This window comes from Doryrhamphus excisus, linkage group LG3 (genome assembly GCF_037039965.1).
Source record: "Doryrhamphus excisus strain RoL-2023G ecotype Guam linkage group LG3, RoL_Dexc_Guam_v1.1, whole genome shotgun sequence".
NCBI classification, from domain to species: domain Eukaryota; kingdom Metazoa; phylum Chordata; class Actinopteri; order Syngnathiformes; family Syngnathidae; genus Doryrhamphus; species Doryrhamphus excisus.
In genome coordinates, this window is record NC_136359.1 from 10670413 (window position 1) to 10814591 (window position 144179).

The 144179-nt window shown below is 42.3% G+C and overlaps 7 protein-coding genes across 13 annotated transcripts; 4 read left to right on the forward strand and 3 right to left on the reverse strand.

Annotated features, from left to right (window-relative positions):
* The first annotated feature begins 10079 nt into the window (after positions 1-10079).
* LOC131128161 (homeobox protein orthopedia-like) lies at positions 10080-13751 on the forward strand. 2 transcript variants are annotated; one of them, XM_058070758.2, is made up of 3 exons: positions 10080-10267; positions 10486-10889; positions 12528-13751. In XM_058070758.2, the coding sequence occupies exons 1-3, from the start codon at positions 10192-10194 to the stop codon at positions 13026-13028; spliced, it is 981 nt and encodes a 326-aa protein (XP_057926741.1). In that variant the 5' UTR covers positions 10080-10191; the 3' UTR covers positions 13029-13751. The 2 variants fall into 2 exon arrangements, with proteins under 2 accessions (XP_057926741.1, XP_057926742.1); XM_058070759.2 differs by having other exon boundaries at positions 10080-10228.
* Positions 13752-27919: 14168 nt separating this feature from the next.
* LOC131128211 (corticotropin-releasing factor-binding protein) lies at positions 27920-31779 on the forward strand. Its single transcript, XM_058070849.2, has 7 exons — positions 27920-28056; positions 28135-28222; positions 28450-28607; positions 28773-28983; positions 30060-30214; positions 30507-30627; positions 31206-31779. The coding sequence occupies exons 1-7, from the start codon at positions 27976-27978 to the stop codon at positions 31358-31360; spliced, it is 969 nt and encodes a 322-aa protein (XP_057926832.2). The 5' UTR covers positions 27920-27975; the 3' UTR covers positions 31361-31779.
* Positions 31780-34327: 2548 nt separating this feature from the next.
* On the reverse strand, positions 34328-73449 carry LOC131128256 (ras-specific guanine nucleotide-releasing factor 2). Of its 3 annotated transcripts, none has more exons than XM_058070932.2 (29): positions 72869-73447; positions 60689-60795; positions 59449-59596; positions 54973-55062; positions 54764-54900; positions 54189-54305; positions 54022-54101; positions 51955-52148; positions 51587-51696; positions 51389-51507; positions 50844-51004; positions 50701-50767; positions 50340-50476; positions 50037-50119; positions 49038-49286; positions 45608-45700; positions 42918-43408; positions 41562-41687; positions 40580-40669; positions 40399-40505; positions 39506-39618; positions 39311-39371; positions 39135-39238; positions 37475-37559; positions 37208-37405; positions 36266-36345; positions 36066-36183; positions 35931-35999; positions 34328-35729 (listed from the first exon to the last, which is right to left on the reverse strand). In XM_058070932.2, exons 1-29 carry the CDS (start codon positions 73142-73144, stop codon positions 35637-35639), a joined length of 3903 nt encoding a protein of 1300 aa, XP_057926915.2. In that variant the 5' UTR covers positions 73145-73447; the 3' UTR covers positions 34328-35636. The 3 variants fall into 3 exon arrangements, with proteins under 3 accessions (XP_057926915.2, XP_057926916.2, XP_078645761.1); XM_078789635.1 differs by having other exon boundaries at positions 35638-35777; positions 72869-73449; XM_058070933.2 differs by lacking the exon at positions 45608-45700 and having other exon boundaries at positions 72869-73446.
* Positions 73450-76706: 3257 nt separating this feature from the next.
* On the reverse strand, positions 76707-122680 carry msh3 (mutS homolog 3 (E. coli)). Of its 3 annotated transcripts, XM_058070970.2 has the most exons (24): positions 122478-122680; positions 122290-122404; positions 121824-122035; positions 117499-117717; positions 117322-117438; positions 116785-116902; positions 116539-116678; positions 115235-115401; positions 112406-112515; positions 111427-111541; positions 110996-111080; positions 106047-106156; positions 104609-104741; positions 102947-103134; positions 101983-102151; positions 101816-101880; positions 97816-97932; positions 97524-97631; positions 95895-96009; positions 95446-95603; positions 87882-88068; positions 79616-79748; positions 79089-79257; positions 76707-78090 (listed from the first exon to the last, which is right to left on the reverse strand). In XM_058070970.2, exons 1-24 carry the CDS (start codon positions 122595-122597, stop codon positions 78009-78011), a joined length of 3252 nt encoding a protein of 1083 aa, XP_057926953.2. In that variant the 5' UTR covers positions 122598-122680; the 3' UTR covers positions 76707-78008. The 3 variants fall into 3 exon arrangements, with proteins under 3 accessions (XP_057926953.2, XP_057926956.2, XP_057926954.2); XM_058070973.2 differs by lacking the exons at positions 76707-78090; positions 79089-79257; positions 87882-88068; XM_058070971.2 differs by lacking the exons at positions 76707-78090; positions 79089-79257; positions 79616-79748; positions 87882-88068 and adding an exon at positions 92862-92982.
* Positions 122681-124195: 1515 nt separating this feature from the next.
* On the reverse strand, positions 124196-141152 carry LOC131127867 (myogenesis-regulating glycosidase-like). 2 transcript variants are annotated; one of them, XM_078789638.1, is made up of 7 exons: positions 140713-141152; positions 140615-140643; positions 131347-131755; positions 130289-130820; positions 127307-128111; positions 126477-126595; positions 124196-125650 (listed from the first exon to the last, which is right to left on the reverse strand). In XM_078789638.1, exons 3-7 carry the CDS (start codon positions 131622-131624, stop codon positions 125303-125305), a joined length of 2082 nt encoding a protein of 693 aa, XP_078645764.1. In that variant the 5' UTR covers positions 131625-131755; positions 140615-140643; positions 140713-141152; the 3' UTR covers positions 124196-125302. The 2 variants fall into 2 exon arrangements, with proteins under 2 accessions (XP_078645764.1, XP_057926145.2); XM_058070162.2 differs by lacking the exons at positions 140615-140643; positions 140713-141152 and adding an exon at positions 132131-132209.
* Positions 126650-137991, forward strand: izumo1 (izumo sperm-oocyte fusion 1). Its single transcript, XM_078789639.1, has 10 exons — positions 126650-126830; positions 132956-133165; positions 133329-133403; positions 134688-134771; positions 134862-134882; positions 134981-135070; positions 135227-135354; positions 136690-136840; positions 137372-137540; positions 137677-137991. The coding sequence occupies exons 2-10, from the start codon at positions 132961-132963 to the stop codon at positions 137735-137737; spliced, it is 984 nt and encodes a 327-aa protein (XP_078645765.1). The 5' UTR covers positions 126650-126830; positions 132956-132960; the 3' UTR covers positions 137738-137991.
* Positions 140270-143656, forward strand: dusp2 (dual specificity phosphatase 2). The gene is made up of 4 exons (XM_058070169.2): positions 140270-140988; positions 141085-141200; positions 141276-141495; positions 142644-143656. Exons 1-4 carry the CDS (start codon positions 140625-140627, stop codon positions 142859-142861), a joined length of 918 nt encoding a protein of 305 aa, XP_057926152.2. The 5' UTR covers positions 140270-140624; the 3' UTR covers positions 142862-143656.
* The last annotated feature ends 523 nt before the right edge of the window (positions 143657-144179 follow it).

Sequence of the window (144179 nt, forward strand, 5' to 3'; positions counted from 1 at the left end):
ATATCTTTGTGATGTGGGTGCTACAGTACATGTCAATATGTAACATACCAATATTATGTAAAAGGTCCAGTTTCATCCTACTTTTGAAACTTGACACATTTCATACCTGATTATTTATAAGACCATTATTTAATTTAGGCATGTCTGGATCCTGTGTGAAATGATAATATTCCAAAATGATATCCTAAATGGTCCATAACTTGTGACTGATGCATAAACTAATTTATATTCCAATCTATATCATTTCATGCCTGTTAGTGCATTTGGGTCCTGGGTGTTTACTAAGGGTCACCGTGTGAAATTATTCAATTATAACTGCCTTCCATACAACAGCAGAGGCGCTGATTGGCTTTTTCCAGATAAGATGACCTCCACTATTTATCCTGGTTGTGGTGAATATACAGTGTGGCTCACCCCCCCACCCCCCAGCAAGCCCCGCACCATCTCTGTGCACCGACAGACAGGACGCCCAATTAAAAGTGGCCATCGATTATAGATAGCTGCCTGCTGGCATACGAGGGAAGACGATGTTGGATGCTGTGCCACTGCCAATACTGGCCGCCGCATAGCCATGCGCTAACCAAAGCTGACACCAGCATATTAGATGTGGACCGGGTTAATTCACCTGCACTTGGCCCCTGTGTTGGCTCCACGGCACGATGCTTTATCTGCCCACTCTAAATGCTGATCATTAATTTGCTTCCAGCAGCCTCCACTATTGCAGGGCTTCTTATCATTGATTTAAAATTACAATTGTTTCATTGATCACACTAAAGATGACTGAGGGTTAAAGATCCCCCGCCCTACAGACAAAAATAAAATGTGCAAGGCTCACAAAAAAGTTCCAAATGTACCTTAATCCAGCCCAAGAGGAATGGTTTATGTAATCTCGAGATAACGGATTCATTCATGACTTTTTTTCAAGTTGATTTACAGAAAGAGTGGCATAGATGGATAGATTACATGAGCCTTTATGCGAAAATTATTACAAATAATAAAGCCTGGTTGTTTTGGATTCAGTCAATTAAAAGGGACGTTAAATACAGATTTTAGTACACACGATACATTCATTCATTCATTTTCTATACCGCTTATCTTCACCAGGGTCGCCGGCATGCTGGAGCCTATCCCAGCTGTCTTCGGGCAAGAGACAGTGTACACCCTGGACTGGTCGCCAGCCAATCACAGGGCACATATAGACAAACAACCATTCACACTCACATTCATACCTATGGACAATTTGGAGTCGCCAATTAACCTAGCATGTTTTTGGAATGTGGGAGGAAACCGGAGTACGGGGAGAGAACATACAAACACAGAGATGGCTGAGCGGGGACAGCTAGAGAGCATAAAACCGTTTCACATACATAATTGATCCATTTTGTATTCAGCAAAGGTCGAGTGGTTAGCACGCATGCCACACAGCAAGGAGAGCCAACTTCGATTCCACCCTCGGCCATCTCTGTGTGGAGTTTGCATGTTCTCCCCGTGCATGCGTGGGTTTTCTTCTGGTACTCTGGTTTCCTCCCACATTCCAAAAACATGCTAGGTTAATTGGTGACTCCAAATTATCCATAGGTATGAATGTGAGTGTGAATGGGAATCAGAGGATAACTTTTTTGTCACATTTGGATAGGCCATGGCTGACTCCATGCAGTGTGAATGTAATGTTGTATCATATGTATATCATCACTGTAACATCATTGATGGCAAGTGACCAGAATACTACATGAAACGTGTCTTTCAATATTTTTGGACTACTAATAGTCCAGGGCTGCACGACGGACGAGTGGGTAGCACGCAGACCTCACAGCTCGGAGACCGGAGTTCAATCCCACACTCGGACATCTCTGTGTGGAGTTTGCATGTTCTCCCTGTGCATGCGTGGGTTTTCTCCGGGTACTCCGGTTTCCTCCCACATTCCAAAAACATGCTAGGTTAATTGGCGACTCCAAATTGTCCATAGGTATGAATGTGAGTGTGAATGGTTGTTTGTCTATATGTGCCCTGTGATTGGCTGGCGACCAGTCCAGGGTGTACCCCGCCTCTCGCCCAAAGACAGCTGGGATAGGCTCCAGCACCCCGACGACCTGTGTGAGGATAATGTATTCAACAAAGTATATTTAGCTCAGTTGGTGAAAAAAATTTAAAAGTAATTGAAAAAACACACATTTTTTTCAAACTGCTGCACCTAGAGAGGGAGGTTTTTCTATTCTCATACAATTTCAAATCCAAAGTGTGTCATTCTGCAACAAATCATGGACAGAATAAAAATACATCCATCACAAGTCGTTAATAATGTGACAGAGTGAGAGAATGACAGTGCTAATTTGTACGTCTACGTGCAAATACTCCTCACAGCTATCACCTGTCATTGTGTACGGAAGCCCCCCCCCCCCCCCAACCTATTTCTAATTTTCTCCCTCCTATTTTCCACAAAGCTGCTTTTCCATTAGCGCTGGGAAAACATGATGGCAGGTCCATTTAAAAAGCCGATGCTCCACCCTTCCCATAAGGGCCTCGGCTCGTGAAAATAAGAAATTAAGAGCGCCCGCTGTCTCTCCCAAACTCCTCCACGGGCGCTCCCAGAAGGCGGGACGAGGGAGCTTTACCTTAGCATATGTTAACTATTACAAGATGCCTTGATGGAACACAACAAAATGACTGGTAATTGACATAAAATATGACAAAGCGTCAGAGTCTTTGTGAGGAAAGCGTGGCGCATTACGGCGTATCAGCTCCGTAATGTGACTGATTAATGAAAGATCAACCTCGCACTCACTCAGCTGATTCTGTGAAAAATGAGTTTTGTGTTGTCATTCCGACAAGCCGGCAACCGCCGCCGGAAAGGACTATTAGCCGGAATCATTATCAATAGCCATATTTTCAAACTCTATTACGGCAATCAGGCTGGAATTTATTCAATAGATTTAGTTCATTTGCTTGTAATTGATAAATAATCAAAATTTATCAATGTACTTGCACACATTTCACTAACAATCAGGGAAAACTGCCCCATTTACCAGCTGACTTGGTCCAAATTAGAGCTAAATTGATGATCAATTAATCTTGGGAGGGGTAGTGCAGCCTGTTTAGCAGAGGAGCAGCAGAAAAGTGGGAGGGAGAGAGAGAGAGGGGAGGAGACAAGGAAAGGATGATAAAGAAGAATGGATGTGTGAATAGAGAGACGACAGAGGCAATGGCGTTCCGATTATGTCACAAATAGTTACAAAATTGTGTGTGTGTGTGTGTGTGTGTCTTCCACTGAGAAGTATCAGAGGTAGATCAAGTTGGCAAAGTGGCAGTGAGCAAGGTCAGAGAGAGTGATCCCATTTCTTTCCTTCGTTTGCTGAGGCATTAAATTGCATGACGTGGCTTTGCTGCAGTTTGATAATTGCCAGCACATGTTTCTAATTTCAAGCCACTCAGAGACACTGCTGACCCAAGTCCTCCCCTTATCTCTGTGTGTTATGTTCGCCCACTACAACAAACACGTTGTCACCAGCGGCAACAAACTCATGCAGGGTCTGTGTCATATACTGCAGTGGTGATGTCATTTTCCGACATGAAAATAAATAAAGTTTTACCTTGAGAGCAAACTTTTTTACTGCAAGCACAACTACAAATATTTTCCTTCGCTATACCTTTGCTTACCACCACAGCAGATAACACTGGTCTACAAATTTTTGCTACGGAGATGAAAGCAAGAAATATGTTAAGACATCAGATGATTAAATATCTTATGAAAAACAAGCTAAACTATCACTTAAAAAAATAAGTTCCCTTGATTCAGTATCCATCTCTGTGTGGAGTTTGCATGTTCTCCCCGTGCATGCGTGGGTTTTCTCCGGGTACTCCGGTTTCCTCCCACATTCCAAAAACATGCTAGGTTAATTGGTGACTCCAAATTGTCCATAGGTATGAATGTGAGTGTGAATGGTTGTTTGTCTATATGTGCCCTGTGATTTTGGTTTTTGGAATGTGGGAGGAAACCGGAGTACCCGGAGAAAACCCACGCATGCACAGGGAGAACATGCAAACTCCACACAGAGATGGCCGAGGGTGGAATTGAACCCTGGTCTCCTAGCTGTGAGGTCTGCGTGCTAACAACTAGACCACCATATTTCAGCCAAAGGCTTTGTAGGACTTGAGGTTTTCCACTAGCTGCTTATAATTATCTGCCTTGTTGTTTCCATGTAACTCAAAAGTCAATTTCTGCTGCCATTCAATGAAATAATCTACATGCATGCATTGTGTCCGCTTCCAAGAGAGAGATTTTAGCAAATAAAAACAAAACATTTTATGTCAAAAGTCTCGGGTTGTATTGGAATGTGCAGACAGGCTTTCAGATAGAACTGGTTGCTTGTAGACACACTAGTTTCTGATAAACATTCTAGCATAAATGTCCTATTTTGACCCAATATTGTATCTTGGGAACTATAGCCAATCTTCACTTCTGACTTACTTTTTCTTGGTTAGTGACTTAAACCAAGAAAAATTCACTACTTTTGTTCTGGAAGCGTTTTGCCCAGTGTAATGAAATGTAAAAAAGTGCTTGCTTTAGGTATATGTTCTTTACTCTACAGGCTATGGTCGCATGACAAAATACTAGACTTGTGAATGATAATCCAATGCAACCGGATATCCGGTTCTGGTGTGCTGTATTGATAAGTATCAGCCATAAATCTTTAGATGAATACATTTTGGTGACATGCACCGGGTATTATGAAAGAAGCAATCGGTTAACAGAATGTATTTTAAACATGACAGTCTAGACTGCCGGCGAAAGGATTGCAGCTTGACATGCCAAATAGCAGACACACTAGCTAGATAGCACAAGTGATACATTTTTGACAAAAAATCATCAGCAAAAAAAATCCCTAAAGTTTGAGACCTCTTCGGATTGTAACAGAAGCGCCCTTTTACTTTGTAACTGGTTTACTTTGAAATGTCCCACCCTTGTTACTCACCTGGAGTTTTAAGTCTGAAATGTAGGACGCAGTCGTTATTATTGAACAATCAAGCACGTATTTTTTACCATTGTGTTACCAAGAGAAAACAAGTTAGTATGAGCTAGCTGACAATGCACGTCATGGGAGGTATCTACAGTATTTTGGCGCTAAATTAACGTGATGCCTCGGTAGCCGCTCGTCTCAGGCGTCACTTGCAGATGGAAGAGTGGATACCTAGTTCTCAATTTGGCTACGAAAACTGAACAATATGCTCGTTTGCTGTCAGCATTTTTTACTAGAGAACTGTAGCACAAGTGCTGGAAGATACAGCCATTGCCAGTGTTAAAATATGGCAAGATACTGTAAGTATTACATGTTATTATCAATATACTTGTTAATGCATGATCACAGCATGTATATCAAATAATGCAATGTTGTTTGAGTTTTTTTAGAAGGCTTACGTTAGTTAAAATGGGTACCTCCCAATGACGAACATTGTTAGCTATTTCATAACTGTTTTCTTTTGTTAGAATGTTTGTTGAATGTTGTTCATGTTTCACATAACAATTGTGGATGATGGACACCTTTTTTTTTTAAAAGTGCACTTTTCCTTTAAGGGACTTTGCACTATTTATTTATTGTGTGTTGTTGATTAGGCTTCTGTTTTTTCATTATATTTGATATAGATAGATGTTTATTATCATTGCACGTGGTATACAAGGAATTTTGGTGGCTCCACTTCCATTTCTACCAACATTGAAATGCGTTTAAACTTCAATGTTCCAAATAAAACAGGTATGAAAATATAGACATAAAATATAGAATATAAAATATGATCCCATCTACCAAAAAGAGGTACGGGCATAGTCATGTGATGTCAAACTCCTGTTTGACCATGAAAATGCTATGTTTTTTTTCATTGGGTGCTTTACATTAAGGAATATTAGCTTTAAAATTCATTGAATATACCCAGATCTTAATTAAACGACCTTCACTAATAGCAGCCCTCTAATTACAGAAGAGAATTAAGAAAAGAAATTCTGTTGATGATACCAGGCATTATAATATAATCCACTCATGAAAGGAACACATTCAATCCTCATAGTTAATCCTATGACCCCCGTTCACTTCAATATATTCAAATGATGGGTGTCATGAAATGATTTGGTTTTGTTTATGGATACAAATATGTAAAGAAGACAAAGCGCTCGTGCAGCAGGATGAGGAGGAATCAGGAATGTATCACAAAGCTCCAGTGGATGCTTGCCACTAATAAGCTGTCAAAACACATTTGGGGTTGCTTTGCTGTTGGCCTTTTAAGCCTTAATACTACCAAAATGTGTACTTTTCCAACAGAGAAACTGATTCTAAATTTATTGCCTTCTTTTAAATGTTTTTTTAATATAAAATTTGTGGAGGTGTTTGGGGGGAGGGGGGTGGGGCATTTCTTGTTAAATGAAGTAAATGTGACATTTAGACCTTTGGTGCCTTCTAAACCTAATAATAAATGCATCTTATGTCGTGATAAATAAATGCAGTTGCCTGTTATTTAGATGATCCCAGACTGCAGAGCTGACACATAGTCAAATGGGAAATCAGGTGTTGATTCCTTTTGTGGAATTTCTGGCTATGAATATTTATGCATTAGCTTACATTGTCACCAATGTGCTTATTTTTTTTTTGGGGGGGGGGGGGGGGTTAGCCATACTGCATTCATAATGCGGCATGTATTCAATTGGTCAAAGAAATATATGTTGTTTTATTTTAAGTTTAGCATGTTCCTGGCTGAAATAAAATAAAAATGTTATGTGTTTTCATTCCAGCACTCGCTTAAGATGTGTATTAGTGTGATTAGTTAGCTTTTTTGGCTACAGATTTGGTTGCTCAGCGACATGTCAAAAGTAGTAAGAGCTACACAATAATGTGAATGTTCTTAAATTCCTGAACATCTGCGTTAATTTTTGTTGATTTGTTGATCAAATCCTGCACTTATTCTGTCAACTATTCCAGAGTTGAGTTACTGCAAACTCCATGAATTAAACTCCATTATTTATCATGCGTGTTAAACACTGGAGGTGCTATTTTTCGGACAAGTGTAAACATATGATGTTCTTGAATGTAACTTTGTTAAGCATGGTGGAATTAAACTCAGCCGTAATGATCACTTAAAAGGGTATTTCGTAGATGTACCTAATGTTGTGGCCTAATCACTGAACAATGACACCTTCTGCTGTGGCTATTTTAATAACCTGCACACACACACACACACACACACACACACACACACACACCTACGCACCCATGCAATCCCACCACCGCCGCCACCATCACCCTCTGCGTGACACACTCTTCCTCTTCATCATTAAGGAAATGGCCCTTCTTTGCTGATTATTTTATTTGGGAGCTGTGATTACCGCCATGTGCAATAGATCACGCAGTACCGGGGAGCAGACGGAGGGCTACCGACCTAATTGGGGCTGGGGATGCACGCCGTGGTGCAGCCGAGCTGGGTGGCCGGAGAGGGAAGCCTGTTGTGGGGGTTGTGTGTTGCACATCTCGGGCTTGGGACACGCACTTATTGGACTGTCATTTAATCACCTATCATACGGACACATGGCGGTTTGCGCCATTTCTGATAATGGAACATCGATTGTGCGCCCTTAACTGAGTGAATGCATGCGCCTAAAAAGTCACAGGCCTGATAGAGTCTAAATACTGTGTCTGTTAGGTGGCTTTTTGTGTTGTGTCGTGCACAAACCCCTTAAAGCAATGGTTTTTACCACAGTGTGACGATTTTAAAAAAAAAATCTCCATCTTTCAAATTGCATTTGTTTAGTGGGTTTCCCATTCAAAGTGTCTCATGGCGTGTAAACAGCCCTCTTGCACTCAGATGCGCTGCATTAACCCGCGTGGATTGCGTGTGAGTGTTTCCACTGCAAAGGGGAGAAAGATTGATGTGGTCCAGTTAGGGAGGCTGAGTGAGACATAAAGCCTGCACAAGTGTCTCTCTCTTATTACGCCAATAAAGCTAGAGTCGCAGGCGGGAACATCTGGTGAGATTGCTGATGTTCTGCTTCCTTTTCCCGCCCTTGCATCAGTCAGCAGCGTCAGTATAAGTACTATATGTCGTATTTATAAATGTAAATGTTGGACTTTAGCATTAAACTTGAATTATTATTTTCCTGTACTTTTTTGAGCAAGGCTTGGGACTGTTTGGAGGCCCACGTGTAACCACGTGTTTCGTCTCAGCCAATCATCAATGAAAATATTAAAAATAATATATCATTATGATAGTATATCATTATAGTATATAGTAAATAAAGTCAATTTAAAACAATTTCTGGGGTTGAAATGGATCATTTACAAAATAATTGTACGAATTGTAAACATGTAATGTATGTTTACATAATTTAAATATATTCGATGTGATTTATTGTCTTATAAATTATAAGACAGAATATGCATTTGCTCTAGCCTATGTCCTTATCCTTAATGAGGCTGCAATTGTGACGTATGATTACATTATAATAGTTTCAGGCACTTAATGATAATAAATATGCAATTGTTGATATTTTTATTTATTTTGGTTGAAATTAATGTTGGTTATATGAGTGCTTTAAGTTGCTGTGAAATATCTCACATTTTGTATTTTAGTAATATGCTGGTATCATGAATATTTCATGAGAAACTTTTATTTTGCATCAGCTATAAGCAAAAAGCCAATTTCCTATAGAATAAAAACGTGATACATGTCAATAATCACAGTCTTTGTTAAAAAATAAACAACAACATAATTGCTCACATTATTTGGAAAAAATGCTGTTAAATAACAAATATAAGAATCATATCTAATCGTACCATCTTTTAGATGTACTTTAGTCTTCAGGTTGACAGGAACCACATCCAAACCTCGTCCAGAACCTTCTAAAAAAAAAAAAAAAGACAAACTTGGCCTATAAGCACTGGCATCAAATAGAGCCCCTTTCATGTATCCTCCACTCTCTTCCACTGAGTCACTGACTCTGTGATGGTCATGATGATGATGAAGTTCGGGATGCCTCCTCATCACATGTACCGGTCCATTTCCTTTGTTTTTCACGCTGCAGCTCCCTCTTTCTCTGCATCCTGAGTGGCATAAAGGAGGACCATGTGGAGGGAGTGAGATAGAGAGATAGAGTGTGGGGGAGTCCTCGCTCGGACGCCTCCTTTGTGAAGTTCCGAGGTTGCTCCATGCATTCACCGCGGCCTCACCCGAACATCTGCCCCACAAAAAATATCCCCCCTTTGCATGCAGCAGCAGAGTGTGTGGAGAGAAGTGTTGCAGATCGATGTTTGTCCTCTTTTTTTATATTGTGTAACAGTCCTACTTATGGGCCCCCCTCTCTGCAAGACGAGGGCATGCACCGTGCTCCGTTTAGGGGGTCCTGCACGTCTGATTTAGTTCGAAGCAAAGCGGGCCTAATGGCTCTAATTGCCAACGCCTTGATGAAAAGTCGATGGGAGTTAAAGCGGCCCCGATCACTAACTAGATCCTGCAATCCATCTGTAGCCGTTTATTTATTTATTTCCTCCATTTGTCTCCACAAATCACCCGCCAATCGGGAGCGGGACGCATATTTGTTTTGTTTTTGTGCATGCTGCAATAACATTGTATTCCTTTTCTAACTGTATCATGCATTTTATCGTGCTTGTTTATTTCTACAGGTGCGCACGCAACATTTGTCATATGTGATTTATTTCCTCCTTCCTTAATTCCACATTAGCTCTTGTCATTTTTTTGTTTGTTTGTCTTAGCGCGGACATTTCACGCGTGTGTTCATCTCTCAAGCATGTGTGAGATTAAACAAACACATTAAGATGTTTTAACGTGGAATAATTTGAGCATGAAAAGCTAATAAATCAGAGGATGGTATGGCAGAATTGAATTGTAGGGTTTTTTTTAACGCGCACGCGTACGTCTCTGCGTGTGCATGTGTAGGGTAGGTGGGGGTGCGTGGGGGTGTTGTTTGGGGTCCGATCCCTGCCTCTGATTGGTTCTTATTTGAGGAAGCTGACTGCTTCTGTCCACTAATAAGCGCCTCCCAGCCGTTCTTAGGGCCATTATAATGCAAGGGACCTCCTTTTTTAAGCACAAAGCGAATTTTCCTTCATTTAGACCCATCTATGCCCCTTAAATTGCCCCCAAAGTTTGTATAGGAGATTTTCCCCCGGACCTCTTTTCGCCCTGGAGCGGTACGCGATGCTATCTCACGCCGACCTCCTGGATGCTCGGCTCGGTGAGTTCTCAGCTCTAAACCCCGGAGCTAAACTCCACTGTAAGAGTCCAACTTCTTCCTTTTAACCTTCTGTTTATCTAGGCGTCAATGGACTGTGTATTTAATTATGTGTACAGTTAAGTGTTTTTGTGTGGAATTAAGAATGATTTGACAGCATAAATGTGATTAAACCCCAGGTTAAATTAAGTTAATTTATTATTTTTGGCATGTTTTTTTTTTTTTGGAAGTGTGTATTTACCTTGTCATCATCCTCTCAGGGATGAAGGATGCTGCGGAGCTACTCGGACACAGAGAAGCCCTCAAGTGTCGGCTGGGTGGCGGTGTGCCAGACCAGGGACATCCAGGAGACATGGCCCCCGGTTCTGAGTCCGTGGAGGGAGCCACTCTCCTGCCCGGGGAAGACATCACCACCGTGGGATCCAACTCGGCAGGCATGACGGTGAACGGCAAAGAACCAGAGAAGCAGCAACAGCAGCAGCAGCAACCCCAGCAGAGTTCCGGTCAGCCGGCCAGTCAGCAGAAACAGAAACGGCACCGAACCCGTTTCACGCCAGCCCAGCTCAACGAACTGGAGCGTAGCTTCGCCAAAACCCATTACCCGGACATCTTCATGAGGGAGGAACTGGCCCTCAGGATCGGTCTCACGGAGTCCAGAGTCCAGGTAAGCTTTTCACACTTCTTCGAGCCCATGCAGTCCTGCAGGGAAGGGAATTTGAAAATATGAGAAACTGATCAAGGTTGTAGAATACATTTTTAAATTAAATTATTAAATTACATTACTATCACGTGATATTATCTTAAAAAATACAAATAGTCACCCATCTAGTTGTGCCGACTTAATATTCAGTATGTAATCGGGTTCTCGAGTCGCTGTCCAAGGTGCTGAACCTCACCTGCGAAAATGTTAAGCAGAATACAAAATAACATTACAATATTAAAGCCACGCGAGATATAACCCGTAATAAATTTTAATTTAAAAGGAAATAGAATGAATTGATTTCATTGTTACAAAAATGATCAATGATAGGTGGCATTTATTAATTTAATATTTTTCTTTACCTTAATTCTGTTTTGTTCAGGAAGGAAAAAAATATGACGCAATTAATTCAGGGGACCGATATATTCTCTAGAATTTAAACCATTTATACCGAAAATTATCCATCATATCACATGTTTGATTCTTCATATTTTTAAAAGAAAGCATACACATGCACCACAACAACAAAGTAATTTTCAATCAGTTCTCAATCAATTTTTGTTATAATTTATGATAAACGGCAATGGATTATTAAGAGGGGGTGTGTAATCCATGCCAAGCATCCCAGTGAAGCAATAAAATCAGTAGAATCATTAGTCACCTTAGCAATAACTCATTTAAATACGATCGGGATTATTGAGAGATCACGTGGTTGTCTTCCTCTTCCTTTGAAAAAAAATATTCCATCAGAAACCTCTTAATAGAACCCAGGAATACAGTACATTTTTTAACAGAATGAGAAATTGCTTTGTGTTTCTCTCTCGTCGAGTAATAACCTCGGCTGATGCTTCACGGGTGGCTGCGTGGAATGAGGGGGAGTTAATCACAGTCCGGTGTGATGAAATCTTTATGAAAGCGTTTTTCTTTCTATTTCTGTCATCATTTGCACAAAATACAGGCATTTTTCTTGCAATTGTTTATTTTGTTGTAATAGCGAATTATAATAAAGTCACCTCCGGGTAGATATGATGATAATACGTCATGGTATTTAAATAGGAATAATGCAGTAATTAAAAAAAATACCTCTGTAATATATTTTATTTACATGTTCATTCAAAGCATTCAAGGTCACATCGCAAGGCAACAAACTGATTTTATTTTTTGTTGGATATAAAAATGAATATTAATAATATTATAGTGGCTGCTAGGCGTATTTATTTCTATGGAGTGCGAAATTAGGAATAAAACTGAACGTTATGACTTATATTTGTATATGATTAATTATTATTATAGTGTATTTCATGCCTTTTTGTGTCAATAGTAGATATGGACAATTGTATTTCTTAATATAACATAATTCCACATTCCTAATCAGTGATTGTGTGTTTTACGCATGTCTATATTTTCTATTTCAGAAGAGGATATGTAAATAAGAATAAGTAAATAAGAGTAAACAATACACACAAATAATAAAAGAAAACAAAAACAGTTGTACAGTATTTATGATACAATATGCAGACATACTGCGTATTATTGTGTATTTGAAGCAGTTTTATGTTGGACGTTAAAGACTGACTGGTCCGTATACGTTTGGTTCTCCAGGTCTGGTTCCAGAACCGGCGCGCCAAGTGGAAGAAGAGGAAGAAGACCACCAATGTGTTCCGCGCCCCCGGCACGCTGCTCCCCACGCCTGGTCTGCCTCAGTTCTCGGCGGCCGCCATGGAGAACAGTCTGTGCTCGTTCCACGCCAACGACTCCCGCTGGGCCACCGGCATGCCGGGCGTGTCCCAGCTGCAGCTGCCGCCCGCTCTGGGCCGCCAGCCCTCCATGGCTCAGTCTCTGTCGCAGTGCAGCCTGGGCCACGGTCCGCCCCCCAACTCCATGGGCCTCTCCAACGGCCTCTCGTCCAACGGCTCCGGCCTGCAGTCGCACCTGTATCAGTCGCCTTTCCCCGGCATGTCGGCGTCTCTCTCCGGCCCCACGAACGTATCGGGCTCCCCACAGCTGTGTAGCTCCCCGGACAGTGACATGTGGAGAGGGACCAGCATCGCCTCTCTGCGGCGCAAGGCGCTGGAGCACACAGTGTCCATGAGCTTCACTTAGTGACTTGTAAATAATAGTAAAAAAAAAAACAACAAAAACAACAAAAAAAAAAAAACGCCACTCACTCCCACGCCGAGGCTCCATTCCCTCGCCACTTAGAAAACCTTGAAGGTGTGTGTGGATGCTGTGAGATGATGGAAGAATCGGAAAGGAACCACACTAATGGACACGGAAGACACGCGTGGCTTAATTAAGATGTTCATTTAAAAGAAAAAAACGGATTTGCAAATAAATCCCATTGTAATAATCTCTAGAAGACTGTGGACCTTGAATTAAGGAGGGCCTAACAATTGTCGTTTTTAATCGAGTGCCTCTTGCAGCGCTCATGTTGTTGTGTTCAGGTGAACTTGTGTTATGTCCAACGGTAATTTATTAAATATACATTCTTTTTGTTTATTTTACTAACAGCCTGTGCGTGGGCCCGTTGGAGCTGCAGGCATTCACCGTGCATGGAGGTTTTACATGACTGCAGGTGCCCACACACACTTACACACTTACACACACACGCACACACACACACACACACACACTCTAAAGTGATCTTTCAGTCTATAAACCTAAACTCTGCTTTAGGGTGTTTTTGTGTAGATAATACATTCTTGTGTGACATGTTTTAACTTATTGTATGTGCTATATTACTTGACACATTTCTTAAATGTTTGACCTTACATCGAAATGCATCACACTGACAGGTTTGTACCAAATAAAAAAAAAGAGCAAGAAATAAAAGTACTTTTAAATCATTGTCTCTAGTCCATGTGATTAGTTTCGTGTCGTCATTTTAGGATTGTGGTGAATAAATGATCAAGTGTTTCAATCCAATAAAACAGTGAATAAAACAATCAAACAAAATACAGTGTTAATTAACACTAATATGTTTACTAATGTTATTGTAGTTTTCAATGGTGCACTACGGCACCGCAAATATACCTGGGAGCGCTTTCTCAAGTTGCCCCACTCATGTAAGTGCAGACTACAAACACAATAATAAACAGTCAATTTGATAGTGACAATCCAAAATAATTGTTTTTAAGGTAGATGGTGCAGATGAAACTAATGTTTCATTACCTACACTCGTCTATATACACTTGTTCATCTCAAATGATGCAGTTTATTTGACAAGGTATGGTAAACATGCTTTTGGTAAACACAATATTAGCACAATATAGTATTATTTAGTAATTCTTTAGCTTTTACCGCCGCACACAACTTTACGTTATATGCCCATAAGTGTACAATGTTATTTTGTGTGTGTGTGGGGGGGGGGAGGGGGTAACAAAACACTGATATTTAGATTAAATATCATATTAGCAAACATTTGTTTCCCATTTTTACCCACACAATTGTCCTTCTTTTGGAAGATTTTGCAAGACTTTAACGATATAGTAACTGTTCAAATCATAACTATGGCTGTTTGTTTACGTAAACTGCAAAATGTGAGAAGTTATTGCGAGTACTGTGACTCGCAATAACAACACAGCACTAATAGAACCAATGTTGTCATAGCGCAAAGTTGAAAACTGCCTAACTGGCATTAATACCGCTGAAGAGTTCATTGTAAACAAGAATACAGTTATTGGAACACCAATAGCTTTGACATATATAAATACATCAGGAGGTTGCCTACAGCCACAGCTCTTACTGCCACTGTTTTTCACCTGGGCCCAGTTTTTCGAGATGTTTAATCTGTGACAGCGGTGCAGAGCTTCAGTGATTAATTCCATGATTTGTTCCTAGTAGTTTTGTTTCCTTATCTAGCTACATGATTGAGTCATACTATTAGAAATACCCTTCTGCAGTAAGGGTGTCAAAAGGTGATGAGATTTCTCGTTGAGCGAAAACGGTCTCACGATAATAAATGAAGAAATGAACCACAAATGATAATGTTTTGCTTGCCTCCATATAACGTGTGCATGTGCATGTGTGCCTGCTTTCTTCATGCCTCGTCTCTGAACAGACAGGAAAGAGTTCACTTCACGCGTTGGTTCAGCACCTTTATGCTAGACACAAGCACTGGCGTTCAAAAGGAGTGAGACCTCTTGTCAGTCACACAGTCGCTTTGTAGGGGGGAGAGGCGGGGCCGCTAGCATGCACAGAGCAAAAACCTGGACCTTCATGAGGATCAATGCAAGGTAATTGGGAGGGGAAAATGTGCAGCTCTCATGTTGAAATGAGCAAGGAACCAGTATGCCCAATTTGTTTGAAAGTGGTGGCAACATAAAAGGCAGCAAAACAAACTTGCCCACCACAAGCTCATCCAACGGACCAAGTTTTCCTATTTGGAAAAAAGGCTATCCACCAACAGTCAACATTCACTGAGGCTTTTGATCGGCAAATTCATTATAAATGGAACAGCACAAGTAGTTTAATTCATTGCAAAATATATACTGTTCTTTAATACAGTTGAAAAGCCAGCATTTCAAGAAATGCTGCAAACGTTTAACAGACAGTACAACTTGCCAAGAGAGAAAATACATGTCACAAATGGCAATTCCACAACTTTACAGAGTGAAAGATGACCAATTGAAGGAAATTCTGCATTATTATTATATATTCGGGCTGCACGGCGGTGAGTGGTTAACATGCAGGCCTCACAGCTAGGAGACTGAGTTCAATTCCACCCTCGGCCATCTCTGTGTGGAGTTTGCATGTTCTCCCCGTGCAAGCATGGGTTATTTCCGGGGACTTCCTCCCACATTCCAAAAACATGCTAGGTTAATTGGCCACTCCAAATTGTCCATAGATATGAATGTGAGCCCTGTGATTGGCTGGCAACCAGTCCAGGGTGTACCCCGCCTCTCGCCCAAAAACAGCTGGATTAGGCTCCAGCAGCCCCCGCGACCCTCGTGAGGATAAGTAGTAGAAAATGAATTAATGATTATTACGTATTCTTGTATTATTATGGGCCTTCCAGCTTATACTACTATTTATTATACACTATCATAACATTTATTTTTTCTCACAAAATGTTGACAATAATATAATATATTAGCAATTTGTTGGAAAAAAACAGAGCCAATCTCATGTAGTGTTTTGTTTCATGAAGTGTATGTAGTTGTGCATTGTTTGTGTTATTTCATCACAAGTCATGTTGGGATGATGCCCCCTTCCCCCCATGTTGCCTTTACAGTGTATGTGTTGCATCATTTCCTCTGCAGTCTCTCTTTCTCTCTCTCTCATCAGTGCATGAGAAATCACCTAATGAGGAATGGGTCGCACATTTCCACAAACTCATTAACCCGCGAACGAGTGAGACTAATTGCAGCGTTTGGCTAATGTGATTCCACATCTGTTAGTGCAGCCCATAGGCAGGCGGGCAGGACCCGTGCACAGGCTTGAATGCGGTGGGCCGGGCCCGTGAAGAGCACACACTGCAAGGAGATTTAGCATAACATCACACTCATGTGACACTGCTTCATAAGAGCGCAGGAGGTGTCGCTGTGTTTATTACATTTGTTCAACCATTGTTGTGCGGTGTCCTATCATCATATTCCTGTGCGGGAGGGTGAGATCCAGAGTTAATTCTTGCGTAAACAAAGCGGTTTATTCTTAGCATTTCAGCATTTATTTTTGGCATCTTACTTCTTCACCACTTTGTATGCACTTTTCTTAATGTAAATTTATGAACAAATGATACTCATTTAACTGGAATGGATGTTTCTGTGCTGAACTGTGCCGGCAGCACTCGTGCAGCCACGGACCATGCTGCAGCCACCACGCTTGACTGTAGGCAAGGCACAATAATCTTGGTACTCACTTGCGTTGCCAGCTATTTAGACCATAATGAATACTTTTCGCATTATTTTCAGTGCATAGTAAACCTGCCGGGTATCTAAAGTCTCTATAGTCTGACCTAGCCACTTTGCGATTCGAATTTTGCAGCTTCACTCTTGCACACTTTTCCAAAAATAAAATATTTTATCACTGTTTTGTTGTTAACTGTGGCCTATTAGTCAAAAATTACTTTACTATCAGTTTCCTGCCTAAATTAAGTATTTCCAAGTATAAAATGGCAAAATAAATGAAAATGGAATAAATCAAATGGCTAATAGTATTCCACCCTGGTCACTTGGTGTCATATTGCATTAAAGCCTCTGCAGGAGGCCTAATATTACGTCTAATATGTCTTTTTTTATTATTATGTCTACTATATGAGGCAATACAAGTGACTATAGGGGTGTTATGTAATGTCTAAAGGGCTCAAATACTGTTAAAAAAACATAATTAGAAAAGCGTAAACAGGTTTTCTAAGCTCTAATTATAAAATAATTCCATTCCATACTTACTTATGTTGGGTCTGGAACCAGTTAACTAAATAAAGAAATGATTACTGTATATATTGTACGGTATACGTTTTATTTTGTTAGATAGTCCCATAGAGGCCTCTTCTGGGACATTGCTAGATAGTGTAGTGTGACCAACTAATGTCTAATTGCTGTATCTGTATCACTTGATGTTGGCCTTGCATCTTTCTCTTATCGCACTCCTGGAGAAGACGTGTCCTCCCAGCTGTGGATCCTTCTTGTTGGTATATTGATCTATTCAAATTGAGCAATTTTTTTTTGGAAACATTAAGGATAATGAACCAAAAGCAACAAAACTTTCATCCATCCATCAGTTTGTTAAAAAAATATAATATATAACATAATAATATTCATTAATTTTCTACCGTTTTTCCTCACAAGTCGGAGTCGCCAATTAACCTAGCATGTTTTTGGAATGTGGGAGGAAACCGGAGTACCCGGAGAAAACCCACGTATGCACGGGGAGAACATGCAAACTCCACACAGAGATGGCCAAGGGTGGAATTAAACCCTGGTCTCCTAGCTGTGAGGTCTGCGCGCTAACCACTTGAACACCATGCAGCCCACATAATAATATAATAATAACATTTCATTATATGTATTTACATTATATAATAATAGTCAAATGCATGGACAGTGTTATAATTTCATGAGACAATTATACATACATATATTCATACACGGTATATATTAGTTTGATACCCTTGGTCTAAATAATCATGCAGCTCGTTAAATTGTCTTGGTGTACCTAATTTTGCGGCCATGAAGTCCCTTTGAAATGTCTCGTTAGGAATTTACTATGCTTATTTTAAGTGCGAGTGCGAGGTTGAGTGTACAGCTGAATAGACAGACAGCCTGGGTCAAAAGCTCTGTCAGCACAATGCAGGCGACAACAAAAGGACTAATTAGCAATCAATTAGCCACATGTTTCTGTCCTGCACCTTTTATCTGTTTAAAATGTGGAGCAGGTTACCACTCAGCATGGCCCATTTACAGACAACACCTGCTGCCTGTGTCCCTATGTATATGCTGGGATGTATGCTGTAACCGGGTGAAAACATTACATGAAGGGGCTTTTTAAGGCCATGCCACAGCATCTCAATAGGATTCAGGTCAGGACTAGGCCACTCCAAAGTCTTCATTTGGTTTTTATTCAGCCATTCAGAGGCGGACTTGCTGGTGTGTTTTGGATCATTGTCCCAAATTGGTTTCAGCTTGAGGTCACCAACAGATGGTCGGATTTTCTCCTTCAGGATTCATGGTTTCAGTTATCACAGGAAGTCTTCCAGATCCCATTGCATAAAAACAGCCTCACACCATCACACTACCACCACCATATTTTACTGTTGTTTACTTCCCAAACATCTTAGGGATCATCACATCAAGATGTTTTCTGGCAAAATTGAGCCGAGCCTTAATGTTGTTTTTGATCAGAAGTGGTTTTCGTATTGGAACTCTGCCATGCGGCAGCACACAGGACTAGTCACATGTAATTCTCATTCATTTTTTTTATTCCGTTGTGTTGTCATCCACTCATATTTCATTTAGTTTGATGAGTAAAATTGCACAAAAAGTTAAAACCCAGCATGGCATTTTTTCTCTAATACTGATGCTTACTGTGTATGTGTGTGTGAGAGTGACTCTCTATTCATATATATATATATGAATAGAGAGACAGATGTATTACAGAACAAACAAACCACCACCTATGAGTGTGTGCAAATTGACACATGGATATTTGACACAACAAACAAAAGTAGTTCCAAAAATCCTTTCAAGTCAAACACTGCCATTTACATTATATACATGCATGTGTGTGTGTGTGTGTGTATGTGTACAGAAAGACAGATGCGTGACGTGACAAACTCACATATGTAAAAACTAAACCCACTTTGTTTTGTCGCATTGTTCCTCTTAATTTCAAACCGTTTGATGTAGCTGCTTTCTATTTTCAAGGTACATTTCTTACATATCAAATCAGACAAATAGGCTAAATAACACGAATACACACACTTTGGCACATCAGGGACTATGAGGAGGCTGCTCATGCTAACAACGCTGCATCTCAACAAGCCACATCCATCATCATCAACGCTAGCATCTGCTCACAGCCTCAGCCTTAAATCTCTCTCCTCCACCCTTCCTCCAACCCTCTTCCTTTCTCCCTTCTCCTCCCTTCACCTCTCGTCCACTTTTGCAACTCACCCAAACCCTGAATCTGCATTGATGACTTGGAAATGTGCAGTGTATGTGTGTGTGTGTGTGTTTGTGTCTCTCCGCCCTGCTTAGAATCAATATTTAATGATGATGTTATCAGTGTTTTTATGTGTAATTTAGCCTGTGTCAGTATGAATGAGACACTGTCATCTTTATGGCGGTGAGCATTTATTTTCTGTTAATGGCTACGCCTGGCACGCACCAAGCAAAGCCCAGTGGATGTGCAGGACTGCATATCCCCCATCATAGTTACATTCCAATAGCCTCCAAATTATAGTGCCCTAAAAGTCATACAATCTGTACTTTAACCAATTTTTAATGGAAATAAAATAACAATACTTCACTCGCATGTTTGGACTTTTTGTGTTGTTTTTTTTCTTTATCAAGTTACCAGTTATGGCAAAGTGGAAAAGCATGATGATAAACATAGGTGACACTCACTCTATGCGAACCTCCATTCTACTCATTTAGGTGTCTTCATAGGGTGAGTAGTTTTACTTTACTTTTGTTTTATTATAGTGATTAACTCTCTCTATACAACTCTATAGGAGTTATTCATTCATTTTTAAGCACTTATCCTCACGAGGGTCGCAGGGTGTGCTGGAGCCTATCCCAGCTGGGACAGCGGCGGGGTACACCCTGGACTGATCACCAGCCAATCACAGGGCACATATAAACAAACAACCATTCACACTCACATTCATACCTATGGACAATTTGGAGTCACCAATTAACCTAGCATGTTTTTGGAATGTGGGAGGAAATCGGAGTACCCGGAGAAAACCCACGCATGCACAGGGAGAACATGCAAACTCCACACTCAGATGGACAAGTGGAAAATCGAACATGTCATATGTGGAATCAAACTATGGAACAGACTGATTAAGGAACTTAAACAATCCACAAGGATGAAGACAAGTCTTGAAAGGATCATATTATCTCTATCCTAATTCTGTTACGTATTCCGGATGGAAGGCGGCCGAGTGGTTGGCGCACAGCCCTCACAGCAAGGAGACCCGAGTTCAATTCCATCCTCGGCCATCTCTGTGTGGAGTTTGCATGTAATCCCCATGCATGTGTGGGTTTTCTCCGGGTACTCCGGTTTCCTCTCACATTCCAAAAACATGCTAGGTTAATTGGCGACTCCAAATTGTCCATAGGTATGAATGTGAGTGTGAATGGTTGTTTGTCTATATGTGCCCTGTGATTGGCTGGCGACCAGTCCAGGGTGTACCCCGCCTCTCGCCTGAAAACAGCTGGGATCGGAGGATAGGATAAGCGGTAGAAAATGAATGAATGAATGAAAACAGGTATAGATATACGTAGGTAGGGAGTTTGTCCGTAAAAAGACATCTGAACAAGACACTTCGTCTTATATTCGGGGTCTAGAAATTTTCACCTGCAACTGGTAGTCCAAGTAAGTGAGAGCTTTTTTTCCTGTCACTCACACACACCAGCAACATGTAGGGATTCATAAATCCGCTTAGGAAAAGCTTAACAGAGGAAGAGTTATGATGCAAATTTGATGCTAATAGTCAACAATCAAGCAGTCCAGCGGCTTCGGAAAAAAAAAACAAAGAGGTCATAATATTTTGTTTTTGCTTCTGTCTTTCATGAACCAAACTCACTTGTTCTTTGCAAAGACAATCCATCCACCATACAGGTGTGACATATCAAGATTAGATTGTGTATGCCTGAGCCTGGCCACAATAAAAGGCCACTCCAAAATGTACAGTTTTACTGTATTGGGAAATATAATTCATTTGGAAACAATGTTGCAATGACAACAATTTAGAAGTCAACCATACTCGGAACAAGCTGTGTTGAACTTTTGTGGTTCTGCTGCAAACCAAAAGCAAATAAGACTTTGATGTGACATTTCTTTGAGCAGCAAACCTCCAATTGATTGCATCATGAAACCACAATCCATCACCATCAACCGTTTGCGTCCAAACAAGCTGATTTTGACATTTCGCAAAGGCCTTCAAGAGCGCGTGAGAGGCCATAATTATGACGGCATATTCTCAGTCATTTTTCTCCCAATAACAAGTCATTTTTAATCCAATTAGGGCCGCTAACGTGAGAGGCATAATACCACGGCCCCTGGGACACATGAGAGAATATGCAGGACATTTATCCCGACAGTCAATATTGAATTTCTCAGCAAGCAGCTGTGCCTGCTCTCGCTGACATTCTCCACCTCTGCACAGTGATCCGTCCTGATTAAAGCGGCTTTTCTACTTCATCAACATTCATTATATGAGCCAGCCATGCATGGCCACGTAAGGGGGCAGCAGTAAACTTACACGCTTTCCTACTGTACTTTTGGGGGGGAAAGGTGATATGTCACATTGCTTGTCTCGGAGGCTGCTTAGCTGTGATGGCATATTCCCCAAAAACTTTCCTACAACATAGACCTTGACAAGGATGGGTGTCTTACATGTTGGATCATGATTATATATAATATATCACAATATATATGTATATTATATATGATATTGTGCAGCTGTTGATACATTTAACATGTTTTCATACAATCAACAACACATTTACACAGTTCAGCCATGATAAAAATATAAATCATGTGAGCTTTAATGCCACCGTGACTCGACATCGCCATCTTCTGGTGATTCCTGAAAATGACAGCGCTCTGAAAAATAGAACTGCATTTACATATTAAAAAAAATTGAAGACACATGATCAATACTCTTGATGGCATTCCTATATGGATAAATGAAATATGTTAGGTCTACAGAGAGTATTAAGAATATATAAATATAGAAGCGGCTATTTTGAGCTGATTGTAAGTCAATAACATGTATGCATGCGCTCTGAATCATTGTCATTGAGTGAATTGATCTTGTGCTCTAATCAATGTTTATTAGGTCGGATAAGATGGGTCAGAGTAGAGAAGAGGCAGAATGATGGAGGGACAAATTTACTGAGAATCACCTGATATATCGTACATTGGGTACACCTGCACACTGTCATTTTATGCATTGATCTCATTTCTACCAAGGCTTCACACATTGTTAACATACAAACACTGTACAGTCACAATGAGTGCATTATTCACTCATAAATAAAGGAAAATTATATTAAAATGTCAACAAAATTGGTGACAAAGGCTTTGTTCATCATTGGCTTACTCCATTCATGCCGTTGTGTGCCAAGTGTGCCAAGGGGGTGAAACCAATGCACGTTGTGAAATGACGTCAGCCACCTCTGGTCTCTGGTGGGCAGAGTCGGCATTGAAGCACCCAGGTAGCAGTAACCAATGGAATGCTTTGTATTGGTACTTGCCTTGTATGTTTCTTAGCTAGCTTTTGAGTGTTAAGTCGCTGTGTGATGAATTTAGTGTTCTTTGTAAAATGAGAATCTGTGAGTTAGACTGTTTTTATGTATAATGACCTCCTGTGATTTCCAGTGGGTATTTAAACATGCATGGTATTTCAATGATTACTAGCAAGTAAAAGAGATGTCATGAGATTAGAACGTAGCCACAAATAAGACATTTTGAGCCTGCAATAAAAACCTGTTGTTCCTGCAATCAAATGTAGTGCTTCTGTGTCTCACAGGACATATTTACACATTTACATATACACACAACATATACGCACAATACACATTTGTATTTTATTTCATTTAGCCATTTTGATGATGGAAAATGCTTAATGTAGAAAACAAATACATCACATTTGCTTAAAATATGCCCTTTTCTGACCATTAAAAGGCTGTTTTCAGCCATATAACAATAGGATTTTGAAGCACCAAGTGGTAACGGAGGGCTGTACTTTTTGTGTTGCTTTTTTGCGTAACCCTGAATGTCTTCCAGTGGAAAATGGGACAGTCTCAAAACTGTGCCTGCAGTACGAGAATTTCACTCTAATTTCAAGTCAAAGGTCCTGGTTCAACATAGTGGTAACTGCCTAAATATGCAGAAATCCCTTTTAAGTGCACATATTAGGTAACAAACTTTCACTGGACCTAACTGCCTGAATAAAACTTTACCAAATTAAACTCTAACATAAGAAAAAAAAAACTCGAGGCTTCAGCCAAAAACAAATAATTTGATTGGCACCAGGAGACCTCCCCTGAAGTTGTGTCCAAGGAAGTAATTAACAGAAGGTGTTATCCATCGCTCTTCATTTATACACCTGAAACTAAACACTTTCAGAGGGGATGAGAAAGGGATTCAGAGGAGATGCAGGCTTTGCAGTAATCTCTCTCTGTCTAAACAGGGAGGGTCTGCTCATTAGGACCCCCCCATAGGAGATGAATGGGTCAGGTCGGCCTGCAAGAGTAAAGTGAAAGGCCTATAAATGTTCTCTTTCTGTCAGGGAGCAGGTGGGCTCAGACAGCTTGCATGCTGAGATGCAAAAACAGATGTGCAAAGTCAACAATCAGCCCAATTTTACTTTGATCACATGGCACCATGTGTGGACCTCTCATCTGACCTGCTGAAGCAATTATTACACACAGTGGACTCTGTAAACTAGCCTTTTTTTCATCCTGATCGACCTACGTCTTTAAAACCTGGGTGCCAATGGAGTTCACACTGTTGGCCACTAGAGGGCAGTGTTGCTTGAAGACTGCGGTGGGTAACTTCTATTTGACTTTTTCGTAGAGGTGGAAAGACTACTAAAAAATAGTATAATTGAATGAAATATTTAACATTATTTTGACGAAAGTACAATTAATAAATGAATAAAAGTTACATACAAAATGGTAAAATCTTGTAAAATACAGTAACTTTATCTTTAAAATACGGACATTTTTAAATAGATGGCAAATTCAAAATATCTTAATAACTGTATTACGGCTTGCTGCAAATTACTGTATGTTTAGACACTTCCCAAACATAGTTTAAATTGACGGTTGCATTTTATTTTTTCACTTTTTAATGAGGGTCATGCTAAAAAGTAAAATGGGGACTGTAGTCAACGGTGTAGTAAGAAACATGACAAAACGAAAAGACAGTACTTACAGAGGCAGTGATTTTCAACCATTGTGCTAGTGTACTGCGTGAAATCGTCGAATTATCCAATATCATTTTTAATTAACATCTATCAATCATTTCCTCCGAATATTATGTCGCTGTCGAGTGTCCGTGGAGTAAAGACTGACAGAGCAAGGTAATATTCGTCCGTGTGGCAACACGTAGCTGATTGCCTGGTTCCTACAATAGACTTGAGGTGGATTTTTTTCCAACGTAAAAAACGTGCTGTTGCTCAAAAAAGGTTGAAAAACAAGGCACCAGGGCACGAAATTAGAGCTGCAAAGATGAATCGATCACACAGTTAATCGACAACTATTTAATCATTTTAAAACATTTATAAATATGTAACTATTCTCTGAATATTTTTTTCATTTCCTGAGTCATCCATAAAAGTAAACCTATTATCTTTGTGTTTTAGCCAAAACAATATCTTCGCACAGCTTTTTTTTGCCTCTTTTCAATCTCTACACTGCACAATGAATTGTACTTACGTACAGTCTACGAATCTATCTATCTATCTATCTATCTATCTATCTATCTATCTATCTATCTATCTATCCATCCATCCATCCATCCATCCATCCATCCATCCATCCATCCATCCATCCATCCATCCATCCATCCATCCATCCATCCATCCATCCATCCATCCATCCATCCATCCATCCATCCATCCATCCATCCATCCATCCATCCATCCATCCATCCATCCATCCATCCATCCATCCATCCATCCATCCATCCATCCATCCATCCATCCATCCATCCATCCATCCATCCATCCATCCATCCATCCATCCATCCATCCATCCATCCATCCATCCATCCATCCATCCATCCATCCATCCATCCATCCATCCATCCATCCATCCATCCATCCATCCATCCATCCATCCATCCATCCATCCATCCATCCATCCATCCATCCATCCATCCATCCATCCATCCATCCATCCATCCATCCATCCATCCATCCATCCATCCATCCATCCATCCATCCATCCATCCATCCATCCATCCATCCATCCATCCATCCATCCATCCATCCATCCATCCATCCATCCATCCATCCATCCATCCATCCATCCATCCATCTATCTATCTATCCGTCCGTCCGTCCGTCCGTCCGTCCGTCCGTCCTTCCTTCCTTCCTTCCTTCCTTTCCATCCATCCATCATCCGTCCATCCGTCCGTCCGTCCGTCCGTCCTTCCTTCCTTCCTTCCTTTCCATCCATCCATCCATCCATCCATCCATCCATCCATCATCCATCCATCATCCATCCATGCATACACCCACCCACCCACCCACCTATCCATCCATCCATCCATCCATCCATCCACCTACCTATCCATCCCTCCCTCCCTCCCTCCCTCCCTCCCTCCCTCCCTATTTGCATCTTTCATAAACGGCAGTGCAGTTATTGTCTTCTACCATCACTGATATTAACAATGTGCAAGGAAGAGACATGCAGAAGCAGAAGCTTTAAAAAGACTCCTAATGAATGGAAGTTGACCCCCTGGCGTTGAAATGAAGGTAATACACCTCGAATAGGTCATGGTTGCTAATCTACATCGTAGCAGTGGATTGTGTTTCTTCTTTGGGAGACAAGTGTGTGGCGACACAGGCCTTCAAAATGTCAACAGTCATTAGCTGGGGGTAGAACGGGTAATTAGACTTTTTAGGGGGTAGGGGTATGACGTTCACGTGGTATTTTTGTATTTGATGAATGGGAGCGAGCATGAGGCGTGGCTGTCACAAAGGCTCAGCTCGTCGTCGACATTGACCTTTCACAATGGCAGCATGGTGCCTACAATTAGCCTCATCTAGGAGAGGAATGAGATCACAGCATGCTTTGTTTTCATCACCATTAGACACAAATGTATGAATTATTGCTATGATCTGATTGACACGCTATCACCGAGTCCAATTTCCCACAATTGAGTCCTCACAGCAACGTTCAAAAGGAGGGGATCTCAAAATGTGGTTGGTCAGCCACTGGTGGTCCGTGACGTAACCCATAAAGAGCTCCTTTATGCCGTCCTTAAAATGCATCAACCAACGGTGCTAACTTTGTTGGAACCTCACTCCATTCACCTTCCAACAGAATGTTAATGGATCATTATGGTTTATTTCAAACATACATACAGTTTACATTGAAATGTTTCACGTTACAATTCCCAATTGCACATGTCTGAAAAGGAGCGCAAAGACCCTCCCACTCTCTTTGTTTCAGATCAATTTGTTCACTTCCTGTATTCAACATGCACTAATTCACTATTTACATTATTCTGATAAATAAAAACAATCTGCATTAGAATAATTTATAACTTTATAAATGTACTAACTTTTTATTTTTTTTTTAAATGTATTATATGTTTCTATGTAGTATAGAATTTGTCAAAAATATTATTAATATTTTATTTTAATTTGTACTTGGAATGGTTTTAATGAATTGATCTCTGGCAAAGTATACATTAAGCATCTTTCAATTAAAAAAATAAAAGTAAAAAAAATAGTTGTATATATTGTGTGTTTTGAAAGTGTATTTTTATGGCATATTAGAAATGGGTATTAAATTTAGCAACTTGTACAAATGTAGTATAAAGTATTAAAATCCAGTATACATTTACTCACTAAAATAGCATAAATTATTATTATTATTATTAAGTAATTATTAATTATTATATAATTATTATGATATTGCATAATTATTATTAAAATAATAATAATAATTATTATTAAGTAATTGGCCTCTGATTTGTTAAGGAAAATGTGTATTTAATATAGTAATTATTATTATTATTAAGTAATTATTAATTATTATACAATTATAATAATATTGTATAATAATTATTAAAATAATAATTATTATTATTAAGTAATTGGCCTCTGATTTGTTAAGGAAAATGTGTATTTAATATAGTAATTATTATTATTATTAAGTAATTATTAATTATTATACAATTATAATAATATTGTATAATAATTATTATAATAATTATTATTATTAAGTAATTGGCCTCTGATTTGTTAAGGAAAATGTCTATTTTGGCTTAGTTTTGTTTGAATCATTTTCATCATTCTTTCATTGTATCATCACATTCATTCTACTAGAATTGAAATGTACATAAAAGTGGGGAGAATTATTTTTGTTGTTATCAGATCATTTTTTTAAAGTAGTTTTAATTGTAAACTAAAAGAAAAAGCATAAAAACAAAAAAAACAATCATAATGATGCTGGTATGATTGCTCATACTTGAATTGGAGTCCTGCCTACTCCGCTCCCATGCGGTGTCATCTGTGTCCACATGACTGAAACGAGAGGAAGTCCTGCTGGATGCTTGACTGAGCTTGCAGCTGCTCTATAAAAGCATCCACAGCGCAGACGCAGCTGTTCTTTCTCCTTTCCCAGACTTCACCGTCAGCATGTCTGCGTCGGTGCGCACACAACTGCTCTTCCTCCTCCTTTCGCTGTCATCCCGGATGATGCTGAGCCGCTACATCCAGGTAAACCATCACCTTTCTAATATTTAAATGATGACTCCATTCATCCCATGAGCTGACATCTGTTTCCTCTCCATTCAGGATGAAGACAACTTTGATGGATTATATTCTCTTCTCAGTTTGGACCAGAAGAGAGAGACAGAGGATTTTATTTTCAGACGGCCTCTCGGTGAGTCACTCATGCACAGAAATTGTGTATACACCTTCATTACGGTCACTTATTTATTGTTGTTTGTCCACATTCTTTGACTACAGCTGCATCTGTGTCTAAAATTCTGCCTCTTGAAAAAAAAAATCCTTGTAGACCACCATAAAATACCCCACCGGGCATTGTCCAACTGTTTAAGACACTACATACTAGTTATGAATGTCTTTTTGGGTTCTCCACATTGTTAGGGTGTTTGGACATGGTGGCCACAGAAGGTCATTTCACCTTTGTGGCGTCGCGACAGCAGCTCGCCTGTGCCGCCTTCGTCATCGGCGAGCCCAGTGAGGTCATCAGCCTGGAACTGTCCGACGTCAACATCGACTGCAACGCCGGCGACTTCATCAAGGTCCCACCATAATGCTGCTTTTATTGTCCTTTCATTGGAACTGGATTAAATTATACTCTATTTTCTATTGGAAAAAAAACACAATAAAAATCATATTCTTAAATAAATACGTTTTTGATGCCGGTCTTGCATTAGATGCTTTTACACAATATAATGTGTTTGTAGATGTTTGACGGCTGGGTTCTAAAGGGAGAGAAGTTTCCCAGCAGTGAGGACCACCCCCTGCCGATGCACCAGCGCTACACAGACTTCTGCTCCCCGACGGCACCGAGCCACACCAGTCGTTCTTCCCAGAACGTTGCCATGATCTTCTTCCGCATCCACAACCCCGACCGTGGCTTCACTCTTGTAGTGAAAAAGCCGCACAACCCTTTTCGTAAGTGAAAACTGTTGGTTTTAGTAAAGTCCTATTCGACATCGTGTCAATCATGTGTAACAGTGATGGTGGGTGAGGGTCAAAATAGCATATGTATAAAAAGAATGGCAGATATTGGTAAGCAACATAAATCACAGGTCAATGCTGTCAAAACAACATATCTTCATACTGTACCACACCACTTCTTGATTCACTCTTTCCAAATAAAATAACACTTTTTCCCCTTTGTTGCCAAAAAGGTGCTCAATAAAGTGTAAAAATAAAAAAAAAAGTTTCTCAGCTAAATTTACATCACTTATCCTCACTAGGGCATATTTCAGACATACGTAGTTGCTCGTGGTGATTAATCGTGATTAATTATTTTAAAAACTGTGATTAATCTGATTATAATTTTTTGTCATTTGACAAGCCTAATTATAATACATCCGGGTTACTGTAGTGTATATCAACAAATATGTGGTTATAATAGAAGTCAATGGGATTCATGCAATATTTGCAATAGAGGTCGCAACATTTAAATTAAAAAAACAACCAATAATATATTTAGTTGCTGGAGCCTATCCCAGCTGTTTTCGGGCAAGAAGCGGGGTACACGCTGGACTAGTCGCCAGCCAATCACAGGGCACATATAGACAAACAACCATTCTCACTCACATTCATACCTATGGACAATTTGGAGTCGCCAATTAACCTAGCATGTTTTTGGAATGTGGGAGGAAACCGGAGTACCCGGAGAAATCCCACGCATGCACGGGGAGAACATGCAAACTCCACACAGAGATGGAATTGGACCTGGGTCTCCGTGCTAACCACTCAAACACCGTGCAGCCTTACATTTAGTTATATTCATTCATTCATTCATTCATTTTCTAACGCTTTTTCCTCACGAGGGTCGCGGGGGGTGCTGGAGCCTATCCCAGCTGTCTTCGGGCGAGAGGCGGGGTCATTTAGTTATATATTAATTTCTATTCAGCTACCAAAGTTGCCTTCTAACAAGGTGTGAAGTTACCAAATATGATTCCATTTGACATTTCAAAGCTGTCCTCCTGTGTGTGTTTGTGTGTTGTTATGTCAAGCTTGTAACATCATGTCTCAGAGTCCAGAGGGCAGCTTCACCATGGTGATGGCGCACCAGCACAGGAACTGCAGCTTCTCCATCATCTACCCAGTGGAGATCCAGCTGACACAACTGAGCCTGGAGCAGGCCAAAAGTAATGAGATCAGCCCCAAGGTGAGACACACATAATATGGACATATGGCGGGACTGTATGGAGATGTTCTTTTTATCCTTAGCACGGTTTGGTTGACTTGAGATAAAATAGGTACAGTAGAACGTTAGCTTCACTCACTGGTGCCTCTGCAGGACTGGAGTGGTGTTACAAGACATGATGGACAAACTTGTTCAACCTTTTGCTGTTATCTTATTATTACAATACATTCCCAAAAATCAACACTGGGAGTACATTCTATGAGATAAGTTCATATTTCTACAATATAGTAAGTACATATTTGTTTCTGTGAAGGTGAGGCTTTGGTCCGGCTGTTCGGATTCTGGTGACTATGTGGAGCTGCTGGGGGGAAACGGAGTGGACACATCTCGCATGTTCCCCGTGGCTGATCTCTGCTTTCCACTCAGCGGTCTTGGTAAGTCGTTTTTTCTAGAATCAAACTTCGAAATTACCTTATTCAAATACAATAGATTATTCAGTGAAGGCGCCGTATGAAAGCTATAAGGCTGTAAAACCTGTCACCATTCCACTTTATACACTTCTCAGACAGGAATTTGCATTTTCTCATATTTCTTTCTTGTTTAAATACTCTCACTTTTCAAATTTAGTTTGAAGTTTAATTTTCAACTTACTAGGTTGGACTTGTTCTGGCATCTTTCGACTGTAGCGTTTTTATATCCTCGTCAAAACAAATGACTCCTCTTACTTCTCCTCTTTGTTGTCCATGAAGTGAAGATTATTTTACAGTATTCCATAATGACACGTACCTTCTGCCTTTATTCAGCATGTCCAGAAGTCCAACTTTTAATGTGATGGCTGGATTCCCCTGCTTTTTGGGTGCAGAACGTTTCATTGACAAATATTAAGATTCACGCTATTGTTGTATGATTGTATGATTTCTTATCCAAGTCTTGCATTGGAAGAAGATGCTAAGCTCTGTAACCCTTAGAGTAGCGTTTGGACCTGACTGTGGTTCCCTTTGTGGTTCCTCAGCCCAGATGAAGATCGGCTGTGATAACTCTGTGGTGAGACTGGTCTCCAGTGGCAACTACATCAACCGAGTGTCTTTCCAGTACCGACTACTGGAACGCAACCAGCTGACCAAAGCCCATGAGAACAGCCTGGACAATTTCTGCACAGTGGAATGAAGACGTGAACAACACTACTTGTAAATACGTACATTGTTTATACCGATCCATAAGTCTTTTTCTTGTTATGAGTAGAAATTTAATTCACGTTTCCAATTATATTAACTTTTATTTCATAAGTAAAGGTTAATTCATGGGTCATTGTCTTTTAGAGTAATATACCTTATGTTTGTACGCATTTCTCAGTCACTCTTGTTTGTATCACCATGACATTTTGAAAATAAAAAAAATACCATAATGCATGACAAAGCAGATTTGGAATGGTCTGTTTTCAAACAAGAACTACAAGAACATTTTGGATTTGTTGTTTTTTTTTTATGTCATGCATACATCAAAAAATAGCCTGCATTTTTTTTTTTTTTTTGCTGCAGGGTTGAATGGTTCAAAGAAATTGCTCATGCTCACTAATTCAAATCTCCATAAACAAACTGTGGAATTTTAGAACAAACAGCGTGTATGTTTATCTTCCCATTAAAAACACTTCATTAGCACTCGGCGTCACAATGTGGTGCATCTATTTTAATTTCTCCTAATCCGATATGTTCCACAGGCAAACTATGCGCTAGCTTTCATGGCGACATATTGAAAAAGGCTTATATACAAAATTAACATGCGTGTTCTAATACTCGACGAAGGTTCAGTTTGTTGACCTCCGTCGCCTTCAACTGCACATTATGCACGAATGTGCAGCTGCTAATGGGATTATCCCACATGCTCTTACTCCCCTCGACATTCCCGGCTAGCTGCCTCGCTGTTTAAGCAGGATTAATCTCAAACCTGCTCAACGGTGATGATTCAATTAAAACGCCGGATATCGCTTTTTTTGCTTGAATTGCTGCAATTGTCACTTTTCATTCTGAAGCAGATGGAAACACACTTTGGAAGCTATCGAGGAAGTGGGAAATGACACACTTTCTTTGTTGTACAGGGTTAAAAAGTATTGACCCCGAATATAAGATGACTCTTAAAATTAGCTTCGGAACTCCTCTGTTGTTTGTTAAATTGCTCGCTGGTGCGTGTATGTGTGTGTGACAGGAAAAAAAGCTCACCTGGGAGGGGAAAGCCGTTTGGCATCACCTATTAGTTTTTATATAAATATAAGACGACTTTTTCTCAGGTCAATTCAATAACAACAGGATGATCCGGCGACTCTTTAAACAGACTTGCAGTGAGTTCTGAACCCCCTGTGACCGAGTCCTTCTCAGAACATCCAATTTTAACGTCCATTAGTTAAATCCCACCCCTGGTGATGAATGGGATAACAGCCATATTCATTCATGACCATCACACTCTGATGCAGCGTTAATACGTCATTAATCTGCAGCCTGAAAAAGGATGAGGATTTAAAAGGAGCATTCACCCAAATAATCCCAGTAGTAATTTGTCATGGCAGGATGCTTTTATTTATGAAGTCTAATCCTCATTTCTCCAAGATGAGTGTAAACAACATGAACATACGTAACTACAGTGTTTATCCTGCTGGCTGCTTTTCAGGCCTTAGCAGAGACACATATATTGATGCTGCTTAATGAAACACCAATGGAGGACTCACCTTCCAATAAGCAGTAGAGTAGGGTTACCTTGTGTGATACTTTGGGTTGTCATTATGGGTGGGGTTAAAATTAGGTTAAGGTTAGGGTTTCCCTTCAGGTTTCTGGTTTTAAGGTCTGAAATGGTGGATTCCTGATTAGTTTTCAAATTAGGGTTAATGTTTAGTGTCAGGGTTTCCATTTAGAGTTCCAGATTATGAGCATGGTTTCCAAATTAGGTATAAAATTGGGGTTTCCAGTGTTGATTTCAAATTAGGGTTTTTAATTGGGGTTTCAAGTATGGGTTATCCAATTGTTAAGGTTTGCAAATTGGGATTAGGGTTTCCTTTCGGGGTTTCCAGTTGGTGTTTCAAACGAGGGTTAGGTTTAGGGTTTCCAACTAAAGTTTCAAATTAGGGTTAGAGTGTCCCTTTAGGGGTCTCAGTTCAGGCTTCAAATTAGGGTTATGGTTTTCAGTTAGGGTCTCAAAATAGGGTAAGGTTTTTCCTTTAGGATTTCCAGTTTTAGAATTAGGATTAGGATTAGAATTAGGATTAAGAATTCCAGTTTGGGTTTCAAACTGGGATTAGGCGTTCTCTGTAGGGTTTTCAGTTCAGGTTTCAAATTAAGATTAGGGTTACTCTGTAGGGTTTCCAATTCAGGTTTCAAATTAGTATTAGGGTTTCCCTTTAGGGTTTCCAGTTTGAGTTTCAAATTAGGGTTAGGGTTTCCAAACAGAATACTCAATACATTTTACATTACATCCATTTACATTACAAGGATGAAATTTGGGTTTTCAGTTAGGGTTCAAATTAGGATTTGAAATTAGGGTTTCTAATTAGGGTTACTGTTTCTTTTAAGGACAGTTCAGATTTCAAATTAAGATTAGGGTTTAGGGATTAGGGTCAGATGCAAAGAAGGGTTTCCAAGTTCAAATCAGGGTTTGCAATTAGGCTTCCAAATTAGAGATAGGGTTTGCCTTTGGGGTTTCCAGTTTGAAATTAGGGTTTGAATTAGGATTAGGTTTCAGTTACAGTTTAAATTTAGGGTTAGAAAATAGGGTTAGGGTAACAGTTAGGATGAGGATTTTAAATTAAGCGTTTACAATTACAATTAGGTTTTGAGGTGATGCTGTCAAGCCAGAATTAAGGATAACCTGTTAGGTTTAGGTTTAGGTTAGGTTTAGGTTAGGTTTGGGCTTCCAATTGAGGGTTCACATGGGTATTAGGGTTAGAATTAGGTTGGTAGGGTGTTGGTTTTCATTGTGGTTGGGGTTAGGGTTTGCTTCATTAAGGTTTGGTCTGTTTCACATAGTCAATGATGGCTAGTGATGATAGATATTGCTCCAGAAAGACATTTTTTTGTTGAAAGAATGACTCCATCATCCTGTGTCTTGTCAATAATAGTCACCTTGATATGGACTTGGAACACCATCACATAAGGCATGTTGATTTATTTTTTTCCCCCGTCAGTGAAAAATGCAGACAAATACAGTATTAACAAACACAAAAACAAACAAACACATTATTTTTAACGATACAAAACACAGCATCAATTGGTCCCGAGCCAGTGTACAACCGGCACCTCAAATGAAAAAAAAAAAGCAAAGCACAGCTTCAAGAAGACGGCTCACACAGCTGACCTGGTGACTAACAAACACCTTCTGACAGCTACACACACAGACCATAATCATCTAAGAAGCAAGAGGGGCTGGTCAGACATGCACAACATGCAGCTGTTGTGTGCATGCAAGACAACTATGTTCATCAATTTGGAATATGCAAATGCTACATTTAAAAAAAAAACATTCAATTTTTTTTACCCCCCCATTTCGTCTTCAGAATAAAACAGAATTTTCTTGCCACACAAACAAGAGCCTGGCCTGCAATACACGATGGAGGTGACATTTTCCCTTGTGTTGAATCACCTTATATGCAAGGAATTAACGTGTCACTCAAGCAAAGCTACATGTCAGAGAGTGCAAAAACAGGCTGTCAAACAGGAATGGGTTCAAATGCACAGGAACTGCAGAAGCTTTGAGGGCAGTAGTTACAGAGTGTGACCACTAGAGGAAGCTATTGGCTTGTACAAACATGCGGAGGCCAACAAACGTTAAGAATCTATTATAATAATATTTATCAGCGTTATCAGAAGGCACCGAAAAGGTTTTCTTTAATTGTTTACCATTCATTTGTTAAAATAGTAAGGTGTCCATTCTCATATGTAGAAAATCTATGTGATTCATAAAGGGCATTTTAGCCATCTTTATCAAAATATTTGACTTTTTTTCCCCAAAATGTGTGCTGCAGTTCTACAATTGAAGGGTTTAAGGCTTGTCGCTGTAGCCAGCCACCCACAGGGAATGCATAGTGCTAAGCGGTAGGGGTCAGAGGTCAAGCTGAAAGCCATTCAGACATACACACACACACACCCCAAGCTGAAATCATGCAAGACTGGAGAAAGCATTTTTGGGAGGCTCAAAAGGTGGACAAAGGCGCAACACAGACGACAACACAGAGACATTAGCTCAGGTATCTTGCTGCCACACCTTCTCTATATGCTACATTTCTATAAATCCACTCCGTCCATCGAGCGGCACCACAGTCACCACTGAAAAAACCTCCCTTAGGCTCTCCTGGAGGACCATCGGTTCATGCATTAGTCTCTCTATTGCCAGCTTCCTCTTCATCGAGATAACATGGTATAGCATAGCTTGTGGCAGAAAACGCTATCAATCAATCAATCAATCAGGCAGGAAGCCTGGGCTCAATCTTCAGTGAGAGGTCATAGAGTGTGTCTTCATCCATGATCAGAGTCTTGTCCAGAAGGTACTGGGTCACCTGAGGCAGGGAGGGGGCTTATGTTATGTTCACTGACTTGCAATGTGCCTGCAAAAGTCCAAATCAATATTCATGCATGTTTGAAAGATGTCATTAAGATAGGTCATGTAATGTTGTGAAAAAAATATGTCAAAGGGATTTGTCATCATTCTTGTCTATTTCGCTTTGAATGAGTTTCTTTTCCACATAATAATAACGTACCTTAACTTGATGTTCTATCCTGTAGGGGGTCTGCTGGAACTGCCGTATCTCTCTGATGATGTGTGAAATCTATACAAACGTAGATGTCAAGCCACCTGGAAGCAGGGAAGTAGAATAGTCCCCGAAGGACCATACCATTCTCATTTTGGAGAAGTTGACGAGTCCCTCCTCTGTGAAGTTGGGCGTTCCCTCTTCGATGAAGGCCAAGTCTGTCAGGTACATTCCCAGGTAGGGGACACATGGGGGGTTGCAGCTGAGGGGGACACACATGGAGATCTTTGTGGTGCCCCCAAAGGCATCTTGTACGGTACAGAAGAAGGTTGAAGGCATCTCACTTTTTCAGGGTCTCCCTCAGGTTCTTAAACCTTCCCTCTGAGGATACAGTCTTCTGGAGTTTGTCCATCAAGGCTTTTGTCTGTCACCAGCAAAAAAACAGGCTGGTCAAATGATTAAAAATTGTAATCAGATTAATCATGATTTTCAAATTAATTAATCATGATTAATTCATTCACTACCAAATATGTACTTATATGTTTTTTTCAACCTAATCACATTTATTATTGTTATCATTATTATTATTAGTAGTAGTAGTAGTAGTATTATATTTATGTGAGAAGCACAAAGAGGTGATGATGCAACTCCAAAATAGAAGATACATTTTTACTTATCTATGCTGGCTGCATGGCGACCGAGTGGTTAGCATGCAGGCCTCACAGCTAGGAGACCCGAGTTCAATTCCACCCTTGGCCATCTCTGTGTGGAGTTTGCATGTTCTCCCTGTGCATGCGTGCGTTTTCTCCGGGTACTCCGGTTTCCTCCCAAAAACATGCTAGGTTAATTGGTGACTCCAAATTGTCTATAGGTATGAATGTGAGTGTGAATGGTTGTTTGTCTATATGTGCCCTGTGATTGGCTGGTGACCAGTCCAGCGTGTACCCCGCCTCTCACCCAAAGACAGCTGGAATAGGCTCCAGCACCCCACGCAATTCTTGTGAGGATAAGCGTTAGAAAATGAATGAATGAATGAATCTGTGCTATGACTGACAGTGTGTCTGTGTGTGTGTCAGTAGTGTTTGCTTTTCATTAATTTAATGTTCATTAGAGTTAGTCTAGAAGCCAATGTTGAAACATGGCAGCTAATTGGCTTTCTGCATCTTTTCTAATCACATCCATTCTCCCCGCCGGGTGTCCTACACATGCTTGTTCCGAGTAATCCCTACAAAGGTTAATGTATTGTTTGTGATCCATCAGCAGATGAGAGTGATGTCCGACTATACCTGCTTGCTGACTTTAGCCCAGGTCTTCTTCAAACGATAGATGGCGCTACGGTTGAGCGCCGACGTGATCTCCAGGACGCCGTTGTAGTTGTTGAGGCAGCGGCAGATATCGGCAACGGCCACCCACTTCTCGATGGAGCTGGCCCTGGAGCCCACATCTGTGTGGGTCATAATCTGCGACGCCACTAGGTTACTCATCTGGTAATTCATGAAACATATTATTGCGTTAATACTTCGCTGACTGTGTGTTTCTGACAAACAACTCACATCGTTGAAGTGTTGACTGGTTTTCATGATGAATGGCGTCCTTTCTGTCTTATCAAACTTCATCCAGCCTTGGCCCAGGAACTCTCTTGATGAGGGAAGATGAAGATATTCTAATGACACTTCAGGACATATACAGCAAGCAGGAAATTCACTCTCAGGAGTCTTTGAACTCGGCGTTGTGGAAAATGGAGACGCCGCAGTCACACAAACGCTTCCTTTCAACTCACTTCAAAAGTACGGACTTGAAACCGCCTACGAGTTTTTAAATGGTGATAATGGCGCAATTAAAATCAGATTCATCATAACTGTGATTTTATCAGTGTCGTCCCATATTTTCTCATCAACACTTTCAGCGCTTAGGTAAACACGTAATGAAACGTACGGGTGTATAAAAGAGCTGCATGAACATCCGCTTGGTTGCCGAGGGAGAGGGGAAAATGTGGACCAACAGTGCCATCAAGTGGCCAAATAAGTGTAAACACTCACATCATGGCTTTGAAAGGCCAACACATTATTATGATAATTATTTGACAACATTTACCTTAGTCGTTATTATGAATTACAGTGTTCCCTCGCTCCATCATGGTTCACTTTTCTCTTGCTGAATTTATTTTGTGCAATTTTAATCTTCTTTCTCTTTGAGCTTTTCCCATCAGGGGTCGCCACAGCAAATCAATCTCCTCCATCCAACCCTATCTTCCGCATCTGTCACACAAAACTCTATCACACCAACTACCCTCATGTCCTCCTTCACTACGTCCATAAACCTCTTCTTTGGTCTTCCTCTGCACCTCCTACCTGGCAGCATCCTTCTACCAATATATTTACTATCTCTCCTCTGGACATGTCTGAACCATCTCAGTCTGACCTCTCTGACTTTATCTCCAAGGGCTCTAACATTTAATGTCCCTCTGATGTACTCGTTCCTGATCCTATCTATCCTGGTCACTCCCACTGAGAACCTCAGCATCCTAATTTCTGCTACCCCCAGTTCTGCTTCCTGTGTTTTCCTCAGTGGAACTGTCTCTAGACATCAACATCGCTGGTCACACAATTTCACATCTTAAGAACGCTCTAACAGGCTGAGTCTGGCCCTTTAAGAAGAACTGCATTGTTGGAAGTTGAGTGGTGTAGTCTTCTGCATCATGATTGGCTGTAGACCTTCTTCCTGTTGTGGTAGCTAGCAAACTAGCTGACAGTGTCAGCTGTTGCTCGCCGCCATTACAGTAATGTAAACAATGGACAACCATGCGACTCTGAACCCTGCACTGCTGCAAGCAACACTGTGCACCCAAATGGCATAAGAAGCCCGCCGTACCCCCGGATAAACCACGTAGGTGGAACTCAGGAATAAACCCAACGGCAGGTGCAACACCCTCCAACAAGGACACAAAAACACCACAGCCAATTGGCAGAGACCCAAGATCATGAATCAATAATTTCTCGTGTCCAACCAACCAAGTAGGTTGTTCATTAAAATGCAAACAAAATTAGCAGCCTCAAAACACATATAATGATTATAAACAAATATATTGCATGTCACTTATTGTGGGCTATTTTGGGAATCTATCCCCGGCAATAAACAAGGGAGGACTGCACACCATAGAGTACACTACTAGAGCACAAAGCACAGTGTGGGTGCAATGACAAGAGGACTGACTCGTAAGGAATGCTCCTGAAGACGATGTGATCCAGCAGAGTGATCTGCTCGGCTAGCTCCATCGCAGAAAGAGACTCAAAACACTCCGCCTTGGGACAGTCTGCCTGAACACACACACACGCAGATATAAAACATAACTACTGTATTAAATGCAACCTGTGTGTATGTTTTCTCACCATCTGTAAGATGTCTTCTATCCTCAGCTGGGCGTCATCTTGCTCATCTTGTGAAAGAGCACTAAGAAATGCAAAAATGCAGGATGGAGGTTTGCTTAAATGGCAAAAGTAATATAAAAAAATGTTGCCTTTACAAAGATAATGATGCTGATGTTATTTAAATATAGCTTGCAGTGTGTGTGTGTGTCCGAGAACCTGAGTATATTGGCAGTGGCTTTCCTCTCCTGAGGAAGAAGGTCTGGATCTCTGAGAACTTCCTCCAGGAGACAGATGACTGACATCTTTAGCTCTCCGTTCATTTCAAAGTCCTCATTGCACAAAGAAGAAGAAGACAGTCAATGAGTCTTATTGTCATTTTAAAGTAAAACGTTTATTTTTTTAAATATACATAATTTATAGTTAAGTTTAATTGTAAAATATTTAGGATTCATTTTAAATGCTTTAAAAAAAATTTCATCATTTTATTCTGTATTAATTTTAAAGTTTATTTAATGTTTTTATATATATTTTGAATTACTTATATTGTTTATTTTATTTTATTTTATTTTAATTTTATATATTTATTTTCTATTCTTTCAAATCTTTGTTTTTATTTTTGAATTCCTTTAAAAAATTGAGGATTTGTTTTTATTTAAAAAAAAAATGTATTTATTGGATTTTTATGTTCTTGTCACTGCCACTGTTCATGAACAACATCTGTTGTCCTGATTGATCATCAGCTGCTATTCAATCTTGTACGTCTTGTCATCATCACTTCCTTCTTCTCTTTCATCACGCCTTCCTAAAGGTCACCTCTAACAAGCAGCTTTGGCCTTTGAGCAAGAGGAGATGTGTGTTGGTAATAGGACGTAACATAACGCTGGCCCTTTTTATAAGATTGAGGAAAAGACATAAAGCAGGTCGATGCAGTTGGACTGGAGAGCCGTGATGTTCAATTCATTAGGGGAAGCGCTGATCCAATTGACTGCCAGTGAGGATGGTGCTAGCAGTCTGTTTGTGCGCGTGGGTGAGGGCAGCAGAGACAAACAGCAGCAGTTTTAAATTCACACTTCAACAGATGAGGGAAACAGTTACAAGCACACACACACCTGGGAGTGTTTGGAGACCCAATGTCGCAGGACGTTCAGAACTCTGTTGGTCGCAGCCCGACGGATGATGAACTCTTTATCACAGGTTCTCTCAGAGTTGGTGAACACTAATGATGGAAGAGTGGATTAACACACTGATCTGTCCATGTGTGTGTGTGTGTGTGTGTGTGTGTGTGTGTACCTGGTGGAGTACTGTGCCCTGCTGCTGCGGTAGCAATAGCAAAAGCTGAAGCGGGGGAAACTGTGCAGCGTGAATTCTCTCCTGACTGGACTGTAGGAAGATTAAATGTTCAACAAAACATTACAATGAGACACAAAAACACCACTACTTATATATAATAATAATATTAGTAACAATATTAGGCATGTCTGTATTTAGTGATGTTGGTCTGGTTCAGCCCTGTGATTGGCTGGCGACCAGTCCGGGGTGTAGTGCGCCTCTCGCCCAAAGACAGCTGGGATAGGCTCCAGCACCCCCCGCGACACTCGTGAGGAAAAGCGGTAGAAAATGAATGAATGAATGAATCGTCTGGTTGAGGAACTCTTCAGCGCCGCCCTTGTGCTTCACACAAAGAATGCAAAGGAAAATGAATGGATGCGCTTGATGGCACATAGAGAGGGTACATCAGATTTGTTTCATTCATTCATTCATTCATTTTCTACCGCTTATCCTCACGAGGGTCGCGGGGGTGCTGGAGCCTATCCCAGCTGTCTTCGGGCGAGAGGCGGGGGACACAATGACTGGTCGCCAGCCAATCACAGGGCACATATAGACAAACAACCATTCACACTCACATTCATGCATACCCTTGCATTATTAATCATTGTAAACCAGAAAAAATATTTTATTGTATTTAATTGAAACTTTAAATGAATGAAATATTTACCCCCTTTCATTGATTTGCTGGGATAAATCACATGGATCATATTTTCATTGCCTTGTGAAGGCAACACATACTCCCTATGTTCCCTAAGAATGATTTTACTATTATTACTATCAAAAACATTTAAATCCCCCCTTATTAACTAAATGGCAATTTTCCAAATATGCACTTTTCAATTTTATATTCAACACAATCTGGAAAATACATTGAAAAGTACTATGGTGCATGTAATAAGTACATACTAAATACAACCAATAAGAAGCAGGGTGGTGGTAGTACCTCCAGGCGGCCTGTATCGCAGGTGTCGTGGTGTGGAGGGCGAGCGACATGGGGACATGTCTCCTGCCTCGCTGCCTTGAGGAGACTCAGGAATGATTTTCTCCAGGGACACCGACTCCAGGACAGCTAGCAGAGAAAATGATGAAAAATGATGAAAAATGATAGTTATCCTTGCTAGGTTTGTGGGTATGCTGGAGCCTATTCCAGCTGTCTGTGAGCAGGAACAGCTGAGACATGGAGAAGTTATGAGTTCTATTTTTCCTACTCATTTTCATGTTAATTGTTGAGCTATACACGTGTAACCATGTACTGTAACTCAATGCAACTTGTTAAACATCTCCAAATGTTCCAATGTTATCTGACCATTCTCATTTAAGATGGTGAAACAATGTTATAGTTGCGCTCTGTGTGCAAAAACCACCAGCAGAATAACAAATGACAACCGTCCTAACCAAATATAAACAGTCAAGAGTTGCACAGCAGTGCAAGTGACACTATCTTGCTAATTGCTCCCATTCAGCATGGTGTACTCTGAAAACACGCTTGGGCACACACTTGATGTACTGCACGTGTGTTGTTTGTGTGTTGCAACCATGCTAACGAGAGTCTGAAGCTATCCAGACATGTTGCCCGCTCGGTCCGAGAGCGATGTTTAGTGCCACGATTAGAGGAAATTAGTGTGTGAGGGTAGATGTCTTCTTTAGCGGACCTGAGCACTTAAAATAAAGGTTGTAATGATTTCACGGCAAGTCAGACGTCACAATTCCAGAATATGACAGAATTTAGTCGTCGAGGTTGATGCAAAAAACTGAATTTGATGTGCAACATAAAGTAATAAAGTAATTAAGTACAACCGTCCTTCGCCTCATTGTGACTTCAATTTGGTATATTAATTAATAAATCACACTGTTTTGTGGTTGAGCATGACCAACTAGTAAAAAAACACAAATTTCTCATACTTTTTAGCTACATTGAGCATTTTCAAGCATAAAAATGTCAGAATTAACTAAAGTACAAAGAATTAAGAATACAAATCATTAATTTAGTAATCTACGTTGGTCACTAGGTGACAACCAGAACAACAGCCTTTTATTGTAGGTTTAAATGATCAATTATACAACATTGTAATGATAATAATCAACATATTACAATAAAAACACGGACTTACTGCCGTGGCCGTAATCCAGCTGAAACTCAACCCTAGACTGGAACAAATTGACATCTGATCATCTCTGATGATATCTACTGTGTTGGGTCATATGACTATTAAGGCCGCTATAGGGGTGTTGACAATGTAGTGCTTCCCAACACTCACATAGAAATGTGTGAAAAGTCCTGTATGAAAAGATAGCTGACCTCTGCGTATACTGCGCCTCAGTTTTCCGATGAAAGGGTCAATCTTTGGCGCCTCGTCCCCGTCTGTGCTCCCAACAGGACTCTGGTCAGGAGATGAGGGAATAGGGGGCGCTTGATCCTGCAGCAGCTTGGAAGAGCTAGGTGGAGGGGAGGTGGAGGAGACAGGAGGGGGCGGGGAGGTGGTGGTTGGCGTTGGCGTCTGAGGCGTTGGAGTCTGTGGGGTGTGCGCCGACGTGGGGCTACTGGTGTCGGACTGGGACGAGTGATGGTGGTTCATGCCGGAAAGAGGACTGGTTAGGTCAAGTCCCCCCACCCTGGCGCTGATGGGAGAGTGGAGGGAGAGCTTCCTGGTCCTGACTGGTGAGGAGGTGCGGGATGAGATGGAGAGGGGAGGCGGGGAGGAAAATTTGCGACATAGCCGAGGGGATTTGTCGTTGATGTGCTCGCTGCCTCTGTTGTTCTGGTTGGTAGCGAAGAACAGCTCCAAAGACCTGAGAGGAGAACACAAAGCAATAACTTTGAGTGGAAAGCGTTATAAAGTCATGTTACCAAGTGTCAATGCAGTACATATTTTCTATCATATACTTTTTCATTACTGTTACGTTAGACATCAATGTGTTATGTTAGTTATATGGACAAACTATTTGGATACCTGACCTTTGCATCAACGTAATATGATGTACCATGTAGGTACTACAGAAGTTTTACGGAAGTTTGTAGGGTCAGAGATCACTGACATTAGGCCCAAGTGAGGGCCATCTCTGTTCCAGTTCATACCAAAGGTGACTCATGGGGTTTAGGTCAGGGTTAAAGTCCAGCACTTCTCTACGTCTTCCCCCATTTTGTTGTAAACACACAACAACAAAATATGGGTGAGATGAAGGGCTGATTTAATATACTGTATATATATATATATATATATATATATATATATTAGGGTGCATCAAAAAACAAAATTATTGAATTTTGATATGGCTGGGTACTAAAAGTGTTCCAATATATGTAGAAACAACACATACAAAATATTTTTCCATACCATACATCTGTTTTTGTGGAATAAAGTGGTCAACAGTTCAATGGTCGCCATGGAGATTTGAGGTCAGCAAAGACAAGCACTCTGAGGTGATCTTTATGTTTTTGTTGGTATTTATACTCCTATTACATATTACTAGCAAATTTGTGGTTTTGTCTTTGTAATTTGAATGATTTGTAGTCATATTTATAGGTATTTAGTGCTCATTGCCTCTACTGTAGCTAACATTAGCTAGCTACAGTTTGCTAATGATAGTTAGCTAATAGCTGAGCAAGCATAACATCAACAACAGTAATATAGAGTAGACAGTATTGCTGATGCCTCATATTTATTGAGAGTGGTACTGTAGTCCTACATAATCTGATATACACTTGTTCATTTATTATTTAGGCACTGTGCAGCACAACCCACCAGAGGTGGTCTCAGAGGGTAGCTCTAAGATGCTGCCCTCAACAACTAGTTCCTTTCAGACTAGCAGTCGCAGCTTGGTCTTTGGTCTGGGCCCCCTTTGATAACCCTATGGAAAATCATGATGTATAGAAGTTCATTGTACTCAACATTTCCAGGTCAACTTTTTGGCAATTAGACTAGAAATTGCACATTTTCCGAAATTTTACAAAAGTTTGTGTGAGGTGGCACCCCTAAATCTCAATGGATTTCCTCAAAACTTTGCAAAAGACATTTTTATGTTCATTAGAAAAAAATGGAATGCCAGCCAAATTGATATTATGAATTTAAAATTTCCCATTCAAATTTGATGCACCCTAATATATATATATATATACTGTATACTTTTAAAATATTATTTTGTAAAACTCAAACATATAAACTTTAATAACTTTAAAAATTGTTATAAATCCATTTATCTTTTGTTCATAAAATACAGTAAAATAAATGGGCATATTTCACACATTGTTGCAAATGGTGAATAATCATGATTAATTACTTAGAAAACTAATTCATTTGATTAATATTTGTAATCATGTGACAGCATCAATTTAAATATAATATCATGAATGTAAGGATTTGTATTAAGATAAAATTAAGATATTGTTTTATGTCTGTATATGTGCAATATTTTATTAATATATGTTTTAGAAATATTGATATCATTACAGTATACGTACTTTCAGTATTTTTTATTTAGTATTTTTTACACCTAAAACATAATGAATACATTATTTTGTATTTCTTTAGCAATTCACAGATTAATACATATCACCATACTTTTTTCATGCTTCAGTGTATTATCTTATTTTCTTCTTATTCTACACATCCTGGCAAAGACAATGACATTCTCTGGACAGGATTTGTCTTTCAACAAAAAGTGACAGCAATCAAAAATAAACACAGTCATTGAGAAACACAAGCAGGAATGGCGTTGCAGATGTTGAATGTGGGTAAAATAAATGAGAAGAAGAAGGCTACTGTATATTGCAGGCAGAAGAGAAGACTAAATTGAATTCAGTTTGGATGCAGATATTTTCATCAGCGAACATGCGGCACAAAAACATTCCATCTTAAATCAAGCTGCAATGTTTCCAGCTAGGATGTGGTGTCCATTCATAATAAACTCATAAAAAGTCATGCACCAAATGACCAAGACTAAAAGAGGAGGAAGAGACTTGAAAAGAAAGGACAAAGAGAAGGTGGTTACTTGGACTGATCCATGGTTATCTTCTTGATCTTCAGACTGTAGTCAGGACAGATGGATGAAATGGACAGACGGTCAAATGAGTGGTACTGCGCCCTGCAGTTTGGACGGAGCATGAAGAGATACACACATCCGTGGAGGACAAGGAAACAGCAGTTAATGGATGGAGGGGATGTGTGGAACAATGAAGAGAGAAGTGTTGTGTTTGAGGTGATCACACCACAAAAGCACAAAAAATTTAAGTAAGGTTAACTGTCTCTGGTAAATAAGACTACCAGTATCTGGTGCTACTTTATTTGGTTCACCTGCACAATGTAATAATAACATTCAACACATGGCCACTCCAGCATATGTGTGGTAAACAACCGCAACATATCCAAGCTGGCATCCACCAGTTTTTGTTTTTCATTAATTCATTAATTCATTAATTCATTAATTCATTAATTCATTAATTCATTCATTCATTCATTCATTCATTCATTCATTCATTCATTCATTCATTCATTCATTTTCTACCGCTTATCCTCACAAAGGGTTGCTGGAGCCTATCCCAGCTGTCTTCAGGCGAGAAGCGGGGTACACCCTGGATTGGTCGCCAGCCAATCACAGGGCACATATAGACAAACAACCATTCACACTCACCCGGAGAAAACCCACGCATGCACAAGGACAACATGCAAACTCCACACAGAGATGGCCGAGGGGGGAAGTGAACTCTTAGCTGTGAGGCCTGCGCACTAAATGCTCAGCCGCCGTGCAGCCTGTTTTACATACCAAAGCTGAGGTTCGTTTAGACCTTTATTCTGACCTGAACAATCAACCTGAATCAACAGCAGTCCAATTCCAACATCATGCATATATGTATTATATGTATATATACGTACGTACGTGTGTATATACATATATATATATATATATATATATATACATACATATATATCGCCAACTACAAACAAAACACATCTCTAGTCCTCCTCAGAATGACACTTCCTCATGAGATGGCCACGAGATACATGGACACTCCAAAAATCACAATAATATCTTAATTATGTGTGGGCTAAATACAATTTGATGCATTTAAGTAGGCTCGGAAACCCCAGAAAATACATCTACGCTCAAAGCGTGATCTTCACAGGAGATATGTCATGTTACACATATCGGTATCAGTATCGGCTGATGTCAGAAATTGAGAGTTGGACAATATCGGCATATCGGTTTGTGGACATCCATAATAATAATAATAATAATAATATTTTTCAATGTAGTGCTTTCCAACACTCTTAAAAGATGCAAATACATACCATTAACTATTCGTAGCATTTTAGTTGCTTTATGAAAACTAAATCTAATGTCATTTAATGCCCGCATTAGGGTGCATCAAATTTGAATGGGAAATTTTTAATTCATAATATCAATTTGGCTGGCATTCCATTTTTTCTAATGAACATAAAAATGTCTATTGCAAAGTTTTGAGGAAATCCATTGAGATTTAGGGGTGCCATCTCACACATAAACTTTTGTAAAATTTCGGAAAATGTGCAATTTCTAGTCTAATTGCCAAAAAGTTGACCTGGAAATGTTGAGTACAATGAACTTCTATACAGCATGATTTTCTATAGGGTTATCAAAGGGGGCCCAGACCAAAGACCAAGCTGCGACTGCTAGTCTGAAAGGAACTAGTTGTTGAGGGCAGCATCTTAGAGCTGCCCTCTGAGACCACCTCTGGTGGGTTGTGCTGCACAGTGCCTAAATAATAAATGAACAAGTGTATATCAGATTATGTAGGACTACAGTACCACTCTCAATAAATATGAGGCATCAGCAATACTGTCTACTCTATATTACTGTTGTTGATGTTATGCTTGCTCAGCTATTAGCTAACTGACATTAGCAAACTGTAGCTAGCTAATGTTAGCTACAGTCGAGGGAATGAGCACTAAATACCTATAAATATGACTACAAATCATTCAAATTTCAAAGACAAAACCACAAATTTGCTAGTAATATGTAATAGGAGTATAAATACCAACAAAAACAAAGATCACCTGAGAGTTCTTGAGCTGCAGTCTTTGCTGACCTCAAATCTCCATGGTGACCATTGAACTGTTCACCACTTTATTCCACAAAAACAGATGTATGGTGGCACCCCTAAATAATCATGTATTGGAAAAATATTTTGTATGTGTTGTTTCTACATATATTGGAACACTTTTAGTACCCAGCCATATCAAAATTCAATAATTGTGTTTTTTGATGCACCCTAGCCCGCATATTTCACTTATCTAACTCAGGCAAATTGTTATCATCCATCTAACGGCACATGATCTTCCCCATTTTAGCAGTTAGTAAATATATAGTTGCACATTGCGATGTACACCACACAAGTTTTACTACTCTGCTGACAGCTGTTCCCTTCCAACATGACCAGGAAGCCACAAGCGTCATTGAACTAGACCTTCGAACCAGAGTTCACACACATGAAAATACTTTTTCCTATTGAAAATCCCATTAAATCCAAGAAGGAAATATAAACACGGAAATCTGATGCCGCCAGAATCCTAACAGGGCAACTGGAGCATGAAGAGAAGGAGAGAGTGAGAGAAACTCTTCATTCATATATTCCTAGATAGATGCCAAAACGCTGGTAAATCACTGCGATTATTGGGATGTATGTACAAATGTGAAACATATGGCTTTAAAGCACCACTATGCTTTTCATTGCTCTTAAAATTAGAAACATATGGTCATAGACTACCACAATATGAACATTACAAATGTCAGAAATTTGTCACAATTGAAGTTGACATCTCAACGAGTGCTACTCAAATACTACATTTGAAAATAAAACTGCAACCTTTTTTGCCCCAAATTTTAAAGCATTGCAGTTAATATACAGTTATTTCAATGCTCCAATTAACTCCTCTGATCAATTAACAACATTCGATAAAATCAAATAACCGCATTGGCATTAACAACTGTGGCCCCTGACGTATAAAAAAAAAAAACTGCAAAAACAATATATTAAAAAAAACTGCATATGGTGATACAGCAGCTACTGTACATTTGAAGAATCATGAGTGGCAGCTTCTTCTGCCTCTACATGTGCTTCAAAATGCTGGCTGTTGGTGTGAAACTCATGTGTGTTAGATTGTTACTTAGAATGAAATCATCTCAGGCGGTCTGAGGCCGCTGTGTTGTGCAATACACTTGTTTGTAAATGATCATGTGGTCAAAGAGAGCTACATTTTCCTCTACACTTTATCATGCACTCCAAATCATTATTCATGTTGAAATGTAAAAGTTGTTACATACAGTAAAATTAATTTGTCTCACTCCAATGATCACCTACGTCCATTTAACACCCCAGTTGTCGTTAAAGCATGAAAAAAAAGATGTCATGAATGTGAGATAAAGTTAATATTTGGGGGTTGACCTGATGGGAATTGAAGAGAAAGGCTTCTTGTAGATGTCAGCCAGTTTGTCCATGACAACCGTGGCAGTGGTGAAGATCCTGTATGTGTGCAGGAAGGTGTTGAGGAAGTCGATAGAGAGGAAGCGCAGGTCGGTCAGCCTCTCCAGCAGACGCTCCACGCTGGCGTAGCGGATCTGCGGGACCTTGCAGGAGTTGAGCGTCTTGCTGAAGCAAATGTCAACATCATCTTTATGGAGACGCGCATCGGATCTGATGGGTACACGTGTACACACATACACACACAACACACACAAGCATGGGTGACTTGTTGGATTGCTAAGTAAGGTTATGAGAAGAGCTGGATCAAAAATGGTTTTAAAATCATATACTGTACAGTGGAACCTCAAAAGTCAGCATCAAAGGATCCTTGAGTTTTGCTTTTAATATGTTTTTTTTATTGCTTTCTAAAGGTCTCTAAAGTCTCTAGGATGGAGGATACATAGATTGAATCTTGCACCAGGCTGCCAGACAGTAACTGTCCTATCTAGTCTGACCTGTGTGTGTCCCACCTCGTCTTTGAGCATGGACTGATCTTCTAAGACAACCTGAACAGCTCAGTTGCAATCGATTGAATGCCCTGACAATACAATGATCTGGATGAATGAGAATATTCACAGGCTTATTTTTACATTGTATTAATAAAAACATTGATTGTACAGTTATAATGGGGTCAGTTTAACCCTGGAGCAGACTATTTCTATTTCCAGTGAATGTAAAAACCATGCATACAAAGCCAGACTGCTGAATATGCAGTATACAGAACTGTGTTCAACATAAGAGGTTCCACTGTATTGCAAAGAAAAAATGAATAGCAAACTGTCCAAAAATAATCAAGAAAGGAAACACAATACCAAAGAAAAGGTACCATTTGTGTTAAAGCATCATCACCCACTTTATGCTTTATGTTCTGCAGCATGAAGAGATGGGGGCTCCTCTTCACACACACATTTCCACACTTACTTGATCATGTGAGGCACGGTCACTTTGGAGTTCTCTTCGAAGACGCTGGTCATCAGGCCATTGCAACGGATGTTATCAATGCACTGGAGGGGGAGGGAAAAAAAGGGGGACAAATGAGGCTTGAAATAAGTTTTTTGTCTTGTAGGAATACTAGCAAGAAGTCGCTGTGTTTACAAAGCTCACCTCGAGGGAGCTGCACCCATGTCTGTGTTTTTGTATCACTAAGCCTCCACAAAGCCCAGTGGATACATGCTCCCGCTATTTGGAGGTTCTTGTTATTCAGTGGGTGTGTGTGTGTATCACCTGGCTAATATCGCTTGTCCACGCAGCCTTCTCTTGTCGTGAGGGCGCCAGCAGAACCACAGTGAATGAAGCCGAGTCAGACGGCTCCACCACCAGCTTAAAGTCCAGCTGACCAAATACTTGGCCTCCGGCTTTAGCTGAACAATAATGGAGAAGGAAGTTAACTAAGTGGAGCGTCTATCTCCATGTCTAGGTGTGTTTCTACATCCTGAGACGCAAGCAAATTAATGGACTGTTAATGTCAAAAGACCCTACCCTGACTTTTAAAGGGGTGAGCTGCTGATATTTAAAGGGAACTCATTTCTGTTCGCTTAGCACCTGACAGCCACTTAACCTTAAATGCGTGTGTGTGAAAGCTTACACTCTTCATCCCCAGCATCCGGCTCCTCGATCAGCGTGCAGTCAATAAGGGATAAGACGCCGCCTTGCTGCAGGAGTTGAGCAAAATTGCGGTCAAATGCGATAATTAAATAAAATATATGAAGAAAAGCGTGGTGGAGTCACCTTGAGGAGGTGCAATTTCCCTCCGGAGCTGCGTGTGCACACCAGGAAGTGTTTTGTGAAAAGGAAGCACTGCCTCTCCCCTTCTTTCTTCAGGGAGAGCGAGCCCAGTCGGACCTTACTGAGTTTGCCTCGCTCCACCGACGGCAGCTGGATGAGAGAGCCTGGAGCGAGCAGGTTTAGTTCAATGCAAATTTCTAATGCACATGTTGTTAAATATTCGGAGTGATGTTACCCCCTCAAAGGATGCACTATAACTACTACAAACATGATGGATGGTGATAAGAATCAATTAATTGATTGTGGAATTAATTGTTGATTAATGTATCTCATCTTGAAGTGACTGGCTTCAAACCAGCAGAGTTGCTGTTGTTTCAGTCTGAGCTAGTTGTCTAAAGAAGCTTAACGTTTTTCTTCTTATCTATCCCCTCCTGCTCCGGTCCGGTTGCTCCCATGTATATTCAATGAGGGCCCTGCATGCTGACGGCTGTGATTGTAATTAAACATGAACTATGTATGAAAAAGAAGTGGAAGTGATGAAGACTCACCCTGCCTGACGAAGGTCTGGCTAGTGTCCAGCAAGATGTCGCAACCCTCCACAATCATCCTCTCGATGGCCAGGTTTTTGCGAATATTCTCAGTGTCACTCACCTCATCGTGCATTACTCTGACCAAGCAAACACAAATCAGCTGATAATGTTAAAACAAAACAAGAGGTGAACATTTCGAAAAGAAGTTATATTTACCTGGACAGTTCCTCTAACTTGGACTTTGCAAACTCCAGACTCTTGCGCTCCACATGCTCGTGTGGAGTGTGCGCCAATAACTCATGCAGGGTGATGATATACCGAGGAATCTGACACAAGAAAAGGATATTATGAAAAATATGGTGTATTCACACAGTATCTCCCACATTTCAGCAGCCATTTTTATTATATTGTCTCATTTGACAATGCTATAGAAACTGGGATATACTTTAGAGTAGACTCAACACTTGTTGAGGAATGTTTAAGCTCGTTGAAGTATGAAAAGATGTACACCCTTTCAGAAGATACTGACTCTATTTCATTCATAAAAACCTATTTCAACAAAATTCTCCATAACTTTTCCAAACCTGGAACATGGGGTAGGTGAGGAAGGTCTCAAGCATCCTGCCCTCACAGGCAGCATTGGACTCGTACTGTTTGAGCAGCTTGTCAAAGTCTCTATTCTGCTTACAGTTGGCTAGAACCTGCAGACTGTACTGATGGTTTCTCACAAACTCCTGGTAGATGTTCAGCATGGGCAGCAGGATGTCAAAAAGGTCAGCTGGAAAGAGAACAACCAAAGGATGATTTTTGATTAATATTTACAGTAAATGTAGTGGTTTGACGGTAATACATGACAGTGTTCACTTTGTCTATGGAGATGTTATGTTATGTTATGGTTCAGGGAGGTGGGTGTGAACCAGTACCACTTACATAATCAGTGAAGTGCTTACCACTTGTTTCAAAAACAAGATCAGTGAGTCATTATGATGGAATACATTACAAAACCTTGAACACTGACTTGGCCCATCATGTGACCTCATATGGACCTACTAATCAATTACATTAGGAACATATTCTTACCTTCCTTTTGTACAGCCGCATTCCAAAAATGGAATTATTTAATTTGGGGGCTTAAGAGTCTATCCATCCATCCGTTTTCAATACCGCTTATCCTCAATAGGGTCGCGGGGGTGCTGGAGCCTATCCCAGCTGTCTTTGAGCGAGAGGCGGGGTACACCCTGGACTGGTTGCCAGCCAATCAGAGGGCACATATACAAACAAGTTGCCAATTAACCTAGCATGTTTTTGGAATGTGGGAGGAAACCGGAGTCCTCGGAGAAAACCCATGCATGCATGGGAGAACATGCAAACTCTACACAGAGATGGCCAAGGGTGGAATTGATCTCGGGTCTTCTAGCTGTGTGAACCACTCATCCAACTTACAAGTCTTCACATACGTAATAATGTGAAAACACTAAACACTAAAGACTAAACATGCAATGCACATGAGTACATTTTTTTACATGACATGTAAAAATGGCTGTCTATATGTGCCCTGTGATTGGCTGGCGACCAGTCCAGGGTGTACCCCACCTCTTGCCAGAAGACAGCTGGGATAGGCTCCAGCACCCCTGCGGCCCTCATGAGGATAAGCGGTAGAAAATGAATGACTGAATGAATGACATGTAAATGATTGGATGCAATAAAAGATTCTGGTGTATCCCAGGGGTTGCGCTCAAAATGCTTTGGAACAGAGATTCACAACTAGTGTGTTGCGACCCACTTTTTGGTCTTTGCCCCCCAAAAACTGTAATGACCCCAATGTCTGTGAACACATATTTATGGGCAACTTGGCCACGCGTATGCGAAGAACATCGAGTGTGGACTGCTATCCATCCGATACACAGTACGATATGGACATATCTATTGGAGAGGACTAAAGCAAAGCACAAAGCAGAAGCTCACACACTTGAAGCTGGAAGGGGACGGGATATTATGCTTGCAAAGTGTTCAAAAGTTAGCACCATCATTTAGCAGCCATTTTTCACCAATCATGTTCAAAATTATCAGACATGTGCTTGTTCGTCCATTAAAGGTATGTACCAAATTTGATGATGATTTGGCTAAACACTAAAGTTACAATGTTTTTTTTTGTTGAGCACATTGAGCTGTGTAAGTCAATCACACTTATGGGGAATAAATACAATTTAATAGAAATCTAGGTCAGTGCTTCTGATAATTTTTATAGGCCAGCTGATGATTAAATCCTAATAATAATCTGATTATATATGAAAGTACATACAGTCTATCTCCTCTTGACAGACTGCTGAAGTCTGTCTCCTTGGCGATGTTAATCTGTGCAGGGCCTTCTGTTTTAAGAGGTGAAAAACACAGAGATGCCTTCTAGCCTTGCTGCTTATTGTCTGCCGGCACAATGCATGTTCGTGTTGGTTAGACAGAGATAGGGAAATTAGTGTTTGCATGTATGTGTGTGTGGGTGTGTGTGTGCAGCATTAAGACGTCATGGCTGATGTTTGAAGAAGTCAAGCGGGATGGAGAGAAACTGTGACCTTGACGTCACAAAGCGACTGCAGACAATTCATAGTGTGTGTGTGTGTGTGTGTGTATCAGGGGTCAAGCAAACAGCTTACCCAGCACCAGAGTGGGCCAGTTGGCAATCCTGGCCTTCAGGCCTTGGTGGAAGATCTCATGTAGGAACATGATGGTCTCACTGCAACACAACACAACACAGCATTTACATAATTAACATGTCTGCTTTTTGATTTGAAGCAAATCTGGGCCATTTGTCCCTGCGCACCTGTTGAGGAAGATGCTGCTGACGTCGTCGTGGCTGATGGGGGGCTTCTTGGAGCTGGCAGCCATTCTTAGGGGCCTGAGGAAGCAGTTGACCAAGATGTAGAGCTGGTGGACGTACCTGTCGTAAATAGAGACATACTTAATGCAAGCTTGTTTGTTTGCCACATGGCTGCTGACAGAATTCATGTTTTAACATCATAATCAAATAGTCATATACTAACACTGCACCAGCATCAAAACAACATGCGGTCCACCAATACATATATTATAGATCACAACAGTGGGTGATGCTAGGTTGTCGTGGTAATGCCACAGATGCTTTTATACCTAAGCCAATGTAACATAGTATTTGACAGTTTGGTTCTGAGTTGGACTCTCAACTGACTCATTGTGGTGACACCCCCAAAAGCATTTTACAGCATAAAGCACCACTTCTTATGTTAAACTCCAACTGAAAACTTCACCTTTACAGGTGCCCTAACTCAGCTGGTGATGAGTCAATTAAAGCAGAGGCCGCTATTTGAGGTAACATGATACACAAAGCTTCATGTGAAAGGCCTGTGCCAACGGACGTACTCTGTCTCTGCTTCCACCATGTTGAAGACAATCTGGTTCCTCTTCCTCATGCTCTCAGCGTGAGGAGAGCAGATGTAGTCCTGCACGATGATCTTCCACTTCCTTCGACAGAGCCAGCCCCGCATGAAGCTCTGTACCTGAGGTGAGACACGCACATTGCCTTGTAGCAAGAGTATTATTTGGTTTAGCCCCCTAATGATGTGCGTTACCTTCTTGATTTTTTTAATGTCGGGATCTTCTGTTTCATGGTTGACGTGGTAAGGTCGCATACGCTCCTTTGTTTTGTTCAAAGCTACAATCTGCAAAAGACAAAATATTGTATTACTATAACAGGAATATGATACAATGTTTAAAAAAAGTATCTTTGAGATTGGCATCTATCATTCTGGTGAAGGTTGTAAAGCCATTTCTAAAGCTCAACTCACAGTTCATTTATTCATTCATTTTCTACCGCTTTTTCCTCACAAGGGTCGCGGGGGTGTTGGAGCATATCCCAGCTGTCTTTGGGCGAGAGGCGGGGTCGCCAATTAACCTAGCATGTTTTTGGAATGTGGGAGGAAACCGGAGTACCCGGAGAAAACCCACGCATGCACGGGGAGAACATGCAAATTCCACACAGAGATGGCCGAGGGTGGAATTGAACCCTGGTCTCCTAGCTGTGAGGTCTGCGCGCTAACCACTTGACCGCCGTGCCACCGAAGTCACAGTTAAGTTACCAATTATTTTAATATTTTGAGGCTACCAAAATATTCTACAGCACAGTACTAAATACAGTGTAGCTCATGCAGGTAAACCTAATGTTGTGGACAGTGAGTGTATTAATGATAAGTGTTTGTAATTATTTTTCCTGGATATTTTGGACAGTGTTAAGTGCACCCAAACTCAAATATGAGACCAGGTCGTTTATTATCCTATACCAGAGGTAGGGAACCTATGGCTCGGGAGCCTGGTAGGGCTCTTTTGATGACTGTATCTGGCTCTCAAGCATTTCTTACCACAATAAAAATGTATTTTTGCTAACATTTTAAAGTAAACATCACAGAAATAATATTAAAAATCAACAACTTTTTTATGCATTTTAATTCGTCCATCTATTTTCTACTGCAATACGGCCAACCATATCCATCTTTCTTGAAGATATTTTCCAGGTCAAACACCAAAACTCGATTCAGTAGTCTACCTCGGTCATTGAGATGTCAACATGTAAATGTAGACTTTCCTCCTTTAGTCAAATAGTCACCTAGCTAAAGCTGCAGAACCAAGCCTTCTGGCAAAGATGGCCAAAAGAATGAAATATACTGAGTATGGTGCAAAATTATGCAGCAGCAGAAGTTGTATTAATGGCAACAAGTATTTGATTTATTATTAGACACTGCGCTGCTCACAAAAGTGTGCTGGCCACACCCCATTGGCGTGGGGTAGTGTGCCTGGTCTTCGTAATTAGAGCCCATTATATCTAAAACTGTTGGTCTTACATAAAAATGCACACATTTTATTGCATTCAATGTTTAAAAAAATGTATATGGCTCTCACAGATACACATTTTAAAATATCTGGCCTTTATGGCTCTCTTAGCCAAAAAGGTTCCCGACCCCTGTCCTATACCGTTCTGAGCACTTGGGAGTGTGACTGACCACAACGAAGTGGGCGTGCCTGGAGGCGGGCCGTGGGGGAGAAGAAATGAAAACAGACCGTTTTTTGTGGGAAGCACAAAATCCAAAGAAATATAGCTGAATAGGTGCAGGTTGTGAAAAATCTAGAAAGCTTTCTGTGTTGGTTATTGTGTGTAGTTGCTCTATAGGAGTCCATTACTCAAAAATGAGCAAACGGTCCCCTTTAAGCAAAGAACAGGTTTTTGAAGAAAGATACTGGATGGGAAAACATCATTTATTTCTCTGTCTGCCCGTTTTTTGGGCAGAGAGAATGACTTTTAAAGACCCCTGCTAAGACACATTCTGTCAGTGTCAGCTCCTTCATAAGCGTTACATCAGCCACAAGTCAGATCAGCATTTAAAAACAAGAAACACTGCTATAGTGCCCCCTTTTTCTTTGGATTTGCACATAAGGAAAAAAATAAGAGCTTTTAAGGGTAATTGCACATAATGACTATTAAAACACAATGCTGCAAGCATGGCCGTTAAAAGCAGCACCTGCTTCTGTGAGCTGTAACATTAGTTGTTTTACCTTTCAGCCTTTTTGCATGAAACACCAACTAAAAAGCCATTTTACACACTGGCAGCAAATAGGAGGCTGCCAACTGTTGAGTTACAGTTGCTAGCTGTTTTAATTATTCATAAACACTGGGCAACACACACACACACACACACACACAAAGCAAGCGGGTGTTTTTAGTGAGAAGAATTGCCAGCTGCACAATGGCTCTCCAATTGTAATCTCTTTTCATGAGCGGCCCCATTACGCTGGCAGATGTTCCTTACCAAAAAAAAAAGTTGTTTGTTAGCAATTTGATCTGCGGGGATTCATAGGATGCGAAGACATCATGGAAAGAAAAGAATCCAAACCAAACATAAACATTTATAAGAGCCATTACTGAGTCACAACATAATACATAGCAGTGGAGATGTGATTTATGGCATTGATAGCTGCTGGTCCGCTAGGGGCCGATGGCGGCTTAGGGCAGGACTAGCACCACCACACACTGGCAATAACAGCATTTCACAACCACTTCATTAAAACACAGCAACTTTGCACCGTTATCTTTCACCTGGACAAGAATCATGAATCATAAAACTGATCAAACTGCCGGATTTACCTGAATGCACCTTTTGTAAAATGTAAAAATGAAAATCCCTAAAATACAGGAGCAATAGTCATTAAACATTTCATCAAAATTGCTAATTCAATGTAAATTGTCAATGTCAAATGTCAATTTCTCTTTTAAAACACATTAAAATACATAAAAAATATTAATTATAGTACAGTAAATAGGGCTGCACGGCGCTTGTGTGGTTAGCGCGCAGACCTCACAGCTAGGAGACCAGGGTTCAATTCCACCCTCGGCCATCTCTGTGTGGAGTTTGCATGTTCTCCTCGTGAATGCATGGGTTTTCTCCGGGTTCTCCGGTTTCCTCCCACATTCCAAAAACATGCTAGGTTAATTGGTGACTCCAAATTGTCCATAGGTATGAATGTGAGTGTGAATGGTTGTTTGTCTATATGTGCCCTGTGATTGGCTGGCGACCAGTCCAGGGTGTACCCCGCCTCTCGCCCGAAGACAGCTGGGATAGGCTCCAGCATCCCCCGCGACCCTCGTGAGGAAAAAGCAGTAGACAATGAATGAATAAATGAGTACAGTAAATATTATTTTATCACAAAACGGTAACTATTACTTAGAAATCCCACAGTTCTTGAATGTTTAATGTGAGCTGTGATTTTTCCTACCTTTTTTTTGTGATTGAACGCACCATCTACTGTTCTCCAATGCGTGATGTATGGATGTATTTGTATGTATTTTGGCCCTTTTTTCTGAACATTAACACGTTAACTTTGACAGCTCTGGTATATAATATTTACCAATTATTTTAAGTGATTCTTGTATCAAATTATAATGCAAAAGGTTTTCATCATCTTTAGTGTGTGTGTCCTATTCCTGCAGACTCTCCCTGTCCCTTCTGTGCTGCTTTTTCCATGGAAGCAGTTTTTGAGAATGAACAGTATTTTTATTTTTTTTCCGGTTAATTATGATTGTGAGCAAGATCGAGGAGGGGAGAAAAGTGTGTTTGTTAGTGTGCGTGATTGTGTTCAAAGACAAGCATATAGGCACACGCAGTGTTAGGTATAACAGTTGCTTGTAAGAATGCGATGGTTGGTCTTTATTCTACTCCTACGCTTGGACTACTGATCAATCCCTACATACCCATAACACATGCCTACAGGGACATGACTATACACTGTCGATATATAGCCTACGCATGTTTGTAGACGGTGTAATCACGGAGATGTGTGTAAGTGTGAGGAGAAGCATTACAAACAACCTTTTTTATATTATGCATGCAGTTTTTAGTGGGTGTGTATTTGGAATAGCATAAGGGAAACGCCATTACTGAATGCAAATATATCTCTTGAGAATGACCACATGTTTAAAATTGGATGTGTGTTTAGACTCACTGATCACAGGATCAGGCATACATGTACTTACCCCGTCGAATACAAGCCTTTATAAAGATAATAATGCTCAGTTTTTAATTAAAACCATCAGGCATGTATTAATTTAATGAGTTTACGATTGTAATTGCATCGTGGGAAATTGTGTTTTCCACATTTGGTGTACTGTCAGGGCTTCTACATCAAAACATCAAATTTCATCGATTCCAAGCATTTCTCAGGAGCACAGGCTCTCACAAAGGGCTGCCAGAAACAAAAAGTATTGGTTTGCTAGGCTATGCTAGGGAAAAAAAGCCAGAGCGAAGAAGAAATACAGAAGAGGTTCATGTATGTTTTATTCCTATTCCACTGAGCAAATAAGTCTTATGAAATCAAACTGTTGATGTAAATTGTTTTATACTATGATTACTACCGGTAATTATACAGTATTCTACAGTATGTACTATGATGCTGTGTGGTTATCATTTGCCTTTAACATCATCTGTATGCAGTTCTTGTATTGTAGCTCATTATGCAGGCATAGTATATACTGGAGTGTCTTATGTGCATTTACATCGTACCTCTGCTTTAAGCCTCTCGATCTCAGTGTCCTGGTCCTCTAATTGCGTGCGCAGCTGATTGGCCGCCACCTTCTCAGTCTCCACAATCTGTACCAGGTGGATGTATTTCTGCATGAGCACCTCTCGCTCGATGATGATGTCAGAATAACTGAAGAAGGGGAGAAAAGAAAGTATAAGGCATGGTATTTCGCTTATTAAACTGTGCTCATAGAAAGCTTTGGGGTCGAACTTCCCAGCATATCCCTCCTTTGTTTGGTCCTCCCTTCTCATGAACTTGATATTGCTTCTAACGTGTCTTTGTATGAAAGGAGAGGGACTCCCCAGGCAACCCCAAGCCTGACCACCGACATACGACCGCCCGCAAGGCCCCACTACCCCATGGAAGCCCAGGTGAACTATTTTGGTATTATTATGACTATATGCATGGGCAGGTATCACATTGTAATGGTATGATAACCTTGGGCAAAATTTGACTGTTGAACAGACATTTTGAAGCAATATGGAACATGACGAGGATGACGAGAGTGGCAGTACCAGTGACGGCACTTAATACTGCTACGTATTAGCGTATTTTATCATTTACTATACATTTTAAGCTACAATGTGGAGTGTCAATACGTGTTTGTTTACAATACAAGTGACTAAACGATGACATGTGCGACATTTTAGGTTGAAATACACACTAAATCCACACGCTACAGAATGCAAAACTCTACCAGGGCGCACGTCTTGTCATACCAGCGCTGCTTGATGGTAACGAGGCAGCTGACGTCGCGACTAGCTATATTGCAACATGTTGTCGACATTTTTCCAACACATCTCACTCCTGTGGTTTCAGCACCTCAAAGCCCAGCTCTGATGTGTAAAGTGTAAAAGTGACTATAGGGGTGTTATTTCATATTTAGAGGGCTCTAATCATGGTAACTACAAAAAATTTACATTTCTTAATATTGAATCCTACTTTGCAGAAATGTACACAACGTGGCCTGGTCTGGAACCAAATAGCAGTAATCATCGAGGGACGACTGTACTGCTCTTCTTTCCATTTTGACTATTTTTGGGGGTTTTCTTGTTTGTCAGACTTTTAGAATGTGTGGCGGGCACACCTGGATCACTCGATTAATCAAAGCAACAAGTTTCAGATTAATCAACAAAAAAAAACAATTGGTATAGTTGAAGAACACTATATGGACCTTTACCGAGGCCGCTGAATGCTGATAGGTCGGTTTATCTTGTGTACCTGGCCTGCTGAATGACTTCCACCCACTCGTCACACTGCCCCTCCTCCTCTGTCCGCAGCTCCAGAGGCTTCTGTCCATCATGGCCGAACACAACAAGGAAATAGTGCTGCAGACAGAGAAGAAATGAATCAATGTCACAAAAAAAAAATGACTCCCAAACTGTACCGCATTAGCAAACCAACATGTTTTGGTTGCTCATCTGAGTCACAGCAAAGGGGCACATATGGTGCAGACATACGGAGATGCTGCCTTCCTCGTCATTTGCTATTAACGCTCTTTCACTGTAACCGGAGACGTGAAATTGCCCGTTATTGGTATGAATGTGGCAGCACGACGGGCCGCGTGGTTAGCGCGCAGGTGTTACAGCTAAGCGACCCAAGTTCGATTCCACCCTCGGCCATCCCTGTGTGGACTTTGCATGTTCTGCCCGTGCATGCGTGGGTTTTCTCCAGCTCCTCCGGTTTCTTCCCACATTCCAAAAACCTGCTAGGTTAATTGGCGACTCCAAATTGTCCATAGGTATGAATGTGAGTGTGAATGGTTGTTTGTCTATATGTGCCCTGTGATTGGCTGGCAGCCAGTCCAGGGTGTACCCCACCTCTCGCCCTCCAGCACGAAAATGAATGAATGAATGCAGGAGTAAAAAAAAAATGTTATTATATGCAATACATTGTATACATTAATGCAGCATCACCTAAGCAATAACTTACTGCTGTATGCAAGAAGTCACAAAACAATGTGGCTACATTTTATAACTTTGCACGGTGAACATTTTTCCACAAATTTAAACATTCATTCATTTTCTACTACTTATACTCACGAGGGTCGAGGGGGTGCTGGAGCCTATCCCAGCTGTCTTCGGGCGAGAGGCGGGGTACACCCTGTACTGGTCGCCAGCCAATCACAGGGCACATATAGACAAACAACCATTCACACTCACATTCATACCTATGGACAATTTGGAGTCACCAATTAACCTAGCATGTTTTTTTTTAAATGTGGGAGGAAAGCGGAGTACCTGGAGAAAAGCCACGCATGCACGGGGAGTACATGCAAACTCCACACAGAGATGGCCGAGTGTGGAATTGAACTCGGGTCTCCTAGCTGTGAGGTCTGTGCGCTAACCACTAAAACGCTGAGGAGCACTAATTTAAACAAAAAAACACTATTTATAAAAGTTAAAATAATGCCGGCAGTTGGAGCTGCTACTGGTAATCATTTATGTTGATGTGAAGTTATGTAAATACACATGTAGAACAGATTGAAGTAGGTCATATTTATGTTTACAGTAAACGATGATGCTTAGAGTGATGCACAAGGAAGTAAACTTCCGAAATAGACTATCACATTGTACTTTGTACATCGTGTTTTGATTTGACAAAACTTAAGTGACATTACACATTACAACATGCCACATGTTGTGAAACACTGAGTGCAGGTTGGATTGCAATGTTTATAGTGTGCGCAAGCATTTAATGTGCGGTTCCAATCCTGCTTCATGCACTGCCACTCCCATATTATGTGGATTATTATTCATGGTAGTGATACCATAATACACGGTCTCTGCTGCACAAGACAGCTTTTGTCCAATTATCCTCACGTTTTAAGGTTTAGCTGTATGTGCCGTGAACATGTATGTGAATACCAAAAGGCTTGAGTGAACACAAATTGTACAAAAGCATAGACATGTTTTCATGTTTCACATGTTTTGGGGGGGGGGCATGAGGTACATACAGTCCCTGTAAATACTGATACACGATAAATGATATCGGACACTGTGGTTCTCAGCTTTCAGCTTTTGATATACCCTTTAAACATCATATGTTTGTATTGTTTCTTGAACTGACTCATCGTACGCCATTGTTTGATTTCCTAGTGTAGGAGAAAGGACAAAGAAAGTGGCTTATTTTTTTGTCTTTTTCTGTCAGCTTATTCGTTCGAATTCCTTCTCATGTGAACTGATGCATAATAGTACAATTAGACAGGCAGACTGGACCATTTTCATTCTAAGATGGGGGTAATGGTTCTATAACTTCATGTACATCTTGTCAGGAGACACATGCCAAAACATGCAAAGACCTTCTTTGGAGCATATTCAGCAACGTTGTGTGAAGTATAGAAGCTTTTATTCCAATGCTTGTGTCCTGGGGCAATGGGTTAGCACAAGAGCTGCTATTCTTAGACGAGCAAAGACTCTGAGCTCTGAGTGGACTTTGGCTCTTCACCTATCATCCCACTTTGCCTCCTCTCTAAACCCACTCCTCCTCCTCCTCCTCCTCCCATCTCAGCATCCTCATGCTTCCATGCTTTTCTTTTGTGTCTCAGTGAGGATTCAGTGAAGCAAACAATCTAGAGGAGACACACATTTGCCCCCCCAATAGCTTGGACATGCTACTGGTTGGGGTTATTGGGACAAAAACATCCACATCTCCATCCTCCTATCTTGTCTTCTTCTTTTTTTTTTTTTAAATGTACCTGTCACTTTGATTCAGTGGTTGCGGGAACATTATTAAATCCACGCTAATCAGCGCTGTAACAGTCTTTGACAGAGAAGCACAGAGGCATCCAGAGAAGAGAGAGAGTTACATAATATTTAAGCGCTTACATCTTTCTAAATTGTGTCAGCAGCAACTAACAGGATAGCATCTCCATGGCAACGTGATATCCGACTTTGCCTGCTTCCTACCGCAGCCTCCATGGCTCTTTGCATTTTGAACTTGCATTGATCCATCGCACAAGTTAAGGCAATGTAGGAAAAGGGGCGGAATATGAAAAAAAAGAGTAAATTCTGAAATGAAATACACAGCGTGTATAATTTAACAGCTGCACAGTAAATACGTAGAGCAAACCTTTTTATAGAAAATAGATTTGGCAGAAAAAAATCAGCAAAAATATGAATCCATATTTTTTCAGTATTAAGCTCCATATTAAGTATAATATATGTCATAATCAATTAATGATATATGTAAATATTTTTTTTAATTCAAATATTAATACTACTATACCATAACTGTATGTGGCCTCAGTTGGTATCTTTTTCCAGTACAACCTCACACAGGTGATTGTACAGTTATTATATATATATTTGTTTTTTTAACCATAGAGCACTAATGCCAGTAACTCATTTATTTCATTAATTGGTTTTTCAGCGCATATGCATGCATTCATGCCTCTCTGTTATGACGACCGGAACAGAAACGGATGTTAAAACCCTCCACCTCTTTAAAATATCCCAAGTAACTTTAAGTATGTACATTTTTCTACTTGCATGACAGACATGTTTATTATTGTGGTTCTATCTGGCACTGCACAACTTAAGCTGTGACTAATACTTGGTACTTAGCTAAATAGAGTATTCATTACATATTAGAGGTCTACAGCTTAGTAACTCCCCCTGTCATCTTCCCAACGCAATCATTTCACTCTCTTGCTCACTCTACCTTCAAAGGGTCACCAAGGTAGCCCCCTCATCCTTGGCGTCTTTCACTGTAGTGTCGGAAATTCCATTAAGACAAATAAAGACACGGGCCCTTTTCCTTTGAGAAGTAAAGAGGCACAGAAGACCTATTTTGAGTCTTTCACTCGCTCACCTGAAACCTCATCTGAAGAGGAAAATGAGGGAATTTAGTGTGTAGAAGTGGTGCACAATGAGGGGGCGCTAATTGTATATGGGTCATTAAGGTCCACCAGCTGGGAGAGGAGCAGGGAGTTTTTTTGGAAACATAACACACACACACAAACGGTAGCATCACATAACTAAATGCATCTCCAGGTGCAACACCCATTTTCTGATTAAAGATCAGATAGGAAATTGGACTGTAAGTAATATATTCATTAGGCAAATGATGACCAAGAGAGATGTAGATAGATTCATCTGCCATGAATATTAAAAAGGAAAAATGACAGCATCTCTCCCCTGACGAGCATGAGTGACTGGAATAGACAGCGATGATGCAAGCATGCCGTCTGTTTTGTGAGCTGCACTCATTGATGGACACATTTCTGGTGCGGAATACTACACAAGAACTTAAGAGATGACAACACTGGTCTGTACATCACAACAAATCAATACAAATGACAACTGATGCCATGGAAATGCCACAAAGGCTGTAATCTCAAGTCTCCTAGTCTCCTACAGTCTATGGGTGTGTGGTAACAGAAATAACCACTGGGGTCTCTAATTAGCAAGCAAAAAAATATCAATGTACACAGCTATGGCTGTAGGCAGCCTCCTGGTGTAACTTAACTCCACAAGATGGCAGCAGCTGTATTTGTAGTATCATGAGTAGTGGGCATTCAGTAGTTCTGTCGACTGTACCTCCGCATGCACTTTAAAATGTTGTGTCCGTTACTTAACTTCAGTTAACTCATCTGCAGTATTCACGCTGGCTAAGCAGTTGGCATCTTACCGCTATTACAACATTGGTTCTGTTGCTGTTGTGTTGTGCTATATACTTGTTAAGAGAGTTAAGTTTTCCATTCTACTTTATCTTGTACTCCAAATCAGTACAGCTAAAAAAAAGTTGTACAATTAAGTTTTTTTCCAGCCATTCAGAGGTGGACTTGCTGGTGTGTTTTGGATCATTGTCTTGCTGCAGAACCCAAGTTGGTTTCAGCTTGAGGTCACAAACAAATGGTCAGGCATTCTCCTTCAGGATTTTTTGGTAGACAGTAGAATTCCTGGTTCCATTTATCACAGCAAGTCTTCCAGGTACTGAAGCAGCAAGACAGCCCCAGACCATCACACTACCACCACCATATTTTACTGTTGGTATGATGTTCTTCACTAGATGTAATGGGTCACACACCTTCCAAAAAGTTCAACTTTTGTCTAAAATGTTTTCTGGCAAAATTGAGACGAGGCTGAATCTTTTTGTGGTTTTTGTTTTGGAACTCTGCCACGCAGGCCACTTTTGCCCAGTGTCTTTCTTATTGAGGAGTCATGAACACTGACCTTAACTGAGGCAAGTGAGGCCTGCAGCTCTTTGGATGTTGTTGTGGGGCCTTGTGTGACATTTTGAATGAGTTGTCAATGTGGTCATTTTAGTTGGCCGGCCACACCTGGGTAGGTTTACCACTGTTCAATGTTTTCGCCATATGTGGATAATGGCTCTCACTGTGATTTGCTGGAGTCCCAAAGCTTAAGAAATGGCTTTATGACCTTTCCCAGACTGACAGATCTCAATTACTTTCTTTCTAGGGGGCAACAGGGTCGCAATCGCTTTTGCAAACAGGGCCATATAGGTATGGATTTTTTTTCCTTTCTTACTAATAAAATATTTCATTTAAAAATTGCATTTTGTGTTCAGTTGTGTTGATTAATTTAAATGTTTTGCATAGAAGCGTGGAAATGCTGGCTGAAGGTAACAACAATTTGTTGACAATATGAACCAGGCTAAAGGCTAGACTGCGAATCCGATTCCATCTGTTTATTCATGTCATGCACTAATGGGGAGTACCTTTACATTTGATTATTTAAAATGTGTTTCATAAATGTGTCAGGCATATTTACGTCTTACATACATAACGTATTTTTTTTTATCGGTGTGGGTAATCTTTGAATGTAACCCATAAAAACAGCAGGGTTCATTCATTCATTTACTACCGCTTTTCCTCCAGAGGGTCGCGGGGGTGCTGGAGCCTATCCCAGCTGTCTTCGGGTGAGAGGCGGGGTACACCCTAGACTGGTCGCCAGCCAATCACAGGGCACATATAGACAAACAACCATTCACACTCACATTCATAAAACAGCAGGGTTCTACTCTAAAATTTCATTTAATTATTTCAAATATTAGACAACTTCAAAATGTTTAAAAAATCTAATGAATGTAAAAAAAATCTTCATAATGTACTACAATAATTTAAAAAATACTTTCTCTCTGCAAATAAATAACATATAAAGAATAATGCCTAAAAGCATGAATAAAATCAGGCAGCTGGTAGAAAAAATACAAATAATCAAGCAGCACCGATTTGTCGTACATGCTAAATCCTGACATGACAAGACAGTAAAATCATAATCATCCATTTGGTTGTTACATCAGAAACAATACAAGTTTGCAATAAAAAACAAACAAACATTCGACTCGTCAAATGAGTGGGCTCACCCTCACCTCCCCCAACCCACCCACCAGTCTTCTGGCTCAGACTTCTATCTCTCCTCGGTCCCTGCTGGGCTTGCACAAGGCCAACAAAGTCTATTTTTTTTAACATGCTGCAGGGACATGATGAACAAAACCAATCAATGTTGCATCCCAAAATTTAGGAACAGCTACAGTGCAGTTCCACTCTAGTATAAAATAAATGTTCAGACTGTAAACACAGAATAGTTTTTATAATTTTTATCATGCCATATAACCTTTATCATCATCATTGAATGCACATATTAAGCCTATTATTCCTTCATTTTCTATTTTACACTGGCTGTGTTTGTACATTGCCAGGAGCATTATAAGCATCTTCCACTATGGGTCCATAAATGTCACATAAAGGATTTTGTTCTTCCAGTGCAACAGCAGTGCTGCCTAAATCCAGTAAATCTGCTTTACTGTGTGTTGTCTTCTTCATATGAGCTTGTAAGACACATGAAGTCCTCACAGGGTGTGCCACCTCTCCGCTCTGTGTGGCTATAATAAATACAAGCAGCTCCAGCGATAACATTAACATCACACTAGCAGAGACTCCATGCCCCCCAGAGCGTTATCATCCACTGGGTCCCTACTACTGTCATACTGTTTATGTATGAAGATCATATATACACTGGTATGAAAGGGCATACTATATGAGTACCATGCAACAAGAGATCAGAGACATTACCAGAGATAATGATGTTCATTTTCAAGGACACTGGTACTGTATTAAGCAATACAATCATTCAATGTATGCTTTTTTTGTGTAAGATAGCTTACGCGAGGGTGATTATTTGTCAAAACATGCACCTTTTGTCTGTCCAATTATTCACAGAAAGAATGAACCACACGGTGGCGCTGTTATTAAACGTTTTATTGACTTGATATTTCTTACACGGTACTGTAACTTTCAGGTGCTTGGTCAAAATTTGGTACACACATTTAGGGGACTGACAAGCCCATGTATGCCAAATTTGAGCAAGACTGATTGTATAACGGGGCGGCACGGCGGTCAAGTGGTTAGCGCACAGACCTCACAGCTAGGAGACCAGGGTTCAATTCCACCCTCGGCCATCTCTGTGTGGAGTTTGCATGTTCTCCCCATGGATGCGTGGGTTTTCTCCAGGTACTCCGGTTTCCTCCCACATTCCAAAAACATGCTAGGTTAATTGGCCACTCCAAATTGTCCATAGGTATGAATGTGAGTGTGAATGGTTGTTTGTCTATATGTGCCCTGTGATTGGCTGGCGACCAGTCCAGGGTGTACCCCGCCTCTCGCCCGAAGACAGCTCGTGAGGAAAAAGCGGTAGAAAATGAATGAATGAATGATTGTATAACATCATGGCTACCATTAAGCAAAACATGGGACACAGGTGACACTTGGCCAATGATTGCACATAAGTCATTTATCATTTGGTTAATGATAATGAAAATTCAAGGATATCTGTATTAAATGTATGCGACCCAGTCTTCCAAAGTAATACATATGAGCACACATAGGGGGCGCCACAGATGGACACAGTCTTTAAAAATTGGAGGCAACATTCATTCATTCATTCATTCATTTTCAATCGCTTATCCTCACGAGGGTCATGGATGGTGCTGGAGCCTATCCCCGCTGCCTTCCTGCGAGAAGCGGGGTACACCCTGAACTGGTGGCCAGCCAATCACTGGGCACATATAAACAAACAACCATTCACACTCACATTCATACCTATGGACAATTTGGAGTCGCCATTTAAACCTAGCATGTTTTTGGAATGTGGGAGGAAACCGGAGTACCCGGAGAAAACCCACGCATGCACGGGGAGAACATGCAAACTCCACACAGAGATGGCCAAGGGTGGAATTGAACTCGGGTCTCCTAGCTGTGAGGCCTGCGTGCTAACCACTCGGTTGCCCAACATGCAACATAGTTTTGAAAACTTATACCATGCAGTGCAGTTCAACTACAATATTACTGAAATTGAATATTTTTGTAGTTAGAGCATAGAAAATCTGTTTATGACTTTCTAAATGTTTTTTAAACATTATTACAGCCTTCTTGACATTAATTAGCACCCAATATAGTAGACATGCAATAGAAAAGAAGTCATAAATACGATTAGCATTGACAACTTAGAGACCTGTGTAGAATACTACTCTACTGCTGCTGTTTGTGGTTAAGAGACTCACACTGCACTTCAATCACTTACTTAACTCACACAGTCAACATTCAGACAGGAGCTGCCACTCTACACTGCTAACCTGCTAACAATCAACTGTACTAACTGATGTCACGCACCTCACTTCCCAGGCCCTGCTTCTTAAAGGCTCACACAAGTCACAGATTTTTGTTCATATTTGTTCATTTCTAGGCTTCAAAATGTCAAATTTGGGCAATAAATATGTACAATTTGTTTAAATATGCATTTGTAATAGTAATAATAGACCACATTCAACCCCAAAACAACAATGTTCCAACTGCAATGTAGCGAGGGCCGACCTGACTGTGTTAATGAAAACTCAGCATTATTATTTCTGGAAAGGATACATTTTGAATGCAATTCTTGCTTTGGACATTTTTTGGTGTGTCCCAAAATTGACATAATTCCCATGACTGGGATAAAGCATTCTCAACATCCAAACCTCATGTAACTACCATCTATTGGCAAAAAGGTCCTGTGTATTTAAAAACCATGTTGTAGCTGGTGAGAATGCACACCCCAAATTTGGTAGTGTCATCCCACCTCCTCCTGCACCAACTCACACCCACCCACTGTATTAACCCACTGAAATCACCTCGTTGTCTAAGAATAAAACCGCTTTAGATCAATCTATATCAGACATGAAAACATAAGGACAATCCCATAGTGTGCTCATTTTTTTCACAACATTTGTGGCGCCCCCTAAGGGTTGTAGTCAAAATTGCTGTGATTTTTTGCTGTGCAATTGCCTATTGCGGTGATCAATAATCAATGCAACCATAGGAAAAAGGTGGAGTTTGTGTTTGTGTGAGTACACAAAGCACAACTGGGAGCGCACTGGTGATCGAATAGCTGTTCCACGGTCGCTGTGGAAACCATTCAGACCAGTGTGAATGCACTCCAAATTATTTGAAGGGTTTATATCTTTGTCAGAGTGCAGGGAAGGCGGTAGGCTGTGTGCATTGCATCGTGGCTCACTGTGGGGGTGTTATGCTGCAGGATGCACACTAAAACAATCCCTAAAAGTTGGCAATCATCCTTTTTATAGGTATATAAAGGAAACATCATCGTAATTAGTTGCTTTATGATTTCTGAGTGCAAGGCTATGTACTGTACGTGTGGCAGCACACATGCTTTCAGCTTAAGGCAGATTGAAAATAACCCTAATTAAGCGTCACAGCTGTAGTGCAAAAGCGAGGCAGGATGGGGGAGAGCTTGCTCATATCGGAGTACTAATACTGTTATTTTTTTTAAAAAAAGCACATTATTGAAAATATCCTTGAATTTCGAAATTGAAGTTCGTAAAAACACAGTGTTGCAAGGCGATGAGAGGTGATGCTGAATTTCCCTCACTGACCATATTAGTTAAGCTAATCAATGGTATTTTCAGAGATAACAGTGCTCACTCTCTGCACTTCTTCACTGGAACTATTCATTCATTCATTTTCTACCGTTTATCCTCACAAGGGTTGCAGGGGTGCTGGAGCCTATCCCAGCTGTCTTGGGGCGAGAGGCGGGGTACACCCTGGACTGGTCGCCAGCCAATCACAGGGCACATATAGACAAACAACCATTCACACTCACATTCATACCTATGGACAATTTGGAGTCGCCAATTAACCTAGCATGTTTTTGGAATGTGGGAGGAAACCGGAGTACCCGGAGAAAACCCACGCATGCACGGGGAGAACATGCAAACTCCACACACACAGAGATGGCCGAGAGTGGAATTGAACTCGGGTCTCCTAGCTGTGAGGTCTGCGCCCTAAACAGTCGTCCGCCGTGCAGCCCTCACTGGAGCTACATCTCTCAGTATGATGCAGCCACATTTATAAACATGCAGTATTAGTTCATGCTTGTCATGTTTGGTTTGGTTAAAAGCAACTCTGGTGTGTTTTCTTTGCTAGTTCTGTGTGCTTGGTCAAGTGCGAATACAATCACCCGCGGACCATGCGGACCAAGACCATTTGAGGGATGGGTGTTGGTCCACTTGCAAGTGAACTCTGGTGCAGTTTGGTTGATTTGAGCCCAAATGAGTACGCTACATGGAGCAAAAACATGGATTAGTGTTACAATGACAGCAACACCCATGAAGAAATGACAAATATGTAAGACAAAATGTCACGTCTGAGCTTTTGGATAGTGGCTTGACCCTGAGGATGCAGAGAGCAGGACCCAAAAGCAGGTGAAAAAAAAGGTATATTTAATAGTATATGCAATGCGGCAGGAGAACAAAAGTCACTGGCACGCACGAAGCATGCACACACAAAACGACAATGATCCAACAAAAGGGTACCGTGCACACCAGAACTAAATAGGCATAATTAGAAACAGGTTTGGGTGATAATCTCAAAGCAGGAAGTGAATACAAAAATAACAGCATCCTAACAGAAACTAAACCTCGAAAAGGGAACATGAACAACCTGCCACGCCGGAACCGACAAAGCCTGTGACAGAAAATGCAGTAAATCCAAGTACCGTGAAGTGAGTAGTTTGTGAGGGCTAAAAACACTCGGTTTCAAAAGGCGTGGTAATATTGCTCCTTTGTGATGTCACAGAGGGGCAGACTTCCTTATATGGTTCATAGTTAGGAAGCATTTTGGGCGTGTGACCAATCACACTACAGTGGGCATGCCCGGAGGCAGGGCGATGGATGGAAAAAATTAAAACAGACAGTTTTGGCAGGAAGCACAAAGAATAAAAGAAAATACAGCTGGAATAGGTGCAGATTCTGGAAGATCTAAAATGTTTTCTGTGTGGGTTATTGTGTGTAGCTGCTCTATAGGAGCCCACAACTCTATTCAAAGGGTCAGCTTGGCAGGATATTCAGGAAGTCTGCATCAATACTAAGTTAAAGTTAAAACTGCTCATTTTGGAGTGGCATTTTACTGTGGCCAATCTAAGGCACACCTGTACATCTTTGAGTTCACAAGTAAAATCAACTGTTTTTGCTGAGTGTGCATTTTTAAGTATATTCCTTGTTTTTTTTCCTACTGACAATTAATTTTGTTTAGACATTCACTCTTTAGTCACTAAAAAACCTGCCCAATAGATTCCCCTCAATAATGCTGACAAAGCGCACCAGCGATGGATATAAGCCCTAGCAACAACAACAATGCAGAGGAGGCAGCATCCAAGACATTAAAATCCTCGCCTATGACTGCTTTAATCATGCAGCACACACTTTAGCATGACGCTTTGTTTAGCAGTTGGAAATTAAACTCAAAGAGCCACAAAAAACAAATATGAAGGAGTTGATGTGATCTTCTAGTCCGTATTCAGCACTAAATCTACTTGTTGCTTGCTGCCTTGAGCAGCTGTCAGTGTGCCACAGTCTTCACCTTCAGCTGTGCAGTTACAAGCAAATTCAGCGTCTATACTGCAACACAGAGGAACACCAATGCTTGCCCTTGGAGGAGGATCACCTGCAGGGAGGAGTTGTTTGACACTGCAGGGATGATATCAAATTGTGCTACTGCGGGATTCTGCAACTTTATATGGCCGTAAGGAGGCAAAATGAAGCATGTAGACATTAGGCACACCCACACAAGCTAATGAGTCAACACCACACATATTCTGGCTAATGATAATAAAGCTCACTTTTGGGATAAAACTATGTTTCTTATAAAGGGTACTACATCACACTGAGAGCTGTTTGATATAAAAAGAGTAGCATGATGCAGTGAATTGTTACACCATTGCAAACTACAACCATTCAAATATAGTAGATTATTGTCCTGATGTTTTATGCGTTTGTGCCATACAATACTTTTACACATTGGATTAAATTGAAGGGAACTGAGTTAGAGATTTGCATACTTTTGGTGTTTATGGATGAAGCGTGTCTTCTGATAAAATGTCCCACCTGTTTCTCCAAGGCTTCTTTCCCAGTGGTGGACATTTTGGGTGCCGGTGTGCGCTCGCAGGTGCACCCTTCCAACAGGTAAATCCCAGCTGGGCGGGCGCTCTGCTCGTTGTCGAAGTAGAAGAGAACATTCTGGTAGAGGGCGAAGAACTTGTCGTGCCAGCGGCTGTTCTCGGCCGTCTTCTTACTCAGGTAGCCGCGCTTGGTGCCCTCTTTACGCGCCACGGCAGACAGAAAAAGCGCATGGCCTTCGTTGTAACGCACGCTCTTCTGCATTTTGACCACTCCGAAGATCTGCTTCTTCTTCTTCGTTTTCACCGCTTGGCCATGTTCGTGTCAAAGTTTTTTTTCTCCACCGGACTCAGAAGGGCAGAGCCGCGCGTAAAAGTTGTCCAGCCGGCGGAAGCGCTGCGTCCGCGGAGATCCTCATGTGGAGAGACGCTTGAGGGGAATCCATGGTGCTCATTCAGAACTTAAATGGTGTGGGAGAAAACGCGCGACTGCGTGTGTGTGTGTGTGCGTGTGTGAGGAGAAGCCTCAAGAGGACGAGGATAGAATGACAGCGGAGATAAGCGCTAATCGGCTTTGACCATAGTCAACTCTCTCATGCACAAACACGCACATACACATTCTCACAAGCACCGCCCTCTCTGTCGGTTCTCCTCAGCAAATGACGCTCACACTCATACTAAAAAGAGAAGTTACAGGAGTGTGTGTGTTTATATATTATTAACGACCTCGTTAGTCATTTTAGCTATAAATCCTCCAAAGTAACTAGAGGGGATGCTGTCCCTAAAATAAAAAAAAAATAAAAAAATCCAATGGGACTTCTGATAGGAATGCTACCGACATAATTTGTAATGTGGCCAAACTTTGCAAGTGTAAACATTCATTCATTCATTCATTTTCTACCGCTTATCCTCACCAGGGTTGCGGGGGTGCTGGAGCCTATCCCAGCTGTCTTTGGGCGAGAGGCGGGGTACACCCTGGACTGGTCACCAGCCAATCACAGGGCACATATAGACAAACAACCATTCACACTCACATTCATACCTATGGACAATTTGGAGTGGCCAATTAACCTAGCATGTTTTTGGAATGTGGGAGGAAACCGGAGTACCCGGAGAAAACCCACGCATGCACGGGTTAGAACATGCAAACTCCACACAGAAATGGCCAAGGGTAGAATTGAACTAGGGTCTCCTAGCGCTAACCACTCGTCCGCCGTGTAGCCCCAGTGTAAACATTGATTCATTCATTAATTTTCTACCGCTTTTCCTCACCAGGGGTCGCGGGCAGGTCCTGGAGCCTATCCCAGCTGTCTTTGGGCAAGAGGCGGGGTACACGCTGGACTGGTCACCAGCCAATCACAGGGCACATATAGACAAACAACCATTCACACTCACATTCATATCTATGGACAATTTGGAGTTGCCAATTAACCTAGCATGTTTTTGGAATGTGGGAAGAAACCGGAGTACCCGGAGAAAACTCACACATTCACAGGGACAAACTCCACACAGAAATGGCCAAGGGTGAAATTGAACTTGGGTGTCCTAGCGCTACCCACTCGGCCGCCGTGTAGCGCAGTGTAAACATATGCATCATTATTTATATATGGTATTTAATGAAATACATTATCTCACAACCAGTCCAGAGTGGACACCGCCTCTCGCCCGAAGACAGCTGGGATAGGCTCCAGCATACCCGTAACCCTAGTGCGGATAAGCGCAATAGAAAATGGGTGGATGGATGGCATTATCTCAAAAGTAACAATCATATATCAACAACCATTTTTATTCAAGAATAAGCTGTACTTTAGAGTAGCCAGTGTATAGTTTGTAAAGCAGTATAGATGTACTATCTACTGAAAATGAGTCAACACACAACCATTATTGTTCAAATAGCTGGCAGCATATAGTCAAGCATGTGGGTCATGGCAGCATCATGATCTGGGGTGTAACGATATGAATACCTCTCTTCGGTACCCCCCCAAAATTCGGATATAAATACATGTACCGTTACACTCCAATGCATGAGTTTTGCCATCACTGGGGAGCTGCGGTTTCTTGATGAAAACACAAACTGTGACATTGTGAAGCACAGCATGACCCCCTCCCTCGGGATATTGGGCGGCATGGCAGTTTTGAAACATGATAATGAGCTCATGCACACCTCCAAGATTACAGGTTTCAGACCTGAACCCAACCGAGCACCTGTGGACCAGACTACAGGGACTACTCTAAAGTATATTCAAGTTTAATTAGTAGTAATAGTAATATAGTATAACAGTAGTATAGAAGTAATACAATTGTTGGTGGAATGTGAGGGATGTGCTCACTTTTGTGACATACTGCATATGGTACATCAAGACATACAGTATAGCAATCCACCAGATACTATGCAAATGAACAATTATGAGTGCTAGCATGGATGAGTAGAAATATGATTAGATGTGTCAAAACACCATAACCAATATCATTGTTTTTTTGTCTATGATCAGAGAAAGTCCAATATATTTTGGCACAGACAAAAAAAAATTAATAACATCTCACCTGTTCTGAGCCAAGCCACAAATTTAGTACGCCGTTGTCTCTGCAATCCATTGAGAGATATACTGCTGCACTGGAAAACTGTGAAGCGGAAAAACAATAATAATAAGAACAATAATCCCGGACGAGCCACACATTTTGTTTTTCGCTTCTGTTGAGCAATAAAATAAAGAGAGGAGGAATAATAACTAGAAACTAGAAATTGCAACATGCTCAAATATTGTGTGAGAATGCTGAGACATGCAAGAAAAGTTCAGTAAGTGTTTTTGTCTGAGGAAAAACAAAAGAGAACCTGTCGCGAACCACAACTTTTACTCTGTGATTGCATGACATCCCTTGAGTGTTGAGGCTCCGACTACGTGTGAAGTGGAAGATAAGGATGCTGTAATACTAGGAGGTAAATGTTTTGCATTTCAAAGCATCCATTCATCCATTGTCTATGCCGCTTATACTCACAAGGGTCCTAGGGGTATGCTGGAGCCTATCCCAGCTGACTTTGAGTGAGGGGTGGGGTACACAATCGACTGGTTGCCAGCCAATAGCAGGGCGATTATAGACAAACAACCAGTGATTGCTTGCTGTTCTTGCAGCATTCATTTTTGTAATTATGGAACCTATAAGCAAATCACACAATAAACAAACACACATGCTCATGTTAGCTTACCATGTTGCTGTGTCATCCTTCTGGACGCTGTTGTATTATAGGCCACAGTGTCCACTTGGCTGCAGCGGTTCATTTTCTTGCTGCCCTTTGTTTCCTCTTGGATAAAACCATACCAAGCCGCGTAGGGATGGCATTGCACACGAAAAAAGTTGCATTACCTCAGCACCCTAAAGCATTGTTGTCCAAAGTGCAGCTCATGGGTCATTTGCAGCCTGCAGTATTTTCCAAAAAATGACACTGAACAAGAAAATTACAAAAAAAGTAAAGAAAAAAAGGGTGATATATTGATACTAATTATAATACGCTTAGTTGGCATGCAGGCTGCCAGCCTAAAATAAACTCATATTTGAATCAGTGCTGACTGCAATTGAAGTGTAAAAGTCATTGTGGAGTCCAAAGTTTGGCTCCAGGGCCATTTACAACCTGCCGTACATTTTTTTAAATTGGGTACATTTACCAATTACAAAAAAAACATAAAAGGCTAAAAACGTTGATAAGTTGATGTTAATAACGCTAATAAATAATGCTAAGTGTCATGAGCGCATGCGCATCATGTCAAGCCACATCTCTCTGCTATGACGACAGACAGAGCCACACCAGCGTCCCCGCAGAGTCTGCCCTTCTTTAATAAAAGCATTCTGACCTGAACACAGCAACAGCAGAGCAATTCCAACATCATATTCAATATGTATCACAAACACTACTCTAGTCAGCTCTTGCTAGGAACGAAACTTCCTCACGCGACAGTGAGGTGCATTCACTGACACTCCGAAAATCACAATGCCTTTATTATGTGTGTATGTGTCGTTTAAATAAATAAAAAGACGAAGAAAAACAGTACGGTACGTGTATATTTTCATCTTTCACCAATGTAACTCTTAATTGTGGAAGTACAATTTGTTGCATTTAAGTATGCTTGGAAATCCCAGAAAATACATCCACACTCAAAACTGTGAGTTTAACTTATGTGGTTGTCAGGACTTCGGAGGTCAGAGGTCAGATCCCAGGACGCAGTAGGCTCAGGTAAGGTCTAGTAGATTTAATAGTCCAGATGAGTGAGACACAATTAACTAAAGGCGACGGAGCACAAAAGAGGGGGCTCCGTGACCGAGTGCACGCAGGCACAACACAAATTACCAGGAGAAACAGTGAGCAGTCTTGGAGGCCAGCGGGCTAACCGGACGGGTAGGAGGGTGCGTGGCTGAGGCGTGAGCAGCGCTGGAGGGGCACAGGAGCAGGGCAACAGCTAGGAGCTGCAAATAACAACAAAACCAGGAGTACCCCCAAACAGAAACACAAGGTAAAAGCACATGTCACAGCGCAGCGTGACAGTGGTGTTTTTGAATGCAACTCACATTGCTCCAAAGTGTGATTCAAAAGTTATGTTTTTACTGAGGAGACTAGCCTAGGCAAATACATGGATGGCATATTTTAACTTGATTTAAATGTTCAGTTCATTTGGAGCTGTTAATACATACAAATTACATACAAACGTTCTGTTTATAAAATACAGCAGAAATTGGCATCTTTCCCGCATCGTGGGACATGGTAATCAATTATGATTAATTTGATTAAAATTTGTAATCATTTGACAGCCATAAATAATTTCGTATAACAGATGCATTCTGTTTTTAAATTTAACATGTTAGCAATTCCTCATTGGCTAGAACACTTTCAAATATCAAAATGGGCTCCATGCGCCCTTTGATGCGGCCATCGTGGAAAAAGTTTGGACATCTATGCCCTAGAGCTCCAAGAATCATCTGGTATTTGAAGGATTTCAAGAAAATGCCACTATCCTTTGTGCACGTTTACAATATTTGTTTACTTGAAGACAACATCATATTAATGCTACAGAAAAAAAACACACTTTTGCTTCTGAATAATGTGCAAATCTATGTCCTGATGGTGTATTTAGTCGGTGTCAGGAGTTAGACTGTAGCCACTCTGTGAGAGAGGATTTATCAGTGATGCTCCAAAGCTCTGACAGTAACTTCTTGTTCTTCCTAGAGAGACAAAAACAACACAGGGCATTAAGCTTACACTCACTTTCACATACAGTATGAACAGCAGCTAAAGGCGCTCTGTGTCATGTATTCCCAGTTTCAAGTACAAACATTTCATATAGGAGGGATTACTGATGAAGAGGCATGTCAGGGTGTGTGTGTGTGTGTGTGTTGGATGGACATTTCATATAGCGAGGATTAAGTGATGTGAACACTCACACAGACACAAGTGTCTTAGGAGGGGGGAAAAGGTAGGAAGCTGACATTTGATGTCATCAACCAATGATATTTTCGTTAGAAGAAAGTGCCTGTTAGTTCGCTTCTTCTCTTAAAGTACTTTTAGTAAACCCTAAATGGGAACATGCCGTTGTGTGTGTATGTAGCTTTAAAAGTACATTCTGAATAATGACGGAAATAAACAAAGCTTTCAGGACACAAACACAAAGGCATTCCAGGAATATTATGCATGATTTCTGGTTCAGAATGGTGGGCACGACGATTAAATCTGGTTCATTTCAGTGTTAAACCTTACATAAATACTAGATTTAGCGTCACTGGGGCTGCTGTGAATTCATCCTCAGGACACTCAGATGTCAGAATGACTTAGTAAGAAGACTTGGTGGGTTTGGAATATTGACCATGATGAAAGACAATTGGATCCTGCACCCACCTTAATGCAAGCTAGCAATCGTCTTTCATGCCCATCACGTAACTCACTGAGACACCGAAGAAGATGCACTCAATTGAATGACACAAGTTTTTGGTGTTTTGATGATGATTTTTTTTCTATTAAAATAAACATACTGGCCTTTAAAGGGCCTTTAAAAGGTTAAAAATTGCAACTTAATATAAATTTTCATCAACTGGGACAAAGAAGGGAGTCTAATTAAGGGTGATAAGAATTTAAGCTTTGATTAACTGCATCATCACATTTTAATTTAATGTTTCCATTGGAAGGACTTTCCTTTAAGGAACAATGGCTGTGTGTGTGTGCTGACCTTCGCCGGTAGACCGTGTCCTCCATCTCTCGGGCTTTGAGCGCTGCAGTGTGTAGTATTGATTTTGGGATGTCAGCCAGGCGGGCGACATTCAGGCCGTAGCTCCGCCCTGCAGCTCCTTCGCTTAACTGGTAGAGGAAGGTGATGAACTCTGGCCGAACCTCTTCTCCTGCAACCAAGTCATAACAAATAGCAGGTCTACGTATTCAACTACATTGTTTTCAGAAAGCCGCGGGGGCCGGACTTTTCCCTTCACTATTATTCATAATGTGTATAAAATAATGCAAGGCTCTGTCATATCTTCACAAACCAAATGGCTAATATAGTCATAAATAAAGACCTAAACTAAAGCAAAAATCCTTCTGTAGTTTTGAGGACCTACTGTAAGAGCGCTTATCAAATATCCTGTGCTCTGCAGTTTTAGGAATCTTCTGCAAAAATATTAGTCAGTTCTATACTGAACTCACCGTGTCGCAGTTGAATATCCTAAACATCTTAATGCACATACAGCGTATAGACACACATACCGTCTCTGTCAGTGGCCCCATCAGGCTCATTAAGGAGGAAGGACATGTGATAGTTGGCCACATGTTGTGGATAAAACCTCTCCAGCTCACACAGGGGAGGGTAATGGGTCACAAACAGGGTGAAAGACCTCACCTGCAGCAGAGGATAGACACAGTTAGTAGCCCCTGTATGATGCATTATGTTAGGGAAAACATGTATGGTCGTAATAGAGTAGTATGAAAACAACAAACAGACGAAAGTCACTAATACTAACCCAACAGCTGCCACTTAAGCAAGCCGCCACTAAGCCCAATTGTTGCTTTTTATTAATTAAGGCTGTTTGTATTTGGAAACTGCTGCACAAGTGGTTAGCGCGCAGGCCTCACAGCTAGGAAACCCGAGTTCAATTCCACCCTCGGCCATATCTGTGTGGAGTTTGCATGTTCTACCCGTGCATGCATGGGTTTTCCTCGGGGACTCCGGTTTCCTCCCACATTACAAAATCATGCTAGGTTAATTAGCAACTCCAAATTGTCCATACGTATGAATGTGAGTGTGAATGGTTGTTTGTCTATATGTGCCCTGTGATTGGCTGGCGACCAGTCCAGGGTGTAACCGGCCTCTCGCCCAAAGACAGCTGGGATAGGCTCCAGCCTCTCCAGCGACTCTTGTGAGGATAAGCGGTAGAAAATGAATGAATTTGGAAACAAATTGTTCGGTGTATTCCCCACATGAAACACTTTACATGGGGGACAGGAAGTGTAACTCGCTCTACTCCACAAACAAATAAAATGCAGTGGGAGTCATGGCTAGCAATAGTTCTAAAAATGATGATGATAAATATCCTTTTCCAATATTTACTGAAATATTTTGACAATAATGATGAACATTTCTTTATCAGAGTACAAAAGAGATACGTAGGAGGGGAAAAAATAGGAATTAAAAAAAAGTACTACACACAACGAATGGTAGGCGGTAACAATTATATAAGAGTCTGTCTCTGCTGCAGAACAAAGAGGATTTGTGACTACATTGTATTCGCATTAGGACTTTCTTAGTGGACTAATACACCACTTTTAGAGTTAGGTTTGCAGGTTTTTGGCATAAACACTGAATCTCATTCTCTTGACAATGACAAGCCTGAGTGTTACTGATTGTACTCTCGCATGAAATTGCTGTGCCGCTAAGTCAAATATGCACCAGCTGGCCCTCGCAGTACGAGTCTTTCACCACAACAAATGCATTGAATTCTCCCGCTATAATAATGCCTTGCTCGGATGCAAATGGAACACATAATACTGAAAGTTGGATTAAATATCTCCCATACCGGCAGTAAAAATAATGCACTCTGGGATGACAACAAATTGCTCTCTGCTCCCAGCAGCCACACACAGCTGTGGAACCTGACTTGCTGTAGAACCGGGCCCACTACCTGGCTCGGTTTGACAAAGGTCACATGTCACTAGAAATACCTCGCTCTGAACGAGACGACTCAGGCAACTCCCACACACAAAAAGCACAAACCTGAACCCAATGTAACACATATTCCACAAACACGCCCATGACTTTAAATCACTAATGTCCACCTACATTGAAAGGTACAAACAAATGGAGTGCTATGTCAGTGGCAGGCGGTCTGAATAATGGTCTGATTGGATGTTGACGGCCGCTCGTTAGCGCACCACCCCAGGGTGCACTGACAGCTTCATTGGGCAGAGCTGCAGATGAAATTAGAGTTGAAGCGATTAGTGGATAGTTATCGATTAGTTGATAGAAAGTTCATGAGCTAGGGAAGATTATTCACTTTGATTGCTTCCAGTTGTGGCTCCAATCTTGTACTGTACATCTTTATGCCAGCACAGTACGGTAATTGAAAAGACTGATTTCTCAGTACCAATAAAATAATTCAGGTTAGAATAGAATACCTTTGTGTACCTGATGAACGAGTATCCATTACGGATAGTGCAATTGTGTTGATTACAAGTATGGCATAGGCTATGGGATAGGCTTCAGCAACTCCCGCGACCTTCATGAGGATAAGCGGCAGAAAATGAATGAATGAATGAAAACATAATGACCAATTTCAGATTACTTACTGATAGGTTAATGTTCATTGAAGTTATCATATATTTGACTCTGAACACATTTAAATATTATATGTATGTGCCCTGTATCCTGTTGACCTTCGGATGAGTGTCCGTGTGGAACAAAAGGCCTCAAGACACTCAGGATTGTAAAGAGGAAACCGAAAACATCTGACCACAGCGGTACACAGAGGCACGACGAAGTCCACCAATTGTATTCTTATCATACATTCTAAATGCAATCAACTGTTTGTTTGTGTAAGCTTGAGCACATTGCAACAGCCACTTCCCTGTCCTTTCAGGCTGCATTGTGAACTTTGTAACTTCGGGAAGACCCCACAGAAATAAAAAGGGAGGCAATGGAGAGTGTACTCAGAGCGGTTGGAGATTGTATGCCAAGTACATCTCTTCCGTTTCTCCTTGCGAGTCTGAGTACATCTCAACCGTTCTCCTCGCGAGTAAAATTGAAAACTGCTGCCTTCTTTCTTCCTTTTCATTGTCAAGGTGCTTGGACCTGACACTTACACACATACACAGTGACCAGATAGCTGAATAAAAATATAGCAACTTCTCATCCATTAATTAATTCATTCACTTTCTATTGCCTATCCTCACGAGGGTCACTGGGGTGCTGGAGCCTATCCCAGCTGTCTTTGGGCGAGAGGCGGGGTACACCCTGGACTGGTCGCCAGCCAATCACAGGGCACATATAGACAAACAACCATTCACACTCACATTCATACCTGGACAATTTGGACAAAATGGACAATTTGGAGTCACCAATTAACCTAGCATGTTTTTGGAATGTGGGAGGAAATCGGAGTACCCGGAGAAAACCCACAAATGCACAGGGAGAACATGCAAACTCCACACAGAGATGGCCTAGGGTGGAATTGAACTCGGGTCTTCTAGCTGTGAGGCCTGCGCTCTAACAACTCGCCCGCCGTGCAGCCCAACCAAAATAATGTACAGATTTAAGATACTATATTATATATAATATTACTATATGTAAATTATAAAAAATTATATTATAATGATTTATTATTATTACTATGAATGATAAATACATCTCCCCATGCTCATTTTTGCACATAGATTTACATACACAGTAATTGGGTTTTTTTTGGTGTTTTGCACTGTAATTTGTTGGATGGTGATAGTTGTATTTATAACGAGTTATTTTGTGTTCATGGTATTAATGTAGTATTCCAGATAAGTTTGTTAATCATATAAATTGGTTGAGACCTTATCTTACAAATTAAAGACAGTGGTAAAAACAATGTCATTCAATTGGTTTTGTAAGCGTTTGCAAATCAACGATGAAGGGGGGGGGCAAATAAATTCTCCCGGAGGGCTCCACATTGAGGTAAGGTCGGATCTGGCTACAAAGCATCGAAACATTTTTACACTGTGTGCAATTAGTGCAGCATTCTGTAAGAGTGAAGAGCTACTCTGAGGCACTTTTAATAACGATGGCTGTTTAGACATTAAAAGAGACCCAACAGACTGCACAAGCAAGCGCCTCAAAATCCCACTTCCCGCTCCCTCTTCTACAGTAATTCACTCCAAATTGTCGCTTGGCGTATCGGGGCCTATACAAGCTCTTCCGATTGCCGTTTCCTAATTACATGCTGTCAAAAAGACAGCGGGACGCCAGCATGTGCATGCATGGAAGTATCAAGGGATGTGAGCCTGAGCAAAAGGCTGGAGGTATCAGCACGGCATCGCCTTCTCTACTCCTCGTTTGAAATCCTATTTGATGCAACTGCAGTTCCTCTGCCCTCATCTCAGGCAGGCATGCATTTGAGAGCAAAAGTGGATAAAGATGAGGTGTTACATGCAAGCGTGTGACTGACCTGTTATCTTGTTGGGTTCAACAAAAAGATGAACAACTGACGACCTTTTTGTTTGTTTACTTCATGGATGGGAGTCAGTTAACTTATGGGAAAAATTGATTTGGTTAGCGTTTCGGTTAGAGCAGGGGTCTCAAACTCAATTTACCTGGGGGCCACTGGAGCTAGGGTCTGGCCAAGGCTGGGCCTTGTTTTTCCAAAAAAAAAAACCATTTATTAAAACGCATTTATTAAAAACAGAAAAATATATAAACTTTTTCAGTGCTTTGGTTCCGATTTTCTACAATAAAAGCTCTGATAAAACATTCCACTGTTCTCAAATATCGTAATTTTTATTTTTCTGCACAAAATAAGATGAAAAATAAATAAACAAATCAAGAATAAAGAAAATCAATCAATCAATAATAAATAAATATGATAATAATAAAACGGCAAATAATAAAACTTAAGAAACCACATATAGTTGGTGGGTAGACAAATTATTTTTTTCAGATTAAAATTAACAAAGCATTATCAGAGCCCTGTAGACATGACAAAACACGACTATAGTCACATTTATACTTTTTTTTTATTTACAACATATTGCGCAACTTGAGACACATGCTAACTCGCAAACTAGAGAGCTAGCGACCTAAACGGTAGCCTTCAAGTTATTTCCTTTAAACTTACCACTTACAACTTCCACACAGATAGGGAGGATAACTATTAACAGTTATTTTAGCCTTTAACATGAACCTTAATCAAACGTAATAATTTTTTCTGAGTACATGATACCATACAGCATCCATATCAAACTTGCGCGGGCCGCACTAACATTAAACTTTCATATCAAGGCGGGGGCCTCAAACCACATTTGGCCCGCAGTGTTTGAGACCCCTGGGTTAGCGTCCTGTCCTTCTGAAACAAATTTATTACCTTATCCAAGGTTTCACTGTATTTCTTATGATAAATAAACACTTCAAAAAAATCTAAAATCCACTGCATTGTTTCTCATTGGAACGGTGCAAGTGTTATACAATGTTAGTACTTTGCAGGCAGATGGGTGCATTTTCAACGAGCGGCACATCAAGCTATTTACAGCCACACTGTGTCATCCCCCGAAAAACCAAAAGACCTAAGTGAGCTGTTATGAGCCGTAGCTTTGCAGTGAGCTGATATGTCCCCTCATGCCTGTTACTGAAGCCTTACTCTACCGGCTGAGGTCATGCAAAAAGTGGAGCGCAATCTGTACGTGGTGCTAAGCATGGTGCGAAGCTATCCGCAAGGCCTGCTGCTCGTGTGACTATAACTGATAATACTGACTCTCACTGGAAGTCGGAGAAAGAGTAATGGCAGAGAAGAAGAAGGGCACAATGAGACTTTTTAACAAGGAAGGAACACCAAAAGACATCTCAGCCGCGACACCTACACGCATAAAAGCCAGCAACTTGTAGCGTCGGAGCGTTTTCTCGACGTCTCTTTTTCACCATCAAGGCCATCTCGTCCACACTTGGCATTATGAAAGCCATCTACATTCTCAACTACCTCCCGGGTGAATGCTAGGGGCAGGAAAAGGTGCGTTACTATAACAACCAAGTCAAAAGAGGAGAAAGTCTGAATTTGATGCGAGCAGGTATATCTGGTGAGGAGGAAGAGGATGTGGCAGCAGAGGAGGAGGAGGAGGAGGAGTGGGTGGAAGCGAGCATGAAAGCCATTGTTGGTCTTCCTGAACCAAGAAGGGTTTTTGCTGCAAAGGCAAACTTCTTTTTCCAATTTTTTTCTGTTTCCTTTAATAGCTAGGCCTTTCTAACAAATCAATGCTGTTATACAACAGGTGGTTACAAGCAGCATCTCCAGCTTTAGACGCTTGAGATATTTCATTTTTGTGCAAAATTACATAACCCAAAGAATCTGTCCAAAAGAAATGTTTGGCTTTGAAACAACTGACATACAGTATGTAATTTATATATCTATATACAAAATTCAATAAAAACCTTATTCTACTATTTAACAATACACTCACCTAATTATGGGCATGCACTACAATGCAGGCCCCCGCTGACTTCTGCTTGGCAGAGCAGCCCATATTATTATTCCTCAATTCCTCAAAACTTTAGCTATTATTATATCTTAATTTGCCTTTTTTTGTGTGCGGAATGCGGTCCAAACCACAAGAAGGAACCCCACACGTTACACCGTCGGAATCGTGGCGCTTGGGACTAGGTCGGTATTTCATTCATTCATTCATTTTCTACCGCTTATCCTCAAGAGGGTCGCAGGGGGTGTTGGAACCTATCCCAGCTGTCTTCGGGCGAGAGGCAGGGTACACCCTGGACTGGTCGCCAGCCAATCACAGGGCACATATAGACAAACAACCATTCACACTCACATTCATACCTATGGACAAATTTGGAGTCACCAATTAAGCTATCATGTTTTTGGAATGTGGGAGAAAACCGGAGTACCCGGAGAAAACCCACGCATGCACGGGGAGGACATGCAAACTCCACCAGGTCGGTATTTATTCTTTGGAAAGATTTGTGTAACCATAGCGACGCTATTAACGGAAAATTTCGAAAATGGGCCACAAGATTAGGAACAACGTGTTCTATTTTTCTATTATTACGTAATGTTCTCTGATTGGTTTATTTAGTATATTTAGTTTAAGTATTACGTGATAAAAATATTGTGATAAATGCTGAAGTCGATATACTATATCGCCCATCCCTGGTGCTCATACTAAATATTGACACTTTGGACATTGCTCACTGTGAGGTGGACTCACTTGTGTTTTAGTTTAAGGAAGTTTTTAACCTCTGCCGAAAGGCACCGACTGTTTCAAATTTGGCTCTCCATGACAAAAAACAGTGTCATTCTCTGAAAGAGTGGGGATAAAAAGCAGTAAAAAGAAGGATGAGTCAGTCAGCTCAAGTAACCCCAAAAGAACACACAGTGTTCCTATTAATCTCTCAGGAGCTTGTTTCATGGTGTCCATGATTATGCCGGTGCTGCAATTTCCTCCACAATCAAAAACCTTTTTACTTTGAAACACAGTATAGTTTCTATATATTTTTTCTTCTGACCCATGACAGATCACTATATAGGAGGACGTCAAATTGCCAATTGCAAAGTGAAGTCTCATTTATATGGAGCAGTATCAGCTGCTGCATCAATGCAGTAGGACATTTTTTGTTATTTTGCACTGAACCCAGCTAAGGTGACAACAGAAGCACAAATTCCAGATCGAGTAACTTTTACGCCAGTTTGTCGGTGGATGTGGGCAGTGTGGAGCTGTGTCGGGAGGTCCACTGTCACTGATGGGTGTCTAGGGGCTGCACTGCTCCGTGCTGGGGAGGACAGCACAGGCTCAGGGACTGATTTGCCTCGAGGTGGGGGTGGCGCTGGGAGTGACAACAAAAGCGGGAGAGAGAGGGCGGCATGTGTGGCGAGGGAATTGTAGAGCTTGCTCGGTTCAGACTCAGAAGAGAACAACTTTAATGGATTTAGTTCCCAGGAGGACGACAAGGACAGCGATGAATGACTTTTCTGGTATGCTACTGTTTAACCAGCTGTGTTGCACGCACTGTTTGGAAGAAAGTTGAAAAAATATTTCTGTGTACTAAGTATCCCCTGTTATCCCCGAATTGGACACTTAATGAGAATAAGCGGCATGGATGGATGGATGGATGGATGGATGGATGGAATAAGCAAACAGATCCAAGCATAAATGCTCAGTGAGTGTAGGCTGGTGGGGGGCCAGGAGAGGGAAAGGGGATTGTGGCCAAGTCCACCACCTTATAAGCCTTTCTCAAAGAGTGGAAGTTGTTTATTTTGATTTCCTGTAAGTACACAGTACCTAGATCCATACACTTCATCTGCACATCTATCCATCTCAACTGGATCCATACAGAATAAATCACTATAATAACAGCCGACATGAACATCACAGTGACGCACAGACATCCCCTTATGAGCGCTGAGGTGAGCAACCTGGCATCTGTCTTGATTATGTGGCTGTTTCACAGGCCCGCTGCAGCACCAGTGCATCCCCGTGAACAAATGAGGCACCATGGGATCACTTTTTGTCTTCTTTTCCATTGCAGCCCAACAGGTTATTAATATTATACATCAAGCCTCTCCTTAATTTCTCTCAGTTCTGAAGAGCTATCATCCTCCTAAGGCCTTCCTGTTGCCTCGTGTCTTCGTATTCATAACAAACAATAACAGGCCTGCTGTGCATGTAAGTGAGTGTGGTCAAAGGCGTGCACAAACATGAACACAAATCTCCACGTTGAAGGCTATTAACTTGAAGCTTCATCGGACAGGCATCCACATCCCACAATGACTTATGTATAAAGTCAAGGACTTACATCTCTGATGAAGTGCTCAAGCGTGGCATAGGCAATGGCGATGCCGTCATGGGTGCTGGTGCCCCGACCCAGCTCGTCCAAAATGACCAGGGAACGTTCACTTGCATGGGAAATGATCTCCGATGCTTCAGTCAGCTCCTCCATGAAGGTGCTGCGCCCTTTGTAGATGTTGTCCGATGCTCCCATTCTGATTACAGGACACACAGAAGAGGTCAGAGGATAGCATGGAAAATTATGAAATGGAATGGCACGGCATGTTCTCCCCGGGCGTGCATGGCTACTCTTAGGCTACTCCAAATTGTCCATAGGTATGAATGTGAGTGTGAATGGTTGTTTGTCTAAATGTGCCCTGTGATTGGCTGGCGACCAGTCCAGGTTGTCCGCCACCTCTTGCCCGAAGACCGCTGGGATAGGCTCCAGCATACCCGCGACCCTTGTGAGGACAAGCGGCATAGAAAACGGATGGATGGGATCGCTCAGCCAGAACCCAGACCAAAACCCAGCTCAAAACTCAGTATTGGTCAAATCAATGAGTGCTTTGAACCCCCCAAAATCAATGAACAATCATTTACTTGTTTATTAATTTATTATTGCGTGACTAAGTGACTCGCTGTGCCAACCTGCTAACCACTCGTCAACGTGCAGCCACACTTCAATACTCAATTACTAAAATATTCTATAGCTGCAGCCCTAATTTATATCATGGGTGCAACAATACAAGTATCTCTATTGAACTATCCAATACAGTCATCGCTTACTGAAGACTTACAGTTATGTAAAGATAGCATTGCAAATTATTGGCAGTTATAGCTTTGATGTCAAAGGCAACTTGCGGCCGTAACTCGCTGCCTTGTAACAATGGTAAATACTAAACTGTGATCGTAACCGTTGCACCTCCAATGCTGACAAAGACAAACTACCACCTGCAGTCAATCATGACTAATGAGAAATTAATAGGCCTTAGGCATCAATGTAAAACACATTCTGGAACCTTCCACTCGACTTATGAAAAGACTTAGGTGAATTGTATTTGGGCATGTACTGTATGTATAATTTTGAGTATGTGTAAATGGAAAAAAAAAATCACAAATAAATTAAAAAAAAACTACACACAATTATTGGTCTTAAAAAATAACTAAAGATCCACCTTGGTCTACCAAGGCAGAAAGATCAGCGATGACGGGCCACACAAAGAGCAATTCAGAAGACCTTGTGACTAAAAGCCTCACCCTGGAGCCAGATTCAGAGGAGGGGCGGCAAGTGCCTAGTGTTTGGGCCTTCAACTGTGGGACCCAGGCCGAAGAACCCAGACAGGATCCTCCTGCATAAACCCACTATCTGCGGGGGCAAGCATAAGTGTTCGTTGGCAGTTGAGGGCAGGCGCGTGAATGACCTAATCTGGTTTTTGGGACATGGAATGACTCTTCTCGGGTGGAGAAGGAGCCCGAGCTTATGTGAGAGGTTGAGACATTATGACCAGACTAAGTCGGGCTCACTCCAACCCACAGTTTAGGTTCTGGAACCAACCGTAGGGTCACTTCCCTACGCTTTCGGGTTGGGGAAATCGTCCTGATTCTGTGCCTCTCTACTCTTCCTCCAAACTCTGGGACCTTGATATCTGAATGAATGCAAAACCTACTTTTGTCTGTAAAGAAGAGTTTAGCCCAAGAGGAGGTAAGCGGACAGGTTTATGCCACTCTAGTCTCTTTTGAAATGTTATTAAATTGCAAAGAGATTCTCATGATTCATCTTCAACTCAACATTCTAACTTTCAATGATGCACACTAGGGATGTCCCTGTTGACTATTTAACAGTTGCCAGAGTTTGGTGAGTTCTTGTTTTTCAAGCTATGTTGTTCCTTTTGTATGTGCACTTGTTTTGGTTTCATTTGTCTTGCTTTCCGTGTCACAAACAAGATCCGTTCGCCGGGATGGCCATTAGCTCTGCTTTTAAAAAAACAACAGTCAACTATGGACAAAATCTAACAAATGAAATGTGACTATGAAACTCCTTAGTCAAAGAAAGCACTAAAGGACACAAACCTCATGAACCACATTATCCGCCAATGTTACCATGGTTGCGCCACACGCTATATGGTAGAGGGGTGTGGCGGGCATGCAGCTGCATTACATTAGCTAATTTACAACAGAAGTGTGTGCGTGCATGACTAAGACTCGGGGGAAATTATAGCCGATCTATAGTTTACGTGTGTATGTGTGCACATGTGAAAGACGGGGGTACAATCCGATGAAATGGGTGAGCGTCTGTCAGCAGATGAGAGACGTGCATTCTTAGTGTCCAGCTGGAGTCTCTCATTTTTTGCCAAAACACAGATTGCAAAAATGGGCTCCATTTATCATCACTCACACCTTTCCAAAAAACATGCTTAGCCGTATTTTACGTGTTTTTTTTTTTTAATTGTCAATTCCATTATGCTGGTCATAGTCATTGTGTTGCTTTCACTCATGCTTGCATGCATAATCACACAGTCTTATGGCATTTTCGCAGCACAACTGTAAAAATGGAGACATGAATAAATGACAGCTTAAATACAAATTACAGGAAAAAACATGCATGTGCAGCATAATGAAACGTAATAGCATTCATCCATTCATTCATTCATTCATTCATTTTCTACCGCTTATCCTCATGAGGGTCGTGGGGGTGCTGGAGCCTATTCCAGCTGTCTTCGGGCGAGAGGCAGGGTACACCCTGGACTGGTCGCCAGTCAATCACAGGGCACATATAGACAAACAACCATTCACACTCACATTCATACCTATGGACAATTTGGAGTGGCCAATTAACCTAGCATGTTTTTGGAATGTGGGAGGAAACCGGAGTACCCGGAGAAAACCCACGCATGCATGGGGAGAACAAGCAAACTCCACACAGAGATGGCTGAGGGTGGAATTGAACCCTGGTCTCCAAGCTGTGAGGTTTGCGCACTAACCACTCGACCGCCGTGCAGCAGCATTCATCCATTGATTTTTTTTGTTTTTATATGAGAGTACTTTCAAAGCATTTTTTTCCTATTTAGGGGGTGTGTACTGTACACTCACTGACCACAATATCAAGTACACCTACAGTACCTAATTCAGATGTACTATTTTAGTACTCCCCCTAACACATTCCTATGGAAAAAAAACATTTAAAAATCCCATTGTAGGATGAGTGGTTAGCGCACAGGCCATGCAGCTAGACCCGAGTTTGATTCCACCCTCTGCCATCTGCCATCATCATGGGATAGGCTCCAGCACCCCCGCACCCCTTGTGAGGGTAAGCGGTAGAAAATGAATGAATGAATGAATCCCATTACATTTGAACTTGGAGGTTCCACTGTATGTAAGCCGGCAAAGAACTGTGTGTCTAAATGAGAATGTAAGAAGTTACACAATACCACAATGTTTCACACACTGTTTTTTTGTTTGCACTCTATTGAGAGCAGTATCCTGTGCCACGGCTGATTTTAGACATGCAACTGCTGCGATAGACCAGAGCAGACATGTGCGCCGCCTACAAAAGGGAACAGGCGGTCTGACACCAAATGCAGCACTTTAAAAACCGAAGAATCCATTTGGGATGCAGCACTGCTCAACTGGGAATGATGGGAAATAAACACCATCTAGATTTCTAGATATTTGCCACTGCATATTTGCCACTATGTAACCCTGAAAAATATCTAATTGCATTCCTGGAATAGTGGGGAGACTTAAAATTCAGCATCATGGCTACTTGAAATCTCTGTTTGACAACAGGTTCTTTGTAAAACACACTTTTACATTCCTCCTTTTGGCTGTTTCCATAACGACCACAAAGGGATAGAAGCTTTGTAACCTTCAGGACTTACTGCAAGAAAACACAGACACACACACACACATTTGCATCACACACACGCACACAATGAGCCTGCTGGCTGACCAACGGGAAGCAAGTTCTGTATTTGCCCCCTTGTGAATTTTCAAAATTTTCCCCATCACAGAGATATGAACAGTCCACAACGTTTACGGTAGAGTCATCGTAACAGAGAAGAAGAAAAAAAATCCAGAAAAACCAGCATCTAAAATAACATTAACTAAAGGCTATACAATCATTGGAAGTTGATTAAGGGAAATGAGTATTTGAGCCCAAAGCAACTGTGACTTAAGGCTGTTTACATACTATGTAACTGTCAAAATATTTACCTAATGTGTTGCCATACGGGGTACATTCAAATTCAAATCATGAGTCATGTCCAAATACGTTTCAAATGCATTTTCTGAAAGTTATTGTTATTTTCGCATATAAGACATATTTCCATTTAGATGTGGGCTCAAATGTTGACATATTTAGCATTTTTGTACCCTTTTTTCCACTAAAACCAGTATTGTGTAGACTGGCAAAGGAGGGAGAAGTGGGTTGTCACTAGGGTTGGGCATCGTTTGATTCCGATTCCTCGGTTCGATTCCGGTTCCTATCTCGATTCTGATTAAAAAGCAGTGTCATAAAAGTTTGCACGGTTTAAGTGAGGGGGCTAACAAGAGTTATTTTTGGATGAAAATGAATTTCTTACAGGGCTATTTTCAACCAGTACATAAATCCATACATCCATTTTCTAGGGTCACGGGTATGATGGAGCCTATCCCAGCGGACGAGTCCAACCTGAACTAGCAGGGCACATTTAGACAACCATTCACTCACATACATACCTATGGACAATTTAGAGTCAAGCTAATTAACCTAACAGGATCTCCTGACTGTGTGGCCTTTATGTTGCCCACTCGACCACCGTGCAACCCAGTATACAAATATCCAAACTAAAAGTGTGTGAAATGGCACACTGCTTTAAAGCTCATTGACAATCAATCATGGGGATCAGCTCAGACAGGCTAGTCCATCAGACACCAATGCAACAATTTATTACCCCACACCAAATCTGCTTCTAAACTACCGACACCATCCGTCTGCCTTCACTCATTAGAGTACAAAACTGACAAAGAGAAACATCACCTGCAATAGCAAAGCAACTTGGCTTACAAACTTTCTTCTTCAGTCCCAATTAGAAACTGAAGCTGATGGTAGAGATGACAGATGAGGTGAAAACAGGACAGCGCTCTTCTCTCTGTGGACATTAATTAGCTATCAGATGCATTTTTCTAATAGACAGGGAATATTAACTTACACCCCTAACCAAATCCCCTGGCTGAACAACATAGGAACTCCCCACACAAACAGAGGCAGCCTCTGCAATATCTCTTCCACATAAAACACACAATAATTCCTTCCTAATTCCTAAATAATGGTTTACTTTAATCCTGATGTGCAAGTTTATCATTACCACTTTTACTGTACCTGAGAAATATTACTGTTCAATTGTTTAGCTAAGAAGCGCAATACTGCTGTGTTAAAGGGGACCTATTATGCTCATTTTCAGCCCTTTGTATGGAGTTGTGGACTCCTATAGAGCAGCTACACACGATAACTTGCATAGTAAGCTTTCTAGATCTTCCAGAATCTGCAACTAATCCAGCTGGATTTCTTTGGATTTTCAAAGCAGTCTGTTTTAATTTATTCCACCCATGGCCCGCCTCCGGCCACACCCACTCCGCTGTGACTGGTCACACTCAGTGCTCACACTGTGAAATTTTCACTTTGTGACACAGTTTGACCCTGGAACTGACCATTTCTATTTCTCTTATTTTTTCTGGGGATTACTTTTAGTGCTTATGCCAATACAAGTCAATCACCACCTTGATAACATCAAAAGGAACCTCTTTTTGTTGAAAAAAATCCAAAATGTAATCTTGCAAGGGTATAAATGCAAAAAACACACACAGATACTCATGAGCCTGATGTGCTGACAGGGTTTTGGCTCCCACTGAGTTAATACACAAGACCATGCTTAAACCCACAAAAAAGAACAATTACACACATCTGCAAGACATTATGTCTAATCACAGGAATGAGTGCAGCAGAGTGCACAGGCAGCATATTGTATGTTGGACGGTCGGGATTGGAAAGTGCACGTAGTGCTGAATAGAATACAAAGATCTTCTCCAACAAAGACGTATTGTACTACGTGTACGACTCCCATACCGCTGCACACAGTCTAACTACAGTTCACCTCCTGGGTGGTAAAGGACGCAATGAGATTACCGCGGATTTGTCTAGTCCTAGTCTCGTCCTTAGTCTGGGGCGTCACTCCTAAAAATACACTTTACATGATGATAGCAGGAGACGGGTTTGCCGTTTTTCTCCATGATTTTTTTAAATGCCCTTCAGGTTGTCAGACAGACTCGTCATATGCAATTACTCTAACAGGAAATAACAGCTCTTCAGTATCACCATGGCAACTGTCCATCAATTGGAAGAGAAATGGTATTACAATGAAGCATTTTCATATCTACATAAAATGTGTTATTAATACAAATACTATAAGAGGGAATAATGGGAGAGTTAAGGTCCATCCATGTTTTCACGAATGTGAACAATTTTCTTGATCCTAATATCCTCTTTTCCCCATAAAATGGATACGTCATCATATTACTACAACTGTGTTCTCATAAAATTAAGAATCCTTAATATTTCCACTTTGTCACTTAACAATATAACTTTATGCTCAGAAAATTTCCACATAATATTGAGATTTATTTTATTTGAGAGCACCCATCCACAGCAATGCTCCTGATGTGAACACTCACACTTACAAAAGTGATAGCATTTAGGCATTCATTCATTTTCTACCGCTTATCCTCACGAGAGTCGCGGGGGTGCTGGAGCCTATCCCAGTTGTCTTCAGGCAAGAGGCGGGGTACACCCTGGACAGTCGCCAGCCAATCGCAGGGCACATATAGACAAACAACCATTCACACTCACATTCATACCTATGGACAATTTGGAGTCACCAATTAACCTAGCATGTTTTTGGAATGTGGGAGGAAACTGGAGTCCCCGATGAAAACCCACATATACACAGGGAGAACGTGCAAACTTCACACAGAGATGGCGGAGGGTGGAATTGAACTCCGATCTCCCAGTTGTGAGGCCTGCATGCTAACCACTCGCCCTCTGTGCAGCCAGCATTTTAAGCATTTATACATAAAATGTTGTATTGACTATTGGCCGAGTGGTTAGCGTGCAGACCTGATAGCTAGGAGACCCGAGACCCCAATCCCACCCTCGGCCATCTCTGTGTGGAGTTTGGATGTTCTCCCCGTGCATGCGTGGGTTTTCTCCAGGTACTCCGGTTTCCTCCCACATTCCAAAAACATGCTAGGTTAATTGGCGACTCCAAATTGTCCATAGATATGAATGTGAATGTGAATGGTTGTTTGTCTATATGTGCCCTGCGATTGGCTGGCGACCAGTCCAGGGTGTACCCCGCCTTTCACCTGAAGACGGCAGGGATAGGCTCCAGCACCCCCCTCCCAAATCCACGTGAGGATAAGTGGTAGAAAATAAATGAAAAGGAAGGAAGATTGAGAGAAAGTATAATTCATGTGTTCTATTGACCTGTGTTTTAGTGGAATATTCACCAACATCCTCCTGAATGCCTTGTAAAACACAAGCTGACTTGTGCTCCTACCTGGTATAAATGCCGTCCAAAATGCCCAGACGGGCCTCAGAGCACGGCACGTAAGAGCCCATTTGGGTCATAACACAGATGAGAGCCACCTGGCGAATATAGGAACTCTTCCCTCCCATGTTAGGGCCTGTGATGATCATTGTTCTCTTCCCATCACCCTGCAGTAAGACATAAGAAAAGAGGAGAGCAGTAGTCACAGACAGAAGGCCAATGACAGATATAATAAGATATTTGGATGCAGTTCTACACATCCCAGGTGGTGGGTGGATTGGAAGCTTTGGCTTGTTGCAACCTGAATCCATTCCAGTAGTGATGATGGAGACAGTGAGCACATCTATTTGTATGTGAGAAAGCATGCATATGTGCTGCCGGAATCTTGCTTTGGTCCTACGCATGTCAACATGCGTGTTTTGAATTGACTTTATGCCAAAGCCTTTGCGTGAACATACCTGCAGTTGTGTATGGTTTGGCACAAACTGACTGTGCTCTCCCATTAATAAGTCTATAGCAGGGTGTCTGCCATCCCTGATGACAATCAGGCGCTCACTGTCGCACAGCTCTGGCCTGCAGAGTCACAACAAAATGTGTCAACAGCAAACAAACGTTCAGTGAATATCACATGTATTAACAAAAAGATTCAGTCGCATAATATTACTTCCTTTTTACTACGCTGTTACACAATGTTTATGCCATCTAAATCTACTATGTACTCTGTATTTATCAATTATTTTCACAATGTTTGTTAATTTTATTCCTTAATATTTGTTCTTCATTCTGTTGTGTAATTAAGGTATATTATGATTATTATAATCTTTCATAATATTACAATGTTATTCTGAGAAAATTCAGGCATTTTCCCACACAATATTTAAACGTTTCTATTTTGATAAAGTTAACGACCTTTTCCTGTCATATTGCAACCTTTTCACTTATTAATACAACTTTATTATAATGAATTCAGATTTTTTTCCACCATGAAAACATGTTAATGGTGCAGATGTTGCTTGCTTAAAGGGGACCTGTTATGCTCATTTTTTGACCTTTTGTATTGAGTTGTTGTGTCCTATAGAGCAGCCACACACAATAACCCACACAGAAAACATTCTAGATATTCCATAATTTGCACCCATTTCCTTTGATTTGCGCTTCTTGCCAAAACGGTCTGTTTTAATTTATCCCACCCACAGCCCGCCTCCGGGCATGCCCACCCCACTGTGATTGGTCACACACCCAAAGTGCTTCCTAACTACGAACCATATAAGGAAGTCCACCTCTCTGTGACATCACAAAGAGGCAGTTTTACCACGCCTTTTCAAACCGAGCGTTTTGAGCCATCCCAAACTTCTTTCAGAGCTCACTTCCAAAAGTGCAAACCTCATTATCTGAAACTTTGGCATTGTTTAACACGAGGATACAACATTCTTCTACATTTATAGGTCAGAAAAGTGGAAAAAGCATAATAGGTCCCCTTTAAGCGCTCCTGACAAAACTCTATCTTTGTGTAGCTTTGTGTAGTATACACAATGTGTGTGTATGTGTGTATCTCTCTCTCAGTGAGTGGGAAAGATGTTGGCGTTCTGGCTGAGCACGCCGCTGAGCCCGATGTACACACCCACGCACAGCCTGCCCGAGACTATAGGACTTGACACAGTGAACACATACATACATACATACATACATATATATACACACACATTTATACACACATATACACATTTATGCATATATATATATACACATATACATATATATACACATATACATACACATATACATATATATACACATATACATATATATACACACATACATATATACACACATACACATATATATACACACATACACATATATATACACGCATACATATATATACACACACATACATATATATACACACACATACATATATATATATATACACATACATATATATACACACACACACACACACATTCACACACAGTACATTTACTGTACATATAGAAACACTGTATAGAAATACACAGTCAAGCAGTCCCCACATTTACACTACAAGTAGATACCATGCAATTACAGTCATCATGAGAGGGCATCACCTGCAGTAGTCCCCCTGTCTGGCCACCTCAGCCAATGAGAAAAGACAGTCCATGGTTGCTAGGTGACTAATAGCCCTTTTCATAGTGTGATAGTGCTCCCCAAACTGACTGGAAGAGAGCAAGGATAAGGAGGAAGAGATTTACAAGTGAAAATTGTGTAAAATGTATTCTCAGTAGATGACGCTGCTGGTGCACTTGAATAAAACATGATTATGGCAGCCATCACTCTAACCTGAATGAATGCTCCTAGCGGTTTGTTTTTTGTGTGTGTGCGTGAGTGCATGTGTCATACTCCATAAAAGTGGTCCACTCCCTCTGGCAGTCCAGCAGCAGCTGTTCTCGTAGTTGCAGCATCTTCCTATGGCGCTCCACCAAAAATGGAGAGTGATACCGGCTGACCGCTTTGGTGCTGCACAGCAACGAGGAAGCGATAAGGCAGGGATGTTACATAGAAAGGCTGCTGGCTCTAGTTTTCTCATAAGAACGAATGGAAATTGATCCATTCCACTGCAACTTTAGGGGCACAAAGGCTTCTCAGCTGGGTCAAAAACATTGTTCATTCATTCATCTTCTATGTTGCTTGTCCTCATGAGAAAGAGGAATCAGACAATGATTGGAGAGAGGCATGTATTGCTGAACTCAAGAGCAAACTGCTCAGCCAGCATTTATCGCTAATGAGTTCACTGTAAAAAAAACCATACGGCATGAATTTCACACCAACAACTGAGTGGTGTAACCGATATTTCATAATGCATGCAGAGGTAGATAAAGCTGCTGGATATGAACACCACACTTCAAATGCAGCTCACTGCCATTCATTAACAGTTATTAATGCTCATGTTTTTTGACCCAGCGCTAATTAGATGACATACATGTTGACTATAGGGGAATTTGCATTAATTATCTGTCACGAGCGGGCTTCACCCCCTCGTGACAGCTCTCTTAGTTTCCTTCTTTCCTTCTGTTCGCCACCTCTTCCACGGCGGGACGCCACGCCGCCGCCTCCTCCGTCGCCACCTCTTCCACGGTGGGACGCCACGCCGCCGCCTCCTCCGGCGCCACCTCTTCCACGGCGGGACGCCACGCCGCCGCCTCCTCCGGCGCCACCTCTTCCACAGGGGGACGCCACGCCGCCGCCGCCTCCTACGGCGCCACCTCTTTCACGGCGGGACGCCACGCCACCGCCACCGCCGCCGCCGCCTCATCTGGCGCCACCTCTTCCACGGCTGGACGCCACGCCGCCGCCTCCTCCGGCGCCACCTCTTCCACGGCTGGACGCCACGCCGCCGCCTCCTCTGGCGCCACCTCTTCCACGCCGGGCGGGCCTCCCCTGCCAGGCCCACCACCCTGGCCGGCCCCCAGAGGGGTCCACCCATGGCTTCTGCTGGGCCTGCCGTCATGGCCGTCCTCCAGAGGAGCCCGGTTCCCTTCGGGCTGCTCACCCGGCAGGCCGCCCTCCTGCGTGGCCCTGCCACCCCGGCCGACCTCCGGAGAGGTCCGGCCAGCAACCCACCTCCGGTCCCCCCGCCTCCCATCCCTCTTTGCCTGTGGAACTTTTGGGACGTCTGGGATCCGTCCTTGAGGGGGGGTACTGTCACGAGCGGGCTTCACCCCCTCGTGACAGCTCTCTTAGTTTCCTTCTTTCCTTCTGTTCCAGTTTCCATGCCCTTATTTTGGTATCCACTTCCTTTGTTGTTCTCTTCCGTTTTCCTTACCCCTGCTCTTTTCACACACCTGCTTCTAATTTCATTATCCCTATTTAGTTCAGGTGTGTGCTCTTTCTGTTGTGGTTTCATTGTGAATAGTCTTTGCTTTGTAGCGGTTGTTGTTTTCCTGCTGCTGCTGGGTTGTATCGCAACACCGCCAAGCGTAACCGTGACAGAATGAAACCACCAAACGAGTGCACGGAAGCGGAGTGCACAAGATTCACTCCGGAGGAACTGGAGGACATGGTGTGGCGGCCGGATGGCACGCTCGTACCCATGGCGTGGGTTTATCCGGGCCCCGTGGACGACACACCGGCCTGGCCGCGACAACGACGTATGTCTCGGCCGCCTCCAGCCAGGGCTCCACGGCATCGAAAGGTGAAGCCGCTCATTTCCTCCTCGCCATGCCAAGCCAGGGCGCAACCCTCAGCTTACACCGACACTGAGTGCTGGCCCATCTCGCAGCTGCCGATGACTCCCACGTCACGACTGCCCGCCAAGCCCCAGCTGCCCACCTCTTCGGAATCCCTGTTGCCTCCCATGCAACACGAAGAGGACCGCGGCACACGTTCCCCTCCTGTGCCCAAGCCACGCAGCCTCAAGGGTTCCCAAACCCCGGCTCCCGTGCCAAGCTGCGTGTCGGCCCAGATTCCTCCTGTGCCCAAACCGCGCAGCCTCAAGGGTTCCCAAACCCTGGCTCCCGTGCCCAGCTGCGTGACCGCCCAGATTCCTCCTGTGCCCAAACCGCGCAGCCCCAAGGGTTCCCAAACCCCGGCTCCCGTGCCAAGCAGCGTGACAGCCCGGATTCCTCCTGTGCCCAAACCCCGCCTGAGGTCCCTTGTAGACCTGGTCCAGGCAGCTGAGCAGGCGGAACTAAAGACCCTCCTCCAGGTCCCCCTCCTCCCTTCCTCGGTTCCACGTCCAGCGGCATACGACGTCTGGAATCCGCCTTCGGAAGGGAGGGCTAGTACTACCAGCAGTGCGTCGGAGGACGCACAACACACCCTGTCCGAGGAGTGTGGGGATGATGCCCTCAGCTGGTCGCCTGAGGAGGAACAGCCCGTCGGACCGCCAGCGCAACCGGTTCTGCCAGCTGACCAGGATGTGCTGTCCGGTAGGTTCTCTCTTGTCCAAGACTCACTTTGCTGTACCTCTGCTCCACAGTCCAGCCAAGACCGTGGGTCCGTTCCTCGTGTTCCGGTGCCCGCTATTCCATGGCGGGACGCCACGCCACCTCCTCCGGCGCCACCTCTTCCACGGCGGGACGCCACGCCGCCGCCTCCTCCGTCGCCACCTCTTCCACGGCGGGACGCCACGGCGCCGCCTCCTCCGTCGCCACCTCTTCCACGGCGGGACGCCACGGCGCCGCCTCCTCCGTCGCCACCTCTTCCACGGCGGGACGCCACGGCGCCGCCTCCTCCGTCGCCACCTCTTCCACGGCGGGACGCCACGCCGCCGCCTCCTCCGTCGCCACCTCTAACACGGCGGGACGCCACGCCGTCGCCACCTCTTCCACGGCGGGACGCCACGCCGCCGCCTCCTCCGGCGCCACCTCTTCCACGGCTGGACGCCACCCCGCCGCCTCCTCCGGCGCCACCTCTTCCACGCCGCTGCCGCCTCCTCCGGCACCACCTCTTCCACGCCGGGCGGGCCTCCCCTGCCAGGCCCACCACCGTGGCCGGCCCCCAGAGGGGTCCACCCATGGCTTCTGCTGGGCCTGCCGTCATGGCCGTCCTCCAGAGGAGCCCGGTTCCCTTCGGGCTGCTCACCCGGCAGGCCGCCCTCCTGCGTGGCCCTGCCACCCTGGCCGACCTCCGGAGAGGTCCGGCCAGCAACCCACCTCCAGTCCCCCCGCCTCCCATCCCTCTTTGCCTGTGGAACTTTTGGGACGTCTGGGATCCGTCCTTGAGGGGGGGGGGGTACTGTCACGAGCGGGCTTCACCCCCTCGTGACAGCTCTCTTAGTTTCCTTCTTTCCTTCTGTTCCAGTTTCCATGCCCTTATTTTGGTATCCACTTCCTTTGTTGTTCTCTTCCGTTTTCCTTACCCCTGCTCTTTTCACACAGCTGCTCCTAATTTCATTATCCCTATTTAGTTCAGGTGTGTGCTCTTTCTGTTGTGGTTTCATTGTGAATAGTCTTTGCTTTGTAGCGGTTGTTGTGTTTTCCTGCTGCTGCCATTTTTTGCATTAAACTACCTTTTATTTGCACTTTTGTTCCGGCTCTCTGCATCCTGGGGTCGTATCGCAACACCGCCAAGCGCAACCGTAACAATTATCATGCATATTTGGACAGAACAAAATACAGTAGTCGGTAGCAGTGTACATTGCGGGGGTGTCCCGATATCAGCCAAAATAGTATTGGATTTCATCAGCCTTCATCTAAAATCTCAGATGTTGTCACTCTGATACAAGCAGTCCGTTCCAGACTCCGCACCAACACTTCTATTCTACTTAGCAGAACCCATGTGATCACAACAAAAGCGTGTGCTAGCATGTTTAGCAAGGAGAAGGAGTGATGCTGCATTTTTCGGAAAAGACGAATCAGATCGGAGGTGACACCCCAGTGCATTGTGTGTTCTATCTCACCTGCTGACTTTGACCCAGTCAGGAGGAACAATGGAAGCCTTAGAGTTCTTCACCTCAATCAGAAACTGGCAACACAAGGACAGGGGGGACAAATACAAAAAAAGCAACACAGCCATCAGCCATCATTCATCTTCTCTTCAGTCAAGCTGCATCAACATGAGAGATACCTCTAGTCCCGACACTGAGGTATAGGCCATGGCGGGAGCCTTCAGTATCAGCCTGATGTCTTTGCGATGGTCCTGAATCTCCTCTAGAACTCTCTGGATCTGATCTCTTCTCTCCTGCAGCACTGGGAAGCCAGACAGATCTGAGAACAGCTCGGTTTTATCCCCACACCTGCAGCATGAGACAGGACATACTCTCAGGGCAAGTAGACTGTTCAGGTTGTCTAAGATGATGTTTGGCCACTCTTCTGAGCAGGCTTCAGAAGTTAAAAAGTAGGCATTGTCATAGTCAGTTCACCCAAGCATAGAGGCCCCCTGTCGCCAATGTGGACATTACAGTTCAGAAAATGCAACTTTTTGTCTGTGACTTCATCAAGTATAAACTTTTAGACCACTGAATTAACAGGCCTGGTGAAGGCTTGCACTTCTTTCTGACATATATATACTAGTGACTGTCAAATTTCTAACATATTTCTTTGTCAAAGACAATAAGTTGTCTTTGTTTTTCCTGAGAATACAATGATCTAGATCAGGGGTGGGCAAACTACAGCCCGGGGACCACATGCGGCCCACCAAGCGTCTCAATCTGGCCCGCCAGTTGCTTTCTAAGTATTTCAACTTTTAACATACAAACTGGCAACATGACTTCCAAGATGGATGTCTTATTTAGTAAAACAAAAAAAAAAACAACGCAAAACTGTAAAATTAAATGACATAGTTAGATGTGGTCTGACGTTTCAAGTGCTCCTGATAAAAGGGACATGAGAACATACAGCTGATAGTATAACACTTTTACAGATAAAATTAGACAAATAATTCAAGGGAAATTATAAGCATAAAATAGTGTGTGTGTTCTGGCTCCCCGGACAATTTTGTTATAATAAAAATATTACATAAAAATATACAAATATTTGCCTGCCCCTAATCTGGATCAATGACAATATCACAGGCATAAAATGAAACATACTTGGCTGCTTTTTCATTAAGCACTTTCAAAAAGCCATGTGCTGGCTCCAGCAGGTCCGGGACATCCAGCAGGAGTCCTTGAATCAGCCCAGAGAAGATTTGCCCTCTGATAGCTGGCAGCAGGGCCTGCAGCTCCAGAGCCAGGCGACAAAGGCTGCTAATGATGAGGTAAAACTCCTGCGTGGAGGACTAGAGCACATAAACAACGATTTAAAGCATAGAGAGGCAAAATAAAATGATTCCATCTTCCCTTACACATTTTTAATCCATCGCCTTTTCTTTGCATGGATGTTATGCTGTAATTCAAGAAGATTAGCACACTAAATCTGGTCTCCTCTTGATATTGTCAGCATTTTGCAAGCCAAATCCAATCTACACTTGTTATAGCCAAAGTATGTGCTGCACTTTAAACCCAGCAGCATTACCTAAAGGGAACAGTGAAGGACATGTCCATCACTGTGGCTGAGTATCTGAGTTACCTTAGTTGCAAAGCTCTGGGGGTGGATGAGTTTGGCCCTGAATTCCTCACGGTTCTGGATGTTGAGGGACTGCCTTGATTGACATGTCTCTTCAACATTGAGTGGAAGTCAGGAACAGTATCTCTGGTTTGGCAGACCATGGTGGTGGTCCCCCTTTTCAAGAAGGGTGACCGGAGGGTGTGTTCAAACTGCAGGGGCTCATTTTCACCCTCCCTGGGAATGTTCGTCCTGGTTATGAAACGCTGGCCCAGCTCTATAACCTTGCAAGGGTACTGGAGGGTGCATGATTCTCAATCGGAAAAGGGTGGATTGCACCCTTCAGTTTGAGGCCCTGGGGCAGACCTAAGACACGCTGAGGGATCATGTCTCACAGCTGACCTGGTGGAATTGCAAGAGCTGGCCGCGGGCCGAGAAGTCTGGACTTCCCTACTTAGACTGCTTCTATTGAGCGAATGCAATTTTAATGCAACAACAACATATGTAATGTTTAAACCATGACAGGTCCAGCAGCACTCAACACCACCTGTGTTCAGTTCAGATCAAAAGTATTGATATACCAAATGGAAAGCATGGAAATGGAAATGCCTCTTGGGAAGAAAGGCTACTGCATTTTATGATTCCCATTAGCAACATTGCAGTGGAGTTGAGAGTCATGGAGGGTTAATTAGAGTCAAGCTGATAATGGTTTCAGGTATGCTGCTTTAAAGGTTCCCTCAAGTAAGCGGCCCCTGGAGTGGAGCCAGACAGATACAGACCATTGCACACAGATCCATTTATGTACACATGGCCAACATGACAATTAAGGCCTCTATCTGGGTAGACTGGAAGTGTGTGTGTATTCTATGACATTTTATTATTGGTAGTCTACGAGGGATTTCAAATGTTGAACATGAATCACACACACACACACACACACACACAACACACACACAGGTGGCATGACACCCTGTGATATTTTAAAGATGAGTCAGATGGGAAATTAGATTGTGTCAGACGTTCAGGTATATGCCACTGGGCGAAATCAATCTTTTTATGACTCACTTCTTAATTAACAACAACCAAGTGGGACAAAATTGTCTTGGATGGATGGATGGATGGCTACAATGTTTATACTGTTGCATGTTTATACTAAATGAATTTTCCTAATGTGTTTTCAAATTGAATTCTACTCTATTTTTTGTTACCTTTTTGTTGTATATGCTGCAAAGTCCTCTCTCCAGATCGGGCAAATGCGCCAACAGGGATTTCATAGAATTTAAGGTTACAGAATCAGATTCGAGGATCTCCTGCACTGCATCCTGCCTCTCCAAGATTGACCTGAGTGTCCACAATTGGGAAATAGAATAAAGGAGCAAAATCATGTTTGTGCCATGTCATAAGAATAGAGGGCAAAATCTGGCAAAGAAAAGCTTTCTAAATGAAAAATGTGAAAGAATCCTAAGAATATTTGTTTCATGAATTGTCATGGAATTAAAGGGGGTAATCTGGGATTTATTGACATTGAAATTATGTCCAGGAGTTGTCAGGATAATCTGAGAGCAGTGCACAATCACATCTTTAATCCCTCCACAGTGAGCATGACATGCACATAGAAAAGGACGGATCAATAATAATAATAATAATAATAATAAGAGAATAAAATGGAATGGCCTTGCCGCATTAAACCAAGAGGTTGTTGGCAGTAACGTGTCACAGCAAATGTTATACAACTATACATTCATTCATTCATTCATTTACTACCGCTTATCCTCACAAGAGTTGCGGGGGTGCTGGATACACCCTGGACTGGTCGCCAGCCAATCACAGGGCACATATAGACAAACAACCATTCACACTCACATTCATACCTATGGACAATTTGGAGTCACCAATTAACCTAGCATGTTTTTGGAATGTGGGAGGAAACCGGGAGTACCTGGAGAAAACCCACGCATGCACGGGGAGAACATGCAAACTCCACACAGACATGGTCGAGGGTGGAATTGAACTCGGGTCTCCTAGCTGTGAGGCCTGCGCGCTAACCACTCACCCGTCATACAGCCATTAACTGTGCATAAGATTGATAAAAAGATGTTAATGAATTGCTATTGTGTTGGGAGTACTCATTTTTTGCACATGTTTTATGGACATCATTGTCATCATAGACCATGATGTCATTGGGCCCCGCCCCTCTATCACAAAGTCAGGTAGAAAACAGCATAACTGATAATGTGAAATTTGTCAACAAAATGAAATCCTAAAATTACATATTGTTCAGTGCTTCTCGATTAATTTCTGTCTAAGGGACAGAAATTTTTTTGCACACACCCCGCCCACCCCGATTTGAAATAGAGACCTTGTGGCCATTTTTAGGACTTAAACAGCCGAAACGTTTACAACTATTAGAGTGCAGTTGCATCATCACCTTTTTTTTGCCTCTTACGAAAAAAAATGTAAAAAAGACGTTTAAATTTGTCTTTGGGATGAGGCATTCAGGTTTATAAAAACATAGAAATACATCTTTGGTACTGAATAAGTTAATATATTTTTGTGAAGCCGCAAAATTGAGAGCACAATGTAGTGACGGATGACAGTATTTTTTTTTTTTTTTTTAAAAAGAGGTGTGAAAACTCTTCTACTCACTGTGCATTCATAAGTGGTCGAGTCACCCACTTCCTCATCAGCCTCCTGCCAAACGGAGAACGAGTATGGTCCAACACCCACAGTAGACTGCCCCTCACACTTCCATCTGTCTGTTATTGAACACACAACATGATGCAAGACATTAAATAATAGCGTAATAGGATAGTTTCAGGTTTGTTGTGGAGGTTTTAGAGAGGGAATGAATGATGTGCGTGTAGCACAGGATATCTTCCTGCCTCACATCCCTGCGCCCCACAAGAATTGTGTTGAACCTTCGAGCCGTCGCCCACGCAAGCCAACTTGTCACTGAGCAATTTCATGGGAAAGGTTTAAGTCGAGCGTTAAATCTTTACAGGCCTGCTGTGCAATGCCGGCTTTACCAAACAAGTTGTATTTGATGTTCATGTGCACAACCCTACTCTCTACCTCTGGATGCAAGGAAATATAAAAACCATATCATTCAGACTGATCAGATTAGATATGACAATTAGAGTGCAAGAACATGTTGAATTTAAATGGATGCCGACAGCAAAATCTGGATTCTACTTGGCAGCTTCTGACCCTGCATATACACAGCAAATTTGCTTATGATTTATAAATTCCACTTTCCCACTGTCACAGTTGTCCAATTTAGTGGTATACAAGGAAAAAGGAGTCTTAATTACATTTGTAAAATTGGGTTGCCATTAGTGGATGTTAACATTTCCTAATATGTTTATATACAATATTATCTGTTATTGTTGAGGCCATTTCAATGGAGCACACTTTTGAAAGGTTTTGGCAAACAGTCCATTTGGTCAACCAAAAGACTCATGGACTCACATTAATTAAAATTAAATTACTCTGGAGTTTGTAGCGCGTTACAAGGTGCCATTTGGTCGATCTACAACTGGAGCCGGAGCAGGAGAATCGTTCGCGGGAAAATGGTGGCTTATATCCTCGGGTTGGACCTGAGGTCTTACTCCAGGTGGAGCTCAAGTATCTCCCAGTCTTGTTCACTAATGAGATCGGATGGCAAATCAGCGCAGCATCTGCAGTATTGAAATCGCTGCAGCAGACCATCATGGTGAGGAGAGAGATAAGCCGCAAGAAAAAGCTCTTGCTTTACTGGTCAATCTACGTTCCTACCCCCTATGGTCATGATCTCTGGGTAGTGACCAAAAGAACAAGGTCACGGAAAATGAATTTCCTCGACAAGGTGGCCAGACTCATCCTTAGAGATAGGGTAAAGTGTTCAAAAGCAGATGTGCTACATGCCCAGTGCAAGGGACCCGGCGGGCACAACTTTGGAGAGTCCCTAGAACAGGGGTCTCAAACTCAATTTACCTGGGGGCCACCAGAGCTAGGTTCTGGGTGAAGCCGGGCCGCATCAGGTGTTAAAAAAAAACCCCAAAACACATTTATTAAAAACTGGGAAAAAAAAAATCAATAAAAAAAACTACCTTCAATGCTTTTGCTTCTGCTATACTCAACACTTTTTCAGTACTTTGGTTCCGCTTTTCCACACCAAAATATCTGATAAAACATTCCACGGTTCTCAAATATCTTAATTTTTATTTTTCTATACACAAAATAAGATAAATATAAATAAATAAACAAATTAAGAATAAAGACAATAATTCAATCAATCAGTAATAAATAAGTAAAATAATAAATCAGCAAATAAGAAAAACGTAAGAAACCACATACAGTTGGTAGAGAAATTATTTTTTTCAGATTCAAATGTACAGTATTAGGTACTGAGTCTCATCCCAGAAGCTTCACACTCAGATGCAAACCGTCCCAGTAAACGCTGAAGGTCACAGCCTGAAGAAGCCATAAGAACCACATCATCTGCAAATAGCAGAGATGAGATTCTAAGGCCCCCGAACTGGACTCCCTCAACACCTTGGCTGCGCCTAGAAATTCTGTCCATGAAAATTGTGAACAGAATCGGTGACAAAGGGCAGCCTTGGCGGAGGCCAACGTTTACCGGAAACAGGCTCGACTTACTACTGGCAATGCGAACCAGACTCCTGCCCCGTTTGTACAAGGACCGGATAGCACGTAGTAACGCGCCACCAATCCCGTACTCCCGGAGCACCCCCCAAAGGACACCACGAGGGACACGGTCAAATGCCTTTTCCAGGTCCACAAAGCACATGTAGACTGGTTGGGCAAACTCCCATGCACCCTCACCATGCACCCTCAAGCACCCTCGTGAGGGTGTAGAGCTGGTCCAGTGTTCCACGACCAGGACGAAAATCGCATTGGACCTCCTGTATCGGAGGTTCGGCCAACAGTCGTACCCTTCTCTCCAGCACCCTGGAATAGACTTTCCCAGGGAGGCTGAGGAGTGTGATCCCCCTGTAGTTGGAACACACCCTCCGGTCACCCTTCTTGAAAAGGGGGACCACCACCCCGGTCTGCCAATCCAAAGGTACTGTTCCCGACTTCCATGCAATGTTGAAGAGACGTGTCTGCCAAGACAGTCCCTCAACATCCAGAGCCTTGAGGAATTCTGGGCGGAACTCGTCCACCCCCGGAGCTTTGCCACTGAGGAGCGTCTTAACGACCCCAGATACCTCAGCCATAGTGATGACACTGTCCACGTATGTGTCCTCGGACTCTGCTTCCTCTATGGAAGGTATGTCAGTGGGATTGAGAAGGGCCTCAAAGTATTCCTTCCACCGTCCGACTACATCCCCAGTCGAGGTCAGCAGGCCCCCGTCTCCACTGTAAACAGTGTGGACTGGGCACTGCTTCCCTTTTCTGAGGCGCCGGTTGGTTTGCCAGAACCTCTTCGAGGTCGACCGAAAGTCGTGCTCCATGGCCTCACCGAATTCCTCCCACACCCGAGTTTTTGCCTCGACAACCGCCGAAGCCGCAAACCGTTTGGCCTGACGGTACCTGTCAGCTGCTTCCGGAGTCCCACAAGCCATCAAGGCTCGATAGGACTCCTTCTTCAGCTTGACGGCAGCCCTGACCTCTGGTGTCCACCATCGGGCACCTGCCGCCGCGACTGGCACCGACCGCCTTGCGGCCGCAGCTCCGGTTAGCTGCCTCAGCAATGGAGGCACGGAATATGGCCCATTCGGACTCAATATCCCGGTCTTCCCCCGGGATGCAGGTGAAGCTCTGCCGGAGGTGAGAGTTGTCACTGTCATTGCCCACATGGGCTTTGAAGTCTCCCAGTAGAACGATGGAGTCACCAGCTGGGGTGCTCTCCAGCACCCCTCTGATGGACTCCAAGAAGGCCGGGTACTCCGAACTGCCATCCGGTGCGTACGCACAAATGACAGTCAGGACCCTTTCCCCAGCCTGAAGGCGTAGGGAAATGACCCTCTCGTTCACCGGGGCTGACTCCAACACAGAGGCACCAAGCCGGGGGGCTATTAATAAGCCCACACCAGCTCGCCGCCTCTCCCCTGCAGCAACTCCAGAGTAGAACAAGGTCCAGCCCCTCTCGAGGAGTTTGGTTCCGGAACCCAAACTGTGGGTCGAGGTGAGTCCGACTATGTCTAGTCGGAATGTCTCAACCTCTCGCACAAGTTCAGGTTCCTTCCCCACCAGCGAAGTGACATTCCATGTCCCAAGAACCAGATTTGGCCGCCGAAGACCAGGTCGCCTACGCACCCGCCCTTGACCGCCACCCAACACACATTGCACCGGACCCTTATGCTTGCCCCCGTAGGTGGTGGGTCTACGAGGGGGAGATCCCGTGTGGCTTCTTCGGGCTGGGCCCGGCCGGGCTCCACGGGTGAAGGCCCGACCACCAGGCGCTCGCTTGCGAGCCCCTCCCCCGGGCCTGGCTCCAGGGTGAGGCCCCGGTATCCCACATCCGGGCGAGGTACTTTGTCTCCTCTCGTTCTTGCTCATATGGGTCTTCTGAATCACTCTTGGTCTGTCCCGTCACCTCGGACCTGTTTGCCTTGGGAGACCCTACCAGGGGCATATAGCCCCAGACAACATAGCTCCTCGGATCACTCGGGCACTCAAACCCCTCCACCACGATAAGGTGGTGATTCACGGAGATTCACATGTATTTTCCGTTTCATTCCAAATCATTTCCTGCATTTATTTGTACCCTTTATTTATTATTTATTTGTAGCCTTTAGCTCCAAAGCAAAACAGGGCGGGGTAACAGGGTAGGGTAACAGTATGGGCGGTGCAAAATCATGTTAATTGTGTCCGGTGTGCACACAGCTTTAAGCTGTCATTTCAACATTAAACTTTGGTATCAAGGTGGGGGCCTCAAACTAGCGAGTTTGAGACCCCTGCCCTAGAAGGACCCGACACACATCCTGAGCCGCATCCGCTCATCACGAAAACAGATGTGTGGGGCACAGATGAGCAGATAAAATCAGAGTCATTCTCTGGCCTTTAACCTGGTATCAGGCTAGCACAGCAACCATGCTTCCATCTGTTGTGGTGCCACCTCTATCCCCCTCTCGCTGTTGGATGAGGTGCTTCTCCAAGCTGTGTCTACATAACCCACATTCCTTGCCTGCTGTAATTCCAGTAAGAATGTAAGATCATATATTAACTTGCGTTCACATCGATGCAAATTTTGAGGCCTGATTGATTCTGATTCTAAGGTACCAATCAAATTGCAGAGAGCTGGAGCATTTTGCTCATGAAGAGTGGGCCAAAATACCTGTCGACAAGCACAGGAACCTCGTTGGGAGTTAGAGGAAGTGCTTGATGCTGGTAATTCATTTTTCTTCCAAGTGCTTTTAAAAGACAATTCAAAAGCATCGTCTGAGATTTTGCAAATATTTCTCAGTATTATCACTTTTTACAGTTTCCAGTCATTTCAGTGATTCTATGGAGGAAGGGTACCAACAATTTCGACCGCATTTGTACTACATATACTGTATACTTGAAGGTATTTGAGAATACAATTTTACGACACATACACACCATTACCAAACATTAAGTGACAACATGGCCAAAGTTAAAATAAATACCTGATTGTTGAGAATTTCCAAGTTCTTGAGTGTGGCTGCGCTGAGGATCATGCCCTCCGACTCACAAGTCAAACGCTGGAAGGAGCTGCATGGAGCACAAAGTCATTGTATAATACAGCAACACCAACACAACATCGCTGCCTAGTCGCCAACGGTGTGCTGGATCCTCAGTTTGGTTTGCACATATTTGCACATATAGATAAACAACCATTCACACTCACCAGTTAACCTAACATGCATGTTTTTGGAATGCCGGAGGAAACCGGAGTACACAGAGAAAACCCTTGCCCGCATGGGGAGAACATGCAAACTCCCAATCTCCTCACTGTGCAACCAACAAACTAACCACTTGTCCACAGTGTGGTGCCGTTATACAGTATGTGTGTTTAATTTGGAAATTTCAGAAGGACTTGAGATGGTTTGAACTGTACCTTTCACACCTAAGCACTCTTTCCAAATTGAACTCCTGGAGGTACTGGATGAGCGGTCCCAAACAGCATATAACTGGGCTCTCCAAAGATGCCACACTGGATAAAGAGTGACAGTCTGGAAGACACAAATTAGCGTGTGAAACTTCATTACATGATGCAGGATTTCGGTTACAATAAACAAGATAAAAAAAGAAGAGTTTTTTGTGATGATAAACATGAGAAGTGTGATACAGACCACAGAACATGAAATGAAACAAAAAGCAGTAAATGTGGCTTTGTCCTGGCTCCTCAGTACAACATGCCCAAGGTGACAGGAAGTTGAAATTAAAAACAAAAGAAAAACATAAAGAACACGACAAAGTCAGTTATGGGTCTGGTTTTAATGTGAAGAGGCTCACTTCCCAGGCTACTCAATGGTGGCTTCAAATTTCACCACGTGTCCACACTGGGGTCGCAGGTATGCTGGGGCCTATCCCAGCTGATTTTGGGCGAGAGGGGAGCTACACCCTGGACTGGCCATTATTTTACTTAAAAATAATTGACCAGTGGTTAACTTATTTTTACACTTGCATGAATGTTACCTAAAACATCGCTTGTACAGGTTTTATGATGGCAACAGTTGGGCCATTTGGACCGTTGCCATCATAAAACCTGCGGTTAACCAAGTGGTTAGCACGCAGGGCACACAACTAGGAGACCCGGGTTCGATTCCACCCTCAGCCATCTCTGTGTGGAGTTTGCATGTTCTCCCAGTGCATGCATGGGTTTTCTCCGGGTACTCCGGTTGGTATAGGCTCCAGCATCCCCGCGACACTTGTGAGGATAAGCGGTAGAAAATGAATGAATGAATGAGTTTGACCCCTGAACAGAGCATTTTTGTCCAAATGAAGGTCAAACAGCTTTTGTGGTCAACTGTACCATTCCACTGTAGAAATGTTTTTTTTATTGATGCCAAAGTGTAATACACAACCACACACACCTTCAACCTTGCTGTGGCAATAGAACTCAGTGACTGTGTTCATTGCAGAGGCAAACTCAAAGCAGGCGCTGTCCCTCTTCTCAATTCGCACTTTGTCGTCAGCCTGAGCACTGGAGGGAAATGGCAGAAAAATAACAGTTTTCAACCAGAAGACATGGAAAAAACACAACTATCTATCCATCTTTTCTTTCTGCACACACATACACACACTGCATCCCATCTCCCCCTTGCTCCATTCACCTGTGCAGCAATGCTGCTTTCAAGGACTCCCTAGCTTTGTCCAATCTGTTGTTGCCAGGGCAACCGAGGCAAACACGTGTCTGTCATTTTCTTTCAACCATTTTCTAATACACACACAGGAGCCAACTGTGGTTCATCATGTCTGCCGCTGGTCAGACTGGGAGCAACAATGTTACTGTTCCAGTATCATCCATAAATCATTTAACCAGTCACTTTGAGCCAATAATGACTTTGCATTGATCCGGAGGCAGTGGTGCTCCGTGAAGCACTTCTAACAAACATAAAACTAGTTGGAAATACTTTACATCTTTTGATATGCTTACCAAATAAACTTTAAGCCTGAGCAGATATTTCCTATCAGTATTTCACCTGATGGATTACAAGAATTCATGCAGGTTTTAAGCCTTGGATGAAAACTGATAATGTCAAAAGGATTACCGACGTGATTACGCTAAATCCCTGATGTGAATACGGATGGTGAATGTCCTGTCAATCTACCCACCTTTCAAACACCATATTCTAACAAACAGTATACAGTGTTCCCTTTGCTAAATCGCGGTTCACCTTTCATAGATTTACTGCTTCCTTTTTAAAGTACAATTTTTCCTTATTTTTTTATGTGAGAGTTGAACACGTGAACCCTTGCTGCTCGGGTAAATATGCTGTCCCCCACCCACATCAGTCGGCTAAATGTAGAGAGACAAGATTCCGCATTGGCTAAGAAAGAACCCCCACCCCCCATTGTGTTCTGCATTCTGATTGGCTGAAGACCATTGTCAATCGTGTTTCCGGTTTGCTAGCAATCATAGATGTATGATCACTAGGGCGTCATTAAGGAATACTGTAAACAAACTTCCGATTCATGGAGGTAATAGGAGGAGAAAAACACTACAACAGGAGCCAGATATTTTAACAAGGATATAAAAACACTACAGCTAAATATGGTGAGTGAAGTAAACCATCAGGTTTGACTACTAAACATGTAAAAATAAAAAAAAAGAAAAAAGAAAGAAAAGACTCCAGCAAGTCAGAGCTTTTCTTCCTGTCACTCACGCACACAGCATTGACTTGGAGAGACACATATCTTATATCACATATTTTCAATGAACAGAGATACATAGTAGCATACATAGAGCATGATTGGGACGCTCTGGCTTGGTGTAAACAGAAATTGAGGCAAATGGTGGTTACATAAAATTGTGTGCCCAATCCAGCACTATAGACTGCATCAGGAAGGAGAAGTTGAGATATGCCGCAAAAAGACATGTAGGTATGATTTTATTGATCTATCAAAAGTGAGCTAGGATATTAAAGTGTTTACCGGATTAGGCCATTTAATGAAAGTTAAATTCGTTTAGTTTGCTGCTATCGCCTGCTGGAGACCATCACAACCACCTCATCCTCACAGAAGTTACTTATCAACTTAAACAAATAAACCTTTGAAACAGCAAAGGGTGTCTGTGTTGACAGCCTCATCCAGTAAGCTTTTTAACTCGCTCAAATTGTCCTCACAACTTGTGACTGCAGGCTGAAGCTACTAATATTGCACCGTGCTACCAACCAACCCAAAGGGACTCATTACATGTCTCTCTGTGGACACACAAGCCCGTTGCCAGGGCTCGCTGTCACCAATCGGCCCTGGAAAGCCCGAGGTTGATGAACCAGCATTTAAGCCATGAACAAACGTTGATTTATTTTATTTATTTATTTAAATACAGGGCTGCTAATTACACCAGCAAAGAGTGACTTCACTCTGAGGCAGGCATGGCTAAATTAATTAAATACATTAAAAATACAATTTCAAAATTCTAAATAATATTGTTAAAAAAAATTTTTAAACATCTTTAATTTTAGACATAATCAAAAAAATTATATGTTTAATGCTTCTGACTGTTGTGACCTACGGGGTTGTATGGAGCACAGTACTACATCCTGCATGTAACTCAACTTGCCATAGTTCCCATCATGATGTCATTCTTTAGACAGCAAACCAGTTGAGACTAAAAGTGCACTCCAATGTACCACCCTAACCAATAAGACATGAAGAAAAGACAAATGAGGGTGAAGAATGACACCTGTGCAGCATAAAGGAGACAGCAGAGGCGACAGAAAGCCACAGGCATCCTTCCAATTATCCGATCAACCTTATCTAATCTATTCCACTTCACTCCCTCCCACTCGGTCGTTTTGATTTTCATTTCTACATAATGCAGTGAGAGGCAAACCCCCAGAGGGAGTTGGTCAGCTCAACTGGTGGGAAGCTGCTCTCTGCAGACTGTCAGCGCAACAAGTTTGTTTTTAATATGGTGTTTATTATGGTGACATTCGTAGAGACATGTGTGTGTATCTGTGTGCATGTGTATGTTGAAATAAACATTAAGGCTTTTTAATTCACCTTTTGATTAGCTTCTAAATCTGTAAAAACATAACTATTAATATTCTATGACTGACTTTTTCACCAATATTGCAACGTTTATCATTTTCTATACTACAACATGCATAACTGCTTCATAAAACAGGTAAAAACACATCAGTAAGAACAAGCTGTGTGGAGCGGTAAATAGATCCACACCGCCTCCTAGTGACTACCTGGCATTATTGATGCTCTGTAAGAGTCTGTGGGTCGGCTCTGAGAGATCAGAGGGCACCAGGATCTCCACGGGGTTGATCTTCAAGACACGACTTTCCAGTTCTGAGCGAGACTGACCATCAGTGAACGAGTCCAGCAGGACATCTCCCGTGCTGGGCTGAACTGCCTGCAGTCATAACATGTTGAATACATTATTGCACGTATAAGAAAGGTGGTTCGACACATCCTAATGGAGGCTAATTTAATAGTTGTATTAAAAAGAAACTCAGGAGTGGGAAGTTGGAAACTTTGTGGGAATTTGCAGAGACATTTAAGGGAATTAAGAATATGTAAATTGGAAAACTTGCATGTCATTCTACACCAGGGAACTTTTAGTTTTGTTTAATCATGGGGAATATGTTTTTCTTTTTTGTCTTTCAATTTTTTTCAAGAAAAATAAAGTATTTTTGGAAGAGAATAGTACATTTAATGAAAAGTCCTATTTTTTTAAGCTAGAATAAAAACAATCTGACAAACATTACATGTGTACAAATAAAATATAAATTGGAACACTTACATGTCATTCTACACCAGGCCAGGGAACTTTTAGTTTTGTTTAATCATAAGGAATATGTTTTTCTTTTTTGTCTTTCAAGTTTTTTCAATAAAAAAGTATTTTTGGGAGGGAATAGTACATTTAATGAAGAGTCCTATTTTTTTTCTAAAGCTAGAATTAAAAAAATTAGACAAACATTACACGTGTACAAGAATAAAGATGCATTGTGTTCAAGAAAAGTTGTTATATTAGTCATATTGTTTTATGAAAAAACATTTCGGAATATTATGACAATGAACTTTTTTGCAAGGGGAAACTGTCATTTTTGGAGTCAATATTTTTCACAAAAGAAAAGCAAGAATAAAAATCTAAGCTTCCAGTTTTTTTAAGTTCAGAAGATAAATTCCTATATTTTCAAGAAAAAAAGTATTATTTTTCTTGAAAAAATTAAGTACATTTTTTCAAAAAAAAAACAATCATTGGGGTAGTGGGGTACGCGTACCTCCAGGGGTACGTCATTTACGTGAATAAAAATGAAAAACAATTACCACCTGACATTCAAAATACGAGTGCACCTGAACGCCTCACAGTGCGCAGCAGGAAGGAGATCGTTGTTCCTTGCTCTGTTTGCATCATATCAACACATATGTAGATTTGAATGATTACTTTGTGCAGAGTGTTTCATCTTCAAGATTTCATTTCTATTGGCATTAATTATTAATTATCAATTAATGCCCGCACGGTGAAAACCTGGCACATGAAACTCACCACCACTCCCACAGTGAGCTGCTTCTTCAATTTGTCCCAGTTCTCACTGACACACAACAGGAAGCTGTCAGGATTTTCCGACACCGCATCATGACAGCCACCCTCCTCCTGATCATCCAGTCTGCTGACTGGGTTTACGTCTTGAAAACTGTTGAGGACAATGCTGGAGAAATGCAATGCTACAAACACACACACACACACACACACAAATACTGGTCATTTGAGGAAAAGCGTTTTAAAGGATACCCTCTCCCACCAGTGTGGATTTGGTGTATAGAGCACTAAGCTGTCGAGCGAACAGCGTGTTCTTATTGGCCCCTGACGCTTTGATGGCGGACGTCTCAGTCTGCTTGACAACACCCACCTACACATAAAAAAAAACAATCTACAGTAGTAATTGTATTTAAATAATACAATTAATTTACTGTATTTACCCAAATATGTGACATCCCCTGTTTTCAAGGGGATAAGACAAAATAAACAATTTCAATAAAAACAAATCATATAAAACCTTTCTTTCCAGTTATCCACTCTTGTCGCCACTGCATCTCTCCAGGTAACTGGTGCATGCGTGAGTGACAAGAAGAAAAGCTCTTACTCGCTTGGGAGAAGTCATTTGCCACCATTTGTGGGTTTGCATTAGTCTATATCCATCTGTATAAAGTTTCCAGGGGGCAAAATATTGTAGAATGTATTGTAGAATGTTTGTGTATATATTGAATTTGTGGCTAATTATTGATTTAAAGGTTTTTGTGGTGCGTGTGGATTAAATTCATATAGTACCTTGTGGCCATGGGACACCAGTCGTCTGAGATGAACAAACAAACGATGCGTAGGGATGCTACATGTCATGAAGTTCCGGTCCAGATGACAGCTGATGTTCAACTCCTTTGCTGCAATCTAACAATATTTTTTTTGTTACAATTGCAGTGCATGTAGGACTACTAAGTGACTCCTCACCTCAGCATCGTCTCCAAAAAACCTGTACTTGTATCCACACTCCACAGCCAACAAGACGTCCTTGTGCTTCCGTTTCAGCTGGATCACCTGCTGCTCCAGAGGTGTGTACACGCTCTTTGTGCATCTGGAGGCGGCGCTACAGTCTGATAGACTGAGCTTTGTAGCCCTTCGTCCAGCAGCCCCTCTGTTGGCATATCGGCTGGCAAACATGGAGAAGGTCTGCAAACAAAAGGATAGTCTAAAAGACTGGATTTTCTGCATTAAAAAATGTACAGTGTATATGATGCACCGGTGTCTCAGCCACACTCACAAAATTTACAAAGAAAAAATTATTTGTACATATACAAATATATAAAAATCTATACCAAATATAACAAACCCATAAAAATCAGAGGAGGTCATTACTCAGTATAACAGTCTGACTCACACTAAAATCATCACACAGCAAATTAACAGAAAAGGTAGCAAAGAAATATACAACTACCGGTACAAGCATTATAGCACAGTATTTTCACTTCTTCCCATCATGCATCACTCCATGCATTATACAGTATTTTATCACATACTACAGTATTAATTGGCCCTGTACCCTAGAAACCGCCCATGAATGATACGGGAAAAGGCCGAAATGATACTGTGTCAAAGCCCAGGGCAGTGATACTGATAAAATATAGAGTTTAACCATGTCCAGTATCAGCCCCCGTAGCTGTCCACTCAGAGCGCGGTGCTCTGGTATCGTGCCCGTGAAACAACCAATCAGAGAACAGCGCACGAGCGTGAACACACAGCGTTTATTTTGCAGCCGTCTGTGCTCTGTCAACATGAAGTGGGCTCCTGGGCTTAACTTTCTAAACTCCGCGCATGTGACAGGAAATGTCACTGTAACTATAAATATTCCTAGTGCTTCTCCAGTCACCAAAAAACCCAAAGTTGATTAATAGAACTTTAATTGTCAGACATTGATAAGATAAGACTGTTGATAAAATATTATTGTTGAAACATTTCTGCAATTATTGTGTTTACACTGTTTAGATATAATACATGTGTCACGTATCGGCTTCTCTGTGTTGCGGTACGACCCCAGGATGCAGAGAGCAGGACCAATGGCAGGTAAATAATATTTATTTTTTGCTTGAATTGTAGCAGCGGGAGAAAAGGCAACTCAGCATCAGCGAGGACACATGACAAACAAACAATGATCCAACAAAAGGAGAAGCACACACCTGAACTAAATAGAGAATCACAAATTAGAGACAGGTGTGGGTAACCATGGTAACTAAGGCAGACGGGGCAAAAGAGGAAGTCCAACACAAAACCAGAGTGTCCAAAAGGGAAATCAAAGCCCAGAACGGGAACATAAACAAACTGTCAAGCACGAACCCACACAGGGCGTGACAGTACCCCCCCCCTCAAGGACGGATCCTAGACGTCCAAATAGATAGCAGTCAAAGAGGGATGGGTGGTGGGGGTCGGCCGGGGCGGCAGGCCCGGCGGAGCCAGCAAGACCCCTCCACGTGATGGAGGGAATGGTTGGGACGGTATACACCCTCCGGGGGGCGCCCTCGACCAAGCGTGAGGTAGGCATCCTCAGGCGGGCGCCCTGGGTGTAGAACCAGGTCTCCGGCCGAAAGTCTAGAGGCCGTCCGGCCCCGACGCGGAGACGGCAAGGATGCAGGCGTCCGGCCCCGACGCGGAAACGGCGAAGATGCAGGCGTCCGGCCCCGACGCGGAAACGGCGAAGATGCAGGCGTCCGGCCCCGACGCGGAAACGGCGAAGATGCAGGCGTCCGGCCCCGACGCGGAAACGGCGAAGAAGCAGGAGTCCGGTCCTGACGCGGAGACGGCGAAGATGCAGGCGTCCGGCCCTGACGCGGAGACGGCGAAGATGCAGGCGTCCGGCCCCGACGCGGAAACGGCGAAGATGCAGGCGTCCGGCCCCGACGCGGAAACGGCGAAGATGCAGGCGTCCGGCCCCGACGCGGAAACGGCGAAGATGCAGGCGTCCGGCCCCGACGCGGAAACGGCGAAGATGCAGGCATCCGGTGCTGACGCGGAGACGGCGAAGAAGCAGGAGTCCGGTCCTGACGCGGAGACGGCGAAGAAGCAGGCGTCCGGCCCTGACGCGGAGACGGCGAAGAAGCAGGCGTCCGGCCCTGACGCGGAGACGGCGAAGAAGCAGGCGTATAGCCATAGCCATAACCATAGCCCAGCAGGTGGTACTAGCCCCCCCTCTCGAAGGCGGATCCCAGACGCCGTAATCCGAGGGAGCTGAAACCAGGGCAGGGAGGAGGGAGGCTTGGAGGAGGGTCACTGGCTCCTCCAGGTCAGCAGTCCCGGCCACAGCCACTTGTTTGGGCCTGAAGCTGCGCGGCTTGGGCACGGGCAGGATCAGGGACGCCGCGCAGCTTGGCATGAGAGCAGGGTCTTGAGAACCCCTCGGGCTGCGCGGCTTGGGCACAGGCGGAATCTGGGATGCCACGCAGCTTGGCACGAGAGCCGGGTCTTGGGAACCCCAGTGGCTGCGTGGCTTGGGCACAGGCGGAATCCGGGATGCCACGCAGCTTGGCATGGGAGCCGGGTCTAGAGAATCCCTCGGGCTGCGCGGCTTGGGCACGGGCGGAGTCCGGGATGCCACGCAGCTTGGCATGGGAGCCGGGTCTTGATAATCCCTCGGGCTGCGCGGCTTGGGCACGGGCGGAGTCCGGGATGCCACGCAGCTTGGCACGGGAGCCGGGTCTTGGGAACCCCAGTGGCTGCGCGGCTTGGGCACGGGAGCCAGGTCTTGGGGACACCTGGGGCTGCGTGGCTTGGGAACTGGAGGAATCCGGGGAGCCTCGCCACTTGCCACGGGAGCCGTCGGGGAACGCACGACGGGCTGTGACTCGGCCACAGCGAGAGGGTAGTGCTGTGCAGTGGCGTGACATGGCGAGGCGGAAGAGGGCGGCCACACCTCTTGGCGACGTGCCGTGCGTCGGCGTCGCCGCCGCCGCGTCGGAGGGTGTGCAGCGGGTACCGGGAACACCGACGCCATGGGCACTAGGGTGCCGTCCGGCCCCCACACCATGGTATCCAGTTCCTCCGGCGTGTACCTGGCACATTCCTGCTCCATCGCCTCGAAGAACTGCCGGGTCCATTCGTCGAACTCCGCGAGATCGTCAACGGGTTCGTCGAAGCCGGCAGGGCGTGAGGGCTGGTCCACCTTAGTTCGGCGTGGAGCGGAGAACGAGCGTGGCGTCGCACTTTGGCGCCGCGGCTTGCGTCGGCGTCGCAGAGGGTTTGGAGTTTCCTCGGTGGGTCCGGGATACAGCCACGCCGTAGAGACATACGTGTCGTCCGGACCGCGCACCAAGTCCTCCATTTCCCATGGCGGTTTCGCCATCTCCTTGTCCTCCATGGCCTTGAGGAGCTGCCAGGTCCAGTAATCGCTCTCAGCGAGGTCGTCGTCACTTGGTTGGATCATTCTGTCACGTATCGGCTTCTCTGTGTTGCGGTACGACCCCAGGATGCAGAGAGCAGGACCAATGGCAGGTAAATAATATTTATTTTTTGCCTGAATTGTAGCAGCGGGAGAAAAGGCAACTCAGCATCAGCGAGGACACACGACAAACAAACAATGATCCAACAAAAGGAGAAGCACACACCTGAACTAAATAGAGAATCACAAATTAGAGACAGGTGTGGGTAACCGTGGTAACTAAGGCAGACGGGGCAAAAGAGGAAGTCCAACACAAAACCAGAGTGTCCAAAAGGGAAATCAAAGCCCAGAACGGGAACATAAACAAACTGTCAAGCACGAACCCACACAGGGCGTGACAACATGTAATAAACTGAACATTTTCTGGAAACAAAATGGTCTTTTGATTAAATAGTACGTGATAATAAGCTCATGATTAAATAGTATGTGATAATAAGATCAAAGAATTGCCAGTCTCGTGATACTGACACTTGGGGGCATGATACCGGGCCTGATACCAGACAAACCATGTGATAACCTATAAGTATATAATGAGTGCCATGGCTGAATTAACTGGTCTGCTGTGCTGCTGTTCCCTGTGCCCCAATCACTACAAGCCCCAATTTTATCTAACTTGTCCTTCAGCAATCGGTATAACGCCAGTGTTTTGTGTTCCTTTTTCCAGTTGTTGCTATCTCTCAGGATTGCTACATCTACCACCACCACTACTGTCTTCTGATGTAGCCACCATCTACCACCCGATTTGGTACACTATGCCTGCTACCTGGTCAGGCTGCTTCATGTTTACATGTCTGCCAGCATTTTAACACTCCACAGGCATAAAGGTTCTATCAGCCTCTCAATTGGGTACCTGCTTGTCTTTGACATCTTCCTCCTTCTCTGTGAGCTCCCCCTCATCGCCACATTGACCTTTGCCATCAGTAGGGCGACCGTCATGGCTTTCACTGCTTGCCTCCTTCACTTCGACATCACAGCTGCCTCCAAGATCAGCCGTGCAAGTGAAGCCTTTCAGCCTCTCCAAAGTGGATGGGCACAGAACACCCAGTCCTTGACTCTTTGACTCTGACAACAATAATCACAAAGTTGGAATGAGTGTTACCAGAGCTGTGGCTATAGACTACTCATAATGAGCTTTGTGAGCTTTTGTTGAAGACCAGAAAGTTGTACAAAAAGTACTGAACCCATTGAACAAGTGCATTCCAAAGTTTGGAGGTTAAATTTAACCTGTAAAGGATATAGTGCATCCCTGAAATTTCACCTCATAGCAAATAGTGTATCACAAACTCATTATGAGGAGGGTCATTTCCTGGACTCACCTGTTGAGCAGTGAGTGGAAACTGTGCCAAGGCCTCCATCCTCTTGAACCTGCAGGGAAAGTCTGGCTTTTTTGGAAGGGGGGTCTGATTGACAGAGGTGGTGAGAAACACGCTTCTGTGGAGGGTCAAAGTGAACAAAGGATTGACAGGCTAAATAAATCTCATTTGAGTCTTGACTTAAAGCTCACCTTGCCTCTTGAAGAATTAGATGTAGCTTGTGTTTTTGGCGCGTTACTTCCACTCCGTCCCCCGAAGTACCTGCTGATTGACGTCTGAGAGGTCAACGACTTTTTCAGCGATTTGGGCATAGTTTCCTTTTATTTATCGCATCATATTACATAAATGTGCATGATGTTGTCAAGTAGTACTGACAGAAGGACCCGTCGTTCTGAACACACAGCGGCGCGCGTTAATGACGTTATCCCATTTCCTGCTGGGCTTTTCAACATTAAGGCTATGTATAACATTTACTAACAGATTTGTTCAGTGTCTCCACATAATGTTGGAATCAATAAATTTTAAAATATGTAATTTGCTTTTAAATTAACAGTTTCTCTTCTTTTAAATTGGGGATCCCCTTTTCTTGGTTTATATTGCTGCTTTTATTTTGAAATGTCATCTTGGAATCCGGAATAAATCGCTCCAAAATGTGTGTACGGGTGTGAGTGTATGACTAATACAGCATATATTACACAAAACTACTACAAAACCTGGAGCCTTTTGGCAAGTCATATCATGACCCAACTGGGCCTGTAGATTATCAAAATGCAATCTTGGCAGGATGCTGGAGCCTATCCCAGCTGACTTCAGGCGAGAGGCGGGGTACACCCTGGACTGGTCCAGTTTTTAATAAACAGATAATATATTTTTTAAATAATGTTGAAAATATTTCATATTAAAGGCCACATATACAGAATTAAGAAATTAGTAAAGTCCTTGTTGTCATGGTGGCCTTAGCTTTATTCTAAGTGCTTGGTTTGAGCCTTGCAAAAAAAAAGTCACAATAGTGAAAATATTTTTATTTCTAGGAGTATTAGACAGCATGTAAGGCTTGAGTAATCAAAAAAAAAACTTGTTCCACCAATGTGCTAGACACTTATAGACAAAGACTAGCCGCATTCCAAACTGTACATCAACTTTCATCAAAGAGACATTTCAAGTACTGCAACAGATTTGAATACAGTAGTTTTGCAATTTAGGCAAAATGGAGTCCATTACTCGCTGGAACCAGCGGATGTGGTGTTCAGTTTCAACTAGTTTGCCATCTAAAAGGAAGCCAGCATGTCAACAATTGGAAGATCTGTTCGATTGGACATTAGCATGGAAACAGCAGTTCAGAACATTGAGAGATTTTAAAAAGAAATTGCAGTTTTTATTAATTACTGTATTTCTAACTTGGCACCAAGCAAGCACGCGACATGAAATACAATCACATTTTCTCTCCAACACCAATCAAGACCTTAGGAATCCTTTACAGATGCAAAGGATACTTGTTAATTGTGTTATAACAATCATAAGTGCCCCAGAGCCTGTTTATGAGCACCAAATGTGATAAAAAAAAATATATAACTCCCTGACTTGATTAGGCCTACTCAACTTTAGTTTTAAATTTACTTTAGAATTTCTGGGTTTTCATGACATAAAGAAAAACCTCATTCACATGAATAACATCCAGTAAAAAAACAGTAGGCTTCACAACACATCTTAGCCTGGCGCTCTTCCAACTTATCAGTCATCAGCTATAGATGTGTTCCGTTAGCAAATCAACTTAGCATAATGTTAAAATATGAGTGTAATGTTCACACTGCTCACACTCACATGGCTATGCTAGCGTTGCTAAAGTTTGTGTCCTCCTGTCCTACTCCTTGATGTTACATTGTTGCATATGACATATGGCACTGTTTCCGTTTCTGTGCACCGACCTTTTACATCCACCCTATCAAGTACTAGCATCAAAAAGTAAGGAATGACGTCGCTGGTGATGGAATGTTGATGTTGGAATCATTCATTCAAGTGCATAAATTGTACTTTTAAATATCAACCATCCATTTTCTACCGCTTTTTCTATTCGGGGGTGACCGGGAGCTGTAGCCTATCGCAGCTGACTTTGGGCAAAAGGCGCACAACACCATGGACTGTTGGCCAGTCAGCCACAGGGCACATTCTTAATTAACTATATCACAAATTAAATATGTACAGTACATAGAGCAGAGGTCCAACTAAGGACTTATAAGTGCGATACTACATGAACACAGTACGAAATATCTATACAAATTAATTTCATGCTCGTCTCCAAGTGCAGAAACTCTTTACACAGTATGGCTAGATGAACTACCTGCCACTAGTTCAGGTCTGTTGATGGCACAGGGGTTAAAATCAAAATCAAAACCTGCAAAGCGGACTTTTTTGCGATAGGTACTCAGGTAATAGACCTCTCAAAGTCAAAGTCTCACATGAAAAATTGGCTGGGGAAAAAAAAGGACACTCCTTTGAGGACAATGATGTCCAAATTTTGGATAAGGACGAGAGGTGTGAAGCCATGTATACTAAAATAGAAAGGCCCTCCTGATACACGGGATGGTTTGTGCAGTCACCTGTTGCCTGCTTACAAGGATTTCCTGACCACCAAAGATTATCTTATTACATGGAAGGGGTGGCCATTAACAAGTTGTTTTGCTACCAGGCAGGAAAGCGACCTGGAAGACCATGACCTGGAAGACTGAGAAGCGACACTAAACATACCATGTCTTTACATTCAGTGCCCTACACTGATGATAAAGACACATTGGTGAGCAGAAAAAAAGAGTATGGAAAGAAGTCTCAAGACAGCTAAGGAAAGACAGAAGTAGATTTCATTCCAATTCTTTGGTTGGATCCATCGCTGGCAGCAGTAGACCCAGGGTGGTCTCGTTCCCTTTAAAAAAAACTGCTTTTGTGATTTGGCATGCGCAGGACTCATGACAGTTGCAGTGCAAACAGCGTTGGAGGGGCTCAGATTAATGCTTGGACGTGTTCAGTGAACCCATATGAAATAGGCTATTTCATCCAGGTCCACAGGGTAGTCAGTGAGGTACATGGGGCCCTTGACAAAATGTTCCCCTTTGTAGCTTCTCCACCTTCCCGCAGGCAAATATATGTCCCTTTCCTGCTTCCCTGGCTCCAGCACGGGCGCCACCATCAGGTCGTCTCCAATCAGGAACTGGGAGTCAACCTTGTACGCTGCTTCGTCCTCATTGGCGATCCACCACAGGGGTCTTATTATTGGATCTCCAGTCTTGAGGACCTCACTGGCCAGCTCCAGAACTCTCGGGGCCACAAGACTCTCATGGAGTTTTGTGAACGTTTGCGCTATCTCCACCACCTGCACAAAATGACAAAACAAACAATACACATTTTGTCATCCACTAAACTATAACCTGATTGGTGTGTTTGAATGTATTGAATTTGAATGTTCGCTGCGGCTGCAGGTAACCTCTTGCATGCGCTTTAAAATGTTGCGACACAACTATTGTTATGAGCCGTCCTGTTCACATGAATTGTGACCTCACCAGCGCTATTATTGCCGCCTGAGCAGTATTACAACACTGGTTCTGTGGCCGCTGTATTGTGCAATATATTGTTAATAATTGACCATGGTACGTTTACTTTTCCACTTTCCCACACACACAAATAATTCCATTGTTATGTTCAAGCACACACCAAGGACTGCAGGCACACAACCTTTTTCTTATTGTGTCACAATCACATGAAGGAGCTATGTGGTCCTTAATGACAAACAAAGCAACACTTGATGATGTCACACTGTTGTCACTCCATAACCTCACAGCATATGAAAGGGAAAAAAGTTGCTATATATAATGACTTTTCAAATTTAGAAAGTTTTATCTGCGGTTTAGGTAAGTGTCCCGCCTACAACTAGAGCATTAATGTCATATTACTAGAGTGATATTTTATGTTTTCAAATACATTGTATGTTCTCACAGACTGACACTGTTGTTGTTGTTGTAAGAACATCATTTTTTCCATCATCAAAAGTCCTCAGGGACTGCAATAAAATTAGACAAGAGATAAATGTCACGACAAAAACATTCACAAATATTGAGCAATACATTAAAGAATGTACCATTTGTAATTCATCCAATGATGCATGGAAATTGTACAAAAAACATCAGTGTAGCTGTACTCACTTCATCATCATAGTACCAGGGTGGTAAAGAAAACTGCATAGCAGGCATGAAGGCCGACAGCTCCAACCATCTGATGTACAGCTCTCTGTCTGGTAACTTATCCCCGTCATTTAAACCTCCTAAAGTAAAACATACACATCAGACCATATTTCTATTAGTTGAGCAATATGTTCCATATTGAAGTGTACATTTTTTGCTTGCGGTTTTAGAAAAGATGTGCAAAGACAATGAAAAATGGTGCCATGCCCAACAGGACACTTGGAGAATGACGAGCTAACGGAGAAGGGCCATTGAAGCAAAGTGAAGGCTATGGAGTGGAAAACTGCAGTGTCCAGAGACAGAAATAGCAACAAGGTACGCTAAAATAAGCATGTGAAAATCAGCTACATTTTCTACTTTGATGTTGAATTGTGCAAGCGTAACCACGACATAAGTCAATGAAGCTTTGTTAAGCATGTTTTTTTTTTAATAATTCCCATTACCATGTGGTATCAGCTTGGTAGTAGAAATACGGTAGTATCTAGTAGTACCTTTGCTACTAGCAAATAGTCTAGTAGGTCCTGCACAATGGAACAGGGAATACATAAAATAAGTGTTTCAGTACAAACTTATAACACTGGTCGGCCATTGTTGTTCTGATGGTAAACACTGAATGTGCATATTCTCCCATTGTCAGAAACAACCAAGTTTCCAATATTTACAGGACTAATAAAAGGTGTCATTTTCAAAGGCCTCCACTTTTCAAACATAGTGTAACTTGGAAAACAACATCAAAAAGAATGCTTATTTTTCAAATTTTCAAATCAAAAACATTCCAGTGTAATCCATACCTGTCCTGTGCTCCGGGTATGCATTCCCACCTATCATATCAGGCAGGACGAACTGGTACCCCAAGATGCTGATGGTGAGAACTGTGGGGATGATGGACTTGAGGCCGAGCTCGTAACCCCACACAGAGTCTCTGTCGATGATCCTGTAGAAACAGGAGATGTTCTGACTCTGATAGCCAACCCTCAGCTCGGCACGCTCGCTAAACGGTATGGCCATCTCTGTGTAGCGCCGGGTGAAAGTGGAGGGGTCCATCAGTGGGATTAAAGTGCTAAACCGTTGGGGGAGATAACTTGTCTCTCCGGCATCAAACTTAAAAGAAGTGACTCCATATTGGGCTTTGAGCTCAGCCAAGTGGGATGAATACCATTCCCGGGCTTTTGGGTTGGTGAAGTCCAAGATTCCACCGATGCCATTCCACCAGCGAACGAGAGCGGGCAGCTCACCACCTAGCTCGCGCACAAAGAGCCCGTTCTCGACGGCAACGCCAAAGTTGACTGAGTTGTAGTTAATGAACGGGTGAGTCCAAAGTGTCACCTGAAAGCCGTCCTGTCGGAGCTGGTCAAACATGCCGCTGGCGTTGGGGAATTTCTGCGGGTCAAAGTCAAACTCTCCATAGTCGGCAGTGTAACAATCATCTAACTCCAGGTGGGAGCAGTTGAAGCCATGTTTGGTGATGTCAGAGGCATATTGGAGTAGCCTCTCCTGGGTGACAGATGTCCTATACAGAGCCCAAGTAGACCACACTGGGTGTTTGAAGACTTCAGCAGAAGGCACCTTGGCAGGCTTTGGGAAATATTGACGCACCTAGGCCAAAACACAAACATCTTTTTGTTACACACATCAACATTTTATGAAACTGTACCTACCAATTCAAAAACCCCAAGAGGTTGTTCAATTCTGAAGAAAATGTGGGGGTTGAATCTTCACTAAGCATTGCATGTACACAAAGTGACGCCTGTGTGATATTTCATTTGGCCCCAACTTGAATGTCAACAACAGAAAGATGCAAATAAAGGCGTACTGCCTTTATTCAACTCAAAAATTGCTTGGTGCCCGCCATAAAATAAAAAAAAGAACGACCCCAACCAACTGACATTTTAGAGTGGAAATAAAATCTTAGTTAAGCTATTCCGATATTTGTGTATTCAATTTCTAGTATTCAAGGGACATTGCAAATCTCAATTCCAAAAATCAAAATATCAATCAAAAATACTTGGCTAACATACTGTATGTACATACAACATAAAACAAACACTGCCTATTGCAGGATTTGATTAAAAACTAAATCAAGTACTTGTCAGGCACTTTCAGTATCAATTTTAAAGCTCATCCTGTCAGATATGACATATGTCAGATGACTAACATACCGTATTTTCCGGACTATAAGTCACACTTTTTTTCATAGGTTGTCTGTTCCTGCAACTTATACCCCAGTGTGACTTATAAATGAAAAAAATACAATAAAATTTCACAGATAACCACAAGAGGGCACTCTAGACTTTAACATGGTTATCTCCTACTCCTTAACAATTCAATATTTAAACAGTAGACGTTAGCTTACAAAGACAACTGAGAACAAATGCCCCCCCAAAAGAAAATCGTATTCTGCAGACTACAAGCTGCAAGTAGTAAAAGACCTCATGTGCAATATTAAGGGCTCTAAATGCAATATACTAAGTTCTATGTGAAGTATTTCCATAATGCCTCATACTAACTCTCTAACAAGATCTCAGTGTATAGACTGGTCATATATCTCATCTCGTCTCATATTATCTACATACTGTATTGTATATAACTCTGGGAAAAACTGTTGATTTTTGTTAATACTTGGGTTGTTTATATTGTTTATTTTTCTGTATTGTGTATTTTGTACTGCTTAACTGACTCTGTACTCTTGCTGCTGTGCAATACAAATTTCCCCACTGAGGGACGAATAAAGGCATATCTTAATCTTAAAACTTGCAGCTAAAACAGTAATGCAGCAGCAGAGAGAAAGTTTGGACTGGCGTAAAGCGGAGGCTACGCTTACTGCCATGAAGAAAACAAAAGTTACTGTACTTAAAACTGTTTATGTTAGCATATCTTACACTTATTCAGCCTGTTCTCTATTATTATATTATTGCAAGAACTTGCCTTCCAAGATGACGTAATGTTTGTTTTGGTCAAGTAGTTTGGAAAATAAATTACCCACAAAAAATTCCACTTATGTTTGTTTTTTTACACCTAATCATGCATTTTTGTGCGACTTATACTCCGAGAAAATACGGTATATACTCCTGACAAAAATGTAAGATTTTGGCACTGTTGGATCTCAAGGAGTTTCGAAGAGCCTCAAAATGCAAAATGAAGAAATGGAATTTTCAACAACCATTAAACTGAAATCCAGTGTTTGTCATTTGAGCAAATGTTTTAAGACCACAGTCCCATTTGGTGGTGGATGTCAAGGAAAGTTTCCAAAAATGGAGGTGAAGCCATCATCACCACCTGGAGCAACATTCCCACAAGCCTCCTGGAAACACTAGCATCAAACATGCCAAAACCAATTCATGAGGTGACTCATGGTGCAGCTACTCATTACTTTGAGTCATTTTCTTAAATTGAATTCCTATTTTGAAAGGGAGGTTTCAGGGTTTTTGAGACATAATCTTAAAATTTGGATCAGCTGATCAACTTCAATGCTTGTTTGCGATAAAATGCTTACTCAACAAATGTTCTGTTTCACTCCCATTTCCCCTTTTTGCATTTTGAAGCTCTACTTAGAACCTCCTTAAAGGGGGACTGGACTGCGCTTTTAAAGTGCATACTCTAAAAATGAATAATTTACTTCACCACATATGACTCCACATCTAAAATTTAGAAACTGAAAAATTAAAAGGTGAAACGTCCTCAATCAACAAGAAGAGTCCAGTTGCCTAGATTCAAACTTTTGCGGATAACCTTTACCAAGGTTGTGGTTACCTTTGAAAAACGTCCTTGCTCACCATGTATTTATGAATGGAGGTGACGTCAGATCCCACACACACTCTGTAGCTGAGTTCCGCTATGGCCTGCTGGCCCTCCGGTGGTTTAAAAGGAGAATCCTGGTAGCGGGCCTGGAAGTGAAGCATCCTGTCCGTCTCTGACCAGCCCAAATGAAACGGCACCGAGTCATTTATCTTGATCGCAACCGCATTGGACGAGAGCCAGTAGCGTTCCAGAATCCCCCCGAAAGCGTGACGATTGCTGTAGATATCACTGGTGATGAAAGGCTGAGGCTGCTGCTCGCCCTGGATGCTGATAGGCCAGTGCTGGGTGGCGGATTCGGCCCCTCCATACCAGTGAGAGCCATTGCAGGTCATGGCGTGCTCCACTGTATGCTCGTCTTCCAAAGGCTCCCAGCGGACACGGTAACACATGACAGTGTCCTTTGGTCGAATCGCGTGGATAAAAAAGTTGATCTTGCCGGTATCTGACTGAGTACATTTTAGAATACTTCCTTCATTGATGCAGGAGTCTAAATCCAGTGTGGCAGATCTACAAAACATGCAAGAATACAGGAGAAAAAAATAGCTTTAACACAAATACTATGACCTTACCTTTACCCTGGTCATACCTAACGGGCTAATCATTTTTCAGTCTAGTCATGGCGAAATTGCCCAGCTGTTCAATTTAGATACAGAAGATGAGGACTTTGATGGATTTGTGGGAGAAGATTAATTAAAAATACAGTGAATGTATTGTTAAACAGCAGATTAAAGTTCAACTAAACTCACTGTTTTGCTTCCAATTATTGAACATATGTCCAAAACAGTAGATATTCGTGGGGGTTACTTTTGTGGATGTTCTCCTGTGATTTCAGATCAACATTTGCAATAAAAGTGACAGTTTGATTAATGAGTAATGATTTTTAACAGCAGTGGCCCATGTGTGCTGTACATTTGACCTGTATTATTACATATTTAGAAACGATTACCGACTTGGGGTGATCGGGTGTCCTCCTAATATTATTTGATACAGTATGTGTACATAAGTGTACATTTACATTGAGACACAAGCTCACCTGAAGGTCATGGCGAAAATGATAGCCTCCGCCTTGTTCCGGATAACAAAGCCATCCTTGTTGAGGTCCAACAGTTCAGTCTTCATGAGCTGGGCTTTGCGTAGAGATGCCGAGTAATAGCACCAGGCTACCACTGCAGCCAGAACCAGCATGCAGCCCAGCACGCTTGCAACAACCAGGGGCCTCGCTTCCTCGGTTGCTCGCTTTTTGAGCGGGGAGTTGTCAGCCCCCTCGGACAGATGCTGGTCCCTGGGGGCTACTGGTACGATCTGATACATACTGAACTGTGTTTAGGCAAGAAGGCTGTGATGGTGGTGTGTGGAGTCCTGGCCGTGGAAATAGATGGTTGGATGAATGGATGGTCTAACTTCTTGTCTTTTGTAATGACTCCATTTGTGATTCATCCAACCTTGAATAATGGACACAGGGAACGCAGTCACTTAATGATAGCAGTATATACAGTAGCAGCACCCATGGTGGAGGCTAACCAGAAGAGAAAACGCAGGGAAAGTGGACATAGCTTCTCTCATCTTGGTATTTTATCTAAATATGGTTTTAGACAAAAGCACAAGTTTAGTTAGCCAACTAAACGTCTGTTTTTCCAAAACAGGCCCAGCTGTCAAAGATACATATTCCCCTTCCTTACGAACGACGCCAGTTGTCAGATATGCTACTTATGAGTTTATTTACCCGCCAGCTCGACACCCAGAGTTTCGTATTCTATCTATGACATGTCTAAAATTTCATCAAATTCTGACTTCAAGGGAAAATATACACTCCTTACCTGTCCATAAAGTGTTTTTAGTTCAAGCACATAACCAACAAGAGCTGCGCAGGTGCAGCCACCGAGGAGGGACATTAGAATTAACGGGGTTGAGGCTTACTTTCACTTCCGCAGAATGCCGTGCGCTGTTTTGGCCGCCGTGATGGTGAGCAGATTCCAGAAACACTGCATTGTAAATATGTCTCCATGCTCCATTAATTGCTCTAATGAGTGGTCCAAAAGACCACATTGCGTTTAACTTTTATAGTCAGCTCAGAACGAGTGAAATACATTGTACGCTGTTGTGTTAGCTAGTACCGCCCACCTCTCTTGCTCACTATCATGGCGGACGTTCTGCTCCTAGGCGTACTACACCCTGTTAAATTCACACGCAGTCCTTTTAAGTCAAAGTGTCCTTGAACTATAGTTCTATCAGTGTTCCCGCCCATCACTGAGCAACAGTTATGTTGATTCGACGATGCGCAATTCAATCAAACACCACATGTTCTTGGGAATTGTAGTTTCTGATTTTGAATTTTGATTTTAAATAAACATGTGTGCACTACAAATACAAATTCAGTAAGCAGATGTGGTAAAATACAATGACCAGTACATTATCTTTGCTGAAATATCAACACACATACAACATCCTGCTGAGTGCCATTCACAATAAGGTACACTCGATTTACCAAAATACAGTACATTAATACACCACTTTGTGTACCTGTTTTGCTTGAAACGTCATATATACATACTCTAGGTGATGTTCTATTTAATTTCATTTGTTTAAAAATGTACATGTTATTGTTAAACTGACAGAAATTGCTTGCTCACACTTTAAAAAAGGTGGGATGCTGATGATGATGCTGGGTTTGATCCTCTGCTGCGCCATTGTGACCGAGGCCTGTCTGCAGTGTGACCGCAGCATCAGGAACATGCATATAGATTTTACTTTGCACGTTGTCAATGTGCGCGACCAGGTAAATCTGAAAACTATAATGGAAGCCGCTCATGCATCTTACAAAGAAGAAAGCCAGAAAAAGAAGGGTGTCATAGGTGAGAACTCAAACCTCTACATCACAATTTCATGGAAAGGGTTTCCTTTACAATTTTAATTAAATCATTATTATCATTATAGTACATCTTAAAGAACAATGCTATAGAAAGTCAACTTTAGAGTAGTCTGTACTGTATATTACTTCTGTGCCTCATTGTTTAGATCCCAGCACCTTGTACAAAGCCAAAACGGAGTACCAGAATGAATTTAAGCACTTCCTGAAACAGCAGCGAAGAGGTGAGCAATCTCATAATCCAGGGGTGTCAAACTCAATCGCACAGGGAGCCAAAACTCAAAGCCTACTTTAGGTTGTGGGCCGAGCTGGACATTACCCCCCACCCGCATGGAATTTTTTTTACATGGGAGTGGGGGAAATGTGCATTTTTTTGTCCATTCATGCCTGCTTGAAATTTTCAACTTTCCGATATTTAGCAATGGCTGTTGGGACGAGCCCGCCGTGGTGTAGTGGTTAGCGTTGGATTCGCTAGGATTCGAATCTCCACTAGTAACATCATTGTTATTCGTCAGGAAGGGCATCTGAAATATAAAGGGCTCAAGCCAAAAATCTGTAAGCAGACCAAAAAGATCTGCTGTGGCGACTCCGTAATCAGGAAAAAGCAGAAAGAAACAAACAAAGCTATGGTTGTTTTGGCCTTGTTCATTTAGTCATATACAGTTAAATTATGATCTTAATCTGTCACCCATATTATCTTTCTATATATAATGTTTAAAATCAAAACGGCAATAGTTTATAATGGAGGAATTGCTTATTTACTCAGATCGTGAGCCGGACCAACTCAATGCTATTCTGGTCGGATGAAATTGCATCGCAGGCCAGATTTGGCCCTGGGCCTGAGTTTGACACATGGGTCTGAATCTTATAGTTGCTCTGCATGAGCAAACATAGTGGAACCTCCAAAGTCCAATGCCAGCTGAAATTGTACAATATGGACATTCATTCATTCATCATTTTCTACCGCTTGTCCTCAAGAGAGTCGCGGGGGTGCTGGAGCCTATCCCAGTTGTTTTTGGGCGAGAGGCCGGGTACACCCTGGACTGGTCGCAAGCCAATCACAGGGCACATATAGACAAACAACCATTCACACTCACATTCATACCTATGGACAATTTGGAGTCGCCAATTAACCTAGCATGTTTTTGGAATGTGGGAGGAAACCGGAGTACCCGGAGAAAACCCACGCATGCACAGGGAGAACATGCAAACTCCACACAGAGATGGCCGAGGGTGAAATTGAACTCGGGTCTCCTCGCTGTGAGGTTAGCTCCACGCTAACCACTCGCAGCCGTGCAGCCACAATATGGACAATTAACGGGAAAAATACCCCCAAATTACAATAATTGGCACTTATTAACAAAGTAAAGATAGTGTTTTATTAATAAAAGTCAACTTGGCTCCTGAGGTGGTTTAAAATTTGTAACATGGATTTTGACCTTAAAGGTTCCACTACATTTAGGCAAGTCATCAACCAGCAGATTTCACACAAAACTCTTTTCCTCCAGGCTCTATCACATCAGAAGCCATTCAAATCATGAACAAAGGCAAGGAAATCTTAAAAAAACACTTGGATACGTTCATCAGAGAGGGTAATTAAGTTTAACTAGGCCAGTGCACGTCATCATACAACAGTCCTGTCATAGAATGAGATGCATTATTTCTGCTTGTGTCTCCCTCAGGATTGTGCCCCAACAAGTGTGGTGAGTTTATTCCTTCTCCCGGTTTATGCTGAAGCAAACCAAAAGAGTTCACCGTTGGAGTCACGTTGTCATATGAGCGCATCATGTGTGCTTCTCAGGACTCCTGAACAGAAGAGTAATGGATTGTATCACATGCAGATACAAGATGTACAGCTGCCCATCTCCATCTGGCCAAGAGTGTTGTGGTGGTGCATATTCATGTTTGTGTGTGTTCTTTACATGCATACGTGGTCACGAGCGTGTTCAGCACTGCCTGTCCATGTGAATGAAAAATATTAATCCTAAAGCCGCCTTCTTGATCCTCCACTGCCACTACGTTCCCTTGCCTTTTACCGTTTATGTAGAATACCAAGTGAAGGCTGAAGAGGAAGGCCAGGCTGTACTGGACTGTTACCAGCCATGGCATTCTCTTCTATTAGGGAGTCGAGAGTACCACTACTCCTGGGCCGCTGGTGTGCCAAAAGACAAGAAGGTCAACTGTCTCTTTAGTTGATGCGGGGGGGTCATTTTTCCATATACAGGGTCAGGCAAAATGATCTGAAACATTTATTCATTCATTCATTCATTTTCTACCGCTTCTACCGAGGGTCAAGGGGGTGCTGGAGCCTATCCCAGCTGTCTTTGGGCGAGAGGCGGGGTACACCCTGGACTGGTCGCCAGCCAATCACAGGGCACATATAGACAAACAACCATTCACACTCACCTGACACATTTATACATAGGTTAAATAAAAGGTAAATAAAGTAAAACCTAACAAAAAAGTGTTTTTATTTTGTAAAAGTACATGTAATGCCATTCTGTTTCATTATGTTTTAAAAATTAAATCAGTTCTGGCGGTGCGAGGTCAGCCGGTTGATTTTCGTTTCAATGAAGATCCAGTAGCTCTGAAGTTGGTAACCCATAACAAGATGGTGTTTCGAGTTGGTACGGGATCATGTCTACAGAGATTGAAGTGCAAACGGAACGCTCGTTGTGCTGCAGTTACAGGTTTGTTTGTTTTGAAAAACCTTGCTCACAACAATGCTCACCAGTCCAATTCATGGCAGCAACTGAAAAATAAATGAAAAACAATGGCATTGTAAAGAAACAAAGCAAAATGTCATATGTACTTTTTGAAAATAAAAACACATTTTAGTTTTATTACTTTATTTGCCTTTTATTTAACCTACACATGTGTTAGATCATTGTCAGGTTCAAACTCCTGTGACACTTGTAAAAACACTCAATTAACAGAAGAAACAGACGACAAAATTCAATGTTTCTTGCAGCGAGGAGAATGAAACAACATACCCAGTGACATGCCGCTCCACTCTGAATATGTTCGTCTCTTTATTTTCTTTAGGTGATCCCTGATACATGGTCATGCAACTCTGGGGAGGAAGCAAGCAGTTGCACAAGCTGTATTTGTCTATTTGTGTGTGTGTGTGTGTGTGTGTATGTGTATGTGAGAGTAATACTTTTTGTGCATGTGTTCTTGTCTTGGCACATTTTTGTGTGATGACCAAGAACATCTTCAAGGTCACTGCTGGTGCTCCCAGGCACCTCCAAGATTAGTGGTGCTGGGAGTTGCTGGTCAAAGTCACAGAATGTTCCTCCCTTAAAACACTCAAGACACTTTTCTATTGTCCAAGCAAATGGATATAAGGGTGATAACTAACACTATAATCATTTACATTTTATTCTAACAATCATTTTGCCTGACCCTGTATATATATCATAGACACTAAACCATGACCAGCAGTCCGCAGTGAAGCATACATCCATCTTCCCAACTTCCACTACCTCTTATTTTTCTCAATGTATCCAGCTCAGTGAGAGTGACTTCAAAGATTTGGTCGTGATGGAGGACTCATTCATGGTGTTAAATCAGCTACAATTGGACGACCAAGGCACATATCAGTGCTCACTGCAGGGAAAGGACGGGACCAAGTTCTACCAAGTTAGATACCTCCTCACAGGTAAAGTGTGCCCGATTGAATGATATCAGGGTTTCTGGAGGGGGTCTCATTAGGAAACAATATTAGTACATACTGTATTATGTGGTCTGTGGACGAGTGGTTAGCGCGCAGGCCTCACAGTGAGGAAACCCGTGCATGCGTGGGTTTTGTCCGGGTACTCCGGTTCTAGGTTAATTGGCGACTCCAAATTGTCCATAGGTATGAATGTGAGTGTGAATGGTTGTTTGTCTATATGTGCCCTGTGATTGGCTGGCGACCAGTCCAGGGTGTACCCCGCCTCTCACCCGAAGACAGCTGGGATAGGCTCCAGCACCCCCGCGACCCTTGTGAGGAAAAAGCGGTAGAAAATGAATTAATGAATGAATGCTCGGGTTCTAACATGCTTTGAAAGCAAAGACAAGATAACAACGGGCCAAAACACGAAAACTTAATGTGCTAAAATGAGATTGCAAAAAGCCTCAAAATAAAAACCTGTTCAGATGTTCCATTTTACCCTGACATAAGAAGGGTTTTCCCATGTTTACTTCACAGTCACTCCCAAGCCGACTGAAATAACCCGACCTGTCATGACACTGCCTTCGCTGTCTCCTGACGACGACGAGTCGTTTTTTCAATCCTCTGAGGGCGTGCTGGTGCCGCTCATGGCAACAGTCGCTGCTTTAAGTCTGGCAGGGTGCCTTGTCTTCGCTTTTGTCCTTGGGTAAGACATCAAACAAGAACAACATGCTTTGCCTTGATTTGTGTACACTAGTGCTCTTCATACAGGCAATTTCATAGCCTTCTTGCTGTGCTTGATTTTTCCATGTGACTGCGATTCTATGTGAACTTGCTTACAGAAAGATGATTATTAAAAAACACACAACAGACAATGGCGAGGAAAGCGGAGGAAGAAAATAACACCGCATATTCAGAGAGGAAACTTGAAACTAAGTGGGAACCTGTGAGAGGAAACTTGAAACTAAGTGGGAACCACTTCCACACCAGCTACTTTCATATGACTTGCCTGTCTGTGTCTCACATGTGTGCTTCAATTTGTTGTCATATAACATTGATAAAATGGGATACACAATGTGGATCGTTGCCTGTTTTTGTCCTTGTTGCAACAGTACTGAAAGCTTCCCCTAAACTTTCTGTCCATCGTCACCAAAACTAATTAGTCGAGTAAATATGACTATAAAAATATTCATTCATTCATTCATTCATTTTCTACCGCTTTTCCTCACAAGGGTTGCGGGGGGTGCTGGAGCCTATCCCAGCTGTCTTCGGGCGACAGGCGGGGTACACCCTGGACTGGTCGCCAGCCAATCACAGGCCACATATAGACAAACAACCATTCACACTCACATTCATACCTATGGACAATTTGGAGTATCCAATTAACCTAGCATATTTTTGGAATGTGGGAGGAAACCGGAGTACCCGGAGAAAACCCACGCATGCACGGGGAGAACATGCAAACTCCACACAGAGATGCCCGAGGGTGGTATAAAAATATTGTTTTTTTAATTTTTTAATCAAAGACCAATCTTTGGTTTGACTTGTTTTTGGCAATAAAAGTTCTTGACCAACCAGCAGACACAGGGAGAACATAAACTCCAACATGCACCGTGACATTCTGAAGCACCATATGATTCTTCTGTCTGTCCTGATCTGGATTACGAGGGCAGCAGTCTCAGTAGGGAAGTCCAGTTTCACAAGGGACAGGCACCGAGGTTGTGAGGTGCAGTTCATACAGGGTGTCTTTGGTCTAGCCTGGGGCCTGTTCCCAGTTGGGCATGCTCAAAACACCTCATCAAAGAGGCATCCGGGAGGCATTCAAAATAGATGCCAGAACCACACACAAGTGTTGGCATCATTTGTTGTCATGACGTGTTGGAAAACGCACAATATTTCCAACAAGTCATGACAACAAAAGCACACACAGCATGCTGTATGTTCATCAATAAATATGTAGTCAAAACATATGATTCATCATGAATCAAAGCGTGCACACACACACTGTCCACATGCATCAGAAAATCCCCAGACACTGCTCAGCTTTCCGGAACCTCAGCAGCCAGCCATATCAAAGCTGCCCCCGCAGCAGGGCCATGCCCCTCTGAATGGGGGTGGTGTAGTCACATGGGCGTCTTAGAGGAGGCGAATGTCTGAATTACAGTCATTTAATTAATCCCAGATAATCCTCTCTGTGGGAAGGAGTGGAATTTTGTATTTCTCGTATGTATTTACTCATGCATTCATTCAGAAAAAATATGCATTACCGATTGTATACCTGTTATCGAGTTCTCACCAGCCTGTTAGTAACACTGTATTTACACAGGATTACATTGTTCTTTCCCCCCCTTTTTGTTATTATTCAAGTAAAATAAAAATAATTGTATGTGAGAGAAAATGACAATAATAGCGTAGGAGTTGCTACAGCCATTAACAGCAGTTAATTATTGCTCACTTTGTTCAAGGCCTGTTAGTCACTTGGGCTCAGTAAACAATTAAAAGTGTAAATTGTTTCCACAAAGCGGGTGATGATACAGTGTCAGGGAAAGGGTAGTCAAAGGGCTGTGTGGGTGGTGATGGCAGGATGTACCCGTGGGTGCTGCGCCATTTTACTTCCTGTTGGGGTAACGGAAATTGAGGCAAATTTATTCTTTAAAAAAAAACTGCACCCATCCTGAGATGGTTTGTTTTTGTGTTTGTCATGTGTTCAGGCAGAGGTTACAGTAAATGCATGCTCAGCAGCTCTACTGACAGCCATGATGGACAGTCTTGACAATGTAAGCATGTTTGTGTGGACTGGAATTGCAGCTTAAGCAGGGGAAGTGCGTGACAAAGTGGGAGAGCTAAGTGCTGATGAGGAGCTGACAAGCAGCCAGCCGGGAGAAAAGATGAGGAGGAGGAAAGGAAGTGGGAACGTGAGGAAGTAAGTGGGAGTCACAGTGACACAAAGACACTACTAGTATCTCGGTTGTAATGTGTGTACCGGATGGGAGACAAGGCTCAAAGAAACAGTAAAACAATGCTGCTCATTGCAATATCATTACGGATTTATGATGTCAAATAAGACAATATAGTAACTACCTACTTAACAGCCTATTCATATCTTTCCAGCTATATAAGATAGATCATTTACTGACTTGACATTTTTCATTTTTAATTTATTACACAAATTGTATAATTAATGGAGTTGTTTCATTCAAACTTTTTGGACACATTTTATTTGCTGTTTGTTATTTATAATGTATTAAGTAGTAGTTTTAGTAGTAAATATATATATATATATATATATATACCTTTTGTTTATTCACACACACACACATACTAAATACAAAAAGGTGTGTATATATATATATATATATATATATATATATATATATATATACCTTTTGTTTATTCACAAGAGTGAAGACAGAAGGGATTTGGACAAGGATTGGAACCTTTAGCCCCAAGTGCAACGTCACTCAACATGAAAACATGGGATAGCCCCAAACCAGCATGCTTGAGCTGGGTGGGGGAGGAACAGAGAGAACGTCATTGTCCAAATAAGGAGTGACGGGCCTATATATGGAAATTCCGCCTTAAGAATGGAAACGAGGCGGGAACAAGATGGCCACACCCATCTCTAGGTAGATATCAATGAGCAAGCTAAACTCCTTTACAGAAGTTATTCATTGAAACTGGCCGAGCAATATTGTCCCGTATAATAATTGTAATAATATTAATCGGGGATTGCTTTGAATTCTGATTTTGAAGGTTTAAAGAATAATTAATTTTACTTACCTTTTTCAACATGACGTCACTCGGAGAGCCTATGGAAATCAACAGTCATGAGTTAGCCCGCATCCTCAGGGAGAGCACCACATCTGCTGGCTGTGTACTTTTGGACTGCAGACCCTTCCTGGACTTCTCCCTGGCACACATAAACGAGTCCCGGAACGTCAACTGGAACTCGATGCTGCGCCGCAGATCCAAGAGCACCGAGGTTGCCCTCGAGTGGCTGATCCCGGACAAGGCTCTGCTGGGCCGGCTACGGCGCGGGGAGTTCAGCCCGGTCGTGGTGGTGGTGGATGATGGGAGGAGGGAGGAGACCGTGGGCCAGATGTTGCTAACTGCCCTGCAAAATGAAGTGCACACGCAGATTTGCTTCCTGCAAGGTAACAGGAAAATTTGAAGCAGTTTTTGCACACACTTGACAACGCATATGTCATGGTTTGGGGGAGAATTTAACGACGCCATGACCTCGTTTTCAGGTGGATTTGAGGAATTTTCAGAGGCCTATCCAGAACTTTGTTACAGCAAACAAGTCTGTGCAGGTGAACCAGAGCCAGTGAGCCCATCTGGACGGAGCACACCTGCATATGACCAGGTAAGACATTAAAACACGCAGTATGGTTAATATAAACTCCACAATGATAAGAGTATTTGTGTTTGTCCACCACAGGACGGTCCTGTTGAGCTGCTTCCCTTCCTGTTTCTGGGCAGTGCCGTCCACTCGTCACGCCGAGAGACCCTCACAGCAGCGGGCATCACAGCGGTCCTCAACGTCTCCTCCTCATGTTCGAACTTCTTCGAAGGGGAGTTCCAATACCTTCGGCTCAACGTGGAGGACAGTCTAGCTGCAGACATCGGATCTTATTTCTCCACAGCTATCGCTTTTATCGGTGAGTGGCATTTCTTGTCTAAACATGCTGTGTGTGCGCCATAAAACACGACAATGTGGTTAATATTTGCTGACTGTAATGACAGTAAAATCAGGCAAAATTTGTATGTTAGCAAAATGTTGTTTTTAGGTGTTAAAATAAGCAGTTGATGCATGAAAACTACTTAGCTAGTTACTTTTTTGGAACGATTTGTTGCCTATTGATTGAAGAGTAGTCATATTGTTATTTTTGTGTCGCACATATATGACATCACCGCACGTGTGTTCTTAGCTAACATTTTTGTTTTGAAAGTGTTTATTTTTTGTTTGTACAATTTACATATATTTACTTTATTTTTTTTTTTACCTCCCCCTGTCTTATATTAAGATATTTGTAAGTATATACATTCTGCTGTATCATTTATTTGAAAGATTCCCTCCTTCACTGATTGGCTATTAACATGTTCTTGGCGTTATAACGCCACCTGTTGCTTTGGAAGCCTACAAATTCATTATGTAGAATGGGGCTCAATACCTTCTGGGTGGATGGAGATTCCCCCCGCCCCCCTAAATCAATTTAAACTTGACATATTCATACAGTATTCCCTCATGATGTGATAAGTGAATTTCCGTGAAGTAGGATTCATCTGCAAATTGAATATTTTTATAGTTAGGACATAGAAAACCTGTTCACAAACGTCTAAATACAGTAATAACAGTGATAATAACATTATTAGAGCCCTTTAGACATGAACTGTAGTCATCTTTACACTTGTATTACCCAATATAGTAGACATAATAAGCTTAGATAAGGAATTTAAAACAAATAAACTCAAGCTGTAGATTGTGTCGCAGTGAATATGTTAGAGGGACGAATGAGTGGCACACAGGAAATGACATCAGGGGGCCCTAGTTGAGTTTTAGCTTGACATAGCAGTAGCCCTTGTTTTTATCAGGGATTTTTATTCAGGAATATTGTGCATGTTGTGAGATATTCAAACCTGCAATAAAAGGCTGTTGTTCTGGCGATCAAGTCTGGTGATTGCATGGGCCACCGAACGTTGCGGTAACATCACTGGCACAGGAGATGTGGCACGATTCTCCCAATTCTAGATTAACTGGAGAACAAAACACGTTATGATCATATCCTTTTTGTGTCTAAACCCACAGATTCAGTGAAGCAGAATGGGGGTCGGGTGCTGGTGCACTGCCAAGCAGGTATCTCTCGCTCGGCCACCATCTGTCTGGCCTACCTCATGCACGCCCAGCGGGTTCGGCTAGACGAGGCCTTTGACTTTGTGAAGCAGCGGCGTGATGTCATCTCGCCTAACCTGGCCTTCATGGGACAGCTGCTGCTGTTTGAGATGGATGTCCTGTGTCAGGGCTGAAGACTACAAATGTATACTTTTGAGCTTATTGGAGCTTATTAAGTGCGGTGATGCTGGCATCACTGCATCCTCTTGTGGGACAACATTGTGTAAAAAACTATTTATTTCCATTCGATGGGACAGTTTATTGACATGATTGTTGTTCATGCACATTATAGATAAGAGATCCAACATTTTTTTTAGTCAAGTAAAAAATTGCATTGAAGCTAGTCTCTGTATTTATTTCATACACAAGAGTTCTGTTGTACTTATACACAATAACCTCAGGATGTACTTGGTTTACTGGGGCGGTTTGCAGCGGTTCAAGTGTGAAGCCTCCTAATCAAAGGTCATCATGTCGTGGTTCTTTGATGTAGGGGGTGAGGAGGAGTTCAAGTATCTCGGGATCATGTTCACAAGTGAGGGAAGGCATGAGATTGCTGCGGTTGCTGTACCGGACCGTCATGGTGAAGACAGAGCTGGGTCAGAAGATGAAGCTCTAGATTTCAGTTGATCTTTGTTCCTACCCTCACCTAGGGTCACGAGCTCAGAGTGGAGCCGCTTATCTGGATGTCTGGATGCCTGCTGAAGTATTCTGGGCATGCCCAGGCGGAAGGAAGGAGGCCCTAGGGTAGCTCTCGGACAAGCTGGGGGGGGACTATGTCTCACAGCTGGTCTGGGAACGCTTTTGTGTCTGTGTTTCCCCCACAAGAACACAAAATATGAATAAAATACATGCGTAGAAATGTCTTATTGTGATTTATTTGAACTTTTAAAAATGGTCTTTTAATATACAACTCAAAGTATTGGTTGAGTGCTGTCAAACAAATCCTCTAATGCTGCAGACATTCTGGAAGGTTAAAAATATTATCAAAATATAATATTTTTATTATAAAAATATATTTTCGACCAATACAACAGTTGGGATAAAAAAAACACAAGATTTAAGGAGAGTTGTAGATTTACACGTTTAAATAATATACCAACAGTATAAAAAATTAAAACAAGAATAATACAGCAAATTTGTGTAATTTCATTTTCTGAAAAATAAAAAATCTATTTCCTACATAACATGCATAAACTGATCTATATATTCGCCTTTCATGCAGGAAAGCGCACAGCAGCAGACGGATAATCCAGTTTCAGGTTGAAAACACACAGAATACATGTTGAAAGCTAAATAGCGACATCTAACGAGTTTATTGTACAATTACATTATCAAGAATAATCCAGCAGATGACGCCATCGCACTGTTGATAAAAATATAGTGGCCCTCAGTTTAGTAGGACACAAGTGAACTGTGAATGAAACTTTTAAATCTATATTATTTGCAAACCTT

Bases quoted from the DNA above. Each gene is read 5' to 3' on its own strand.
- izumo1 (XM_078789639.1), top strand. From the start codon at position 132,961: ATGCTGATGATGATGCTGGGTTTGATCCTCTGCTGCGCCATTGTGACC. The intron at 133,166-133,328 runs GTGAGAACTCAA...CTCATTGTTTAG, and splicing joins GAAAAAGAAGGGTGTCATAG to ATCCCAGCACCTTGTACAAA. The intron at 134,772-134,861 runs GTAATTAAGTTT...TGTCTCCCTCAG, and splicing joins GGATACGTTCATCAGAGAGG to GATTGTGCCCCAACAAGTGT.
- LOC131128161 (XM_058070758.2), top strand. From the start codon at position 10,192: ATGCTATCTCACGCCGACCTCCTGGATGCTCGGCTCGGTGAGTTCTCA. The intron at 10,268-10,485 runs GTAAGAGTCCAA...TCATCCTCTCAG, and splicing joins CCCCGGAGCTAAACTCCACT to GGATGAAGGATGCTGCGGAG. The intron at 10,890-12,527 runs GTAAGCTTTTCA...TTGGTTCTCCAG, and splicing joins TCACGGAGTCCAGAGTCCAG to GTCTGGTTCCAGAACCGGCG.
- dusp2 (XM_058070169.2), top strand. From the start codon at position 140,625: ATGACGTCACTCGGAGAGCCTATGGAAATCAACAGTCATGAGTTAGCC. The intron at 140,989-141,084 runs GTAACAGGAAAA...CCTCGTTTTCAG, and splicing joins GCAGATTTGCTTCCTGCAAG to GTGGATTTGAGGAATTTTCA. The intron at 141,496-142,643 runs GTGAGTGGCATT...CTAAACCCACAG, and splicing joins CACAGCTATCGCTTTTATCG to ATTCAGTGAAGCAGAATGGG.
- LOC131128211 (XM_058070849.2), top strand. From the start codon at position 27,976: ATGTCTGCGTCGGTGCGCACACAACTGCTCTTCCTCCTCCTTTCGCTG. The intron at 28,057-28,134 runs GTAAACCATCAC...CTCTCCATTCAG, and splicing joins TGCTGAGCCGCTACATCCAG to GATGAAGACAACTTTGATGG. The intron at 28,223-28,449 runs GTGAGTCACTCA...CCACATTGTTAG, and splicing joins TATTTTCAGACGGCCTCTCG to GGTGTTTGGACATGGTGGCC.
- msh3 (XM_058070970.2), bottom strand. From the start codon at position 122,597: ATGCCCAAATCGCTGAAAAAGTCGTTGACCTCTCAGACGTCAATCAGC. The intron at 122,405-122,477 runs GTGAGCTTTAAG...GACCCTCCACAG, and splicing joins CTAATTCTTCAAGAGGCAAG to AAGCGTGTTTCTCACCACCT. The intron at 78,091-79,088 runs GTCAGCACACAC...TTGTCTCTCTAG, and splicing joins GACACGGTCTACCGGCGAAG to GAAGAACAAGAAGTTACTGT.
- LOC131127867 (XM_078789638.1), bottom strand. From the start codon at position 131,624: ATGTATCAGATCGTACCAGTAGCCCCCAGGGACCAGCATCTGTCCGAG. The intron at 128,112-130,288 runs GTGAGCAAGGAC...GTTTTGGCCTAG, and splicing joins CCTCCATTCATAAATACATG to GTGCGTCAATATTTCCCAAA. The intron at 125,651-126,476 runs GTGAGTACAGCT...CATTTTGTGCAG, and splicing joins CCTGGTACTATGATGATGAA to GTGGTGGAGATAGCGCAAAC.
- LOC131128256 (XM_058070932.2), bottom strand. From the start codon at position 73,144: ATGCAGAAGAGCGTGCGTTACAACGAAGGCCATGCGCTTTTTCTGTCT. The intron at 40,670-41,561 runs GTACTACCACCA...ATCTTCCTACAG, and splicing joins GCGATACAGGCCGCCTGGAG to TCCAGTCAGGAGAGAATTCA. The intron at 36,000-36,065 runs GTATGGTCCTTC...ACGTTTGTATAG, and splicing joins ACTTCTCCAAAATGAGAATG to ATTTCACACATCATCAGAGA.